Source organism: Puntigrus tetrazona, chromosome 23 (genome assembly GCF_018831695.1).
Source record: "Puntigrus tetrazona isolate hp1 chromosome 23, ASM1883169v1, whole genome shotgun sequence".
Lineage (NCBI taxonomy): Eukaryota > Metazoa > Chordata > Actinopteri > Cypriniformes > Cyprinidae > Puntigrus > Puntigrus tetrazona.
The window spans coordinates 17,163,590-17,307,768 of NC_056721.1; the positions used below are offsets into that span (position 1 = coordinate 17,163,590).

The 144,179-nt window shown below is 37.0% G+C and overlaps 6 protein-coding genes across 12 annotated transcripts in view; 1 reads left to right on the forward strand and 5 right to left on the reverse strand.

The window, feature by feature from the left end:
* Positions 1-7,523: 7,523 nt before the first annotated feature.
* hrct1 (histidine rich carboxyl terminus 1) lies at positions 7,524-12,900 on the reverse strand. 2 transcript variants are annotated; one of them, XM_043225098.1, is made up of 11 exons: positions 12,622-12,900; positions 11,928-11,976; positions 11,347-11,379; positions 10,976-11,144; positions 10,438-10,485; positions 10,121-10,286; positions 9,931-10,037; positions 9,787-9,844; positions 8,533-8,721; positions 8,348-8,428; positions 7,524-8,251 (listed from the first exon to the last, which is right to left on the reverse strand). In XM_043225098.1, exons 2-11 carry the CDS (start codon positions 11,941-11,943, stop codon positions 7,943-7,945), a joined length of 1,176 nt encoding a protein of 391 aa, XP_043081033.1. In that variant the 5' UTR covers positions 11,944-11,976; positions 12,622-12,900; the 3' UTR covers positions 7,524-7,942. The 2 variants fall into 2 exon arrangements, with proteins under 2 accessions (XP_043081033.1, XP_043081034.1); XM_043225099.1 differs by lacking the exon at positions 12,622-12,900 and having other exon boundaries at positions 11,928-11,990.
* A 135-nt stretch (positions 12,901-13,035) lies between these two features.
* On the reverse strand, positions 13,036-20,796 carry slc48a1a (solute carrier family 48 member 1a). Of its 2 annotated transcripts, none has more exons than XM_043225101.1 (3): positions 20,688-20,796; positions 15,112-15,279; positions 13,036-15,017 (listed from the first exon to the last, which is right to left on the reverse strand). In XM_043225101.1, the coding sequence occupies exons 1-3, from the start codon at positions 20,761-20,763 to the stop codon at positions 14,881-14,883; spliced, it is 381 nt and encodes a 126-aa protein (XP_043081036.1). In that variant the 5' UTR covers positions 20,764-20,796; the 3' UTR covers positions 13,036-14,880. The 2 variants fall into 2 exon arrangements, with proteins under 2 accessions (XP_043081036.1, XP_043081035.1); XM_043225100.1 differs by lacking the exon at positions 20,688-20,796 and adding an exon at positions 15,963-16,243.
* rapgef3 (Rap guanine nucleotide exchange factor (GEF) 3) lies at positions 17,283-50,903 on the forward strand. Of its 4 annotated transcripts, none has more exons than XM_043225096.1 (28): positions 18,030-18,097; positions 24,086-24,153; positions 31,818-31,862; positions 38,955-39,061; positions 39,237-39,358; positions 39,577-39,757; positions 40,114-40,198; positions 40,285-40,345; positions 41,683-41,759; positions 41,899-42,045; positions 42,122-42,234; positions 43,367-43,455; positions 43,672-43,750; positions 43,896-44,046; positions 44,379-44,461; positions 44,744-44,774; positions 45,176-45,254; positions 45,408-45,545; positions 45,654-45,751; positions 46,375-46,500; positions 48,075-48,256; positions 48,907-48,997; positions 49,163-49,213; positions 49,293-49,380; positions 49,476-49,540; positions 49,629-49,683; positions 49,803-49,874; positions 49,964-50,903. In XM_043225096.1, exons 2-28 carry the CDS (start codon positions 24,100-24,102, stop codon positions 50,080-50,082), a joined length of 2,589 nt encoding a protein of 862 aa, XP_043081031.1. In that variant the 5' UTR covers positions 18,030-18,097; positions 24,086-24,099; the 3' UTR covers positions 50,083-50,903. The 4 variants fall into 4 exon arrangements, with proteins under 4 accessions (XP_043081032.1, XP_043081031.1, XP_043081029.1 ...); XM_043225094.1 differs by lacking the exon at positions 18,030-18,097 and adding an exon at positions 20,683-20,821; XM_043225097.1 differs by lacking the exon at positions 24,086-24,153 and having other exon boundaries at positions 17,283-18,097.
* A 106-nt stretch (positions 50,904-51,009) lies between these two features.
* itga5 (integrin, alpha 5 (fibronectin receptor, alpha polypeptide)) lies at positions 51,010-94,575 on the reverse strand. Its single transcript, XM_043225102.1, has 30 exons — positions 94,177-94,575; positions 81,902-82,032; positions 75,683-75,783; positions 75,180-75,303; positions 75,030-75,091; positions 74,895-74,940; positions 74,210-74,338; positions 74,074-74,118; positions 73,636-73,679; positions 73,367-73,420; positions 72,699-72,751; positions 72,417-72,625; positions 71,508-71,708; positions 71,377-71,422; positions 71,041-71,154; positions 69,693-69,748; positions 68,887-69,044; positions 67,962-68,099; positions 65,192-65,259; positions 63,579-63,726; positions 63,042-63,134; positions 61,427-61,506; positions 60,711-60,791; positions 60,473-60,578; positions 59,531-59,689; positions 57,951-58,058; positions 55,005-55,118; positions 54,330-54,431; positions 54,113-54,235; positions 51,010-53,069 (listed from the first exon to the last, which is right to left on the reverse strand). Exons 1-30 carry the CDS (start codon positions 94,371-94,373, stop codon positions 52,989-52,991), a joined length of 3,171 nt encoding a protein of 1,056 aa, XP_043081037.1. The 5' UTR covers positions 94,374-94,575; the 3' UTR covers positions 51,010-52,988.
* A 36,013-nt stretch (positions 94,576-130,588) lies between these two features.
* On the reverse strand, positions 130,589-138,976 carry csrnp2 (cysteine-serine-rich nuclear protein 2). The gene is made up of 5 exons (XM_043223974.1): positions 138,295-138,976; positions 134,531-134,700; positions 133,592-133,854; positions 133,172-133,468; positions 130,589-132,874 (listed from the first exon to the last, which is right to left on the reverse strand). Exons 2-5 carry the CDS (start codon positions 134,685-134,687, stop codon positions 132,017-132,019), a joined length of 1,575 nt encoding a protein of 524 aa, XP_043079909.1. The 5' UTR covers positions 134,688-134,700; positions 138,295-138,976; the 3' UTR covers positions 130,589-132,016.
* A 645-nt stretch (positions 138,977-139,621) lies between these two features.
* Positions 139,622-144,179, reverse strand: part of tfcp2 (transcription factor CP2) — a 12,180-nt gene continuing 7,622 nt past the window's right edge. For both annotated transcript variants that reach the window (XM_043225140.1, XM_043225139.1), the window contains 3 exons: positions 143,728-143,870; positions 140,985-141,036; positions 139,622-140,877 (listed from right to left, as the gene is read on the reverse strand). In XM_043225140.1, the coding sequence (XP_043081075.1) occupies positions 140,840-140,877; positions 140,985-141,036; positions 143,728-143,870 (233 nt within the window). In that variant the 3' untranslated portion in view covers positions 139,622-140,839. The remainder of the gene's footprint in view (positions 140,878-140,984; positions 141,037-143,727; positions 143,871-144,179) is intronic.

A 144,179-nucleotide genomic window follows, 5' to 3' on the forward strand; every position in this document is an offset into this window, starting at 1 on the left:
CCCGTGTGACATATCCTACATGTCTATCTTCCTGTTCCTCTCTGATCCGTAATGATTTTTTGATGGTGTTGAAATGCCATGACACAGCAAGCAGCCAAGAACTCATCTTTACAGCGGAATGAAGACAATGCCTCGGTGCAGATGGGCTCTGTCAGAAAGAAACGCATAACAACACGAGTGCATCGCCATTCTCTCCGACACTTGCTATTTTTGTTTGCCCCTCACACACGTATAAATGTCACAAACGGATCCCGTCTCTCACAAACGCATGAAAACAGATGGAGACAGACATATCATAACAAACTCATCCGTGCATTCGTGCAACATCTCATCCAAAACCACGTACTTTGAATAAGATTAGGTATGCAGGCATTTTTGCATCGTACGACGTGCTAAAACAGCATAAAAGTCCGCTTGCATGCAACTCCATTTTATAAATTACACATCATATTTGACACGTGGAAAATAATGTATTTTGTCAAACTAAATAAAGTTTGTCAGGTTCACAACATCTAAAAAACACTGAACAGACTGTACTTACGTCTCTCACATGGCATCAAATAAAACGTGGCATCTGCTGTGACTGTAGTGCGTTTTAACAGTATGCTCCTTTTCATTATCAAACCTAATGTCAAATATGATCTTTACAATAAAGCTCTAACAGATGGACACCAAATCAGTGTTTTTCTAAGCAAATGATTGATTGACATACTGTGTTTCTTCAGCTTCCTCATATTTTAAAATGTTTTTTCAAACAACAATTGAAACACATCAATATATATATATATATATATATATATATATATATATATATATATATATATATATATATATATATATATACACACACACACACACACACACACACACACACACACACACACAGTAATGCTATGAATTTAGTAGAGGCTTATATTTGATTTGGAAACTTAATTTGGAAAATCAGATTTGAAACCAGTTCACTAAAAAAAAAAAATTTATTTATTTTTTTAAGTGGAACGATGTATGAGGGTGAAAAGTAAATTGTGCATACAATATGCTATATTAATTCCCTAATTTAAGCAAATTGTACACTCAATAAAACTTGTGCATCAAATAATAATCTTTATTTTAAGCGAGAGGCATTCATATTATTTTTTGAGAATGAAGACAGGAAGTAGAACAAAATGTACGTTATTTCCCACTCATCACCTAGAAAAGGAAGTGGCCTTTTGTGTTTTATAAATTGTGTCGAGTGAAGTTGTATCATTCACTCAACCAATTCAAATGAAGGACGTAACAAACAACATGACCGGTTTTCAGTCAATCCATGAATGTACTTTTTTTTTTTTTTTTTTTTTTTTTACTAAAACTCAAAATAGCAACTCCTTTGTTGAAGAAGGCAGGAAGTCAGTAACAAAACACAAGAGAGACTAAAATTTATAACACATAAATAATAAGAAGAACGATTTGTCGTCTTAAAGTACTAATTCAAAAAATAATATTTGTTGACGAAAGATTTATGACTTATAATATGACTTAGAATCAGAATCGTTGGGTAAAATGACTGGGCTTTCATGTTCCAGGCCTAAACTTGCCTGTACTAAAAAGTTATCTCGAGGAAGTCAAGGGAGTAGTGTACAAATATTAAAATAAAGTATCGTAACCTTAACTCGTAAAAATGAACGTCTTAAAATGTCTGCGTACTTTTAATTGGATAAAAAAGGCTTCGAAACATCAGTTCTTTAATGCCCCCCTCCTCTCACTACATATCATTCCTGCTCCAGAGCAAAAAGCGATTGAGTCTCCAGGGAATGTTTTGTCATTTCATGATTTTTACCTGATTTGAGCATTTGTATCTTTGACATCTCTCGGGACCAACACGCATGTAACACAGACAGACTCCGTCTGTAAGCCTCTCGTACACACTTTTGAGATCGCATCTGTGATTTAAGAGCAAACTTTTTAAATCGTATGTTTCCGACGCTGCGTGGCGGCTTTCTTCAGTATACACACGAGGCTCCCCATTGAAGCGTTAGGCGCTTTCCTGAACGCGTGAAACCACAGTGCCCTCCAGTGGTCCTAACACTACAGGGCAGATTTCATCTGCTTGCCTTCACTTTCATTAAAAGCAATAGGAAATGGTCAGATGGAAATGTTTTTAATATCAATATGAGTTACAAACAAGGTGGCAAGTTTTTCTAAAAATAATATTAGAATTAATATTTATTTCATACATGTTTGAATAAGAAATAATTTAATACGTGTATTATAATTTTCTGTCTGCGTATATGGTTAAATAAAACCTATATATATATTTTTTTTTGGAAAAGCTATGTTTCATAATAAATAATAAATACCAGGTGAGTTTAATATTTTTTATTATTTAATAATAATATTTAATAGTTTTACCTATTTTTGCATTTACCTAAAAATATTTTATTAAATTGCATCTCTGTTGTTGAATATATATATATATATATATATATATATATATATATATATATATATATATATATATATATATATATATATGTGTGTGTGTGTGTGTGTGTGTGTGTGTATATGTATGTATACAAATAATTATAGAAATATTTGTAGTATTAAAAATATATCAATATTTAAAACTACTTTCCAGCATTAATATTACATTTCAATCATTTAGAAATCTGATAATGAAAACGTGTTTAATTACAGAAATAGTATTAAAGTATTTTTTTGTATGAAATGCAACTTTTTAAAAAACTATGGAGAACACAAATAATATGGATGTAGCAAAATAATATTTTCTACTTATTAAACACTATTTCATTATTATTAAAGTCCAACTCAATTGCACATCACTTATGAAGTCCAAAGGTTGGAGAAAATGAACTTATTTTGATTTCCACATGAGGTTCAGCGCTGAATACGAAATACAGAATACACCACACCCACACATGCAACTGAAATCGTTTCTAACATTATAGTTGCATGTCTCACTCCGGTCACAGGCATTTCCTCCACTGCTCACTGCGTTCTGTTGGATTCAGTCAAGCACAAAATATAGGAAGGCCGACACAATCAGACAAAGCTGTGATTGACAGTAAAAGTGGACACCATATCTGCTTGTGTGCATGTGAAAGATAAGCGTCCTGATGGGAAACACAGGCACGTATGCCAAAGCAGAATCACAGTGGTTAGCATCAACAGCTACTCCATTATTATTCACACAAACACTGATTACCCCAGTAAATTCAGTCATGTTTCTGGAGTCAGATTAATGATGGATATCACCCAACTACATAATCTACCACTCAGCACCTATATGTACATACAAGCATGTTACGATATTAACATGCACGGAGGCGACGGAGTGTGCATTGACCTCTTCGTATAGTTCATAATGAGATCCCTCGGGACCCTCTTTACAGCTTTACACAGTCCGTTTAAATTTCTGTCCGGCTCCTGAACAAAGCCCGGTCCGCGGTCTGCTTTAATTAGAAGAAGATAACCCTAACATCTGAATTTCATGAACAATGCCGCCAATCATTTCAGCTCAACTGAGAAAAGCGACACGTAGGCTCTTAGCCAGCTCTTTTTTCTCTGATGACGGGTTATTTTCTGAGGGATTTCTCTTACCGTGCTTTTTTAGAAGCTGAAAGGGTTTGTTATTGTCGAACGATTACACAAAGGTCAAGGCAGAGACACTGCGCATAATCAGGCAGATGGCACTTCACAGAGAATTCATTATGAGTAAGTGGATTACAACTCTCTAGTTATGAAGGGTGTAAAATAACAAAGTATGTTGTAACTCTCACATATGGCTGTTTTAGTAGTAAACTTTGAAATTATTCAATTTTGGCCCAAATTTAGCCTCATTAGCAGTGCGATCAAAGTCAAATAATTAGTATTATCATTGTTACATTATTTGGTAAATTTGTTCAATAAATAAATATATGAGATATATTTTTTTTCTTCTTGTTGTACTTCTATTTTTTTTTTTTAATTACTTTTATTTTATATGCTTTTATTTCAGGAAAATGGAAATTTTATTTTACACTTTTAGGAATAAACTATAAATTAGTGTGTATGTGTGTGTGTGTGTGTATTCCTGAATTCCTAACAAAAATACATTATACATATATATATATATATATATATATATATATATATATATATATATATATATATATATATATATACTTTCTGGAATAATTTTTGCCTTGTTAGCAGTGCATTATAAATCAAATATCACTATTACTACAGATTAATTAAAGAATGTAATACCTGAACAATACTGACCATTTTTTTATTATTATCATTATTGATACAATTTTATTACCAATTTACCAAAATATAAGCTTTACTGTATTTCAGTACTCTTTAATAATGTTACATTAGACTTCTATCACATGCCCATTTTACAGTTTCTAGCATATTTTGGATCAAATAATTGGTCTATATGAGCATGAAAGACTTCTTTTAAAAACAGTATCTAGAATATAACAGTTTCACAATTTAACTAGACCGGAACTGTAGCTTTTTGTGGTGTTTTCGAGATGCTGTTGCATAGACTGACCTAGTTTAAAAAGATCTTGTAACCAAACTCGGCGAAATCCATGCAGCCTAATGAGGAGAGATGCGATTCTAGCGAGCGGTTAGCCTTAATTGTCCGCCGGCAGTAATCTTTTTTGATCTAGCAAACGCACAACATGCCAAACACCTTAGCATCTGTGCCAAAACACCCAGCGACGGTGTCTTTTGCCCTTACATTTTCTTCACAGCGCTCGCAGATGAATCCCTTTTCTCTCCGAATTTCATTTCTCATATTGGAGCAAACAGACAACAGAGTTAATTGTGTACCGCATGATGCATAGCCCAGTTGCTCAAGTGGACTTTAAGTAATTAAGCGTCCTCTAACCAAATGCAGAGGCTTAGCAATTTTACGCCTAAATTAATTACCGATACCATTCATGGAACATTTATTTGCAATCAGACCAGCCGAGTGAGACAATGGACAACATAAATTATAATATTAGCTAACAGTGACCAGCAAAGTCCGGAGTCGGTTTGTAATGGCCAGCGGCTGGCCAGAGATTTATAGCACTGTATTCTGTAAACTTGTTCATTAAGCCAAACAACAGATCGCGTCAGCAGAAGATCTGTAAGATTAATCACACTAGTTGATCACTGTCCAGAGGTTGTCGGGACACGTTTGCATGTCATCCGTAAGTCTGGCTAAATTGAAGTGGTTTGTTTATGCCGTAACGGTCAGCTGCTTGTTAGGATTCTGCAAATTGGAATTTCCGTTTTAATGAAAGGAAAGAGTGGAACATATCTCAGTGCTGTTCGTTTGTTTTCAGCCTTGACTACCGGTTTTATAGATTAATACGCTTCAAAGATGCAATTAAATTGGGCCTGTATCTTCATCTAAATGTCACTAAGCAAAAGCACTTTTCAAATGACGATTATCTTGCTTTTCCAATTCACCCTTTTTCTAATTCACTCGACAGAAAATGGACAAATGGTTCAGAAGATGTTAAATTGTTGGCCGCTTCAGCTATTTCACAGTGTCCTAGCAGGAACTTCAATTTAATAGCTGCCCAAAGTGGGATGTGGATCACTTGCTCATGCATGGATATTTTAATCATTTTGTAAGTTTTTAAAAGACTTTTAGAGCCAAATGTCATGCACATGAGACAAATGAAGGGAAATTACGCATTAAACTATATAAATCTTAAAGGCATGCTGTATTGTAGAGCTGTTCTCAAAAACATCTTATTTTCACTCATAATATGAAGTGAAATAGTCAAGAATTTACAATTAAAAGGCATAGTTTATGAAATAATACTACATGGCTTGACAATACCGTGCATTGTTTTGCACATTTAAATTTTGATTCTCTTGACGACTTTAATTGATAATCATTTGCTGTTATTTTTTTCCCTCCGGCTTAAGGCATAGTAAGAGTGTAAAAAAGCTTAATATGTAAATAGCATAATAATATGCATTAATCGTAAAATAAAATATTATATTTTGTTATTTGTTAGTTTGATTTGTTTGCTGCCAGTTTGTTTAAAACTTAAATTAATAATGATAATATTAATTCATAATATATATATATATATATATATATATATATATATATATATATATATATATATATATATATATATATATATATACACACACAAAATATATAACTACTGTAATTTTGCAAGAAATTGAATATGGGAAATTTATACAAGTTATGATTTTAAGTACGTGATTTAAAAAAAAATGTGGTTAGTGGTAAATACTGATACCATCTTCATTAAAATAAAATGAAAATAATAAAATGAAGAAAAGTTAAGTTGTTCTTGTGATCGTGTTAAGATGCTGTTAAATACTTAACATTAGGTTTTATGGGAGAACTGAACAGAACAAAAAAAAAAAAGTCAAATTATTCAAAAATGCTATTTTAAACTCAAGTTGCGTGTATTTACCACTAAAATCTACTTAAAGTAAATCTACATCACTCTAAAAAAAGTGCAATGCACAAACACGTCCTTCTCTAAAGATGCTAAATGACGCTCATCAGCTTGTGATGCTGAGGTGACATTAAGGAACATGTTCTCACACGAGGAGAGAGAATGGCCTGTAATTTACCTGCATCTCCAAATGCTTCCAATTAAAGGCTAAAACAGCAGGATCCTTGTACACACCCACTGTGCCACTGCTCTTCTGAGCCACAGGCAGCTGAAGAACCAGGTGTGTGTGTGTGTGTTTGTGCGTCATACCCCAGGACGTCCAAGTAATAGCCTCATAAATCTACTCATGCATAAAGCAAAGCAGATCTCTCCGCCACTGGGCCAGCCGTGTCTACACCTGCAGTCCTTAACACCGAAGCCAGTCGCCCTCCAGAGGCTCAGTCTGTGTGCTTCATCCAGGCCTGTTTCGGGTGAAATCATAATTTTTCTCCTACAATTAGCTTAGAGCTTAATGAACACAGACGCTGAGGAATATCCAAATCAACGCTTTGCATTACTGTTCAAGAGAAGAATGTGAAGACCTTTATGCTACATGTTTATTTCAAAATGCTGCATTGATCTGCTCTGACATACATTTTTGGTTTGTTTTTGCATTAATAATCAATTATTACATTAAACATTAATAAAAGCATGAAAACTTAATGCAAGAAAATCTCAGCAGCGCAGTGGAAGACAAAATTAGTCAAATAACTGTAATGCAAAAAAATCTATTTCACAGCACTATAATGCAGAACAAAATATAATGTTTGCAGTATTACAAAAAATTGATTGACATTAATGCAATATTATCGTCATCCCTATAAAGCAAAAACAATTATTATCTTTACTGTAATTTACTGTAAAGCAAAAAGTAATAAATTGCAAACTGATAGAGAGATATACTTAAAGGTTAACAAGAATTTTGTGCGAAAATGATATATATGTATGTATACAGTATATATATAAAAATGTCTGTATATGTATGTGTATATATATATATATATGTGTGTATATATGTGTATATGTATATATGTATGTGTATATATATATATATATATATATATATATATATGTATATGTATGTGTATGTGTGTATATATATACACACACAGTGTTGGAGAAAGTTACTCTTAAAAAAGTTAATATATTACAATATTGCGTTACTCCCTAATAAAGTAACAAATTGCGTTTAAAAATTAATACTTTTGCGTTATTTGCTTTATGTAATTTTTTAAGTACGAGCAGGGCTTGATTATTTTAAATATAAGACGTTCTACTTATAGCAAATGTAAAAGCCCTTTCACACCAAAAAGTGTAATCAACAAACCTCAATTAATTAATGTCTATGCGGTAGAATACCGGAAAAAAGGTTCACTACTCAATTAAAAAACAATGAAGCACAATTATTTGTCTGCAAGTCATTTTTTCTTATTAGTATGGCTGAAGTGAATCAGGTATACTGCTTTGAGGAATTATTTGTGATGCTGATGCTGACGACGGTGACCGTGGTGACGATGGCCATGATGATGTTCATGGTGATGGTGACCGTGGCTGCGGTTAGGGAGGTGAGAGTGATGATGCCCGTGGTGGCTGTGGTGATGGCTTCTCCTGTGATGATGACCACCATGCTCACGACGTCTGTGATCATGATGTGAATGCACAATCACCTTTGATTCAACCATCGATCGTTCTTCCTGAGTGATGCTCGCACATGTGGAGTTATAGAAGACGTCCACATCTATGAAGACAACTCCTATGCCACCAAAGCCTTTCCGGAGCACCTGGATATTAACAAATCCAACATCATCGTCTGATTATCCATCTAGTAGTTTACATTTCTACACTATGTCACTGCTTTAAAACTACACTTCACTTACCTCTTCTACAAGACTTTGCTCATTTGAGAGACTTGTTAAAGTAATGAACTGCTCTTGTCCACTTTTAATGGCCTGACACACCTGAAAGGATAAGCGTTTCAGATGATTAAACAATTTCGCCTAAGCTCTCCCCGAGGAAGCTTATAATTAATGCTAAGCTAATACTTTCCGCGGTTATAGCGTACCCATTCGCCCATGTATAAGCCCAAAACGTGGATGTGATCCTTCCTTCCTGTCTCTGTATTCATGTCATCATGCTTGAGGTGATCTCTGTGGCGATGCCTTCGACGTGACCGCCGTTGAAAAGCCGGCATTGCAAGATTGAGCTTTTGCAGGTCAACTTGCTGGTCCTGCCAGTGCTGGACTGTTTTGTTCTATAAAGGAAAAGTAATATGAGGTTAAGCCAGAGTTAGAATGCTAACGGATAAATACGATATAACCACATATGACAGGGCAATGCCCTGGCTGGTTCTCGAAAAACATTCTTATGAAGTTTTCAAGAATTATAGATGCTACAGAAGTTTTACCGAACAAAAAATGTTTCTTCTTTTGAAGTAGTTTTAATGGTTTTAGGCCTATAAGTTGTATTATTCCCGGACCATCAAAAGATGTGGATGCAGGAATACATCTTACTAGAGTTAATCACATTATGTGAGCTGCATTTTGTAGGCCAGTCAGTTAGCAAATTAGTTAGCATATCCATCGTCCTGAAGCGTTAGATGCCTGCAATAAGTTCTGTGGTGAACACAAACTATATTTTGTATCCTACATAAAATACACAGTAGCTAGTGATTTTCTGGAGAGCTTTTGCTCGCCTTTAAAAAGGCAGTTGCTAACATGTTGCTAAAATGTAGCTAAATGGGACATTTAACATCAAACCAAACAGGTAAAGTTAACTTAACTAGCCCACTTGTGTGATCAGGAAAAATGTTTTTAAATAAATACTCTAAAAGAGTTGTCTGAAGCTTAATGGTGTTAATGTTGAAGTCATGTGACCGCGGTGTAGTTTGCTTACAGTCTGCGTTTAGCTTTTCACTTCTGGTGATTGTACTTGGGCTGAAACATTCAGAAAAGTTATTTGCAGTAATCTAAAAGCCAGTGTAAAAATTCTACAAACATGCACCTTTGTCTGTGGAAGGATAATGGTTTTATTAATACCATTACACTTTATTTGCTCTGTTTTATGTAGTGGATGCTTATTATGTATACGGAATAACCGTAAGCCCTGTGAAGCCGTGGTTTACAGTGAATTTATAACAGCTAAGGGGTTTTGTTAAAATAAGACTGACTTGGGGCTTATTGCTTTATTGGATCTTTGTTGAGCGAACCAGGGCGATGCTAATATCCAAAAACATGTCATCCTTGAGGCATTCAATGAATTTTAAAGCCAGCGAATGAAAACCGATCGCAATAAATTGTAAGAAATTTGAGCAATTTACAATGTGCAGCTCATCCTTGTCGAGATCGGCAGGCAGAACGGAGATGAAGTCCACATACCTTTTGAAAGGAAAGAAACGGTCAAGTACATGAAATAAGCCAGAACAGCAAGTGCAATATGAACAGTACGTAGGAACGAGACTCACTGTGAAAGTGTTTGCTCATAAGTGACTGCACTGTGCTCTACAGGCTCTAGTACAGACACTGACAGAAGTACAGGCTGGGTTTCTTTTTCAAACGCACCTTTTAGACTCTACCAACAAAATTGAAGCTTGTAAATAAAAATACACTTTGTTATTATTAAAGCGAAACACACCTGAATGTAATAATCCTTACCTTCATCAAATTTGTGAATAGCTCTGTGCTTCTGCTGGATTCATCAGAAGAAGGGCCATCCAGCCAAGTCACGTCCAGACCGTCTAAACTCTTGTCCTTTAAGTATGTCAATACCGTTTGAACAAAAGTCTCAACACCGGCCTCATTAGCAGACATCAGCTCCAACCTAAACAATGGCAAATTTAGTCAGATGTCAATATACTGTCAGTATGCTATGGTGGATTTTTAATGAGTTTTCAGAGATTCTATTCATTGATAAGTACATGAAAAATGTGGTAAAAAACAATAATGATTTTTTTTTTTTTTTTTTTTTGTACCTTGATGATTTGACCTCCAAGCCAAGTAAAATCTTCAAAGCTGGATTTCTATGGAAGGTTACATATATTTAGTAACACATATACTTTGTGTGTAATATATGATTAAAGATTAAATATTGTATTATGTTTAAATATTACTTGATGTGTGTGTGTATGTGTGTGAGTGTGTTTGTGTGAAACACACACACACATCAAATAATAATAAAAAAAATATATTTTTACAAATGTTTTAATATTAGCAGTTCAGTTTAGCTCAAGGTTAATAATCTTAACTAAAACTAAAGCTCAAACTAAAGCAATACATTAATTGAATTTATTCATTATTAATTGAAATTAAATAGCCATTAACTGTAATGAAAACGTAAAAAATAACTTATTGACTGACTTATTGAAGTTCTGAAATGACAAAAATGACCGCTAAATGAAATACGTATTTCCATATTTAAAAATAAAAAACGTTACAAAAACACAAAACAACAAAATCACCAACAAAAACAATTATTATTTGAAAAAGTCGAAGAACGATCAAAAATCAGACCTCTCCTTCATCTTTCTAAGTGTATCACTGTCATTTTCCGACAAGCTTTGGAGGTAAAGGTCGTCATCGATGGAGGTCAAGGGGAGGATGATGTGAGAGCACGGCCCCTCGCGAGTGCACTGAGTTAAAACATCAGGATAGCATGTCAGTCTGTAACTCCTCTGGGCACCTGAGACGTAAGAGCGAGAGAAAACTTCAGCCTTGTGTTCTTCCTCTCGCTCCGAGTGCCTTCAGCAGCAGCCTGAGCTTACTGTTTTGCTTGTTCTCAATTCAGCATCTGTGTGTTTGTGCCACACACCAGCATCGCAAATGCAATATTCTCCTTGAGAGACTGCTGAATGAAATTTTAAACGGGTTGAAAGCGGACTTACCGACTGAAATTAGCAGGCAAAGGAACGCAAAAGCTGAAAAACGATAGAAAAATCCTTATTAATAACGTGATGCAATGTCAGACTCGAGAGCTCTACAAAAAAATGTTAAGAAAGTATTTTGTGGCGGTTGTTTTTTTAGTTCAGTTTAGTACATCTGCGGTTGTTTCAGCAGCGGAAACCTAAATGAAAAGCCACATCCTGATGTGTAGCAGTTGTTACAGATAATGGCATAAATGCAACACATGAAATGCTTTTCATGCATGCACACAGTTGACTGCGCAACAACATCAATATCTACGTCAGATATTAATATACACTATCGTTTTAGGGTTGGTGAGTTTTGAGTTTTTGAAAGAAATCTCGCGCTCACCAAGACTGCCTTTATTTCATCCAAAATACAGTCTTGTTAAATATTATTACAAATTAAAAAAAAAACAAGAAACATTTATGCTGCTTAATATTTTAATGGGAACCATGATGCATTATTGAATATATATCTTATAAGAAAATAGCAGATAATTAAAGGCATTTTCACGATGGTTTGTAGATCAGAAATATGAAATAATGCACTGAATACTTGCCTCTGATGAGCGGCATTGTTCCTGAAGAAGTCAGTAGCTGCTGTGTTGTCTGATAAAGGCAGACTATATATTATACACATAGAGACACCACTTCCTGTGTCAACACTGGCCCCACATTTCCCCCGTCAGCTTCACATTTTGCTGATGAGAAGCCCACATCCTGATAACAGGCCTGTGCCATCCTTCCACACATACTATTAAAACTATGCCGAACAAACTGAATTAAAGCTTTTAAAAGTACATTTCCTGGCAATCGATTTCTGATTCAAGGAACACAGCAGTTCACCCAAAAATCGAAAATGTACGCACCACATGTCATCCAAAATGTAGATTCTGTTTCTTCATTGGAAGAGATTTGCAGACATTTAGCATTGAATGCATTGCTTTCTCTTCAGAAAAGCAATACTGTGAATAGAGGGTTTGTATTTTAGGCGGGAACAATGTTTTAAAGTTGAAATTCTTTACACGCATGCATGAATTATTCTGATGTTTTTATTAGTTGTTTGAGTAATATCATGCAACAAAAAGTCTCCAGATCTGTTCAGATGAAGAAACAAACTTGCCTGTATACTATTACTACAATACTATTAGAGCCGAAATAACTTTTATTAACAGATTTCCATACGAATACGAGTCATTTAAACGCAGGTATGTTAAAAAATGATAAAGGCATGATATTTTAAGCAGTACTTACGTTTGAGAAATGTAGCTTTTTACACTTAATTGTGATTTAAGCAGACTTGACGGACCCACCACATTCAAGGACGCCTGCTTAGACCAGATGGGCTTAAAGACTGTGATCCTCTTCCTCATTCTAGATTAAGCTTTGTGTTTTATCCAGCTTAAAAGCATATCGCCACCTCTTGAAAAGGAGTGCATGTCTGTTTCAGTCAGTATATAGATCTTTTTACAATTTAGTAACGATATATAATATATATATAATGTCGAAGCTGTTATTTCAGGGTAGTAAAAGAATATTATTGCACTGCTGCCCCTTGCTGGCGACAAAGTGTTCAAACATACAGCCACAAACTTCATATCACTGCGTACATCAAGAAAGGCCACTCTCCAACGTGAAACGTTAAGTAAACACACAAGATCTGCGGGATAGATTTAAACAACAGTACTTTAATCTTCTTCAAATGTCCCAATGTAACTCATACTGTGCAAAGTTTTAAGCTGCAGGTAGTGTAACTGTAACCAGTGATGAATCTGCATATAGCTGGCTAAAAGCATTATGGTACAAAACTGCTTTACACACATGCTATAAAGTGAAATGTTGGTAAAAGTTTTTGAAGGTGACCCCTTCTACTCATTAAAACACTTACAACATTTCTATGCAATCTAGTGCAAAGTAATGCGTTTGTTACTTTTCGGCTACTAAAAATGAATGGTTTTTCAAAAGTCTTCCGAAATGTATTCATTTTTATTCATTTAATTATGTCTGTTTCTCTTATAAAGTTATTATATGAGGGGTTTTTTGACTATAAAAATTGGGATTTAAATGACATGACGGTGAATAAATGACTGATCCTTCAACATCCGAAAATGACAACAAACCAGACCACACTTAATATCCGCTCAACACACACAGAGACGGAGCGCTCGTCCCTCAAACAAACAAAACATACACTTTAAAACATAAACGCTTGTTTTATCGGATAGAATATCTTGAAGAAAAACTATCCAGAAATAACATTTCACATGATAACGTAAGCATTTAAAAATATTGTGAATTCAGCTCATGGTTTTAATACAATTTAGTGCTGATACGTAACTAAAAACATCTGAGGACTGAGCGCCATTCATTCAGTTGCTCAATCACCCCCCACTAGTGGCAAAGAGAGGAACTGCATAATGATAGTGAACCAATGGTAAAATTCGGAAAGAAAAAACTACCCACACTGCAAAGGATTTGCTATGCATATAAAGGAAGTATGCAAAACAGAATGCATTACGCACCAATAAACCTAGAATGCTACATTGTCACATTTCAGTGAGTAATAATGTATGGCTTTTAGCAGTCGGAGTCAACATAATAAAAAGGGCTGATATTATTATGGCTCAACGTGTTGGTAATGGAAAGCCAGGCGCACTTCACTGGGACCGTCCTGTGCATATTTTCATATTTCATATGCATCATAGTATACATTGAACAGAAAACTTCATTAAAAATATTACTGTGTTTACTGTATTTATGACCCTTTCGTAAATTAAAAACTAATTTTAACTTAACTTTAAAATGCTAGTATGCAGTTCCAAACGCAGCCAAAAGAAATCACATATGGCAAATAATAAAGAACACTATCTATATCTGAAAGGTCGATTCCACCATCGCTGGCTGAGACCAATAAAGCTGTGCTAATCCTTCATCGTACACCCATTCATTAAAAAAAAAAAAAAAAAGTACAAAAATTGTACCATGTCATTACAGCACTCTTCAAAGTAAAACTTTTAGAGTATGTTCTTCTAAATTAAGAATGCATGTGACACCCCTGTAAAGGGGTAGAGACAAGGTCTACTGCCCAATGACAAGCAGTCGCACCCCTGAAGGTACATTTTTGCACTTTTTTTTCTGACAGGGAAGGAAAGCCTTCCTTTCACATCTGACATTTGGAGAGAAGTTGCCCTGAGTGAAGTAACAACTACCTGCGACCACAATCTAGTGTATCCACTTCCTTCGACACAACTGCCACATCTTTGACCGATGTCGATGTAAAACCTCCAATTAACTCAAAAAAGACAAAAAGAGGCAGATCGCAGACATTCACTGACTTCTTGCTCCAGGGCCTGGATCTGTGGCAAGGAGGGGCTGAGATTTGAGTCTTTTCTTTGAAAGCAAGGAGGCCGTAAGACGGTTTTAAAAAGGAGATCCATCCATCCTTCCATCTCCGCATTGGCAGGTGAAGCCACCGACTGGCAGCTACAAATCTATTACAGATGGAGGAGCCAATCAAAAGTCACTGAGGATGCTGATGTCAGCAAACTCCTGGCGGTAGCGGTAGGAGTACATGCCCAGAAGAAAGGCCCATTTGAGAGTCATGAAGCTCCACACGGCCGATAGATAGAAGCTCTTTGGGTCAGTTATTGCTGAGGACAAAAACAAACAGAATGAACATCGGACATTTTAAACATGCATTTTTAGCGTTTTATTAGAATGAGCTGTCCATGTGAAGGTACTTACACTGCTTTTCTATAACAGCCAAAGCTATGAAGGTGGCAAAAGCAGCAATAGCCAGGAGGGAGAAGACCGAACTAACAAACATGAAGAACTTGAGTCCCTTCAGCCAAGTGCGCCAGTAGTCCTGAATGTACATAATGTGGGTGACCAATGCCCAGAGTGCCAGAACTCCTGGAAGTTTAAAACAATAACATAGACACATATAGAACAAATAGGTGAACACTGTTAAAATAAATAAATAAATAATAATAATAATAATAATAATAATAATAATAAAATGACAGAATTAAATATATAAAAATGTACTGGCAATTGTTTTACATTATCTAATAGGTTAATGGACATTTATGTTAGCCATAAAACACAAATGTTAAATACAGATAAAACACCTGTAAAATATAATCTGTATCATTAGTTTAACCAAAAGGAGTACGCAAAAACTGCTCATTCAATTAGTTGAATAAAATACGCTATTTAATTATTTATCATCATACACTATTTGTTTAACATTGTAGATAAATAGATGGATAGAAAGATAACTCGGAAACCTATTATGTATATAAATACAATACATACATACATACATATATATAAAAATCTCCATATTTATGGGCGATTATTTCCAACGATATTTTACGAAGATAACTTAAAAATACATAAAGTAATCACCCAATCACCTCTCTATTGAAATAACAAACCATACACTGCACAGCCTGCAAACTCTAACAGCAAGATCCCACAATAATAATACCTAAATAAAAAGCATAACAGTACAACAAAAAGGGTGTAACGCGTCTATATTGGACAACGGATCTGCAAAGAAACCGTCGGTGGCCTCGAGTTTATTTCCAGACCTGATAATCCGCCCATCGCCGCCGTCCATGGCTGCTTATAAACCACATTCCACACGATAAACGACGAAAATCCCACCGACATGCCGAACATGGCGTAACCCACACTGATGTAGATCCTGTTTGGACCCATTGATGGTGTATAAAGTAGCACAGTAAAGCTGTGACAAGTAGCTGAAGAGAAAGATTACACCATCGATGAGAGATTATGTAATGCAGCGCTGCTTATTCGTAAACACGACTGCACGACCCGGAAGAGCTCCCCGGTATCACCATGGCAACAATCAACAACCTCACAGTTGTGGACGTTTGAACCAGATATATATATATATACATATATATATATATATATATATATATATATATATATATATATATATATATATATACACACACACTACCGGTCATGTTTTTTAAAAGGATTGTCTTCTGCTCACCAAGCCTGCATTTATTTGTTCCAAAACACAGCATAAGCAGTAATATCGTGAATTGTAAAATACTTCGATTTAGAACTATTTAAAATAACGGCTATCTATTTGAATATAATTATAATCTCAATTAATTCCTGCGATCTACATTTTCAAAATCATCACTCCAGCCTTCAGTGTCACATGACCTTTCAGAAATCATTCTAATATGCTGATTTGCTGTTCAAGAAACATTTATTAGTAGTAGCATCATCATATAATAAGCTATTTAAGACAGCTGAGTATAATTTTCAGGATGAATAGAAACATCCAAAGATCATTAGAATTATTAGTATTATTTAGCAAGGATCTGTGAGGATAAAGTGATGATTAAGACGTTTATAATGTTAATGCTCAAAAGATTTCAGTTTCAGATAAATGTTATTTTGTTCATTTCGTCTTGAACTCGAAACCTTGTACTCAGCTTTTTTTCAACATAATATAATAATAATAATAATAATAATAATAATAATAATAATAAATGTTTTGAGGAGCAAATCGGAATATTAGAATGATTTGAAAGATCATGTGACTGAATTAATGTTGCTAAATATTCTGCTTTGTAATCACAGAAATAAAATACATTTAAAAATATATTCAAATAGAAAATAGTTATTTTACATAGTAAAAATATTTCAAGAATTTTCAAATAAATACAGGCTTGATGAGCAGAATAGACTTATTAAAAAAAAAAATAAAATAATATATATAAAAAAATATATATATATATATATATATATATATATATATATATATATATATATATATATATATATATATATATATATATATATATATATAAGTCTTACTGTTTAAAAACTTTGGACTGGTAGTGTAGGTTGTAAAAGCTGGCGGGAACAGAACAGGCGTTAAATTCCAGAACAGAATAAAAGAAATGCTGCACCCTAAATGTATCGGCATGACATCATTCACAACTTGTTCCTTGCAAGCTTTATTGTCCTTGAAGCATATGAATGCACAAAGAACAAATGACATGCTTTTGGGTACGATATATAAACTACAATTACATAAAATACAATTACAAAATGTGATAGTGTATGGCGCATGACAGCATATAACTACAAACAGCACAGAACATAGAGAGGTATATTAACATTATCCAAAAAAGTGTTTTTTTTTATCTCAGCATCTGTCTGGTTATGTGTCATGAGCACACATAACCAGACAGATGCTGATGCCCAAGTAAACAGAATGAAAGTCCAGAGAGGACTGAACCAAATCAGGAGGCCACAGATGTACTTTGGCCCCGTTTCCCCCGGTCACTGTCGAGAACTGAAATACCGTGGGATTCACTTTAATTCAAGGAAATGGAAGACAACAAGTGTCATCAATCTTCAAGACACACCTTCGTAGCCAGCCTTCATGAAATGAAAACGAAGCCACATTTCGTGCGACCAATCGGAGCGCGGCAGGAAACCGGCAACTTCAGAGATTCAAATTAGATCAACACTCGGTGGTTTCCTCTGTATGCTTCACAGACAGACATAAAGAGATTAAAGATCGATAGAGAGAAAGAAAGAAGTCATATAGAGACGGACGCAGTGCAAGACGCTCACCTGGAAGACAAGAAAGCCAAGACTGTTCTGACTGGCACTGAAGAAAACTATTACTATACGGACAGCATCATCTCGAGACGGACCAGACATACTGGTAAGTGTGTTTATGAAATCTATCACCAGCAGATGAAAGAATGCCATCTACCTGATCTGATCCTGAAAATGACTTTAATTAGATGTATATACATATATTCTTTTTTTACATATAGATTTATACATATAGATTTTTGAAATAAACTAATTATAAATCTGAAACAAAATTAAAAAAAAATACCATTTCACATTTTCTCATGTAACTGACAGTGCTGCTAAAAAAAGCAAGATTTTATTTCACTGTAAATGTAACAAAATATATATAATATTTAGAATATAATTCATGATAAAAAATATATTTATGATTCATTATTTTTTTATTTTTTATTATAATAAATATCGATTAAAATACATTTTACAAGAAAATACTTTTTTTAGTTTTTTTTACTCTAAATTCCATGTTTAATAATAATAACAATATTTTTAAATGCTAAAACATCCATTATAATTGTATTTGATAATGAATTAATTAATTCAACTAATACATTTATTTCTATGAAAATCTCTAACACTGAAGCTAAACCTCTCTCGTGCTGTCTGTACACCATCGGACACAGTCCCATTTTTATTTGTCAGGAACCCATGAATATTCAACATTTATGTACAAACAGTTTGAACTCGTTGCCTAAAAAGTTGCCTACAGTGTGCTTTTTTTTCAAATGCTCAAAAATACTCAAATAACTTTTGGAAATTCTGCGGGCATGTGATTCACAAGCGGTGGGTGACAAGCGAGTGTGAGAAGGTGAGTTGTGAATTTACAGAAGCCCCCAAGTAGCAGACAGGAAGTTACACGGGTTCATGTGGGTGAGGAGGTGTGCATTTAAAACATCTCTCTCTTTTCTCCATCTCCCCCCCCCCTGAGTGCTTTCAGCACTTCATATTTTACTGGACTTCCAATATAAACGATATTTCCTTCCTCCGCGGGTAATAGAGATCCTCTCTTTTTTTTTTAAGAAACAGGCTGTTAGTTGGGAAGGAAAAGGTGATTTGGAAAGACAGTATTTATGTGCATGTGAAATCTCATAATGTTCTGAAATTACAAAGGGATGGAAACAAAGCTTGAGATTCCAGTTAACTAGACATTAAAGTGCGCGATTTTTGTTTCATTTCAAACTGTTGCATTGCGTTGGGAATCCACAGGGAGCTGAAGATTGATTGCAAAAGGCTGTGATTTGCTGCAGGAAGTCCTACACCCTTTCCCAGAGGAACCGTGTGCTTGTTTTCTTCTCTGTGGTGTGATTTCTTTTCTCTCTCTATAGAAATGCAGCAGCGCTCTGCTAGTTAAAACTAGTTATTTGTGACATTCTGGATATTTTATGGAAATGTGAAATACTTAGATTTTTGGAACGCTGTCACAAAATGTAATAGCTGTAGATGCACACTAGAGAGCAAGCTAAGTCTACTACTGTTCATCCTTTGAGTTGTGGATTTGGACAAAGTAACCCTAGATATGAAACTTTGGCCAATAACATATTTTTTTCAATGCTACTTTTAAAATGTTTTGCCTGGCATAACAATCTGGTGAAAATATTCTCATATTTAAATATAAGGAGGCAAACGTTTTTATAATAATAGTGCTTTAAAAACTACTAATTGCTATTAATCTTATCCTAAATAACATTTATTATATATATATATATATATATATATATATATATATATATATATATATATATATATATATATATATATATATATATATATATATAAAAATACACAACCATGCATGTATATATTTATTTAAAAATATGTTACGTTTATGTGTGTGTATTTATATATACGTGATAAATATACATAGTACACACAGATATATTATGTAAACAAAAGCTTGTATTAATCGTGATTAATCATTATAATAAAATATATTTAACAATAAAGATTTAAATATGTTAAATAATAATACATAAGTTTATATATAAATATATTATATATGATTTAAATATGTTAAATAATAATACATAAGTTTTTATTTATATATATATATATATATATATATATATATATATATATATATATATATATATATATATATATATATTTAAATATATACCAAGAAAATCTTTTTTACAAGAGTGACTTGGCCAACACAGGCAACAGTACAAATAATTACACAAAAGAGTACACAAAAACAATAGGATATATAATGTATACACTAAATTTTTCCACTGTATTAAGTATAAGGCTTTGCAAAACAGTTCTTCCACCTGTCCAATAACTGTGTTTTTTATAAACTATTGCCTGTGTGAGTCAATCTTAATCTAAAAAACAATGGTTAAAATGTTCTCAGTGTAGCAAGTTCCTATCCTAAAAGGCATCTATATCTTTACATCTACACTGCACGCAGACACAGGCCGACCGTCGAGAGAAAACAGCGGCAGACAAAGCGTCCCTATCTGATCTGAGCGCTTCTCATCTGATACAAACTACATGTTCAAATGCCTTGTGAGGGTCACATGCAGGAGCACTGCATTTCTGAGTTCTGTCACTGGCACCGGTTTTGTCACAGGCAACCACTGACACACACAAACACACAGGAATACACTTTCACAGACTCACACACAGCTAAAAGGAGTGATTGTGGATCTTCTTACTCTCCTTTGCATCGCTGGGCCTTAGGCTTTGTATCATTAGCTGCTGTGGAGCGCGGCGTACATGGAGGATATACATGCCAGAATGCTTTCGTTCTTTAAACAGATCTTCTCTCCTAAGAAGAAAAACAGATTCGGTAAGACAAAACTAATATTGTACTCTGGAAGTGAATGCCCGTTTTGCGAGTTTTAGAACTCATGATCAGAGTTTGCGAATATCAGATCTCATAGTCTTTGTTGTTTCTGTGGACACACAAACGCATGCCTCAATACTAGTGCGTATGGCACTTTCCAAAAACAGAAGGACTGAAAATCAACCAGAAAAGAGATTAAATATCCAACGAAAAGAGGCACTTAAGCTTTAAAAAATACTGCCCATCAACCTTGCGAGATCAAACTAATATAATATAAGCTGGTTTATGTCTTAATAGTTCATTGCTTTATATGAGGTGTGACGTTTTTACAATTTTTAAGAAATATTGGCTATTCAAATCTCTGACTTGTGTGATTATGTAATCTCTATTTAATATTTTACAAAATGACAATGCATAAAATAAAATGTATTTATGCTTCCTGTAAATGCAAGAAAAAAAATTTATTTAAATTCGATAATTTTATATGCTTGTCTTCATTATACTTTTTGCACATTTTAAATTTATGTATTTTTATACACATGCATTAAAATACATTAAAATGCATTAATAGATAGATAGATAGATAGATAGATAGATAGATAGATAGATAGATAGATAGATAGATAGATAGATAGATTCAAGGGATTTGAGCCTCTAAATCCTTTCAGTCACGGGACTTCAAAATGTACGATTCATGAAAAGTACCATACATTTCCAACTCACGCAACTGTAGGATAGAGCTCTGTCTCAAGCTGAAACACTGCTTTGCTTCAGCAGTCGTTTCTGTTTTGGAGAGAGATGCTGTTTTTGTGAGTCTGTTGCCGCAGTGCTGACAGAGATAATAAACCCAGGACAACAGTTGAGAAATATTTCTGGGGCCCTTGCGGAGGAGCCAAAACAGGGACTCGCTTCCAAAAAATGTGCTAATTCAAAGTCTCTTTGCAACCTCCTAATTACATCATATTACGCGTAATCATTAGGAGTTTAGCATATTATCACATAATTTAGCTTCTAACTCATTTTTATCTGTGAGACCTCTCATAAACGCTTGCAGCTTGGATTGCAAACTGCTTTTTTGTTTGTTATATGCCGTGCTGTGTGTTTTGATCCCAAATCTGTAGTGATTAAGATACATATGTAAAAGAGAGGTGACTATATTGTATTTAGGCCAGCGTTTTAAACTGAGTGGAACTGCTTTGGCTAAAAAGTGGCTCAGTGTTGTTATATTTCAGTCCTCCAGAAAGGGAAGCCCGCTCTTCTGAAACAATAGCCGGGGTCTAAACAAGCATTATGTAATGTTCCCTGACCTCCAGCAGCATGGACATTCTCAGGGTGGGACATGTCTTCAAACTGTCCCCAACGTGACCTGTGGGTGGGGAGGATATACAGTACTGCACATTCAAATAAATGACATTCTTTTCTTTTAAAAAAGATTATACGTTTAATAAATAATGTTAGTGTGGGACACTAAGGCTAATATAAGCTAATATGCTGTTCCGATCCTCGTGAGCTGTTCACCCTGGCATCATCTTTTGGCAGTGTTGCTGTAAATAACAGACAGCTAAATATGCTGACTTTTACGATAACCTGTTTAAGCTCAAATCTAAGACAGCACTGCATATAATCAAGGATAAGGCTGCCTGTGACAAGCCTGTTGCGAAACCCGATGGCGGACAGAGACAATGAAAATATGTTTTTGCCTATATTTGTTTTCAAATGATAGATATTAAAATTATTACTTTTACTTGTTTATAAATATATATTTGCATATTAAGTATATATAATACAATTTAAAAAATACAATTACAATAAATACAATTTTATTATAATTCAGAGGATTAGAATTTTTAAATGTGTGCATGTGGAGAGTAATGTATATATATATATATATATATATATATATATATATATATATATATATATATATATATATAGAGAGAGAGAGAGAGAGAGAGAGAGAGAGAGAGAGAGAGAGAGAGAGAGAGAGAGAGAGAGAGAGAGAAGGGAGACTTTTGCATTCTTTTGTGATGCTTTGTTGCTTGTTGCTTGTTGCTTGTTTTGGGGGGTTGGCCCCAAAGACACTTGGCCAGTCTAAAACCATCAAATTTTTGCCCCTGATTAAGTTCTTTGTTGTTCTGGCAGTGTGTTTTCAGTCATTATCTTGCTGCATGATGAAGGATTTCCCAATACTTTTTGGTTGCATCTTTCTTTAAATTGGCATACAAAATGAGTTTTACATTTTACTGCTGCCATCATGTGTCGCATCATCAGTGAAGATTAATGAGCCCGTCCCAGAAAAGCCATGCAAGCCCAAGCCGTGGCATTACCTCCATTGTGTTTTACAGATGAGCTTGTATGTTTGGGATCGTGAGCAGATCCTTTCTTTCTCCAAACTTTAGCCTTTCCGTCACTTTAGTAAAGGTTAATATTGGCTCTATGAGTGGTTTGCATCTTCCGGTGTAGCCTCATGATCAAACAGTAGATTGCGATTCCTTCTCTCCTGCCCCCTGGAGGGTCTTTCCTGACAACTCTCACCGTGTTTGTGTGGCTTCTTTCTTCTTCAAAACGTTCTAAATAGTCACATTCCAGTGTGTGTGCAATGGCTCTGATTGATTTTCTTTCTTCTTTTACCATCAAAATTGCTTGATTCTCACCCATAGACGGCTCTTTGGTTTCACGCTGGTTACACCTCTTAACTACATATGCAGTTGGAACAGGCAAAACCCAAATCTGAAACCGAGCGTAGACATAGCGTTAATTATTGTTTGAATAATCATTGTGATAGGACACACCTGGGCAACAAAATACACCTGTCAGTCACATGTTCCAATACTTTCGCTCACATAAAAAAAAGGTGATATCTTCTAATTTGTGTGTCAGATCCAGCTGTAATATGGAGAGGAGTGTGTGTGTATATATATATATATATATATATATATATATATATATATATATATATATATATATATATATATTCATACACAAGTATAACTGTTGTACAAGCAGCTGCTAGACATTGAGGCAGCTCACTAAATCTTGGAAAAGAGCTTGAGTTACTATCTTTGGAACAGCTGGAAAGTATAGTAAGTAAACCCTAATCAAACACAATGCTATTCACAGTATCCAGCCACTGGGTTTTGTGGGAGTCATGAGATCTCACAAATCATAAGTATGAGATGGGAAATAACATGATGTAACAGTTATAAGGAGAGCAGATCGAATCAAACAGTACCGACTTCCTCTCTTTCTTTACTCTTGTTTCCTCAGAGGCTCCAGCAATCATGTGCTCAGAAGACACAATCCTCCGGTCGTCTCTGCGCTCGTCCCTTGGAAAGGTACAGAACAATAAAATGACTTCCTTAATAATGTCTGAGTACGCGCGAATATGAACTCAACTATCAGTTGCTTTTCTCTCCGCACTGCCTGGGGTAATTCATGCCTCTCTAATGCACAAACTCTAAAGCAAACATTAAAGCAAACGCGCTCTACGAGACAGTAAATAGTCAAAACTCATTTAAAAAGGAGAAGGTAAAATGCCTATTCAAACGTCAGAAGGATTTTTATCTGAGTCAGTGCTGCAATTTCCTGTTCATTTACTTCTTCACTCCAACCTTGGCACCTGCTTGAAGTGAGGTGGGTTATGGACACGCCCCCTGATCCTCGCCCCCTCGAGGTTTATCATGCAGCTGGTTCACGCAGATAAGAGCGCTGAAGGAGAGACCGTGTCAAACGCACAAGCTAAACATATTTTGCCTGCTCTAGCGGTTCTTTTACTGCTTGACGCAGAGTTTTGTAATGCAAATGACTACATTCCTGGATGCAGATGAAATATGCTGTCTTTTCTCCACTTAAAAACACGTTTTTCATACTTTATCTTATTTCAAGTGATGTCTTGTTTTGTTTGTGTAAGTTGTGGTTTTAGTTAAATATAATAACCCTGTTTTGGTACCATGATATACGAATATGATAATCATTTAGCATATAGGCAGGCATGGTGGAGGTAGGCACTAGTGTTTCAGCCAATGTGACAACTTGCCCCATCATGACTTACCCTAGGGCCTGCTATAAAAACATACCCGCTACGCTACGATTGTCTGTTCAGAACTAGCCCGACTAAGTATAAAGGTTAACTAAAACTCAAACTACACCAATCTACGCTGTGTAAGTATACTAATGTATACAAGTTTATGCAACCTGCAACTGGTGTTACCTAAAGTACCATGGCAAATTACACCATTACTTTGAAAGGGTTAACAATAAAAATAATGCAATGTGTATTTAATCAAATCTTGATAAATTACTAACGCGTTAAATGAGCAACTTGTAGTCATCTATTACTCCACACAACATAAACTTAGTGTGGCTAAAGTCATTAGGAAGGTTTACACAAAGAATAAACAAGAAGCGAAAACAAAAGGCTAGGCCTATATTGGACCCTGGACCACAAAACCAGTCAAAACCTATAACCTATATTTGTAGATTTTCTTTTATGCCAAAAATCATTAGGATCTGAAATATAGATCATGCTCCATTTAGATATTCCGTAAAGCTCCTACAGTAATATTTTAAAAACATAATACTTTTTAATTAGTATTATGCATTGCTAAGAGATTCATTTGGGCAACTTATTTTTTTTTTTGCACCCTCAGATTCTCAAATAATAACCACTTACGATAGAGTTTTTACAAAACCAGTAATAAATGTAAACTCTTGAAAACCGAGACTTATACATAATCTGGAAGCTGAATGAATAAGCTTTTTTTTACGTTGATATATGGTAGGATAGGACAATATTTGGCAACAATTTGAATATCTGGAATCTAAGGGTGCAAAACAAAAAATAAAGAAATACTGAGAAAATCCCCTGTAAAGTTATCCAAATGAAGTCCTTAGCAATACATACTAATCAAAAATGAAGTTTTAATATATTTATGGTCGTAAAAGTACCATATATCTGAATTGAGCATGATCTATATTTAATATCCTGGCATAAATGAAAAGTCTATCATTTTGATCCATGCGATGTGTTTTTGGCTATTGCTACAAATAAACCTCAGCGACTTAAGACTGGTTTTGTGGTCCAGGGTCACATATGAGAAGACACTTTGGATGTAAACAAGCACCTGCGGGTAATCCATGCGGATGCTGGTGGTGTTATTGTAGGGAGGGGCGGGAGCGGGAGCGAGGGGAGGCGCCTGGCTGGAGCGGACCGAAGGCGCAGCGAGCAGCAGCTTTTAATGCCATTCGGAGGCTGGAGATCACACGCACGCGGGAATGCAGAGTGCAGGTCCGACTGACTTTAAACAGGGGTTGTCAAATCCTCAGCGGAGATCTAGTTTTCGACATGTGTTGCTGCAACAGATGATCTCTGAGTAAAATAATTGTTCATATATCGGACCTGGCTGAAACATGCATCTCTTTCGGAGTTATAATTACCAAGTCTTTTCAGGTCGGTGCACCAGTGAGAAAACACCTCAGATTAGAGGAATCAGCTGGGTAAGTGGACAGAAATAAATAAATAAATAAATAATAATAATAATAATAATAATAATAATAATAATAGGCTGCTATTTGTCAAGAACGAAAGAAAAACTTCTATATTCTGTATATATATATATATATATATATATATATATATATATATATATATATATATATATATATATATATATATATATTCTAAGTTATTCCACGAAATAGAAGCTTGTTTGAAAAAAATATTGTTCTTTTTTGAAAGATTTTTAAGTGTTAATATATTACAATCTGCCATCTCAAGTTAAATTAACATGCTTTAACATGTTTTATGAGGCCATCCTCGTGGAAAAAAAAATAACATTGCAAAACATTTTACCTCTTTTAAAGAATGTATATAACGAGACTTTTCATTAGTACTTTTAATTTAAACCCAAACAATATTTCCATGTTGAATACATGCAGGTACAATTTTCTCAGAGCACACCATTGACTCTGTATGTCTAATGATGTGCTTTTGTTGGTGTGCGAAGGGAAGATGGCATTGAAACCAATGGCAAATGATACACAGCAACTTTTGGGGCAATATTGCCGGGCAGCTTTTTTTGCACAATGTCGCTTGGGCACTTTTCTATTGAGAATCTGGGTAGCAGATTTCTATTTGGATATTTTAGATCAGTCATGGTCCCTGTGTCTCATCTGGTGGCCCATTGATGGCAAGATTTCCCAAAGTTGCCCAGCAACATTGCTCAAAAAGTTATCCAGTGTATCATCATCTTAACCAAAGACCCTTTCTATTGTTGTTTACATGTTGTTAAAGGGTTAATCAAGGATGGGTTATATATAGAGTATTGTTCATTGTCCATCTTAAGGTTTGTTCCCTTACAGTTTGGAAAAGAATGTGTACAGGAAGACCCACACCAGACCATAGTAAACCTCAGTGAACTTTAGTAAACTACAAAGCAAATCTCATATAAGGGGTATTTTTACCAAAATGAAGGACCATAATTCGAAAAGACACAGGCTGATCTCTTTTAGATTACTCTTTTCGGTTGGTTTTGTTCATGTGACTTTCATATCAATATCAAAAAGATAAAACAAAATACTCATAAACACGGGATGAGGAAACATATGGGCACCATGTAAAACTTACTGGTGTTTTCCTATCTCCATATTACACTGATTAAACACTGATTAATCTGAAGTTTACTCCCATACTCATCCAAGTCTTCAAATACACATGTTAAATAGTTAGTCCAATCAGGACATGTTGTAGTTCTGCACTCCTGACTGTCAGTTGTTATGGAGTGGCTGTCTTTTATGTGTCTTTTCCTCTGCTACATTCCAGTAATAAGGGTCGTGACTCGGGATGAAATAGCTCACGTTGCCGAGGACCCCCTGAGAAAGAGATAAAGAGCCCTAGTTAAAAAGATATCCATGCATTGTGTCAATGCGCCACTCTCTGCGCTCTATCAGGGTTGGCTTTAATATGTCTGCCATTTTCTGGAGGTTTTTTCCCACCCTAAATTATGTAAAATATTTTGTAAAACCTCTGTCTTAAAGGAAATAGTTTACATGAACATTTGTTTAGTTTACTCACCCTCAGGTCATACAAGATGTAGATGAGTAGTTCCTTAATCAACATGGATTTGGAGAAATTTAGCAATATATCTCCTGCTCATCAGTAGATCCTCTGGAGTGAATGGGTTCCATCAGAATAAATTCAAACAGCTGATAAAAACATCACAATAATACACAAATAATCCACACAACTCCAACAAATCCATCAATTAAACTTTTAACTTTAAACAAACTGTTGCTTCCAGTTAAAATATGACAAGACAACACTGGTTTCTCCAAACAAAAGGTAATCTTCAGGAGAGACATATGCACACGTCAAGCACAGTTTACAAGCACAGGCAGTCCAAACACAGCATTTTCATTTTGGGATGAATTATTTCTTTATGACTTTTCTGCATTAGTCAGACGGTAATAAATATGTGTCCACCCCATAAGTGGGATTCCCATAAGAGTTTTTAAGACAAATAGCAAGTCGTATTTAATCCATTTACTGCCATGGAGCTTGAGATGCAAAAATTTACATTTAGAACAGCATCTAACTGAATTAAATAATGTGAATCTATCTATCTATCTATCTATCTATCTATCTATCTATCTATCTATCTATCTATCTATCTATCACACTCAATAAAGTCAGGGAGTAAAGACACCTGTCAATAGCAATTCACGATCATGTGATTTCAAATGCTTCCCAGCACCTTCATTAGACTTACAGTCAATATCCCTGTGTAATTTCCCTCTTGTACTGGAACATGTGATCCAGCCAGCTGTAGTTTCACTCTACAGAGTTTACTCAGTCAACAGAGCCACAGGGTGGAGAGATCTCAGAGATCTTCGTACTGGCCAACCTTATACTAAGTTAAATCAGGCATGAGGATGCAGTGAACCTGATCACCCGAGAATCATCCAGCCATTTTTACCGGCCATTGCTGCTGTTTTAAAGGAGACCAAACAGGGAAATGCTGAGGGATAAAACTGTTTTCAAAGCAAATCAGCTCATTCTTGTAAGATTTAGAGAAACGATACATCAGTATTAGATGTTGGCACTGATGACTGGCTTGATGCGTTTATTGTGGGCGCCTGCTGCATCAACTCCCTAGCTGGTGTGGTGAAGTGTAGCGCTTATGTGAGTAGTAAAGGTCTGTCATGATTTACTCACCCGCATGCCGTTTCAAACCCATATGACTTGCTTTTTTCTGTGGAACGCAAAAGGAGATGTTTATCTCATAGTGGTGTCATTTAGAAGAATGTTTAGGTTACAAATGACATTACAGTGAATAAATTATGACAGAACTAAAAATTGTAATTGTAAGGGACTGTTCGCTGCAGAAACACTACGAAACACTGCTTTTGACAAAACCTATAAAGATACATTATCAGGGCAAGCCCATAAATAGCAGGACACGCTTCTTAATGCTCCACAGCATTAGTCACCTGATGCTGAGTAACACCTGCCATGGGAACAGAGTCTGACAATGCCTCATAAAAACTGAGTTATGGACTCTTCCCCCGTACGGGCAGAGGGGGGATCAGGTGGAATTCGGGCGGATGAAGACTGTGGAGTTAGAAAAATATGCTGGCAGCATCTCAACTGGTAGCTCAAGTCCTTAATGATTCAAGTTGGTCCACTTGGTCTTCATGGTAACGCTCCCCTGCAGCTAGTTTCTAGTCATGCAAGTACAGCTCTCGTCTGTTTAAACAGAAAAGGCCTGAAGCCTGAAGCTTGGAGTAACAAATTTATCATCATATATTTTTGTCTAACTCAAATACGACTAAAAATGTGTCATGGAAAATAGGGAAATATCAGGAAATATTGTTTTCTAGGCCTGCAAAAATTTATTATGTGATTAAAACAAAAAAGTAATGGGATTATTATTTTTTTATAAAATACTGAACATGTGCAATTTGATTTTTACACTTTTGGGTGATGGTATATACGAAGAATGGATTCGAACGTGATAAAATGTTTTAAAACTATTTATGATATTCAATACACTATAAAGGTCTTTTTTTGGAATCTATAGTTCCATGAAGAATCTTTAACCTCCGTGGAATCTATTGCCCAAAAGGTCCTATGTAGTGGAACGAAAAGTTCTTCACACTGAAAAAAAAACTGAAGAAAATATTTTAAGAACTGTTCACTGAAAGGTTATTTTGGAAATCCAAAATGGTATTTCTATGGCACTGCGAAAATCCCCTTTTAGGGCCTTTATTTTAAAATATGTAGCTGTAAGCAAAAAAACATATTGCTTGAATAACCTATTTTATAAATAACGGATTCTGTGTGGGCCTGGTTATCCTCCCGTACAATGAAATGCGATACGATGAATTTGATATTACCCAGAAATTCCACTATTGGTCAGTTCATTGCAGAATAAATCGCTAAAAAGCATTTGGGCATCTAAATCACTGGTGGTTAACAGCTTGCCAATAAATATTTAAACATAGTTCGTCCATTACTCTGTCTTCGATCTCATTGATGCTTTGATTTTTATGATGCAGAGAAGAGAGAAGCTGTTCTTGGCCCTTGATTACATACAGAGATCAGAGCTGCTGGCGACTGTTGTTAGTTAATGGCTGAACAGAGAACCAAAACCTTGAGCACCTCTTGAGCAGGAATCCAATCAGATATGCATGCTTAAAAACCTGGTCATTCTCAAGTATGCGGTCCAGTTCAGCTGCTTGAAATCACTCGAATGCTTCCTCTTTTCTAGTGTCATTTCTGTTTTCAACAACATAATTAGCATCAAAGGAATAGTTCTCTCAGAAACGAAATTTCTGTTATTGATGGTCTTATATAGCCACATTATGTCATTGTGTGCGCTAATAGACTTATATAAATATGTGTGAAAGTAATTTAGTATTTCTAAGATGTTACACTGTTCTGCTGAATACAGTTTTTAGCCGTTGTGTTTTGCATAATATTAATAATTTATTTTATTTTTAAATAATTATTTTACTGGCAACTATTTTATTTATTACAATACACGTTGTGTGGAATGTATATTGTAATAAATACATTTATTTTACTTTAGTTATGTTGAATATTTTCACAAAATGCAATAAAAGTCATAGTCTTTTGTAAAATAACGCCCATGCTCGTAAAAGAAAATTCTGCCATGGAATAAAAAAAAAATCTAAATGCTAATTGCAACTTTTCTTTTAAAATTAAGATTTCTTTTTTGCAACTCTAATCATTTCATAAGATAAAAAATGGTAATTCTGAGTGGGAAAAAACCTTTTTTTCTTGTGAATTCTGAGTTTGAAGCTTACAATTCTGCTTTTTCGCTACAAAGTAATTGTGAATTCCACACAATGTATATTTTTTTCCAAATTGCAGGAATATATCTCACAATTAGTTTTCTGCTTAAAATAAACTCCCAATGCAAGGTAACACCTTGCAAATCTGACCATTTCTTCTCAGAACTGCGGGGAGAATAGTAAGATATCCTAAAGTGTGAGATTTAAAACATAATTTAAGCAAACTGCATTGCAAAGACAAATGATAAGCCTCTTAGTCTCAACGAGTCTCTGTCCCTCCTCCACCACTCAAGCCAAACATTCCTCTTAAATTCTTGTGTGAATCTTAATGACATTATGGCAGTTCATTAGTCTTTGCTGAAAGGGAGGCAGGTGGCAAAGATCATGTGCAGTGCTAGTGTCAAATACCACACATGGCGGCATTAGTCTGGCATGTCTTCTGGCATTCTTTTAGCCCTCGGTGCCTTTGTTGTATCGTGTTTTAATGCTTTGGACGCTGTACATGGACGGAATGGCATTTTGCCAGTTGCGGATTGATTTTATAATCTCTATAATAACCATAAAACTAGATTTAGTGATTGGTTCTTGCATATGCAATACAGACCACCACAACGCTATCAACTGGTGTCTCGATTCTTATCGTTAAACTCTTTCTCTCTCTGTTTTTTTTTTTTTCCCCTCACAGACACCTCTGCCAGAAGCAGTCGATACACAAGACACCATCAAACAGGTATGAAGGTCTTTGAACAGTGTACATTTTGACAGGCCTTAAAGGGACAGTTCACCCAAAAAACCAAATGTCTAATTTACGCACCCTTACATCATTCCATATCATTTTTTTGTTGTTGTTGTTTTTTTTATATACGTTTACAAAGAATGAAGGCTGAAGCGTCACAAAATTGAAAAGATACTCATAAATTCGCTATAATTCAAATCTGGTGAAGTCAAATGAGAAGATTAAAAACCAGTGCCACACAAACCTATTGAATTCGAATTTTTAGGTGAACTTCCCCTTTAAATGTGCTCCAGAAAATCTCTTCATAGTGATGCGTGGCATCAGAAAGCATGCTTTTATCTTCACATCTCTGACCGCTGCGTGTTTATAAAATCATGCGCATAGAGATACAGTATCAAGGATGGTGCTCTGTACAGTACTGTTAAGGACATAAGAGGGCTAATGAAATTCTAAATATAGTTCAAAACGCAACGTGAAAAAATAACATTACTCATCCTGTGGAGTAGTTTTGCCTAGATCTCACAACTTTTCTCCAGAACGGGTGAGGCCGAACTAAAACAGATAAAACAGATTCATTTCGTTACTCGTCGTGTTGAAAACACAGGAAACTCGATGTCTGTGTTTTGATCATTAATATGCGATTTCGTTTTATACGATTTGTGCGACTGTAAAGGTGTATGATTGCGTACACGTTACCGCTCTTTCGCAGCTGTTTCGCTACCGCAGGTTCTAGCACTGCAGTGTCAACTCTCTCAGCGTGTACGATACATGTCCCTTCAGTATCATGTGAGCCCCTGAGGGAGGAAGCCACTGTAAATATGTTGTTGTACTGGCTCTCAAATGTACAGCAGATCTTCAAAATCTTGTTAAACTAGGCCAGCAGCTCTGTATCAGCATCATGTAAGTACTATCTTTGTCCCAAGATGTTTCTCCTAAATATATCCTAAAAAATATATAGAAAGCAAACGAGATTATCTACAGCAAATAAGTTAACCTACAGAAGCAGCTCGTGTAAATCTTAGCTCAATTTAAGAGGCTAAACCGCCTCATTCGCCACCTAAACCTCATTTTAGTTCGTTCATCCTTATCTATCATTCCTCAGTGATAACTAACAATAAAAAAGCTCTGTCGGTGATAACTAACAATTATTCGCAGCTAAACATGCTTAGCTATTGTTTCCGCTTATCTTATGAGCAGCTGCCTGAGCCACTGAAACCTCAAACGATGCCTTAAAAGCGTACTCCAATCACCGTAAAATGCTCATTCCCTTTGCGCACACCTTTTGATTTTTTTTTCTTACGCGATTCTGCATTGACCACAAAGAGGGGAATGTCGAAAAACCTGAGAAAGTGCAGCCCAAAAGGCTTTTTGTTTCGCAGTCAATAGTTTTAAGCAGACATCTGGGCTTTCGTGTTTTGAGCATGGTCAGTGCCTGATGGGAGAAAAGGCAATATTGTCAAGGATTTAAATGTAGTTTATCGGGGCTTTGGAAGGACGTTTCATCTGTGGAATGCTCTCAGCTTCTGGAGTGTTTTTTTGTGGGCGCAGTGATTCCTGGAGTGTGTTGCTTTGAGCAGAAAAGAACAAGGAAAGTTGTTTTCATCCGAGCCCTCTGATCTTTTCTGTTATTGCTGGTGTTTTTTAAGGCAAGCATCACTATTATTATTATTATTAACTCCTACTTAGGGCAATAAGTAGTGTTTTCTAACTAAGGGTATTCTAAAACCCTACTGGAAGAAAATCTAAGAATTATATTAAATATATATTTTAAATAAGCCATTATAGTTTATATTTTGAACTTTTATTTTTACATTTTTAGTTTTCAATTTAGTTACTTAGTAGTAACTAAATTGAACTAAATTTAGAACTAATTTAGTAGTAATTTTTTAAATATTACTATTTAGGTTGCAATTGGGGTTTTTTGGATAAATTCTAGTGCTTATATTAATAAATATAAAAAAAAAATTCAGCTTTACTTCAGTGTGCAAAATAGTTTTATAATATCCTTGATAAGCTCATAAGCATAATGCGTCCTGAGGTGCTTCCGATATGATTCCTGCACAACTTTATTGTGAGTTTGCTATGTATTGTATAACGAAGCCTTTCCCTCGGCTCACCAAGGTCACACCATCACAACTGCCTCCGCTGTTACCATCGCCCACAGATGGAAAACGCAGCCTGTTTCCTCCCCACACAACAGAGGAGGACGGGTCTGTGCTGCTGCTACTTCAAAACCCTATGCATGTGGGTGACTAATACTTGTATACAAAGGAAGCACAACCACATCCCCGACAAGTCTCTATAGTTGAGGTATTGTGTTAGGAGCATGCAAAGCTCAGTAGGGTGAGGCTCTGTTGTTTTGTTGAGCGGCTATTCATATTCATACAAACGGGGTCGAACAATAAGGATGTTTTTCAGTAGTTCAGGTGGTGTAGAGTACAGTGACCACACCACAAAAAAGTAGTTTTTTGTTTTATACATATTTTATCTTCATATTTATTTTATTTAATATATATTGTATTATTATTATTATTATTATTATTATTATCAAATTGAGCTTTCTTATCGTTAAAGTAATTAATTATTCATTACAATTATTTAAAAAAATTTTAATAAATATAACCTTATGAACAAATGCAGATCATTCTTATCATTTTGGCAAAACCCCATTTGACTTAGTCAGCTATAGCCCTGAAGTAAAAGTGTACAATCACGTATCTATATTATACAGTAAGTGCTACCCTGCTGCCTCTGCATTGTTTGTGTAGCAATCTGACCTACACTTGAACAATGCCACGCTTTCCCTCGGACAAACCCTCAGTCGTGTGAAGACATCACATAATCGGTGTTCTGTGACCTGCTAGTTTGGTTGGAACTCTGCTGGGATCTTGAGACATACCTGAGAGAATATGAGAAAAAAACTACAAAAAAAACAAGTATGTAAATATAGCACAAGCACAGTTAAAAAAAAAAGTTAACATGATGATGTGTACAGAACATACAGTATATATATATATATATATATATATATATATATATATATATATATATATATATATATATATATATTATATACAAAGATTTTTAATTAGTACTTTTAATTAGCAAGAATGCAGTAAATTTATTTAAAAATTACACATTTAATAACACCTTTATTTTGGGGGGAAAAAAAGATTTCTAATAAGTGAAATTAAATATTTTCCTAAAGGAATGGTTCACCCAAAAATGAAAATTCTGTGATCATCAAGGGTGAGTAAATGATGACAGAATTTTCATTTTTGGGTGAACTATTCTTTTAAACACCAAATATCATTATTTTGATGTCTAAGGGACACCTCTAAGGGACTATATGACCTTAAAGACTGTAGTAATGGCTTAAAATATATTAAAATCGACAGTTATTTTAAATGACAATAATATTTCACAATAATGCTGTTTTACGGTATTTTGGTAACAATAAATAAAAATAAAGCACTTCATGATCCTAAATCCCTAATCCTAGCCAATACCTAACCTAACAACTAATAAGCAGTAAATTCTAAAGTCTACTGAGGCAAAAGTTTATGATTTGTTAATAGCAAGAATTTAACTATTAAAGTGTAACCAGTATTTTTAATCAAATAAATGCAGGCTTCTTGCAAATGCAGGACCCCAATCAGGCCTGTGAATGGTAGCGTTTACAAAAACATTAATATGTGAATTGAACGACATTTGGATAAAACAGAGAATGAGCAGCCATGCTTCTTGTTGTCACAGGTATCCTATGACATGTCAAATCCCAGCAGAGTTGTCAAAGTCAGTGATCCACAGTGAAGTAATTATTCCCCAGGAGACTGTAGAATGCTGGGAATAGGCTGCCAGCTACCGTTCCCATCTATACCCTCATCTCCAGGGACAGAATCACAGAGCAGAGATGACAGGGGAGAGATTTACATGCTCAGGGTCTGCAGACACAGTGTCTGGGCTCACGCTGCGTAAAGTGAGCTAGATGGAGAGCTCTACAGTGTGTAAGTCTCGGAGGATACGGGCTAGATTGACCACATTTACAATGACTGTGCTGCTTAGATACTAAAACACTCAGGCGTTAAACACTCATTGCGTCTGGATGATTTGCACTGGAGACTAAGCGCATGTTCTGTACTGAACTGTCCGCGTGCAGCATTTATGAAGCGGTCCTGTGAGAACAGCTCTGTAGATGCGGCCTCGTTTTGGACCGAAAAGACGGGTCAGCCGATCCCTCACGGGTCAGGAGCCAATTACATCACCGTGACTGACCGAGCAGGCCAGGGGCCTCCAAGAAGGGGCACACGCCACCGCCCTCAGCAACAAGCACAACAAATAAAGTGTGAGAATTGAAGGCAATTCAAGTTCAAGACCTCATCCTGGGACAAACTGTTCCGCGGAGGAACAGAACAAACAAATAAAGGTTCAGACTTTCCGTAAAATCACAAGACTAAAGAATGAGAGTGCTAGGGTGGAGCAGAAGCATGTGTCCTAATCCACATATTATCCATCTTAAATAGTACGGAGTACTGCAATATGTGTGTTGTAGTAGAAACTGAATATTTCCTTTCCTTTTCTGTTTTGATTGTGTGTAAAAATCTGTTTAAAAAATAATCCAAACATATTAACTACAAATTAAAAGGTGATGAATTTAGCTCAATTTTAGATGGAAACACAAACATACTGAGAACTCAGAAAAGATGGATGGTGGGGTCATGGCACCATTTTAAACTAATATACAATTATATATATATATATATATATATATATATATATATATATATATATATATATATATGTGTGTGTGTGTGTGTGTGTGTGTGTGTGTGTGTGTGATGTGCATATTTATGCATATATTTAAGAGAAATATGTTTATATATTATATTTATAAATTATGTGAATATAAATACATGTAAATATTTTTTGTATATTTTGTATATACATAATATATGCAATACACACTCATATATTGTACTGTGTATATTTATTTATTTTTTTATTTTATTTTGAAATTAATGGAAATAAATAATTTGACACTAATTTAAACAGAAATAAGTTATTTTAAATTGAAATTCATTTTATAATATTGCTGTTGCTAATAATTTTTTTTTTAGCAAATACATTTAAAAACATGAAAACAGGTTTTGAATGGTAGCGCATGTATTTTGACCAATAAGCAACCACCTAAAACACACGTGTTGATATTTGTGGTTTATGAGGACTCTCCATAGGCGTAATGGTTTTATACTGTAAAAAGTGAATGTGCTGTTGCCCCACACCTAAACCTACCCCTTACAGGAAACTTGATCTATTTTTAGAATTAAAAAAAATAAAAACACCATTTAGTATGTTTTTTAAGCCTTTTGAGTTATAGGGATATTGGCAGTGTCCTCATAAACCACCCTTCAAATTGCAACACCTCTGTCATACCCATGTCATTAAACAAATTTGTGTCCCCATAAAACACACAAACCAACACACACACACACACACACACACACACAACACCTTAGCAATAGCGTAGTAATGCTCACAACACCCTAGCAAGTTTTGTGACAGCACCACTCTCATTTTATTCAGTAAATGGCCAAATTTTTACTTGGGTTGCTGTGCTGTTACGGCCTCCTGCAACAGCTTGGGGCGTCTGGCTTTGAACTTGCAGCTTTTGATGTTAAGGTGTATTTTGGTGTGTGATCTCTGCTAAAAACCACTTCAATCGTCATCAGTAAAAAAAACAACAGCATATGTTATATTTTTAGCTGTCTTAACTAGCAAGCCTCCTTTCGTTAGTGCAAACCAGCACTGAATTTAAAGCCGATCTAAGCTGACCATTCTTCTAAAACTAGCTTTTAATGCAACGCTTGTCATCCCAGCATGTCCATATACCCTCCTGTTTGCCTACACTTCAACTGAGACTAAACCAGTTTTATCACCATGTGATCAGTGAGTTGGTCTTGGCAGGCCTGCAGAAAAAAAAAAAAAAACTAAGGCTGCGTAGCAACAACGGTGGCATGCTCCAGCAGTTCAATAAACTCTAGCCTCAGTCGATGAGGTCGAGTTCTTACAGTCCGGTCTTCTTTGAGAGGGACGCGCCGTCTGCGGGGGGTCCAACAGAGCGAAGGGCGGGAAAGGAGGAGACGTGGAATGAAAACAGAAGCCTTGGAAGGGAGGGATGGATGAAAACTGAGCAAGTTGATAGAAGGAAAACAGACGAGCGGAGAAACAGCTTCCATACGGGGGAGGAGTGTGAACGTTAGCGATCTTCAGTTTGGTAAATTCAACTCAGCGGAGGTGGTGTTGGAAATTTTTTTTTGCAGGTTCTCACCCTCCAGTCACCTGTTCAGTAAAACACCAACTCGCTGTGTTTCTATATAGCCGATATGGTTGTAAAGGGAATCTTGTGTATGACTGTAAACACCAGAGTAAACATTTCCAGTCTTGCTTTGGAAATGAGCAAACTTTCATCTAAATCTGGCATATAATAATTAGGGTTTGATGGGAACTTTTAGGTGCCTGGGTTGATATTACTGGTCACTTTCCAGAACGTTTTCCTTCACCATTCCTGGTGGAATGCTCTTTCCAATCTCATTCAGAAAGTCAAATATTAATATATTAAACAATATTAAGAGAGAGCTATAAACTCATGTCTTCCTCGAGAACTTCACTGCATCCAAAATAATAATAATAATAATTTCCTCAATCCCTCCCTGTTCTAGCTAACGCTATTCTAAACAGCGTCTGAAACTTTGTATTATAAGCACTTTTTGCTTTATGTGCCTCTTGAATTGCTTGCTGCATTCCTCATTAGTGAGTCGCATCTGCTAAATAATTGTAAAATGTAAATGCGGTTCGTATAAATATAAAGTCATTCAGAAAGTAATTAAGAGTGCAAATGGTGCTAATTATAATTTCAAATAAAAAAAAAAACGATGGCCAACATATTTTTGCAACTTTCTAAAACATTCAGGAAGATAATTGGTGTCAAAATTAAACAGCATTCAAACACATTCGAGGTATTACAAAAGACTGGCTTAATTAGAACAAAATAAAAAAAATAATGACTAAAATATTTCTCTCCATCAGTTTTTATCCGATCGGATCCTGAAGGCTGCGCGGGTGGTTTACAGCACACTGATGGAGCGTAACCCAGGCCTGATAAGAGACAGAAAATACCATCTTAAGACTCACAGGTGAATCTTTCTCTTGTGCAAAGCGTGTTATATTTCTGACTGTGATGAAAAGGCCTTCCAAGGAAGTCACTTAGCATCCTTTTGGAAAAACTAATCGGCTTACTCATTACTCAACCAATAGAGAAATGAAGATAAATGTGTAACACTTTGCTTTTTTGACTGGTTTGTCCCACAGACAGTGCTGCAGTGGGAAGGAACTTGTGGACTGGTTAATGAAACTCAATGATTGCTTCCAGTCCCGGAGTCAGGCGGTCGGAATGTGGCAAGTTTTGGTGGATGAGGGCATTCTGACTCAGGGTGAGTGATTATCTATAGATATCAGCACAAGAATATCATTTTTGGCATGCTTTTCCTTTAAACAAGAGTATCAGATTGTGATACTATGGCAAGAATTACATCATGATACAAAGGTACACCTGCAAAAAATAGCTTTGCCGTGACCAAAAACATGCTATTAACTTAATATCTGAAAATACTGACTAACTCGCAATCAATGTCTCTGTAAAAATGTGCAGTGAAACAGGAGTTAAACTTCCATGACAAAGACACACAGTTTTACCGCTTCATGGAGGCCGAGTATGACCTTAATCACACAACTAACGAGAAAGACTCCAAAGATGAAGAACTCCAAGAGAGTTTATCGCTCCTGATCCAGATGGGTCCGGATGCTCTTCTGACTATGATACTGCGTAAATGGTAAGAGGCCAAAAAATGTGCCAAAACTGTCTAAAAAATAAGCAGAAACACAGTTTACATAAGACCAGCACTTAAAGGCAAAGAGTGTAATTTCTGTGAAGAACTTGCTGTATATAAATAAACTCAAACTTCATAATCTATATGAATTCAGTGCGTCGCCATTGGCTTAGAAACTGGCTTATGTCTCACTCTTTTACAAAAATCAATATCAAATCAAGTCTAACAAATATTTACGACCATTACAGTTATCTAAAGATATTAAACTGGGATGTCATTTTAACACGCACATTCACATTTAATCTCTTTTATAAACGGCATAAGATTTCTCTGTGCAGTAATCTATGTCCATGTTTTAGCCCAAGCCAGAGAACTACAGAGGACCTGGAAGTTATTTACGAAGAACTCCTGCACGTCAAAGCTGTGGCGCACTTGTCTACATCTGTGAGTCAACAATCGCTGACAGCCGTCACGTTTGTTTGCGCCACAAATCTTCATTCTTCCCTTATTTCTTTCATTCTCTCCCATAGGTTCGGAAGGAGCTGGCAGCAGTGCTGTTTTTTGAAAGCCATGCCAAGGCGGGAACAGTCTGTGAGTGTGAAAGCAGTGATGACATTTCATTAGTGGTGGGCGGGAAGACGGAACACGGCTAATATTGAATTTGCGCTTAGCCAGAGTTAAAACGGAGAACTTCCTGTTTAGACGCCACAGACGGAGAGCATGAGAATGAGACGATTGAATCATTTTATTGTGTAATTCCCTTGTTATGTGATGAACTGGATGATTGACATCCTAATATCAGCAAACTAAGAGACGAAGGGAAGAGAAATGAAAGCATTTACGGAGCGTCTGGCGTCAACGCAGCAGTCATTCATGCATAGTGAATAGCACGAGTAGGAAGCAGACACTGATGATTATCTAACAGGGTAGTTTAGTCACTTTTAAACCTGTCAGGTTTCACAAGCTCATATTAGTTCCATTTATTCAGACTCATATCATATTTTATTTCTCAGGCATATTAATGATTTACTGTACATTTCTATTTGAATTCTGATATTAAGATTAAATGACTTTTAAATGTATCCGGCTGAAAAATGAAACATGAAATACATTTTGTAGTACAATGTAAAGAAAATTCCGACAAGTCTTGATTTTATTTATTGTAAATTACACCGAAATGAAGTGAAAATAAAAAGGTTAAATCTTGCAATCTTTTTACTGCATATGTTTTTATGGTCAAATTTTGCATAGCATGATTATTTTTTGTTACAGCAGGGTTTCTGCAGGATTTATGAAGGTCTTTTTAAGAAAATGTAATTAATTAAAATGTAACAATACATTAATATGGCCTCTAAATGTGAACATGTATTGTATTACCTGCATAAAGTTTAATAATGCGTCCAATATATAATTTTACACACTTTTACTGTACCTCGAGTTCAAAAATGACTGCAAAAAAGTTATTTTCTTCATCAGTATTTTTGTCTTGTTTTCCAATGTTTAAAGATTCTTAAATCAAGATAAATACATATTTTAGAAGCAATATTGATTTTAGAAATCTTGTTTTACGAGAAACTAATCAAAGTGAGTTTATGATTAAAACAAGATATCTATTTGTTCTTGTTTTAAGAATAAACCCACTTCATTTTAATCTGTCTCTGAAAACATCTAAATGAATCATGATTTATGGATGTTTTATTTAAAATACTACAATAGGTATTAACCGAAAAAATTAATGGTATTACTTTATGAATTAAAACTTTTTGGGAAACCCTGCACAAAATTATTGTCTAAAATATTGAGAAAAAAAACAACTCATCTGTTCGCTTGTCTAAATTTGGTAAGCCCAATCCAAAAAAAAAGAACAAATTAAAGGTAAGGCTGAGTTTGCTATAAGAATACAACGTAACATGTTGTGTTTATTTCAGTATTCAGTCAGGGGGACAAAGGGACTTCCTGGTACATCATCTGGAGAGGCTCTGTTAATGTCATCACACACGGCAAGGTAAAGCTATTTAACATCAGCTGAGTGACCTTTAGAAGTCATTGAGTTTAAATATAGATATACTTGCATTGTTTAAAGGTAATTCATACTGTGCGCTTCCTCTTAAGGAAAGATGATCTTGTGTATGTGCGTCACACAGGGCTTGGTGACCACGCTTCATGAGGGAGAAGACTTTGGGCAGCTGGCTTTGGTGAATGACGCCCCTCGTTCTGCCACCATCATCCTGAGAGAAGATAACTGCCACTTCCTGCGGGTGGACAAGCAGGACTTTATACGTATCCTAAAGGTAGGTTGTGTGTGCATAGCTTAGCGTCTGCACAGATGGGTATCTAAGGTGGTCTCTAACCTGTATTTAACTGCAGGATGTTGAGGCCAATACCGTCCGACTGGAGGAACACGGTAAAGTTGTTCTGGTTCTTGAGAAGAGCTCGGTGCAGGAGTCTGCCTATCAGGGAGGATCAGCAAGCAGCAATAAGTAAGCGATTCTGTCCATTATTTTGCTAAATTGCAATTTTCAATGATTTAATTAAAGTTTAGTCACTGCACCATAAGCATCAACAAACAGAATAGCAAGGATTTTAGCATTTGTGTGTGTATATATATATATATATATATATATATATATATATATATATATATATATATATATATATATATATATATATATATATATGATTAAAAACATTGACATGCAGTCTTATGTCATTTAAAAAGGAGGTTCACATTTAACTTTTACTGTAAATGCTGTTTTAGTCCCATCAAAAATCATTAAACAATTAAAGATTGTTTAATGCAGATTATTAATAACATTTTAAATATAACAATTTGTTGAACCAGTTTATAGACAAAACATTAAATCCAAAAAAAATCACATTTTTAAAAAAGTTTTGTATTTAATACATCAGATTTTTATGGCTCATTTAGTATGATCTCAAATTTAAAAATAAGCAAAAATGTGGTGCAGTTGCTGATCTTTATGTGGCTAAAAAGAAGTTCTGACTGGTTGTAATATAAACAATGAAACCGAGCAGTATATATGTTGTCTATGTCTTCTAATAACTTCTCAATATATTTAAATGATTACTACAGAAGGCATGTAGTAGATTGTGTGCAACAGGTTTTTAGAAATGTTTTGAACATATTGATATTTTAGATGCCTTAAAATGTGCATATTAAGTATGATTTTATTTTAGGGTTAATGAAAACATTACTTACATTACATTACATTACATTAATTACTTAGTCATTTGAATTGCGTTGACTTAATTTATGAGAATGCTTCCTCGCAGTGTTAAGCCCATTTTACCACGCATGTGAGTAAATGAAATCCGCCAATTCAAATCCATCTTCATAAACCATTTATATAAAATCAGCAAGTGAAACGAGCCATGAATAATACATATCCAGAATAGGTAAAGCCGTTCAATGTCTGCAGTGAAAGGTGATTCATCCTGGGTAATTTACCTACAGTGCCGCTGAACAATGAAATGCAAGCACAATCATTAGTCATCACTGTTATTTGATTTTAAGTGCATTTGCAAGTGCAATTATGAATGATAGGAATGGAGGACACTTAACTGTCAATATGAATTATCCACCTCTCTCAGGTACACAGTAATGTCAGGAACGCCAGAAAAGATCCTAGAACACATGCTGGAGACGATTAAACTGGAAACCAATGGCACTGATTTTATAGGTAAGGATGAACTTGTGCTTGATATAGGAATCTACTATTTGTTGAAAACCGATCAGTTAATTACAGTACTGAGGGAGAGACCAAAACATTCCTGCTCATTTGGTGTTTAAAACCATGAAGTCGGATGATTCAGATGTTCTGGGCTTCTCCACAGAGCTCAGTAAAGAAAGCAAACCGTTGTTAATGAAGTTTACGACTGTGTTTGTACATCTGCAGATCCCAGTGTGACTGATTTCCTCTTAACACATCCAGTCTTCATGCCCTACGGCCAGCTCTGCGCAGCCCTCCAGCATCAATATCCTGCAACTACAGGAACTACTGATTTTCCACTTTATATTGACATTTCCTCTGTGTTTTATTTGCTTTGTTACCAGTCCTTATGCCAAAGAGCTCAAAGCTCTAACTGAAACTGTAAGTGTATCCTTAACCTACATTTGTACCTACCAAGCGGAGCCCTCCGAAGGTACAGACCTGGAGAAGGCGGCGTACGCTCTCAACACCAAGCAGAAGGTTGTGAAACTTGTGGCTCACTGGGTAGCTCTGTACGGTCTTCTCCTGAGGGACAATTCTGTGGCCTCTGAATTTCTGGAGGTAAAAACAGGTTAAATGCTGCAGCTCTACTACTTCTTCGGAAGTAAAACGTTACAAATGGTTTTGTGGTACTTTAAATGAAAAGATGGGACGCATTAAATACTTGAAGACTGAATAAAATCAAATCATAATTGACTTAATTGACATAATTGAAAAATATACCAATATTTTTGTTTAATCCAAAAATGTAGTGCATTGTTTCAGGAATAGATAGATAGATAGATAGATAGATAGATAGATAGATATGCATTGTCAGTGCTATTGATACTTATGTTGTCTCTAAATGTAATGCAAAAGTATGTTTGTTTAAAATATCCCTTTTTTTGCTATAGAAATTCAGGGAAGGGGTGATGGCTGACTCGAGACTTTCCAGCATGCTCAGAGAACAACTGAGGGACAGAAGAAAGACAAAAATGTAAGTAACCGATGTCTATTTGTAAACAAACAATAGCAGATAAACATTTTGTCATAATGACCAAAATCAGCTCTCTTATACAATGATTTTTGATCACGTGACTGTTGGAATGTGGCTCAGCCGATCAGCTGAGTCAAACTGATGACATCAGATTTAAAGTAATAAATACTATAATGGATCTTTCTTTGACCTGCTTTTATAAAGTCCACACCTTTTCTCTCGAGTCTACTATGTCATCAAACCTCTTTGCATAATGCTATATTCCTATTATCCTCTTTACAGAACCGAAAATGGATGTCACACTCTGACAAAGGTAAGAGGCACCGCTTTCTTAGTCTAATGGGAAACTTTGAGATAAGAGTCCAACCAATAAATCCTACTTACTTTATGACACAGCATGATAAACAGACTCGCCGGTGGAAAAGTCAACAGCTATGAGGCCAGAGGCCTTTAGACAAATTCAAAGAACAAATCAAAAGTAAATCCCTTTTTGACTGAGTCATGCATGCTATGACAATAGAAACGTACGTTAAAAGTAGGTCAGTGTTATCCATGGTAACATCCTCAAACTCTTGGAATGACAACTGACAAAAAATCTATCCTACCTGACACCATCGGCGCAGTCTATTTATTTCAGACACCCAGTTTGTCTAAACATGTTGAAAACTGCCTTTTGCAGCCCTAATATCGAATATGGTCATCTATTTGTTTCAGCTGAACCAAAAGTTTGATTGGTTTTCTGCTCACGAAGAGCCGGTGGGGAAATTACGGTCGATTAAAGCTCAAGATAAAGGTCTGTATTTTACTGCAGTAAGAGTTTTAATAATAACCAGTGTCATAAAGAAATCACAAGTATAACATCCCTGCGAAATTGCTAAAATTGATCAAAACAGACACCACCGAATTAAATTTGTTCATTTAAAAGAGTCCAATTGTCTGTTTGCAGTCTTGTACGAGATCTTTAAACCTGATCATAAGGCTGTCACGGTGATGCTGCCGGTCGATGCTTCGGTGAAAGACATCTTGACTACGTTAGTGGATCCTGAGAGAGACTATGTGCTGGTCAGGATGAATTCCTCAGGAGGTAGGCTATGAGATTCAGATGATTTGGGTTCAGAGTTTCCTCTTGGGATCTTCTGTCCAACCTGATCAGGTATTTTACGTCATCAAAGTTTCTTCCCGCTTCTTGCAGACAGGGTCCAGCTCAAGTTGGAGACCACGGCAGTCTCCGCCTCTTTAGGAGTGAATGAGAAGCTTTTCTTCTGCTCTGCCAGCCAGGTGGAACAACTGGTGAGGATGTCAACAGAGTTACTGCTGTTTCATAGTAAAAGATCCACACTGTTGGAAATTCTAGCTGTCAGCTGTAAATATAATACAAATGCAAAATTTGTTATAAATTGATCACATTGCTTTTCTCTAGAGCTGTCACGAATAATTGCATACAAAATTAAGGTTTTTCTTTACACAATATATGTGTGTGAACTGTGTATAATTATTATGTGTATATATAGATACACATACGTATATATTTTAAAATATTTGCATGTGTTTACATGTCTATATTTATATCATAGATAAATAAATCTATTTTATAAATAAACAGCATATTTTTATAAATTATATATGCATATATTATGCAAAAAATACAATTATTTTGGATGCGATTAATCGCTATTATTTGTTTAACAGCACTACTTTTTTCAGCAAGTATTTATTTTTATTTCATTTAATTAATATACCATATAATTATTGAATGGGATGAAATTTCAAATTTCAGTAATACAGTTTCAAATGTATAAGCTACAAATCTGCAGTTAGTTAATTGACAGACTGGTCAAATATGAACAGAATGGTGTGATGTGATGTTTCAGATTGAAGTATCTTCTCTGATGTGTGCGTTTTGCCCCTGACAGACACCGGCGAAAGAGCAGCTGGGGCCAGAGAAGAGCACCATGGACACTCTGGAGCAGATGTGCTCCAAGGACATGGCCAGCCAGCACACCAGCTATGACTGGGAGCTCTTCATGGCCATGCATGAGGTAACAGCCGAACCAGAATACACTGGCGCATTAAACGGTTTCATTTTAGTCTCTGATGCCATTTATCTGCTTAAGGAGGAGCGTTAAACAAAAATGAGACTAAGACTAAAACCAGAGGATTTGTTACGTTAAAGCAATTGAATTAATATGTACTCACTCTCAGGCCACCCAGAATGTAGATAAGAATCCTGTGCAGTGAATTAAAACATCACAGTGATCCACGCTACTTCAGTCCATAAATTAGCGTCTTGTGAAGTTTGTGTTTGTAATAACTATAAGTAATAACATGATTTCAAACCCTTGCTTATGGCCAAAATACAGCAGTAGTCCTCTATATACATTGCTTTCTCCAATGAGAAAAATTGCCTGGTTCGTGTTTACAAGCAAAACCAGTCCAAAACTGTTCTAGACAAACATGTTGGTGAATTTTGATGTGAGAGGATAGACTTGATATTATAAGAAATGATATTACAGACTATGGACTTATAGCCAGAACAATGTTTTCAAATTTCAACGCCTCGATGGACTTGCTTCTTACAAACACATACCTTTTTAGCTCACAAGACATTAATTGATGGTTAGGATTATTGTTTTTATTAGCTATTTGGAGAGGGATCCTCTGCAGTGAATGGGTGCCGTCAAATGTGAGCAAGTGATGTAATATTACATTTTATCCAAATCAAGAATACAAACTCATCTACATATTGAATGGCCCGAGAGTGAAAGCGTTTTCGGCCAACTTAATTTTTTTTGGTTCAACTGTTACCTCAATCCATAACCTCAGTTACAGCATCACAGCATATTAATCCTGTAAATATCAGCGTGTACTTGGCATTTAGATACAAGTCGTCAGGGACACAAACGTCACAGGATACGATCAGTCATGTGTGCAGCGTATCTGCTCGAGAATCAAACATGTCAGGGTAGAATGAGTCAGTGAGATATTTTACAGCCGAGCTGTCTGAATCGTACGCTTGGCTCACACCTGCTGAGTAAACCCTTGAAATATCTGACGCCGGCTCACAAATACCTGTGCGAGTGCCTATCAGATGAATGCTAGCAGGAAGTGAAGTGGACATGTGTTATTTCAATGACTATTTGTCCCACATTCACAGCAATTGTACGCTTCCAAAGTTCATCTTAAACAATATAGAGCAGATAAAAGCAACTCTAATCTTGAAGAGACATACTTATACAGTATATATATATATATATATATATATATATATATATATATATATATATATATAATAATAAAAAAGTCTGATGATTGCAAAAAAATGAAATAAATATTTGGAATAATTTAGTTTCATTGTTTGCAAAAGTACCTTATGTAAAGACTGCATTTATTTGATTAAAAATAAAATGCAGTAATATTGTCATATATTATTGCAATTTACAACATCCTCTTCATTTTAATGTTTTATTTAAAGCACAATTACTTTTCATGACGGCAAAGCTTAACGATCACGTGATCCTACAGAAATAATTCTAATATGCTGATTCGCCGTTCAAGAAACATTTTTACTGAAAAACATTGCAGACGTAACTAAAGTCGGCGTGCTTTGCTGCAGGTGGAGTTGGTCTACTACGTTTTCGGACGGGAAAAATTCCCTGGAGCCACGACGGCTAACCTCGAGCGGTTCGTGCGTCGCTTCAATGAGGTTCAGTACTGGGTGGTGACGGAGCTGTGTCTCTGCGAGGATCTGGCCAAGAGAGCCATACTACTCAAGAAGTTCATCAAGATGGCTGTTGTGTGAGTACGATATCAGCACACAAGACTCTTCCATCACACTTCTGCTTAAGTTTACCTTCGCAACATCAACATAACTCACTGTAACCACCCCTGACCCACTAAGACTAATTCACATAATCTTTGTGCAAACTCTGTTTTGCAACTTTACGGCCATGCAGATACTTACATAGGAGAATGCGCACATACTACTGTCATAATAAATGTTACAGATATACGCTGAGAAATCTATTACAAAGAAATGTCAAGTAACGTATTGAATTAAATTACACTTGTGAAATATATTTTTCTTGTAAAACATACTTTATTAATCTAGCTGCATTTACAACTTCAAAAATCTTTCTAATTTTTCAACAACGTAAATTATGTTGCTAATTCTTTTCTTTTTCTTTGGCCCTCATTGAAGCATTTTTTAGCGATAACAATTTTGACACAGAAAATGACCCAACCTGCACTATAACATTTTATTAATTTTAAAAAAATAATAAAATAATGTACCATTTTAGAGTTTTTAGAGTACCATTTATGAACACTGGGGGGAGCCAAAATGCACCACTGTGGATGCTGTAATCTGTAGCACAAAAACAAAGACCGATCATTTACTAATGAATGCGTTTGATTTTATGGAGTGCATTTTTTATTTTTATTTTCAGTTTTAAAGATCAGAAGAACCTGAACTCGTTTTTCGCAGTGATGTTCGGGCTCAGTAACAGCGCTGTACAGAGACTCAATAAAACATGGGAGGTAAGAACAACTGTCTAAAAACGTTTTTGTGTAAAATACCAATAACGTCTTTAAAGACCTGTAACACGTTAAATGACCTTGCGTTAACGTTAATTTATATAATATAGGTGGTGTTTGTAAATGCAAACTTTGGGGTTAACTTTTAAATTCGACTTGACTTGACAGAGACTTCCAAACAAAACCAAGAGGATCTACTGTGCCTATGAACGACTGATGGTAAGAGCAAATATTTGCACGCTCTTTACAAGCATTTGTCATGTCTAGATAATCTGAAAAGTCATTTTGTGTGTTGTAGGATCCATCCCGTAACCACAGGGCTTACAGACTGACTGTAGCCAAACTCAGCCCTCCATACATCCCCTTCATGCCCCTACTGCTTAAAGGTGCAGTTTACTACTGATCCAGCTGATATCGTTTAGCATTTAGTGAATATAAGGCTAACCAACGGAATCTATCGCTTACTCGTTTGCCTGTGTAGATATGACATTCATCCACGAGGGAAACAAGAACTACACGGATAAACTGGTCAACTTTGAGAAAATGGTGAGAGCATTGCTTTCAGCTTAAGTGCGACATTAGACCTAAAACACTTAGAAAAATATTCATTATGTGCTTTTTACCTTATTTTTAGCGCATGATTGCCAGAACAGTGAAGACAGTTCGAGAGTGTCGAAGTCAGCCTTACGGTACGGCTCCCCCTAGTGGTGTGGATATATAACGCTCTGTAGAATTTCTTTTTTTTTTTTTTATTCAGTTTTCAAAAATCGAATTCCGCAATATCCTTTCCTCTTCTGTGCATTCGCAGTGCCTTCGTCTCCACAGAAAGGCTTGACGGAGAGAATGTTCTTGGATGCCCAAGCTATCCGACTATCAACGTGTATGTTGTTTTCTTTTTCCTCAGTGACGTATGATTCAAAAACATATGTCACTGCAGTTCAGCCTTAATTTCTCTCTCACATCTTGCAGACTCAGACCAGTCCCTGACCCTGCGCAATGCAGCCAACGTGAGACAGTACATCCAGAACCTCAAAGTGATCGACAACCAGAAGAAACTAACTCAGCTCTCCAGAGCCATAGAGCACTGAGACGCTGCAAGACTGCCTTCCTTTAGCCCGTCCTGCTCCATATTGGAGAAAAAAAAGGGATTGATGGAATCCATGATTGCCCTACGTGTGGTTAATTGGTGTAAATTCTCACAAACGTCGTCAGCCGGTGCTACGTGGACTGCGCAAAGCCGAGCATTGGCTGGGAAAACGCTGACAATTTCCTTTTGATGCCTTATCAGAAGTGTTCTGATCTGACTGCTGTGACTAATATGTGCCGTGTCCGACACAATACTACACCATGAGCTAAAGATTTTCACTTTAGTGCTGCTGGCATTAACTGTTATTTCTAAAAACTGTGTACCATGGCATTGTTGATTCAGATTAGAGTTCCTCTATCTCTTCGCCACATTGTTCCTAAACTAGCGACGCTCGCTTGGGCTGCTTTTAGAAGCATGTTGTTGTGTGAAGAGAAAAAAAAAACTGAATAATGTCTCCGTGAGTGAACATTATATAGACATTTTGACTGACACTTGAGTCTGGATCAATGAATTATTGAAAATGAAAGCACACAGATGCGGTGATTTTCAGTAAATCTATGGTCTGACAGCACTTATTCCTTATTTAACAGTATTGTGGCCTGTTTTGAATATTAAGCTTTAAATTTCATTGTGAGCAAGCACTGGAGAACAACAGATTGTACAGATCTAGTACTAGCTGCTGTATATAAAAGCTGAAAACCACTAAGCTAAAGCAGTACTATGAAGAGAGCACAGTTTTGTAGAAATTATATATAAAAGTATATATCTTATGCTTTTTTTTTTTTAATGAAGTGTTTATTTTTATATAAATAATTTATTGAACATTTGTGGTGCTTGTTTATTATTGTATATCGTTTATCCACTTTCAGTTTCCAATTTCATTTTCAAAATTATTTTCACAAGTCGGCAAAGAAAAGTTTAAAAAAAGTTGTAAAAAAAACTGAAAGATTTATTTTAAAATGCAAACTAAATACAAATAATTACTTGAACATCCCTCTGATTCTCCCCAATATGGGGCGATGAAATCAGTATCAGCTGAAAATTAAAATAATCTCCTCACCAAACATATTTACAACTTAAAACAAAAAAAACACAACCGGGGATTCGGGGCAGTTAAAAAATAAAATAAAATAAATGAAGACATACCCAGTGTTTCCTCCCGCTCAAAATACAAAAATCTCGAAACTAAAATCTAAATTTTGGAGGAATAAATAATTTTTGATAATGTACAAAAGAGATTCAAAACATTACAAAGGATTCAAGTGGAGTCTGTCATTAAAAATCTGGTCCTTTTTGTCAGTTTCTGTATTTTTTAGACTACAGCATTACGCTGTCTTTTAAATTATCTGAACATCTGGGCTAATTTCAACCCTCAAACTGGGTGTTGTCTTCAAATACTCCTTATTTCTGAGAACTTCACTAAAATAAAATGCACATGACAAAACAACTTGAAAAAAAAAAATACAATAATATTGCACTTCCATACAGATTTCCTACAAATCCCACAGTTCCAGCTGCTTTCCCTTTCTAGGTGGCTTACTGAAACAGGAGTTTCAAGATGGGTGATTGTAGTTACTTCCTGTCCTTTTCAGCCACTTCAGCACCATGATGTACGGAGGCATTTCTACACTGACTGTGGCTCTCCATAAACCCCTCCCCCCAAAAAAAATCTCACATCCAAATGCACACAAGCAGGTGATCACAAAAACACACATACAAAAAAAAAAAAAAAAAAAAAAAGACAACAAAAAGTATACAGATGTTTTTCGACATTCAGTCCCTGGATGAGGCCTGCTGCCTTGGAAGAGGTTTGCTTTCAAATCTCCTTCCAAGTGCACAGATATTCTCCGTTCCCCCTCAGAAGTTTGGAGGGACAACCCTTCCGCTATTTGGCCCAAGAGTCTGTTAGCGTAAGGCAAAGCACAGCTCTGCTTCAAGGCATCGGTGAGGTTTCACAGGCTCGGTGCGGATCCAGTTGAGTCCCAGATGACTTTTTAAGGCAACGTTGTCGCTTGTTACTGCTACGATAACAAGACCGAAACGGCCGACATTCAGCAGGGAAGAACGGCCGCCTTCCACGAAGGATCCTGACAATGTTTTCCGCGGAAATGAGTCACTCTACGCTTTCCGCGGCATCACCTGAGAGCGAAACCAACCTGGCTTGCTTTCTTCAGAAGATACAGAGGAGACTGAGCTGAAAACATCTCATTTCGAAGTGAAAACCCATTCTAATGAAAATCACAAAATGGAAAAAAAAAAGAAAAAAAGACAGCAGGAAACTGGAGATGAGGGTCCATGGTGAGGTATCAAACTACCTCGTTCTCTCTTTCAAAACAATAAATGAGCAAAACCTGTCTTAATATCTCTGGTTGGTTGTGAAATACTGCATAGAAGTTTTTTTTTGGTGCAAACGTGTGTGTGTGTTTAACATAAAAATTGAAATGCTACACGGCAGATGCTGATTAACCATCTGAAATCTTTGAACAGTTGCAGACTAAGACCAAAAAACTAAATATAATAAATGTTACTCTCATTATTAGTGCAGATTGTGTCCATAGATTTTGTCTCATTTTCTCCTTTAGCAGGTTGCCAGGCGAGGCAAGTGATCCTGAGTTTTGGTTAAGATCTGTTTGTGAGTGGTAGGCTATAAGTGGTGGCTAAAAACCCACATCAAGGAAAAACAATAATATAAAATAGTAAATGTCAACATTCATTTGGCTTTAAGTCCTCAGGGTCTCATGATCTAGTGCAGTACAGTGAAGATCCAGTGATCTTTCCTCCGTATTCCTTTACTGCAGTCTAGTCTTTGTCATTTTTTTTTTTTTAACAGCAAGTAAGCTCTCTTTGGATGGCCTCTGGTCAAGAACATTCTCCGGGACGTGTTTTCTAAATGCTCTCTTGTGTAGTTTAGGCCTCGGATGCAGCCTGAGGTTTGAGCTGGGCTTTTTCCATGGCCGTGCCGTATGGAGTTCTCTTGAAGAAGCCAAGCTACAGGAATCGAGAAGAGAAGGAAACCAAATTATGGTGAAGAAAAGGACTCATTTACTATTACTTACTACCTAGCTGAACAAAAGAAAGTTATCCAAATTTACTTACGAACTAGTCCAACTACAACTGTTTTACGATTAGTTACAAGCTAGCCTGACTATAACAAAAGATTTACTATAGTCAGATAGTATAGTTTTACTATAGTTATAAGAATTGCTTTATAATTAGTAGCAACGTATTTATGAATAGATAAAAAGATGGTTATTTATTTATTACCAAAAAAAAGTTTTAGTTTATCTATGATTAATTACAAGTTTTTAGCAAATGTAAAATGTAAAAAGTTTACAATTAGTTACTGGTAGTTACACTACAAAGAATAAGAATTTGTTTATATCATTTAATTAATTTAATATAATATAATCGATATAATTTGCTTAAATAATTGTTTAGCCTCATTATAAGATATTTATTAACAATCAGTTAACATGATCTAAGAAAAAGATTTAGGTTATGATGACTTAGAAAATGGAATCATAATTTATGTCAAGTGTTTACAAATATAGTTTACAATCACATTCATGATTTTATTTGTTAATGTTTTTTGTTGTTGTTTTTTTACAATTCATTTATTTAAGAAGCGTAAGTATTAATTTACAATATTTTAAACGAATAGCATTTTGTTAAATGATCAATAGGTCAACTAGCCAATAATATGAACAAGCTACTTCTAGGATAAGGTTTACTTCTATTACCATAATCCCATTACAAAAAGTACAGTAAAGTACTGAGAAATATTAATGAACTACATGTACTTAATATATGGTTAGGGTTAGGATTAGAGTTTGGTTTAAGGTTTTTTCCATGTAATTATGCATTATTTATTGTTGTAATAGTAGTAAGTACATTCAAAATGAAGTGCTACCAAAGTACATATTCATATATTATATTCATTTGCTTGTCTGTCCACAAAATATTTTTGTTGCGATTAGCTAGTCCAGATTAATTATCAAGCCCAACTAGAAATCAAAATGGCAGACACTGACCTTGTAGAGGACGTAGATCAGCAGTGCGAGCAGTAGAAGACCAGCCAAAATAGCCAGGATGATGATCCACAGAGGAACAGCGTACGTACTGTCTGGCTTATTCCAGACCACAGGAGTGACCATCTACAGTAACAGATCAGCGGATCATTTAATTAATATGAACCAAACATACAAAGCCTGTCGGTGCACATGAATTAGATTAGATGGGTAAGTTTACCTTCTTAGCACCACTAGGAGTCACTTTGGGCAGAATGGCATATGGCATCTTTTCCACTTTGTAACTAGCAAGGCACTCCAGAATGAAGTTTTTATATGGATTCTGCAATAAAGCATTAAAAGACACAGGGAAAAGTGGATTTATGCGAATTCATTTGAATGTGACTGGTCATTCTCAACAGAATTGAGCTTCCAATGCAACAATCCCAAAAGCCTTCAGGTGGGGGCAGTATTGTTTCACTGAATCCCAGTGTTTCGGTCTGGCTTTGCTTCTCACAAAACCCCTCTGACATTCCAATCTGCTTAGCTCTCAGGATTTCTCCTAATGTATTTTCAATGCACTCACTTATAAGCTTTGTATTGGCTAGAACTGCAGAGAGCATGTAAAGCGTCTCTCAAAAGAGCTCCTGTTTGGAGATATCATCTGACTCGCTTTAACGTACATGAACAAACTCTGTTAGTTCACTTATTAGTGACGCACATCTAGACTTTACATTAAAACTAATCAGTGTAATCATGGAACAGACAGGTCAGCAAGCTTTTATTTTTATTTTTTTAAGATTTTGGAGTCTGAAATTTGGCTGTATGAAAGCTTGAATATGCCGCACACTGATTTTACAGCCGTATTAGTAATAATCTAGAGAAGATAGCTTTGGCATCAAGGATTTCCACTCACCTCCATGAACGTTTCTGCCCAGATTCGTGAGCGAACATGCAGTATGGCACTAGTCCCCCGCTCCAGCAGGCCAACATTACACGTTAGTGTCCAGCACTCCACACTTGAGCAAGACTAACACAGAAAAAATAATGATTAGTTTATAGAATAAACAAAGAAATTTACAGTGTTTCATCACTCTGCATGGTAACTCTTACAAACAGTCATTAGAATAAACAACTGATACTGCAATGTAATGACATCATAAAAGATGTGCTCTTCAAACAAGCACAGATCATGGGAATCACATTTCCTGCCAGAAATAAATAAAATCACAGGCATACATAAAATTATGCCAGCCTGTCATGTGGAACGCAAGCATTCATTTAAAAACCAAAAAAATAAATATAAATGTGAAGATCCGGATGGAGAGATGGGACCGTGAGACAGACGTTAGAGGCACAAGCCAACAGCGATGACAAAAGACCTAATGTTAACGTCTTGTGCATCGACTGCTTTAAATTAGTGGGAACTCACTGGTACGGTCACAGGATTGTAAAACCCTGCCTACAGCTGCCTAAAGCCAAATTCCGACCCTCCGATGCAATAACATTTAGCTCCCTGGTTTTCACGAGCTGTACACTACCGCATTCGTCATTGGATCCCTGTAATGTGACATTCATTTCATTAGGAGGGTAAAGAAAATAATAATATAGAACATACACTAAACTCTTCCTCTTATACTGTTTAAATAAATAAATGAATAAATAAACATTTTAATTGCTAAATCAATAATAAATGAAATGAATACATTTAATGAATAAATTAATATTTAAAATTGAATTGATTTTTATGAAAAAACATTTGCATTATGCAACACTTAATTTTTCATATAAGACAAAATACATACTTTGAGAAAGAAATATATATATATATAAAAAAAAAAAAAAATATATATATATATATATATATATATATATATATATATATATATATATATATATATATATATATATATATATATATATATATATATTGATTGATTGATTGATTGGGTGCCAATACATCATCTTAACCTAATCAAGAGATGTTAAAACCTCCTGTAACACATTTTCTCTGTTCACTAGGTCATGTCAACAGAGACTCCTGTTCTCTCTCACGAAAATAAGCACAAGAGAGCAGGAAGATGAAATAAATAGGCCTCTAGGAACACGTCATCAAGCAAGAGATGATAAATGTGAGCGGCACAGGCGACAAAGCCCCCTTTCATTTGGTCAGGTACAGAGCAAGGATGAGAGCTACAGCTGGACTACACAATCAGCTGTTGTCTGAGAGAAGTGCTAGCTGAAGCGGTTAATGAGCAAGAGAAGATGGGGAAATTACAGGGTAGAGCGAGGACATTTCGACAGACCCATCACTTTGGAGAGTAATGAGGTCATTAATGTTCTATCACATGGTCACGCACGTACGCAAGCACACAAAAACACACACATATACCTAAACCAACCAAGCAAAACATCTTTAATGGCAGCCAATCAGTCACAGCAGATCTTTGACCCTGTATGACTTGACCTTCTGAGTTGCTACACCAGCCAACCAAAGGTCTTACGGCTCCTGAGGTCATGAGAACGCTGAATTAGATGTGTTTGTTCAACATTTGCATTTTACCCAATGCAAATGACTTATGTTGACCTTACTGCTGACAGTACTCAGTAACTGTATTCCAAAAAAAAAAAAAAAAACTTACCAAGAAGGTATTTTATCATAGGTGCAACATCTGTTTCAAAATGTATGTGTCATAATTATTCAGAGTTCTGGCCAAATTTGAATGAAAACCAAAAATGCATTTTACCACAATTTTAGATTATACATAGCAATATGTAAATCATACAGAGCCTCTAAAGGGACATGATGGAATAAATAAAATAGAAAAAATTCCATTTTTTTTAACTGAGAAATGTTGCATTCATTCTCAAAACGACTTCACCACAAGAAACCTTGTGTTTGCTCAGAAAAGTTTGAAATATCGCTTCATATCATTTCCATTACCAGATTTGTATTCACATTTTCAAAGGTTTCCCTGGAAAACACAAACCTTGTGCAAGAAAAAGCTAAAGTAATTAAATACAGTTTTCCCCCCAACCCCATATTGTTTACCGCCAGTTTTTGAAACAAAACACACAACTTTCCAGGAAGAATGCTTTCTCTTTCTTGTAAGTTCTCTTTCTTTTTCCACTCATCTATTTTTTTTCCATTCATATTTACCTTTTTAACAAATATTTGTGACCCTTGACCTGGTCTTAAGTCACTGGGTTATATTTGTAGCAATAGTCAAAAATACGGATATTAAGTAAAGATCTTTAAGATGTTTAAGATGTTCCATGAAGATATTTTGTAAATTTCCTACCATAAATACATTAAAACCTAAATTAGTATTGTTAAGAACTTCATTTGGACAGATTTAAAGGTCCTGAGTATTTAGGGGTTTTTTTGCACCCTCAAATTCCAAATTTCAGATGATGCATAAATCTCAATTTCGAAAAATTGGCACTTTGTGGACCAGGGTCACATTTATGCATGCTTTTGCACATTAGAGTTTCCTTCTGACCTGAAACCAACCTAAGATGGTTTGCTGGTCTTAACTGTCTTAAGATGGTCTCCCAGAATGGCCAGCTGAAAAGTGTCCAAAACCCCTCTGAAACCATCCAACAGATCAGCCTGACCAATCTAATGAGACAATTAAGACCATGGTGGTTTAAGATGTTTTAGGAGGGTTTTTCTATTAGCTTTCATGAGCAAACTTCGCACAAACATAATATTTGAGATACTGTCTATGCAGGGTGTTTCAAATCATGAGGTTCAATTTCAGACAACGTTGTCCCTATGTAAGCACTGAACAAATGCTTCACTCACTTGGAGACTGGGTTTTGTCTTTTTATCATAACCTACAGTTTGAAGAAATCTCACCAGATTGGTCAGCTGAGACAGCTCGCCCTTGTGCGTTTCCCTCTTCTCAATGTGGTGTTCGTGGGCCGCGTCTCTTAAAGGAGGCTGATCGGTAGAAGACTGCTGGAGCTACAGAGAAAGAGAGAGAGGGGAAAGGAAACAGAACATTGAGTGGAAACTCACCACCCTTTTGGACACTGTGGACTCTGACATCACGGTTCAGTCTGTACTGACGCCCTCTGACTCAACGCGGACATTCATCCATGAGCTCAATGGGAGGGACGTGCTGTGCGGGACGCGAGGGGCATTTTGCAACAGATGTCTGAATTTTACTCAACTTCTCCATTGTGTAGACCCATCCACTCCACAAAACCAAGGAACACGCCCTAAGCGGCATGAGAAACTGAACAAACAACCACTTAGGGGAGAAATTCTGCAGATTTCCAGATGTAACAGCAGTTTTGGGTTACGAATCATCCAGATTCGGCGAGGCTGTCCATCAGAGAGTGGTATACAAACCATTATAACATACAGAATAATCAATAGATGTTTAGATTTATTCTTTTATAGCATGTGACTCACACTTTTTCAGATCATTTGTATAACCCTCGAGTGAGATGGAGAGAAGGGGTCTTTTAGTAAGAGCTCTGATTGAGCTGATGGCTGTGTTTATATAGACAGCAGTGGGACGTGAAGCATGAAGGGAGCAGATTGAGATGAGGGTACGGCAGGAGGATCAAAGGCTGCTTTAATGCCCTTGGGTGGGGCTAAGCGAGGGACAGGGTGGGCTCTAAGAAAGGACATATTAGGAAATATAGATGGATGGGTTGTATGGGCATGTGTTGGGCATACGTATTTGACTGGGTGTTACTGACAGCGGATGTCCCTAAAGTTTGATCTCTCAAAACGATTCGTGATGTTCTGACGGACATCTGTTCTCTGCTCACATGACTGCTTGCGAGTCTTATGTCTTTACTGCAGAAATTACAATAGGTTTCACATCCCTGGAGGAATAACTTGGGAAATAACCCATCAAGAATATGTCTGGGTCAATTTTCAGCAATATATTTCACTCACAGCTTTTTGTTATTTTTGTTACAATTCAACATGTTTATCTTCAAATCATCATTATTGTAATGTGCTCAGGCCTTTTAATGTAATTGTCATTATTCTCAAATTCATATTTTTGTACAATTTAATGCAATTATATTATTTGTATTAAAATGAACAAAATAATTAGAATTGGCAAAAAAAATATTTTGCTATGGTATAAAAACGCTCATTTTTTGCATATTATTTTCCTCATAACATTAATAAGAAATTGTGCAAAAAAAAAAAAACCTAAATGTTCATTTAGCAAATTACATGAAATATTTATTTTAGATCATGTGATATTTCTATAATATTATACATTAAGTTACTAAATTAGAATAAATTTTCATTATGGGTTAAAACATAGAGCCAATAAACAGTGCTTTAAAAGAAAATCCTCACAGATCAAAGTCGTTCACATAATTGCAGATAGCACCCCAGTCTTAATTATTTGCTCAGTTCGTACTTGGATTAAATCTCTGCCCTGCAGTTAACCCACAGCATCTTACCTTGAGGTTCAAGGGGTTGACTATGTTGTGGGTGGTGCAGTTAACGGGGCCCTCCGTCGTAACCTCCAGCGGGTAAATTAACTTGTTACTTTGAAGCCTCATGGGGCATTTGAGCTCCAGTAAAGTGTGACTGATGCGGCTCGGCCCGTTGTTCACCAGCTGAGAGGGAGAAACAGACAGAGAAAGGCAGGGATATAAATCAAAAATCTATGTTATGTCATAATAATCCAACTCAAACCCTTCGGTTTAAAATCAAGTTTGCTGCCTTGTCATTTTCATGATTACATCATCACAACCAAAGGATTAAATCATGCTGGAAAAGTAACTCCACAGGTGTTTCTGTACTCTCTGGTCATCCTAAAAGGATGGCTTGATGCCTTGTGCTATTTTAAGACCGCTGTGAAACTTTTGGAGATTCTCCATGACAACCTCTACATGTGACTCATCAGCAAAGACCTAACAGAAAGTCTGTGTCATACACTGCAAGCAGCAATTAGCAGAACTAACCAACATGAAATGGATTTAGTGACTTGTGTGTTTAAAAATAATAAAACAAAATAAAATAAAAATCTCTGATTGAACAATGCAAACATCACAAATAGCAAACAAAAACATTTTCAACGAAGAAACATTTCTCTATGGTGTTGCATTGACAGTGTATTTTATTGCTGGTTAAATTTTTATATTTAAATGCATACATTGAATGAATGAATGAATGAATGAATTTTTTTACTAAAATTAGTATCTAGTTAGTATCACAAATTAGTATCTAGCTCCAAAAAGCAGGCAGGGCTAACATTTAAAACATTGCAAATTTAACTGCTAGTTGCTAGGCAACCATACATCCCATAATTACACCACAGGGATTTATAGTTTTTGCTCTATCAATGACAGGCCTCTCTGACTTCAAGCCCAACTGAAAGATTGAGACAAGGTCTTTACCTCGTAAGTGTGCTGGACGGAGGGTCCGACATCCTGTTCAACCATAACATTCTTGGTCAACTTCCAGTTCGGTGGGGGAAAGAAGACCTTGTCTGGTCGGGAGACACTGTAAAATGAGAGAAAAAGAGAGACGGGAAAATGAGAGAAGTGGAGGAACAGGGAAAGCTTCCTAGTGAGAGTTCCAGAAGAGCAGTGGTCTTGTGAAGTGCTTATAAATGGGTTCTGCATGTGAACTCACCCCTGCAGAATAACATCTGACTGGACCACCACCTCCAACTTATAGGGGACGACTTCACTCTGGGAGTTATTCTCATTCTTACTGCAGATTGAGAGACGGAGAGATTATTAGAGAGCATACCAAAGACCCACATGTGCAACTAACCTAGCCAATATATTAAAGATGCATGATATATCAGGAACAATAATAGTCTCACATATAAGTAAAAGTTTATGTATATGAAATACATTTTTAAATAAACAAATAAATAATAAATCAATCAAATTTTATAGGCAATTCTTTATATAAGATTTCCTTTAAATATATTTCTTTACACTTTTTATATATTTCTCTATACATATCCTTTTTTAAAAAAAACAAGAAACAATTTTGTTCCTCAACTTTGGTTACACTTGTTATAGTATAATTATAGTAATAATTTAGGTACTAGGTAATATTAAATAACTACATGTACTAACTCTATGGTTAAGGTTAGGTTTAGGGTTTTGTTCAGGGTTACTTGCAAGTAATTATACAAAATGTATTGTTATTTTAATAGTAAGTACATGTAAAATAACAATAACCCTAAATGATAAAATGCCTAAAACATGTTACCGTGATATTTTCCTATGTAAAAGCACTAAGCAGTTATTCAGGTTTGCTATTATATAAAAAACAACAAAAACAAAACACAAAGCAAAAATCAATAGAAAAAAACATGGTTTCAAGTTTCATACCTACGGATCTGCAGGTCAAATTGCACAAATTTGTGTGTGTCCTTCAGACGTGGTACTGTAAATCTCAGTCCAGCCCATAACTGAAAATACAATTTTAAATAAATAAAAGGTCACTGAAGTACATATAAAAGTACATTTCATTCATTTATTAATTCATTTAAACAACCCAAAAATGAGAGAAATGCAAGCAGTTTCTCGTAAAGTAGTCCATCGATATTAGCAGCGCCACAATTCTGAAATTCAGCTTTTTAAGAATTACACCAGAGGATTTTCTAAACACACAAATCCCCCATAATGCACTACCATAGCAACGGAAAAGATGTTGAAGTTACTGGAATGTTCTTTCCTGTATTCCATCCAAAAAACACAAGTGGAAACACTAAAACGTATCCTCTCTCATTCATCTAGTGATGTCATGTTTAGGTGCACTGTCAAAAGCACTCCATTTAGTTACTACCCTAAAATGCTGAAGTCACCTACCCAGGCCCAGACTGCATGGGAGTTCCAGCCTCCCTTTTATAATTGTGGTTTTATGCTCCCACCGCACGCACACAAACTCTGGCAAAAAGACCCCATGCGAGTGGCTCTCGGCACTCATTCTGTGAGAGTTCGGGGTGTGTTTGTTTATGAACGTGTGTGTGTGTTGTAACTTATGAATTTCTCATTGCATGAGATACTATTATAGATACAGGCCGGTTGTTAGGAGGAACCACTTAGGTGGTCCTGGAATTCAAAAATAACAGCATTAATAATAAAATCGGTGAATAAAACACCCAAATAACCTGCCCTGAACTAATGAGAGCAGCTAACTAAAAAACAGGCAGGGGTGTCTGGAAACACATATTGAAAGGGAGCAGTTTGAACAGTCACTCAATTATATTCCATCTCTTCAGACACATTAAAAAAAAACACAGGTCCCACCACCTCCACACAGTGGCATTTTAGAGAGGGGAATTCCACTCTCTAAGGAGGCAGAGCCAAAATGACTGTCACTTCCTGCATCACTTCATGCCTGTCCAAACATGATCCAGCACAGCCCTTAACAAGCCCCCCAGACAGCACTACGAGCTGACTGATACGGGTTAGATGACTAATAAAGGTTATGTGACTAACAAGACACAATAATTGTTGCTGGAGGCCTGTTTTTTTAAATGTTAAGATGTCAGTAATCAGATTTTCCATTTTTATAGAGATTGCACACACAAAATGCAATTTCAGTTGACAGATTTTAAAAAGTCTTGTTACACGTTACATGTACGTACTCTCATAATAGTTATGCATATGTTATGCAAAGTTACATGCAAGTAATCCTAAACCAACCCTAATCCTAACCATACAGAAAGCTGTACCCACAATTTCTAGCCAAGGGAAAAAATGAGCTTTACTATAACTACTTAAAACAGTTATGTAAAACAGAGCAATAGATTGAGAGTTTTATAAATTAATTTACTTATCCATGATTCACAAGACTCTTCTATTTCGAATTTCGAATTTCACTCTTCAAATCACAATTTTAGTATTCAAGGTGTTTTAAATCAGCTCGATGTGAAACCCAAAGTCACTCAAGTGTATAAATAAGCACAAACAGAATAGTTTAAAATAGTTAGGTGCTTACGCTTGTGCCTGATTTCATGGGGTTGCCCAGGTCACAGCTGAGGTAACGGGTCTGATTTTCCGTCTCATAACTGCAGGTCAGTTGGGTCAGGCTCTGTCCAGAGAAATGGAAAAAAGGGCAATAAATTTTGGGAAACACACACACACACACACACACAGTGATAACTCACACCCCTGACTCGTGTTTTGACCTGTTAAAAATAGTTGTGGCACTACTGCTGAATGTTACATTTTTTTGTGCCAAATCATCCCCACACAGAGTTAGCAATTAATTAAAACCAGACCCTGTTTGATACCCATAATCCTGTAAGAACTACCCCTTCTTAAATTTGTGAAGTAATCTAGATTTTTGCCTCACTACAGGATTTCTCATCACATGTCTCCATTAATAAAAAACACGTCTTCGCTGGAGTATCAAAGTAACAGAACAAAGGTCTTTCTCAGCTGAAATGCTGAACACATGTAGGAGTTAATGGACGGGGTCTGGCACACGTCCATGTAATAGGCAGCACCTGGAGGGAGGGTCTCCATATCTCACCTCGTTATTGCGGGCTATTCCACTGTAGTCGGCCTCTGGTGGCAAGACCACATACAGCTCTGCTTCGTAAGCTCCGCCTCCGTCATTCTTCGCGTTAAAAGTCAGGGTCAGAGAGTTGTCATCGCCCATGTACACTTCCTTCCTGTCCCTGCGAAACCAAAACGCAAAAGTCAAGCATTAGCGGCGAATTTACCTTCTATAGTTTCAAGCAAATCAACAAATCGCACTTTCAGAAACAAACACCGTTTTCCCGTGTCAATACATTACCAGCACAGGACATTTTAAAATGGTCTAGTACTTTTGAAACTAGCAGTCAAGTGCCATTAAGCATACAGGACACTGCCCATATGTAATTCTGCTGATCTAGCAGTAAATATCACTCAGATCTTTCCAACAGGAAGCCCTTCCACCAACACTGTACACACATTTCCTATTAAAAACCCCTAATTTCCATTGCAGCTATAAAGTTGAACATGCAACGACAAAGACTGTGAAACATTCCGCAGTGTTCTCTTTTTTCTATTTGTTCGCGTTCCCTCCCCCTTTATTTTCTCTCTACATCTCAGACACAATGAGAAATTCCATGCGAGGGCCACACAGACGCTTCCAATTACCGCCTGGCCTCATAAAGCCATGCTAGGGAAGCGGTACGTACTGAATTCAAACGCTGGCACTCGGTTGACGGGGGACTCGAACCTATGTGAAAGCCATAGCTTGCTTTACTTTCATAGCAAACCCCTCCAAATGGCACACGTGAGGCTGGGTTCAAGTCATAAGGAGGTCATGATTTGCATTCAGTGGTTAATCCAAATGCAACAAATGATCACTGGGAAGTTCAAATAAGCGCATGGAAATGATTTAGCGCAAGTTCATTTGACAGCAACCTGGACCTGGGATGCAGATGCTAAAGTGCAGCTATGTTGTCCGAGGCATCTCTGATGTATTTTCACATTTTCTCCTAAAGAATAACCCCTCGAGTGAATTTCCAAGAAATGCTATCCTCTCTGCTTGTTGAACGACAAAACAATCTGAATCACTCTGTGGAGAAAATTATTACCGTCCACGGTTTAATAAACATGTGACCTAAGACAAACGCAACAAATCTGTAAGGTTTCTGGTAAGACAGTCGAAGGATAACAACAAATACAAACAAATCCGTGTATAAAAGAGACAGAAAATGCGCACAGATTTTAGAAATCAACTGCAGGAAACTGCCGTTGTAACTGCAGGGAAAAGGGGGCCACAGTTATATCCAAATTTTCCAAACTTATCCACGCCATCTATGCAGTTTTTTTTTCTCAACAAGCCAGCCAAGTCAGCCAATCCCAGCACCTGTTGCATAGCCCTCCTTCCTGTTTTTTTCCTGTGTATCTGTCCATGTGTGTGTGTCGCTAATCTCACCTGGGAACACTCTGTCCAAACTTTCTAAAAGCTGTGACTCATAACAAATATTTATCCAAATATCCAAAATAAACAGTAGCTGGAATAGCCATTACTTTTTGCTCGTGTCTAAAATAGTTTTACTTTATATGTGACTTTATTGCAAACTTTGCAAAAAGCACACTAAACCCAGGCTTTTATTTATTTTTTGCATTCCTTGCTAATCATCTTACCCGTGCACAGAGAGTTTCAGGTCAGGGACGCAGATGTTGTCCTCTCCGCAGTCCAATAAAATCTGGGCCTAGAACACAAGCCAGAAAAATGTTAACGTAAGTTACTGAAAGATTATATTCATTAATTTGCGACCTATTTTAGATTCAGAATCATCTTATACGTGAAAAAAATCTCCTGGGACCTGATTTAATATTTCAGGAATTGACAGAATAGTGAATGGCGGGCATTACATACCAAAATAAAGCCAGAGAGATCTACAGTTATATGCAAATACAGATATCTATTCATTTCGACATCTATTCATTTATATAAGAATACATTTAAAATGTAGTGTATTTTGTGTATGTAATGCATGCATAAATGTATTGAAAAGAAAAAAGTTTGGCATCATCTTTCATGTTATTTGCTATTTACTTTTTTTTTTTTTTGAAAATTCAGCAAAAAATTTATTAATAACAATATTTTTAGAGTACTTAAATGCATAAACAAACAAACATAATTTATATTAAGTCCAGGAATGTCCCTCAGATCTTAAACAGGGTCAATTTCAATTTCATGTTGATTTAAAGGGTAAAAATAGAAAGTAAAGCATTCGTTTACGAACAATGATCTAAAAAAGGAAACTGTCTGAGATTCAAAACTGTCTTAATCATATGCAGGATACCGCCTGCAATCCAGTGTCTCTAATGTCATTCAGACATCACTGTCCTATAATAAGCATACTTTTATTTACACTTCCCATAACCAATATAACGGCTAAACATCGCTAGGTAGCTTACACAGAAAAAAAGAATCCAATAAACCTTTACATACTTACAAATTGCTAGAAACTTCAAAAGTCTTACACTAAGAAATAGCTTCTTTTTTAAAAAAAATTTTTTTAAAAATCCAAGCAAAACACTTATAGATATTTGTAAACAACAGACAGCAGCGGCCGGCTGCATTATAAACAGTGCGTTTAGTTAGCGCGTGTTAGCGCTTGACTATGTAGTGCTCAGAGACTACAACAGTAAACATCAACCCTCAGCCAACGAAATGATACATTTTATATTGGTAAACACTGCTAAAGGAATCCTGGGTTAAAAAGCAGATGTGTACGGGCTTCAAAAAACATATAGAGCTCACTTGAAGGGATAAAGAGCTATGGTTGTACCCATAAGGCTGTTCTATACGCCACCACCATCCACATCAGAGGCTGCCGACCGTGAACCGCATGCTAGCTGCACGCGACACCACCCAACTCTCACCACACAGACAAATATAAATATACACATCACATAAAGCGCACACACATTAATGAGAGAGAATCTAAATACAATTTATGAATGACTCTAAGATTTAAAGAAAAGGGGAAAGTGGTGCCGCGGCTAATTGCTACCACCTGACGCTGTATTTGCAACATGTGCGAGGATGACGCAACATGACGATGAGCATAAGAAAATAGAATAAGGGAGATTAGAAAGGGCAAAGTGGCTTCCCTGTAATTAGCAGTCGCTGAGCTCTAATTACAACCGATGAGGGCGGCCACCCCTTTCCATAGCTCTGTATCGGGCCGCACTGAACCTCCTGGAGAGGGCTGTTTGGGTTCGCTGGAGCAACCAAACAATTAAAAGCCCAAGTGGAGATACAAGAGAGGGTGACATGAGCATATGTCCAAGCTGATCCACAGCCAAAACCACCATAAAGTGTTTACGGAAGTGTCAAGGTCTGCAAACAGCATGATTGGGTCAGCAAACCGGAGGGCGCCAGGCGGGATCACTAACAACATTTATAAAAGGAGGTCCAAAACATCTCAATCTATGAGCAAGATAAATTCAGAGCCTTACACCTAAAGTCATCTGAAAATAAAGACAACAAATAAGCTTTCCCATTCCAGAATTATTCATTTACTCCATTAGTTCTTGAAAAGAAAGTCCTTAAAAGTCACTATTGTTATAAATGGCTGTAAGTAGTGTATACTTATGTAATATTAATACTCTGTAAAAAATATATTTTAGTAACACCATTATATTTAGTAAACATTTTTTATATTTATATAATATTTAAAAAATACATTTTAAAAGATACATTGAACTTACATTTTACATTGAATATTTTTTTATAAATTTGTCCTTTGTAAAACCTGTGCAAATTTACAAAAAGAAGATTAAGAGGATTTGTTTTTTTATTGTATAATTTAAAACAGCATAACACAGATGTGGACACAAGGCAACTTTCTGAAAACTTGGCACATGTTTTGAACTAGGTTTTTAAATGATTTTTCCCTTCCTTTATAATGGGCGTTCATATTTATCATGCATAAAAGGGCTTCCACTTAGTTTTTTGGCTTTGATAAGCAATCTGCTTACCAAGACCTCTGATTAGAATGTTACAGCATATGGTCAGTGCGGCCCATGTGTTCGGCACGGGCTCAGTCACTACTGAGAGAAAACTGCCACCCAAAAAGCTAAACCTAAACAGACGGCATATGTCTTGCGAGAAACCGCCCGGAAAAAAACTAAATCTATTAACCCTCCATACACGCACACACCTCCACAGCGGAGTTTCCACAGAGCCCAGAAAGCTACTCCTGGTGGGACAGCGAAAAGTTCTCTACTGTACACTCTACACATTTCCCTCAGCTCTCAAATGGCTTTCCAGAGAATTTGGAGAACATCCCAGAAGTATGTTTAGAAGACCTCTTCATAAAGGAGGAGAATAACCTACCGCTCGGTGCAAAACCGAATGTTTACATAATGCAATTGCGGGATATCTAGCGGATGCACATACTTTCTGTTCGATGAGCTCTGCTGTCTGGTAGTTGAGGATGGGTCGCAGGTCGTATCTGTCTGCCGCGGCTTGAGGGTTTAGGCTGAAGTTGAAAGCAACAAATATAGGCGACAGCTTATCCCTGAAGTCCTTCTCATCCTACACTCCAACAGAGAGGAAAACAGAGCGGGAGTTTGTGAGAAAGGTCAGAAAGCAGGACGAAACGACACTCTTAATCCTTTGCTGCATTTTTGGCATCTGTTGCAACACTTATCTTACTTATCTTCACTTTTAACACTTATCTTGTACTAAGAAATGGAAAACTAACTAACTGAAAAGATGCAGGTTATTTTTCCCCTCAAGGTTTCCAATGGCTAGCCCCGCCTACTGTTAAATTCTCACTGGCTCACAATTCCCTTCCTCAAAACTTACACTAAACAATGAATATTGAATGCCACATTATTTTATATTCACCTTTTAGATACGGTGTATGAGTTTATTATTAGAAAAATATTTATGCGTTTTATTATTAGAAAAATTTCTTCCATTTTAAAAAGTCTGTTTTTGGATTCAGATGTGTATTCTAATTCATCTTTGATGAGGTAAAAAATATATATCGTCTTAATTTTCAAAAAATCATGTTTATTATTTTATTGTGTTTTCATTGAGTTTTATTGTGCAGTTAGTATTTTTTATCTCAAAATAACCTAAAATTGAGATTAATGGAATGCACAATTTAAAAAATATGATTTTACGATATTTTAAAAAAAGCTATCAAAGTTATCTGTTTTTGCAAAGGAACTCTTCATATACTATTTAGCCAAACCAAGTAATTTCTTTGCAAGTCACATGAAATCCTTTGAAAAATTTGCCAAGTGTTGAATCTTGAAACCCTGCTATTTTGTGCACATTAATGTCCTGCTTTTGTAGGTAATCTCAAACTCACCCACAAGAAGATCTTGGTGTCACTGCAGACTCTGTCTCCATTTGGCACAGTCAGAGTCCTCTGCAGAGCGGGAAGCTGGGTGTCTAAAAACAAAGCTCTCCGTACGGCCCCCTTCTGCTGCTGTTTCAGCCGGTCCAGCTGAACTTCAACATTAAACTCTACAAAAAACACACATTGTCTGATATATTTAGAAAGTTATGGGCATGATGCCTTCACGTTGGCTCCAGCATACAGGTGCAGGATGGAGCCAAGCTGACACAGCACTAAATCTCAAAGCCTGTTGAGTAGGTCTGAACTTTGTGCTTTGGCAAGAGTAAAGACTTCTTCCAAACATTTAGTTTTTATCAGCATCCAACACCTGAAGAGAATGGCTATAAGAAAAGCCATAACGCTTTTGATAGAAAGTCGTGACTTGGGCATGAAGGAATTTGCATGCCGTTCAGATGTATGTCGGGCACCTGTGCTCAGTTATCTGAGCGTGTGCAGTAGGTGTTATTCTTCGCACATAGTCTAGGCCTCTAATGGCATGGCATATGGTGCTATCATTAGCCCAGGGGGAAATAGAGGGAAGTAATTACTGAATAAATGCATTGTAAAGGTTGAGTATGGACAAAGAACGGCTTATGGATGGAAGGGGAAACACAAAGAATCTTTTAGATGCCTAAAACCAGATTTATTTTAGGTTGTGAAGCAAAAGTCTTAGAATAAATGATCGCCACATTGATACAGGTGATTGTTAGGGTGTACTAAAATACTATCTGCGAAGGGGATCAACAGGTGAGTAAAGAGGAGCAGATGTGGCTTACCGAGATGATTTGGTAGGTGCTTCCCATTGGCTGAGAGGCAGAAGCTCAAGTTGACACTGTAGGAAGCAGAGCAGACAAACGATGAGAGATGAAGTGGATTTATTACAAAGAAGCATTAGAAACACATTGGTTGCATCTATTTGGCTATGACAAATTTGCTATTATTGTTTCCTCAGGCTATAATGCTTGACAGAAGGAAGGATGAGTGTATATAATGGATCACACAACACATGTGAAGATGTTTCCAAACAGGACAGTTAAGGATCATGTCTGCTGGAAACCGATGTACAATACTCTTTCTTAAAAATGTCTAACCAAGAATGCATTTATTTGATAGAAAATATAGTAAAAGCAGCAATATCAACAAATATTATGGATAAACTGTCTACCATCTTAATATCTTTAAAATTGCAACTTATTTCTGCGATAACAAACTAATTGTTCATTAGCCATTATTACGATTTTAGAAAGAGCTGAAAAACCTCCTAAAAAAGTAACAGAAGACATAGAAGAATTCAAAACAAAACACAAAAAATAAAGAAAGACACAGAAGGGGAGTCACAATCCACAAAAAAAAAAAAATCACAATCCAGACTACATCTGACCTGTGCAATAAACGCAGTGTGTTCCCATGTGTTTCTAAGCCTTAGTATACATCTGTCTGTGTGTGTGTGTGTGTGTGTGTGAGCTCACATGCATGTGCAGCTCAGTGCGTCCTGATGTTTCCCAGCTGTGTTCCTCCACCAAACAATATCTCATTCAAAGCCACTGCTAGATCCCTTTCTCCCTCTCTCTCTTGCTTCTAATTTCTCCCAAAAGTCCCTGTGTCTAGGCAACGACTTGTAATCAACACATACGTATACAAACTTTCCCTGTATAAAACAGAAGAGTCAGGGACACTGACACTTCACGTTAGAGAGTGACCAGCCCAGCGGAGTTTCCTTTTTCCTCCACAGATAGGACGCATATTTAAAAAACGCACGTCATGGAGTTGGGAAAAGGGCATTTCATGCTTTTCTCCACCTTCTTGGCTCACCCTCAACCAGCATAGCGTGTCCAAACCATTTGGAAAAGCCTTCGCTGACAGCATAACTACACCCTTCCATATGTCCAGCTTGACATACAAAGCCCAACTGTGGATGTAATGAAGTAAGCTTAATCTACTAAATTAGATTTTTTTTAATTCCTATATAAATGCACTTCAATGCCATTTAAATTATATTAAATGTGAAAGATCTTTTTCCATATTATTGCGTGCTGAATGGTTACGATTTGGATAAACAGTCTAAAAAAAAATCCTGGAGCTGAAATGCAACAAATTCTGGTTGAACCAAGATGGCAGACATACCAGGACACTTGCAGAGTTTCGTTTCCACGGCTTATGGTGCAAACCTTCTCCTCTGGATTAATCATAGTTGGATAGACAGTCAAGGTAGCGCTGGTGTTCACAATAGGACGAGACCTGAGAATGGCATAATATCCAGACGAAGTCGACAAGATTTTTAAAGACGTTTAGAATAAATTCACTTATGCTCACAAAGGCTGCTTTTAAAAGATAGTAATATTGTGATACATTAAAATTTGAAAGATTTATTTTAACATAATTTAAAAGGAAATTTATTCTTGTGATGGTAAAGCTTCATTTTTAGGAGCCATTAATCTGAACTTTATGTCTGTGACTGACCTGTAAAGAACGGCAGTGTCTGCACCAAATGCACCAACAATAAGATCTGCAAGAACCAAAAAAAAAACTTGGTATCAGACTAGAATTCAGCAGCAATGGCAGTGGTAGCTAGAAAGGCTAGGTGTCCTCACCTGGGTAGCCATTATTATCCAGGTCTTTGCCTCCACGAAGGGAGTAACCAAAACTGGCAGGTAGAGCTGATGGTGTGGCAGAAGCCCACTGACCAGCGATCACCTGAGAGGGCTTTTCCCTGAGTCCTCCAGCATGTCCATTATAGATGAGCACCAGTCCCTGTTTGTTTTCCCCACCAAATGGACAACTTATGGCCACATCTGTTAAGAAAACATTGCAGAATTAGGGGTGTTATAGGTGATAACTGATAAACAGCAGATATTAAAAGGTCTATATTATTTAGTCTAAGTCCCCCCAAAAAAATCTTCTAAAAAACATTTTTAAATAACAGATAAATTAAATGTGATTGATATAAATACAAGTAAATATACAGTATAAAGATGAATATTAATTTTAAGATTACATTTAACAATGTTATCACATTATTTGTGTTTTAAAAGATTTAACTCAAGTGAGTATTGTTGACTAGTGAACCTTAAAAACTGAAACTAAAATGAATTAAAACCTTTGTGTTACTTGAAATTAAATAAAAGTTAACCGAAAAAAGAAATAGACAAAAAACTACTTTCTGAAATATCATCTTGATGTACCAAAATAAACAAAGACAACAAAAACATGCCTTTTTAAACTAAGAATAAAATTAATTAGTATCTTCATGATAATAAAAGAACACCAGCATTAGACAACAGTAAATGTAAGCTTTATAAAAAAAAATAATAATAATTAATTAATTAATTAATTAATTAAAAAAAAAAAGAGGAAAACGAACACCAAAAATTAAATATAGCCAGATCACATCAGACAGCAAATAACAAACAAAAACAATAAAAAAATCCAATATTGATCGATAACCAATATAATTATCTAAAGACTGACAAATGACAAATGTAAAAATCTGGGCAACTCACCATTGTAACCATCTTGGTTGAGGTCTCCGAGAGGGGTAATGGAGCTGCCAAACCGGCCGAACGTCTGCGTGCCGGTGAGGTGAGGTAGCTGAGGTGTGAGATCCAGAGGTCCGTTCTGCATGTACACATAGACCCGACCCAACTCCTCCAACCTCCCATCAGAGTCACGAACCATGAACATGGGAGCGCCGACCAGCAGGTCCGTCATCCTGGTGGTGATACGAACCACAAACTTAAACACGGAACACAGATTATTCTCTAAACCTGCTTGTGTTTACTTACCCATCATTGTTTATGTCAGTAGTAGCCACTGCATAGCCATAGTAGGAACCCATCTGAAAAATTTTGGAACATTACCAATTTGAATCACATGTACATACAAGCTTCTCATTTTTAACTGCACATACAAGCAACATGCAGGATCTCATGAATGTCACACGGACAGTAACTTTATGCCTGAAGGCACACGTTGACATTTACTCCAATTGGTTATGGTTTGAGTACATGAAAAGAGCTCTTTGATGATTCAGATGTGGCTCAGTTCTCTAGCCCCCTGAGGTGGGCACACACAAATGCTTTTTGATTGTATTTACTCAGCTGAGGCAATCAGCGCAGTTAAAGGCCTCCAACAATTTCCATTTGCAAAACTGTGGCGCTCGTTTAGGAAAATTGCCCGTAAGCTCCTGCCTCGCATAATCTGCCCTTTACTGCCTACCACAGAGCACTCCAGCCTGGTTTAAAGAGTCTTGTAAAGGAAATGCTTTTTGCTTATGTCATCAGTGTGCAATGGTTTAAAGAATATCAGGGTGGGATGAAGCTTTATAAAGCAGCAAGAATGACATAACTTCTGTTAAAAAGTCACGTCCTTAAATAGATGCAGCAAAATGTACTATTAGACCACAAATGCCGACAGAACTATTAGTCCATAAAACAAATGCTATCAAACTTACCTGCTCACCAGTGAAGGTCTTCAGCATGTCCAGAGAACCATTGAGAATTGAAACCTGATAAGAACAGACAACACAGTGGAGTTTTCATTGCGTCAAGTACCATTATAAAAACTTCAGGTTAAACACCAACTCCAAACTAAAAATCAAACTACACTGAAAGTGCTTTGGGTTCTATTTAATGCATTAAAATAATCTGACTTAACCCACATCTCGGGTGAAAAGATCTCTGGCTTAATGTCACAGTTGATAGTGTGACTGCTTCCACTCACCTGTCCATGCAGTCTGACTCCCCTGGGAACTCCAGTCACAAAGTCTGAAAGCAGGCAAGCCGAAAAAAGACAGGAAAAAGTGAAAGATTTAATAGTGGAAACATGGAAATGTGAGTTCCTCAGGAATTCTGGCAATCAGAGCCACTCCAAAAGCCACTCCACGGGTTCTATTTTCAAATTTGTTTAGGTGTAATAGATTCATAAAGTGGGTATAATCATAACATTTCCTTTGAAAGGTTCTACAAACTGTGCATGGATTTAATACATCCGTCTATGGCTATTAAAACAGCAGAGGATGATGTTAAATCATTATTTGTGCTGAAATACAGTTACCATCATTCTATCTTTATCTTTAATTAATATAATAAAAAAGACATCTAGTCATATTGTAATCTAATGAGCAATAATGTAGTGTTTTTATATTTTAAGGTCACTCACCTTCATCATCATCACCACTGAACTCGCCGACAGCCACTGAGTAACCTGTTGAACGTAAAAAGATATGGGTCATGACAAACATAAAAAATTGAAGTATTTTTAACTTTAAGCTAATAAAGGTGATGGAAAGACATACCCATGTAGGTGTCATCAAATGTGATCTCTTTTTTCTGTTTGGTCTGAATCTGGCCTTCCACTGAGGTCAAGAAGTATCCTGGGTAATAGGCTTTGACTATTTCTTGTTTAACTGCAGTGATCACTTGGCCTAGAGATAATAAGCAGAAATTGATATTTTAATTGCATTTGCATTGAGGTAACGGTCCCAGTTGATGCAAATAATAAATGCAAATATTCACATTTTGATGGAAAGCTAATCGATTACATAAGACACATTTAAGAAAGGTACAGAAAGTCTGTTATGCTCACCAAGACTGCATTTATCTGATTAAAAATACCATAAAACAGCAACACTGTCAATGGCATCTCAATTTAAAAAGAATCGCTTTCTGCTTTTGCAGATTTTAAAATGTAATTCATTATCCAGTCTTTAGTGACCTTCAGTGACCTTCCTTTAGAAAGAATTCAATTCTTTTTATTATCAGTTGTGCTGCTTAACGTTTTTGTGAAAACCATAAATAATTTGGGGATTTTTTGATGCATTCTTTATTTGAAAGAGTAAATTTAAAAATGTCTTTGTCACTTTTAATCCAATTTAATCCCATCCAGAGTAAAAGATGCTGTATAAATTTTTTTACTTTTTTTTGTTATTTACATGCCCTTAAAGACTATTCTAAACTGTGTTTTTATTTGAAAAGTCAGACCTTGCCAGAAGTAACTGCCAGGTCCTCCAAGCACCACCTTTCCTTCCTGTAACACAGCAACAGTATCTATGTGAGACCAAAAGGAAACAGCAGATAAGCAAAGCATTTTGTTCTATCCAGTTCCAATCGTCTCACCTGTGTAAAATCAGCACTGAATCCACCTTGACAGTAGCCTTGTCCTTTTCTTCCGCGAAATTCTGTAACAAATGGCACGTTATGTTACTGTGACTTCAAAACAACTCAAATTTAAAAAAAAGTGCCACAACAAAGCAACCGCAAACCCACCTGTGCGGCACGGCGCATATTCCACAAACTTAGTGAAGTTTTTGACAGATAGAAAACATGAGCCAGTTGTATCAGCATGAGGTTTGTCCTCCATGGCTCTCCAGGAGTAGAGGGGGGCACAAGCCTATGGAAAACATAATACTAGAGGTTAAAGGTCAACTCCATCTACAAAAACACCCACATGAATAAAGAGTAAAGCAACCATGATGATGAATTCAGTTCACAGTTTCATAATCCATGAAAAAATGCACCTGGACTGAATGTTAGAGCATTATCCACAAACCATAGATTTAGAAAGCTGAAATTCAGCTATAACGAATGCATCGAGCTGGACCCGATCTCATTATTTATAAGTTAATTTAAGTACAAGAACATAAGTCACTAACCATACTTTGGGTTCAAGCTTAGATGTTCAAGAGGAAATAATGGTTAGACGGAATTATGTCTAAATATTATATTGACTTTTTACCACATGGCCTAAAATATGAGTAGGAAGATCTTACCAGCACACTATCTTCATGAACTCGTACTGTTGCTCCAAACCACTGATGGGATTTGAACTCTCCCTGATGTACTGCTTCATTCACGGGCATATTTAGATCTCCTATAGCCACAGAAAAAAAAAAAAAAAAAAAATCAAGCAAATAATTGAAAAAATATATATATATACACACACACTTACATGCCCTTGCCTTTATTGTGCACAATTAACCAAAAATGTCTGTTCAAAAATAAAATAAAATTATATATATATATATATATATATATATATATATATATATATATATATATATATATATATATATATATATATATATATATATATATATATATATATATATATATATATATAATACCTATTTGCACAACTCACCAAAAACTTTTTTTTTTAAATAAGTGTGAACAGGAGAAAACATTAACTATAAAAATCATTGCATTTCACAACTCAATCACATCCCAATGAATACAATCAAGTCCATCCTAACATTATTTTCCAGTGAATATTCTAGTATGTCACATGACATTAGTCAAATGTGATTTGAAGCACATTTAGACCACTAATAAAATGAAAAGGTGGAGAAAACAAAGAACAGATTGTATAGCGCAGGCTCAGGTGTCTGCTGAGGTCAAAGGTCATATCATGAAGAGCAGGCACAAGACAGATGGTCACATATGGGCTGAAATGGGTTTCATAATCAAAACAAAGGTGACATGTCCTGGACAAAGAGAGCGGTTGGGACTCAACAATAAGACCACCAGACCAAGACCACCAGAGATCAGGTTCAACTGCCAGAGAAGTCACTAGGCCAGAAAATCCAAACTGCATCACCTAAAAGCCTCTGTTCCCTGCTCTGACTGCCAAACTGAACTTTGCCACAGACATTTCTCCAATTGCACCATAATTACAAGCATGATGCAACACGGTTCTGTGGTGTGATGGAGGGGAAGGGGAAAGAGAGACTGAGGAAGAAGAGAAATAAGTGAAAGGTACAACTGGTGGTAACACAATTCTCAGCTGGCTCTGAGGAGGGCCTGGTCTTATTCAGAGTGAAGAAACTGTGCCAGGCAGCTTCATCCAAACAAAACAGGAGCTCAAGTTATGTGGGTTAATATTACGAAAACTGTCAAGAAATGTCTGGATCATACTGCAGCCCAAAATCAAAAGAAGAAGAATGGGAAATTATATTTTGCATTAAGAAAACCAAGTCTACAATTAAATCAGTCAAAAGATTAAGTACCATTAATCAAACCTGTTCCCCAATTGTCACTAGCCTACTGCAATGAAAAAATAAATGAAGGAAAAAAAAAATTATATTTAAAAATAAATAAATAAATTAGTGCCGGGCCACACAACACGTTTTTGTGTGCATCATATATATGTGTGTATACTGTGTATATTTATTATGTATATATGCATGCATGTATATATTTAAGTAAAATGTTCTGTTTATATATTAAATATATTTATAGATAATGTAATTTCCATTAATATAAATATATACATGTAAATATTGTTATTTATTTTGGATGCCCAGCGCTAAAAATGAATATAAATGTATATAACAGTCATTAAAGATATGTCACAATATGTAAAAATACAAAAACAAAATGAGAGTGATCTTAAAATCCAAATCAACTCTTCTGCATTTCTTAGCGTGTGATTCGCCAATTGGTAAGACTCTATTTTACTAAAAAGACTTGATCCCATTCTGAGTGAGGAAACAGAAACCCTCTTCCAAGTAAAGCAGGAGCTCAAGCTATCTGTCAGATACACTCCTACTGATACAAACACACGCTCTCTCGCTCTGCGTCTTCGGTTCACAGCACCCTTCACCTTCCTCTTCCCTTTTCTCAAAGCTTGTCATCCCTTTCTAAGAATTTCACTTCATTATTTTCTCTGTTTAAGTCACTATCTCCCACTCATTCCTTTACTATCTTGTATGGTTTCTTTATTTCCCTCTACTTGTCATCTTCGTATACTTGTCCTATTCTTTTCCCAACCACCCTTAACACACGCCTACTTTCCCCCAGACGTCTTTTGTTTCCTTCTCTCGAGGATGTTTGGTACCCCAGCAGGAAAGCAGTGGGGATTAGAGCCCTCTAATAACATTAGAGGATATATGCCTTATGGTCACCTCCAGAGTGATGGTTTTCTCTTTCTTTTCCTCCCTGTCTTTCCCTCGCTCGTTGCCAAAGTAAAGAGGCCTAAAGAATCGCGCAGGAAAACCAGCAGCCCTGCCCCTGTGAGATCCCTTACAACTGAAGACTGAAGTGAAGTGTGTATGACACTATATGGAGGACGCCGGCTAATATAAAACTAGTACATGGGGTGGGGGGTGGGACAGTATGTGGGATGAGAATCAGTCAACGACGATGGAGGTGGGCCGTTAAAACTAACAATTATCTCACTTTCCACATCACGGGTGAAGCGTACAGCTGGGAAGATGAAGCTCAGCGGGGAAGGTGGGGAAAATGGTGATGTTTGGCTACGGTTAGGGGAGAGCTACCCAACACTGGATGAGATTTCCCTTCGTGTCAGAACAACAGTTGTGATTGTTTAAGCCTCAGACACAAGAAACTGTTGAGTTACAACTGATACAGATTAAATCTGTACATTCGCTATTTACGTTTAATCTGATTGGACGGTTCAACACAACTTCTGAGCAGTTTGATTATCAGAAACAAAGCCAAAAACAACTGAAACATTCGATTTCAGATTTAAGTGGTGAGATCTTTACTGATCTTTAGTGGACTGTTACTCACTTTTTCTAAAAGCAAACAGATTTTTAAATGATAACGAATCTGGAAAGACCTAACATGAGCTCTTAAATGATATGGGCTTTAACAAAAAAAAAAAAAAATTGAATAAAATGAAACAAAAATAATGAAAGAATAAACAGCAAGTAAATAAACAAATAGTAGTCAAATAAAAATGTTTTCATTATCTCACAAAAAAAGGAAAAAACTGAAACTTTTAATAATTAAAATTAAAGTTTAAAAGGCCACAAATGAATTAAATTTGATAAATGTATATTAATCCTCTAAACAATAAAATAAAAAAATGTTACATAAAGATTTTTCATTAACTAAAAACAAAACATCTCCAAAATATATTCAAGAGTTTTAACAAATAACTCGCCTTTTTAGCTTTGCCCGAGGTTAATTGTAAACTTTATTTATTCTTAATTTAACCAAATGTCTAAGTGGGTGGTTCTGGACCAGACCTTAGCCTGGTAAAGTGAGAGTAATGCTGATATCACCTACAGGATTTAGGAGGAAGTATTCAAACAATTAAGGCACCTTAAGAGACACCTCTGCTGTGATGTACAGCCATTTTAATCAAAATTCCGTCTCTTGCTAATCCTATGAGTGCTTTCAGTTCCTGGAGTCAGGCCAGGACGACCTGCCGACTCTCTCATGGGACGGTGGAGGTGAGGAGGTCACACACACACCCCTCTCTCTTTCGGCGATGAGAGAAGAGCCCCATTAGTGAAGTATCTTGGTCTGCGTGAGAGAAAGGGAGGAGTAGCGGAAGGCACAAGCCACATGGCTGAATTCAGTCATCACATCAAGCGTCCCCGGGGAGACGCCGAGAGACGGGGAAATGAGAATAGACAAGAGTCAACGCTCGTTCTTCTGATTCCCGCCCACTCTCATCATTCTCTGTTATTTGCTTATCAGAGAGGAAGAGGAAAGGGGTCAGATCTGAAGACACGATTAGCTAATGCTCTCTCTGACTGAGGGAGGTTAGGCAGGAGGAAGTACTATGTGACCCTCTTACGGCCCACTTAAGAGAACCAAAAGAGCATCAGAGGCTGCAGGGTCAAGCCCAGATTTAAGTGGCGAGGGCTTTATTTCAAATATTTGCTGTGATTAAATGCAAAATAAAATGGAGGCAATAATAAGACTGGGCTTTCATTCATATTTTTACAGAAATTGATATAAATGAAATAATATGAACCAACAAACAGTATTGGGTTAATCGCTTACTACAAATTTTAGTTCTGATTACAAATTATAATCACGGAAATTGTATTAAGTCACAATCTAGATTACACATATTAGGTAATATAGCTTTTCAGATTACTTTTCTCCCAACTTAATTATTTCAGTTTATATGTAATATTTCATATTAAATTATTTATTCATTTTTTTAGCACCATTGCTTCTGGAGGCATCATATAATTTAAAGTTAAAACGAAAAATATTGGGAAAATACTTCAAGAGCCAATTTTGCTGAAAAATGTTGTTATCGTGACTTTACTTCAGGTTGTGTCCTGATATGCTGACACTAAACAAAATTGAAGTAAATGTGTAAAAACCATTTGCCAAAATATCAACTACGTTGGATCTGTCAGGACGCATTGACATTTAATTGAATGATCATTGGATAAGCATTAACCTCTGAGGCTAAACCAGCCTCTGTAATGCATCACACGTCACGGGGTATTAGCTTGATTCAATTATGATCTTCTGCTTGACTATTGAGTTAAACCAAAATAAAATTATGTTTTAATTGAAGTCAAACGTAATAAAAAGAAGAGCATGACATTTACATGACTCATAAGCATACAATACGTTTGCTAAAACAGCACTAAGTAGCAATATCTGCTACATGACGTACCTGGCTGTTTTCTAGAACATGCGTGTACGCATGTTTCGAAACCAAAGAAAATGTTAAATAATGGATCTTTGTGACAGTTTTGTTGGAATATATCTCATTGTCTTTGAGTAATAGACAGTAAATCACAGCTTGGATTTTCAGAGGAGGCTTTGATTCTGCAGGAAAGAAGCCAACAGTCTCTCACCGAGATTGTGAACACTGTCGCCCGACATGTGTTCTACATACTCAGCAACTTGGAACAGTTCTTAAGACCCTGTCTGCTTCAAGAAATAGACAATACACAATTGATAGAGCGTACACTGCGGTCTCTACTTAATCTTTTTTTCTGGTTGTTGTAGTGCACAGAAATCTGAATCCCAATGAAACGCATTTTTAATGCTTTACGTCACCACCACAACTGAAATTATTCTGGCATGGTGAGCAGATCAACGACCAACAATGCTAGCAATGTTAAAACGCAGGCACTAACAAGACAGCCACAGAGCTACACAGTCTTTGTTCATATCAAGATTGAATATCTTTTGTCAACACCACTTGAAATTCCTCCAGTGACGTTTTTTTTTCCTGTATGTTGAGTCTTTTCCTGACTGACCAATAAGATGTGACCTTTTGTGGCACAACATTCCGGTTAGGTTTTTACGTCAGAATCGGACTTCCAGAAAGAAACTGCATAAAAGCAGCTTTATCTTCCCATTTCAACTGATGTTTAGCAGTTGCTAGCTATCATGTTCTGTTGAGAAACATCTAATTTAAGAAAATCAAAGTCTGCATGTACATCAGGATGTCTGCTTGAGCACTTGTCTGCTTTCACTTCATCTAAATCCCAACTTTCATCACCCTCTTACAGCAAAATCTATACAAAGAAAGGCGAAGGGCTTTGCGACCAAAAGGTGCTAGCTTTCAGGAAGCCACATAATGGAAGGAGCAGACTTCCATCAACACTAGTATTGTTTTGGAGAGGATGTAGAAACTGAAGTCAAAATACTGGATTCAATTTAGGTCTTGGTAAAATTAGCATTGAACACTCATTCACTAAATTAGTTGCATAAACTTGATAAACTTAATTTGGGCAGATAAGCAATACATTTAAATTGTTTAGGCGGGTACATCTGCTACAAGTAACTGATTCGACAAAATATAGCCTATTTCTTTGTGTATGTAATTATTCAGGAATTATTCAACATGAACATATTAGTATCAGAAATGTATTTGAACGAACACTTAATAATACAATAGCCTCTGTTGCTCTATGTTGTACTGAAATGAAAAAAAAATCATCTTGAAAAAGGTTTGCAGGTTTGTACTGTATGTATTTCTCTGAATAAATTATGTGTATACGAAGCATAAATCTTAAATCAGATTTAAGAGTGAGCACTTTGAAACATGTATATGTAATATAATATAAATGTATAATATAAAATAAAATAATAAATGTTCAAAATAAATATCTATTTTTTATTATGTTACGTTGAAGTGCTAAAATAAATTAAATAATGAAAAGAAAATCAACACTGGAGCAGAGAATATGACACCCTGTACAGCTTTTTAAGTGTAATCTATTAGTGACCACCCACGTCCACTGGTCAGTGAGACTTACCCTGTGTATCGAATTCTATGCTGCTGCATTGTGATTGGCTGAGGCTCCATGGACAGTAGAAGACTGATCCTCCTTCTCTGATGTTGGGCTGGCTGGTGTTGGCTTTGGGTGCTCCAACTATAATACTCACACTGTTCAAAGAGAAAGAAAGATGAAGGAAGCTGTTAGCATACTAATAAGACTATGTGGAATATTTATAAGAGAACAGGACAAACACAACAGTGTTCAGCCTCACAAAAAGTCTACAGGAAGCTATGTTAAAGGGTTTGGATTTGAACATCAGAGCTGTAAAACTAAATTTTTCTTCTATGTTGAAGATGACGAAAAATTAGAAGTGTTGGGAAGTCATTATGATACAGTGGCGTGTTGAATTACAACCAAAATTAGGTTTTGGCATGCTACATCATTACATTAGTAGAGTTGTTGCTTTTCGAGTTAGCTTCATTGTCCTAGAAATCAAAAGCTTCGTCTCATTTCGGATTTTATTAAGATTAACATATAATGAAGGCCAGCAGACAACTTATGATTTGAGGAAATAGACTGTCTCATAATCGACCATACACAGCTGAATTATGTAACAGCGTGGCCATGTGCAATGGTTATTAACTTGGTTGGCAACATGTGACCGCCAACACACAACCACACACACACACACACACACACACCAGGCCCACTGGGTAATAAGTCAATGAGAAAACAAGAGCCGAGACTGCTGAAGTCAAGCTAGCGCTGCTTCTACAGCTGTTTATCCCCCTGGGTTATCACAAACACATCCAAATATTTGAACACATACAGACAAACATAGCCACGTATTTAAAAGCATGAACTCCAAGTAACGCACATGTCAAAACTTCATAAACCAAACAAACTTCTCAACAGAGACGAATAAACAATTGTGGTTGGACAGGACGAGAAAAAAAAAAAAACAGGAACAGCTGTTTAAAACTGCATTTCTACTTTCTCCGAAGAAGACTCGAGCACCAGAACATTGCTGTGTGGTTTCTAGGATGTTCTGATTGGTGTTTAGCATGTTGCTCTGTGGTTGCTAGGTGGTTTCTTACAGGCTTGAGTCAAAAGTGTCTAATTTTGCACTCTAAACATGGCTTGATTCATTTTTGTTTAACAGTACACAGTCAAATTTTGTTGTTGTTTTTGGAAATTAATACTTTTATTTAGTCAGGACACATTAAATTAGTCATAAACAGCACAAGTACATTTGTAGCAATATCCAAAAATACATTGTATTCTTTTATGCCAATAACTATTAAGATATTAAGCAAAGATCATGTTCCATGAAGATTTTTAAGAGAAATAAAGTCACAATTGTGAGCTAAAATGTCGCAATTCACTTATTTTTGTTATTTCGTGGTGGAAAAATCTTCCATAGATCCAGGTGTTCAAAACATATTTTATATTATTTTACTTTTAAATGATAATGTGAATCTACTGGGTTTTTCTTCCGTTTTAACATCTGTTGGGAGAAAATTGTGACAATGACCATTTAGAATGGTAATAACACATTGTTTCTTGAGATTTGACATTTGAAACAAGCTCTCTGAAATGTACCCAACAGTTAGACAGACACTCCCACAGTCCCTGCTCTTCTAATCTGTGTCTAATTTTCCAAGAGCCAGCATGGATTGGTGCAGTGCCGCCATGACCTCATTGTCTGTAAACTTACTATCATCTTTCCTGTCATTAAGGCTGGTCCATAGAGAGATGGGGGATGGGGGTATGGAGGTGTTTGTAAGAGGGCACTGAGGGCATCTCTTGGGGGGTTAAGGTACAGGAAGAGAACACCCTTTCCTGCCCCCTGGGCTGGTCTCAGTGACGCGTAACAGGGCTTCCTTACAAAGGCCGTATTCAGTGAACCCTTCAGTCAGCCTGGAGACTCAAGCACACTTTAGATGGGCCACAGAGATAGAGTTCTATAGGTAGGACCAGATGACCACTTGAGTCAAAAATAGCGAAGCAAGCAAAAGACAGATCATTGACCACTTCCTAAATGAGAGGGCTGGATTTTCTCAGCTGTTATTACAACAAAAAAACTGTGTGTCTGGAGGCAAAGAATTGAAGTTGAAAGCATCAAGCATCATCAAGGTCATAAGCTGAAGGATCATCCTATACTATAACGTTTTGGGGGTTTTCTTCCATCTTTGTCTTTGCTATTTTTACTAGGCTATGCCTTGGAAGTCACGCAACTAAATTTGCCGTACAATGACAGTAAAAAGAATTGAATGATTTAATAGGATGGTTTCCAAATCCTAAGCTGGGAAGAATGCCAGACAAAAAATAAAAGGCCTGAACAATGGATCAGCGGATAAATAACTAGGACATTAAATATGGAAATGTTTGTTGGGGTCACCAGATTTCAAGGCCACTACAAGTGGAGCACAAACCACACACACGAAAAAAAGAGCAGACGCTCCATTTGTTTTTATAAGGGGGAAACCAAAACAAAGCCTTTTTCCGGCTTAGACCGAGTATCCCATTTTTCCACCATATGTGTGTATGGACAGAGGGAGTGTCCCAGAGGTGTTATAGAACCCCAGCTGAGGTGTAATGTCAATCCCAGATTCCCATGATGGCTTTCTCCTGGGAATTAGGATATCTTAAAAAATTCACATTCTCAGCGATAACACAGACAGATAATAAAACTAAAATGTGAAAAAGCTGGTCCACCTCAGTTGAACCCCGGCACACTATGAATGAACTCAAGTGCACTAGTCTAATGAAATGTTATGTTGCTACGATGCATGTGAAACAGGTCTAACAGCTGCAAATTCACTAGGTTTCCCAAGCACTTTCGCTCTTCTGCTCGAGTTCCTGGAACGCTGTGCACTTACACTACTGCTTTGGCTGACTGCTCACAAGTGTACAGTTACAGTGCAGCTACAGTCACTGCACTTCTGTTATAATAAATTACACTAATTTAGTCTCATTAGGGTTGAGTTTTCTCTTGAAAGTCGCTGGAAGTTTCCACGTAAAGCAAAACCAGGTTATGTTTTTAATACTCATCCATTTAAAATTAAAAAATACACCACAATGTTTCTGTTTAAACATGAGAAAGCAAGTAACTGTGTCTTCATTTGCAAAACTGTATATAGGCTACTCTCAAATTAAATAAGATCTAAATGCACATTCAAATATGCCACTTTGATGCAAAACTATGATTTACAGAACTCACTAGCTGGAAACTTAGAAACACAAAATTGCTGGAAATAATGGCGTCTTCCGCCTAACACTCAAGAAACGTAACCTAAATTGTGCCGATTTGATAGCAATCTGAAAGAACTGTAAATAAGGAACAATTAGCATGTAATGGGGGTTTATCTTATGGGGGGATCTCATCGCTCTTTTCTCCACTAAATGCTTAAATGTTGGGCTAACATTAGCATAATGATAAGCGCCAGATTGCTTTTGGCTTAGATGCTAGCTTTTGTAACGGCTCCACATAAAATGAGAAAGACTTCAGGAGGCCTTCCAGCAGAACAAATGCCAAAGTGAAGCTAACTTTAATTAAAACAATCTGGCCTTGTAAGAGAACAACAGAAATGTTGTTTCAATTCTGTTATATGGAGAACAAATTTCACTTCAACCGTTATTAGCATCTGTAAGTAGTTGGTGATCAGAATTATTGCGAAGGTCAGAAGGTTTTGCCTTTGGAGGTTGGATTTTTGCAGCAGTGGGACTCGTGTCTTCCTAAACCTGTTTGACAAATACATATTTTGAAGCATTTCAAACAATGAAAACCAATAATGTTTGATTTTGTTTTGGACCCCATTCACTTTCAGTGTATGACGATAATTGAAGCATTCCTCAAAATCATTTCAGAAGTGAAGCACCAGCGAATCACTCGTAATGAATCCTAAAAAAAGAGGAACACAAAGTAAACAGTTTTGATTTTACTTTAAGGAGGGAAAACAACTTTAACATCTGAGAGAGACAACCACCGAATCCAACAAAGATGCAAACACCATCCTCTGTGTGGCTCTAATTAAGCTAATTGAGTTAGTCTGAAAATCTGTCTTGAATACGTTACCACTAAAATGCTAAGCTTGCTAGATACTCACCGCTGAGGCAAAGGACGTCTTAACAGTTAACCCACTGCTTCTGAGGTTTGGTAATCAGAGCAGAATTAAAGCAATAAAAATGAATTGGCGCACCACATATATCATCTACTTAAGTTGTGGCGAGAAAATGTCGATTGAAAGACGCTGATAGTGCAAAATTAATGGCACTAATGGTTAGAGGCCATCAGATGGCAAATGCCTTAATTTCCACCACATTCTGCTTAAGACATTCTCCAACCCATTGCACACTTCATTATCATCCAGCTGTTTAACTTATGGCACTCAAACTTTGCTAAAACTTGCCAAGAAACCACACTGGTTGCTAATGAAGGTGTAAGAAAATCACAAGCAGACAAAACACACAAAACCTCCATCTGTCATCATTACATGGCATTGAAAACGACAACGAAAAGAAACAAGGAATTTTTGGGGAAGCTTTGTATACAACATTAGGACTCATCAGTGCACTACTGTTTGAAGGTTTAAGGATATTATATGTAAAATAAAACTAATTCAATTCAGGTAGGATACATTAATTTCATCAAAAGTAACAGTAAAGACTTTTAAATTGATACATTCTATCTATCAAATGCTTCACTGTTTGCAAAATAAAATAAAAATTCACACGATAATTGGAAGAAAATGTTTCTTGAAAAACAAATAAGCACATCTGAGTGATTTCTGAAGAATCATTTGATACTAAAGACTTCTGAAAATTCAGCTTTGCCAACACAGGAATTTTTTATAAATTTAAAAATATATTAAAAGTCAAATATTTCATAATATTGCTGTATTTTAATCAAAGAAATTAGTTTTTTGAGAAAAATAAATAAATCTCACTGTGCCCAAACTTTTGAATGGTAGTGTTTTTCCTATCTTTGTGTGTCAATAAGCAACAAAATCAATCAAGCTAACTGGATTTCAATATGCATGCCAAGAACAATTCATTACCATCAATCACTTATGTAAGCAACTTTAGTTATTTGTGATTATCCTAGTTTTCCCATGGCCACCAGACATATTAAGACAGTAATGCTTAAAACTGATTGCAGTTTGTGGACTTAGTAACATTTTTGAAACTCTGCGCAAACAAAGTTGAACAATTATCAGGCTATTCAGAGGCAAGCAGAATTTGAATGTTGTTATTAGTAAAAATGGTTACAGTGATAGCACACCACGTCCTCCCAGAAAACATGGAACGGATCCAACACAAAGTGTACACTGTTGCAACTCTCCGACATCAAGAAAAATCCAATGACCTCAATGAACTAACATTTTCAAAATCAAAAGAAAGCCAAAGTGAAATTCAAGGCCCGGATGGTTCGTTTTTTGGGTGTTTTCCTTTGCGCGACGCCAGCGAGCATTAACTCAGATGCCAGTCTGTCTCTGCATCGTTAAGCAGCTAAGCATTTGTGATGGAAGCAGCTAATAACGAGAAGGATAAAAGTGGACCGAAGAAGATCTTTCTGTGGCCCCCGTCTGCTCGCTAGACCTGATCTGCACGTGCTTTGTTCTGCTGTCTGGAAGTTGCGGCCCAAAGATGATGAGCAAAGCAGTGACTGCTGGGTCAGCTGGCACTGAGGAACGACAGCTCACTCACACAGCTGGCGTGCCAAGAGCCCCGAGGAGAACTGCATAGTAAGAGGAAGATGAGAAAGCAGTCACTAAATCTCCTTCTATTAATACAAAAAAAAATGAAACTTTGCGCAAGAAAATAGAATGCAATGATTAACAGAATCGCTTCTAGTCAAACTGATTCAAGATTTGCAAAATGCATTGGAACACTGCAAGATGCAACAACCACCTCTAGTTCCAAGAATGAAGCGTCACATCCTTATAAAAAACACACACACACCCACAGTTGTGCAATGTCGGCTCCGGTGTTGTGCTGGTCTGGAATAACTGTTAAAATGACACACATGCTCTCGACTGTTGATGAGATAAACGGCCCCACCCCGTTTTACACAGGCACTTTTTAAATGTTACCACAAAAACATTTCCTCCCAAAGGACACTGTTCAAATCAACATCGGCAAACCAGGTGCTGAGAGGTCAGCCATATCTAGAGCACTTGGCAAGACTCGCAAAAAGCCAGCTCTGCGCTACCTGTTATGCCAATTTATGCACTAAGTATCAAACCAGAGGGAAGCTGAAGTGGAAACATAAAGGTGTATTTTAAAGAAGTGAAGAGTGGGAGTTGTGTTAACTTTGATGTATCTTTATTTATCATTAACACTTTCAATGCAGTTTAAAGTAGGAAGTCTTCTGGGTACTTTTGCATTGTTTTATGAATCATGCTATTTCAGATTTATAACTTTTCAGATGCTATTTTTCACCAAATACACAGCATCATAATATGCCATATGACAGTATGCCATTTCACATGCAGTAATCATGCTAATTTTAAATAAGAATATGCTGTCCCCTCATTAACAATATATAAAAGTACCTCTTATAGGAGAAAACCATAAGGAAAATGCATCTAAGAAAGCACAAATGTAATTTGATTGCAAGCCACATTCTCGTATGTAACACGACAACAATTTCAACCACCCCATGACATTTACATAAACACAGACTGTGGTTTTACCTCTTAAATCTCTTGATACCAAATTGTAACCCCAGCCCCCAAGAGCTATAATTCACACATTCACAGGGAGCAAAAAACATCCCATAGCGAGTTGCAACTGTTGGCCGTCGACACCTCAGAGGGAGCTTTCTCAGCATGTAGTCCCATCTTCACACTTGAAAAGAATAAGAGGGGCCATCAGGAGCAAACAATCAGCATCAATCGCTCACCTTTGCATGCTATGCCTTGTGTCCTTTGTTTGTAATCCTGCAAGCAATAAACAGGCCAACTAAATGCTGTCTGATTGGACATTCATTGTCATTGCCAGCCCAGCAGGGGCCTGATAAACCAAAACAGAACAGATCAAGATGATAATGATCTACCCAAAATGTACATCAGGAACAATGGAGATCTGCAGTAGTTCATGCATCAACCCTAGGCCGTTGTGGAGCCCAAGGCAATGAGTCTACAAAGTTGACTGGGCCATTTGTTCTACCATGAGCGAACACATGCCTGTTTTTCCACCAGGGCACATGTATACCCTTGCACACAAGAGCCTATTATGCAAGCCTGCCAGGTCCAACGAGGTCATAAAAAGCAGACAACTTGTCAACGGGAAAGACAATCCAACCCACAGTCCCAATCAGCTAAGGTTGCACCCAAATAGTGGACTATAATTTTACAACAAGGCCAATCTGATTGACACCACCAGCACAGCCAAATGTCATCAGGCCAAAAGAGTTAAACAGGGTTTTATCAAGAAGCAAAAAAGCCAAAAACATGAATAAATAAATACAGATTTAAGTCACATGGAAAAGTTTCACTACTGAAAACAGCGAACCTTTCTACAGACGCACAAAGGCCTCTATTGTACAGACTCCATGGAAAACACTAGTCGTCGTAGGGAGAACCTGGGTGAAGAATAGCTTGGCAGCCAACGTACACACACCCATCTCCAGCTGGATGCAAGGCTACAGACAACAGTCTAATCCATGGAGGAAGAGTGAAAATGATAAATAGCAAACGAAACCCTGGTAGAGCTGAAGTAGATCTCCCGATTTAGCTAAGGCAAACTGAGCTCAAGGACAGAGATAAATATTGATGTAACAGTGACCTTCTTAGAGAGAGTAAACTTTGTGAAAATGATGACCACAGCCGAGGATGACCTACTGTACACAATATCAGTGTACCATCTATGACATAACTGTAATTTACAAATCTATGCAAACATATGATACAAGACAAGGAGACAAATTTCTTCTAAGCTCCAATATCTTTCTTATATTCTAACAAAGAAAAAAAAAGTGTATCCCCAAAAATACTTCAAGAGTGTTTTTATATTTCTTTGCTTCTCAAAGAAAATTGTCATAAATAAGTTTCTAAAGTTTGGACAGCCTCAAATTTATCTTAAACCCACAAAGATACTGCTACAATGTTTAAAAGAGTATCACAAGGTGAGAGGTTGATAGAATGACAACATCTTTTAAAATTTTCTAGAAATTTATTAATTTCTTCCTTAAGATTTTTGCGAGTCTAAGCCCAGGAGGTCATTATCAGAAGAGTGCGGAAGGTTTTGATAGCCAACGCAACTTGGTAAACCTCAACTTTGTGAATCTTTTGGTAATAAAACAGACAGAGGCAGGTGAGAAAGTTTTTTGTGTTTTTACAGTAATATTCCTGCCATCGTGGCTGTAAATTTGTTGCCTTTGGCCGTTAATGCAGACAGTCCAGCTCCTCGGATTCAACCACAAGCATCAAACGGTCGCCAACAATCATCAAACACTAAAAACCGTCTTTTTGAACATCATAAACACAAAAGGAATTCATGCATAGGAACACGTTATTCTTTGAAAACAGCACTTATCATCTGGAGCCACGCAAATCCCAGAAGGAACAGAGATGGTGGTTTTCGGTTTCTATTGTTTCTGCAATCCAAAATAAAGCCATTTCTTTTTCTGATATTCAAATCTACATCCAGACCCTGACCTTTACCCTTTGACAGTACAGAGGATCATCTTCTTATCCAAAGGTAAAGAAGACAGAGTGGGGAATGTGGTGTACATAATTTTTGGAGGTAAACTATTTTTGGGTTTCTGACATGAACATAAGGAGGCACTTGCTGCAAAAGTCAACTACAAACATAAGAAGTCACGTTATCAAGTAGGACATGCAGCCATAATTTTTAGGAAAAATTAGGTTTATATACCAGATCATCTGGATGAGGCCCCTGTGTATGAACTGCACTGTTCTTCTCTCAGCATCCAAGAACCATACATTTCTCTTCCATGTATACTGCTGTAAAGCCCTCTGACACCCAAGGTCATGAACCCTGCCCTCAGGCAGTGCTCAGTGGTGGTCTGCACACTGGCTAGTTCTATTGATGCGTGCCAAGGAGTACTATTCTCTTCAGACCTATACTCCTCAGACTGTCAGGCAGTGGACAAGGCCAGAAGTGAATGTTTCTTAAAAAAAGAAAGATTTAGTGAGCAAGAGAATGAGTGAGAACATGCAGGACAGAGAGTTTATACTTGACACCAGATTCTTCATTTTAAGAAAAAGAACACTGAGTCTTCAGACTGCTGGCTGCCGCTGTTCAAATTAAGTTTGGAAGACAGGCTTTTCCATCCCACATTGATTTCACCAAAATACACGTAAATCAAATCTCTACTCTTTGAAACTCACAATAATATGGAGGCACTCTACTAGATCTTAAACTTGAACTACATATTTTCAGTGTTGGGTTGTCTGACTGATTAGTCGGCTAGTCAGTTTTAAAGAGGCCCTGAATAAAAGTGTCTTTCAGACCACATTAAGCTGCATTTAAAAAAAAATCTAAGTCCAAGTAAATGGCAGAAAACATAGGCTCCGGTAGTATCTACAATCTAATTAGGCTCACAATGCTTTTGGGAAGCGCAGCCTAGACCTGGTTCTAAGGGGAGTTTCCATAAAATACATGTTTACGTGCTCAAAAAATTAAATCATGTGTCAAAGATTAAAACAGTTTAAAAAATGTGCAGCCATTCAAAAGGGCAACTGTGTATTTTAATATCATTGATATTTTAAAGAGAATCTAGGATAAAATGATCTATAAATAATTTTTATTAAATAAAATTTACTTCTAAGCACTTCTGGCTATAGAGAAAAAATAAATAAATAAATATATATATAATATATAAAAACACACATACACACACAAGATTTTCTGTAGCCAATAGACAGCCGTTTGTCAATATACAGCATGGGAAAATTAAGAAATACACATTCTATTCTCATTCAAATGCCTGAGAAGAAAACTCTTGATATCGTACATTCTTTCACCCCTTCACTCAGCCTCCAGTTTGAGGCCCATCCATCCTCCTCCACGACGACATTTCGGGAGTGAAAAGTTCAGATGAAGTCATCATTGAGAGAGCTGCCTCTCGCCATGACTTCACAGTTCATAAGAATGAGGCCAAGATGCCGTGTAGGAGTCGGGGGGTGTACGTCTAGAGTATTACACTCAAAGTACAGGGTAAGGAATTTAAACACCATGCCGAATTACATCATAGTAGACACTTAAAGGTACGCACACACTCCTCTGACTCATTCAACCATGTATCACGCTCTAAATCATCCACCACTTCTGAATCTCATCTTCGCCAGACACACCATGGCAGACTAAAACAATAGCTGGAGGGTCTGCCTTAGAGAAAATGAGCAAAGAAAGACATGAAGAGACTAAAGCGAGAGGAACGGAGAAGTCTCCCTGAAAATAACACCCCCAAGAAACCAGATCCAACATGAGCCCACTGACTAAAGCCCCTCTACAGCTGTGCACTGCCAGACACAGTCCAGCAGACAAACACAGATGGAGATGGCTGATTGTGGCGTGTTCTAGTCAGGGCATGCGTGAGTTGATTATTACTGCAATCATACCTCAGAAACCGTGCCGCACAGCTGTTTGCAGATTGAAGTAATGTAGCCAAAGGGCAGGAAAACCCAACAGATCAGGATTGTGATTGAATGGCATGCATCATACTCTGTGATTTCCCCTTAGATTTATCACCTCGTATGGCCACAGAGATCATATCTACAAGTTGAAGGTGGTCATGTGGTATTCCTATCGAATCTAGATCACATTTATGATAAGCGCTGCTCCATTCAGCAACATTCTCCATTCAAAACTGTGCCAAAGGCAGACTGCAGGTATTTAGGCTGCATATAAAAGATTTTGTGCAAGATATTGGTTTTTGGGGTTAATTCAAAATTCTTTCATAATTTACACATGGTGTTTCATACTTGCGTAGTTTATTTTCTTTGTGAAAGACAAAAAAGGTAATCCTAAAAAATATAACGTTTTTCCATACACTGGAACAGGGGGCAATGTTGTTTTGGACACCTTTAGCTTTCAGTGTATAAACAAAACCAGTTTAAACACTCTTCACAGTATCTTTATGTTCCACATAACAAAGTCTTACAGGTTTTCGCCAACATGATTAAATGATGGTTTTCGTTTAGAATTATAATAACAGGATATATAACTCAAGATATTAGCCAAGCCATGAAGCATCACCTCAGATCAGTCTTCAACTCTCAAAACATGCGTTCTGTGACTTATCTACATTATTTAAAAAAGTTCAAGTTTTTCACAAGGGTTACTCATAATCTAGCAAAGGTCATCTTTGAATAGCTGGAGATTCTCCTGTTAGATTATGTTGAAGGTTTAAGTGACCATAACACATGCAATCAGTGATAATTATGGGGGGCAATCTTCATTCCCTTTTAGGAGAGCTGGTACCTTACTATGACATCATTAGTCCTATTTATAGAAAAACCACCAGCGACGCCACTGACAGAAGCATTGTCATCCGCTAACATCTAAACATGCACACACACACACTTCAGGTTTGCACTAAACAAACACTACACCACACTTTTAGGACTGTTGCTCCCCAACTGTGGCGATACGCTTTGATCTGAATGGCAGTGCACAGACTGGGCTGGGATTGTAAACAACAGTTGGGGAGTACCCCTGGTTTCATTGCCCCCTGGACTGGAGAGCGTGAGTTACGGCTGAGCTCTAGTAGAATTCAGTACACAACGAGTCTATCGAAATCAAAGGCATGTTAAATCAATGAATGAACTAAGCTAAATAAGTTTAGAACAGCAGTTTTAGCCTTTAAATAACACCAACCCAGGGATGCCCCCTAAAAACAAAAAAAGCTTCTACAGTACTTGAACATTAACACAATATAAAATATGAATATTTAGAAACGACATATATATTCTCTATGGACCCCTGGAATACATTTAGAGACATTACCCCTTCATACCATATGGCACTGTACTTCATACTGTGGTAAAACTCTATTTTTGAGGTCAGAGAGGTGTGTCACTACATGAACATTTCTAAAAGAAAAATGTACATGAGTAAAAATGACATCCATGCAGTCATAGCAGGGTAAACAGCAATAGCAGGACATACAAAAACATCAATATGTGGCATTCAAGGTTATTAAACAACATTTACACGGTCTGTAATTAAATAACTATACATTGGGCAATTATTAGTGAATTTGGTCTAGTTGTACTTTTCTTTGAATGCACGCCAAGCCTCTTTACTTTCAGTATGTAAAATCAAAGAAGGAAACCTACCTTGAGTCAGTCATGTAAAAGTCCACCGAGTAACCGAAGTAACTACCGTTGGGTCCAGTATACACCGCTGGGTTCTCCACATCCAAGTTGAAGGCAACAGACAAAGGTAGAAGAATCAACAGTGAAAGTCCCATTGGAGAGCAGCGCGGGTTGTGTAAAGACGCTGAAGTCTTTGAACGGTGCCTTTTGGAGCCCATAGTAATCGATATGTCACAATCCACTTCTTTATTAAACTTCTTTCAGAACAAAAGGGGGCACTTGAGCGGAATCCTCCTGATGATGCTGCCTTACGCAAAGCGCATGCCTCTATGAAGCGTATCGGTCTGATCCTTATTTTTCCAAGCGCTCTGTTACCGCGCCTCCGTCTATCTGTCCTCTCCTTTCTGCGTCCTCCCTCCAGCTTAATTGAAGGGGTATTAGGAGGAGGTTCAGTTCTTCCACTCGTGACAAACTCCCATAGAGGTGGAGCTAAGAGCACAATTCACAAAGTGGCGAAAAAAGAGCGCTACAACATGGAGTTAGATAACTTAATTAATCAAATGAGGTGAAATGCATAAATCAACTAGACAAAAATTCGGGATTTAAATATAATAATAATAATAATAATAATAATAATAATTATTATTATTATTATTATTATTATTATTATTATTATTATTTTACATTTTGAAAGCAGGTATTTGCATTTTATTATGTTTGTTTTAATAATGGAATACAAAAAAATAATATTTTAAGAATTCATGTAGCACTGTGTCATTTAAAGCTAAAATAAATAAATACGAAAAAAAACTAAGAGACACAAACTTGTCCTTGTAGCATTCATATATATATATATATATATATATATATATATATATATATATATATATATATATATATATATATATATATATATATATATATATATGACCTGGTCTCATCGTCAATAATAATATCTTCACTAAATTCTAAAAAATAAATAAATAAATTCTAGCTTAAAGAAGAAAAAGTTCTGACAAATAAACATTTGTGACCTGTTCAACGGTTTATCTGTCCACTTGAAGGACTCTTTGCATAGTGGTCAAAGATAGCTGAATAAATGATTAACATTTTAAACAATGAAAGAGCTGTTTTCAAAGCGTGTTATCCTCCAAAAAACGATCTTCAAACTTGTTGCCTTCAACATGAACCTTCTCAGCATCAAGATATATACGCTAAATGCTGATAAAGCTTGTCAAGAACGCCATCGCTGATTTGGAGCAATGCTACAAATTCCACGTGTAGGTATTAGACTATGAGTCAGTTTTAATTTGGAGATATGTTGTTTATAATTCACAAGCCTGTACACTGAGCAATCACCATTTATAGATCTGACACTTTCAAGACACACGGAGCTGGGAAATTGCGCGTCTCTGAGCTGTAAAAAGCCACTACTCCGACTGGAATTAGATTGTGTTGTTTTAGTTGATTCTGCCTCTGCCCAAGGGATTGAAATGGGGAGCCAAATTTGGCTGCATGGCTAGAGGGAACTCGCCGTGAGAAGCTTTCTATTTGGGAAAGTAGGGTGTGAAGGGGGAGCTCACAGCTGTCCGACCACAGCCACAACACTTTCAACCGAACTTTTCGTCTTGATTAAACTCAGACCGACGAAAAAAAAAAACCCCGTTCATTCATTTCATACTAACCAGGTTCGATTTGCGAACAAAAACCTCCTTTGAATCTGATATTCCAATGAACCGGTTCGCAAAATGAATCTTAATGATTCAGTGAGTTGACTCGAGCATCGAGAATCTCGTTCAAGCCTATCCAAACCCCACATGATAAACAGATGTGGTTCCAATAAACAGCACCTTGGCATTTTTAATTAAATATCGCGTTATTGAAATGTTTAAATCATCTTATATGCCACGTTTTGATGAAAAAGCTTCATAGTCATGATTCTTCTCCCTAATTTGACTGCCCAAAGTGGAGATGATCGTGAAAAAAAATGTCCTTAATTTACCTACATGACCCAGTATGCTTGATGTAGCATAAATGCCAGCATTTCTTCGATAAAATGAATGCCAACTCGCAGTCAACTGCCAGTAACATATTGAGGAATACCTCACAGAAATGAACACTTTCTGGAATACACGGAAAAATAGGAATTCCGTGTATTTCTCGTGAACTTTGTGCAAACACAAAATCCCACAGGAAACAGGTAAGCAGTAATAGCAGTTAATACTAACTGCCTATGTATCCAAATGTTACAGTTGTGTTACAAAAATTTTCGTGCTGAATTTAATATTTTGTTTTTACAGATTTTATTGTTAATTTAGGGTAGTGCAATCAAGTAAACACATTCTTGTGGTAGTTGTAGTCTTTGTGAGAGTGGGCGGGGCTTTTTAAAAGATATAATTCTTGTATAATGAGCTGGGCATGAGGTTTTGAATAAAAAAAATGCTTTAATAGTATAATTTTTTTTTAAGAAAAGAACCTTAAGCTATGCCTCCTGTAATGTGGGTTTAGCTAAGTGTTTCACTTTTTTCACATAATTGATTTCATACAAACCGTAAAACATGTACAGATACCGATGCAGAGTGATGCTTACATATACAAATGTATATACATGTATCCTGCTGACTCTATAAGGGTCAAAAGTTTGAGGACCTCTGAGAGCCTTCAGTGTATACAGTTTAGAGAGTGATAAATGGTTATATGATCATGCTGTCTGAAAACAGCCCTCCTACCCGAGAAGGTTTTCCTTGCTATTACCTGGGAGACTGTAAATTTTTAACACATTATGTCTGCCGTGCACCTCAGCATCTGGCACCTTTAAGACAATGAATGGCGTACATTTCACAAATCGCATAACAAATCAAAGCATCCAGAGAAACAAAAAAGGAAACCCTTATAGATAATGTAAGGGAGTCATTTTAAAGCAAACGCCACGAGAGGTCTTTGAGCAGATCTGGTATTGCAAATGTTGAGTTGGAATAACAGGAAAAGATTAGGTAATGGGGCTGGATGTGGGTCAGTTTTTCTTTTCACGGGCTTTGCAAAGGGGTGTTATGTCTGTAGGATATTGCTTGGATGTTGTCATACATGAAGAGGCATTAACAAGTGGAGGCAGTAGCCAAAAAATCTTAACTAGAGGTACTACATATGCAAGGTTGGTATGCCACGTTTTTTAAAGCTGCCCAGCATATGTAACGTTAGCTATAAAAGTGAACACAAATACTTTCAGCATATGTGATTTCTTTTCACAGATTTTGGTAACTTAAAGGGATAATTCACCTAAAAATTAATATATTTTTTGCAATCCATACAGATTGCTTTCTTTTGTGGAACACAAAATTAAGTACTTACAGCAGAATGTCCAACCACAATACAGTAAGAGTGAATAATGACCACAAGCCTTTCATGCAGGATTTAGTCTGTTCTTCACACAAAGCTATCATATGGCTTCAGAAAACTTATTGAGTCCTATGGTATGCTTGTTGTCCTTTTTGGAGCTTGTCATCTCCTGGTCCACATCCATTTTCAATGTAGATACAGTAATCCACAAAAGAAAGAAGTCATACAGGTTTCAAATGGCATGAATGCAAGTAAATAAGGACAGAATTGTTATTCTTGAGTGAACTAGGCGTTTAAGTTTTTACCCACACAATGAGTGTACATAAGGGGACTATAATGAAAGTGGTAGCTTGCTATTTGGTAGACAAGTAACTTGTGGAAATTTGATGTTCTTGGTTGTTCCATTCTGAGTCAAGTGGTTTGTCATGGATGACTGCAGTCTAGAGAGCATTCGAGGCGTCTTTGAGTTTAGACACTTTACAGATGAGTCTTTCGCCTGTGTATCAGACCATCTCTTGAGGTTTGTTACACGTACTGTTAAAACTATATCTAATATAACATCACACTTTGAGCACTGAATATTAACCACACACAGTTAAGGTTTCTTGTGCCAGATTAATTTCATACATCACTTCAAAAACATGCTCCCTATACAATACAAACATGCTCCCTTTACAATATGGCTTGTAAATACCGTGTATATTTGGTTAAACTATTACTTGGACAAATTTGTAGGTGGAGGACTTTCATACTTTAATTGTGACTTCACAAATGCTGCCATGGCAACCAATGGGGAGCAAAACAAAAATAGTGTGAGTGGCGCATGCTGTACTTCAAACAGCCGTCGAGCTGTTTTAAGATGGAGCATATACTGTAAATACTATACATACTCATATTCAATTGCATTTATAGATGTGTATGCACAGGTGTTATATTCATATGTCCTTCACTTCAAGGCCTTCATAATTGCTTTCAAGCTCACATAAAATTCAGCTTCATTTGTTGATCTTACATGCCTGTTACTTAAAACAGACCGAATATGTGCAGTTTTTTAAAGTAAGTTAAGTAAATTAAACCAAAGTTGTCTATAATTTGTCAGTCAATTTATTAGTTAGTAATTTTCTCCCATAGACTCAAATGCATTACTGTACAATGACATTTTTTAATTATAGATTAGTAATTTTAAATTATTTTCTAATTATTGACAGCCTCGTGACTTGTATTAAAGCCTAAACATTCCATAAATATCTTATTTGGTTCTTTATCAGAGTTTTTAGTAAAAAGCAAAGAACAAAAGAAATGTGAAAACGACAGTAAATCTCATTTACTCAGATATTTGAACATCAAAAGCAAGAACAAGACACTGAGACGCTTTTACTTCCATACTAGATTAGTCTTATGTGGTAGTAATTTGATTTTAAAACAAGAAAAGGCTGTTTCTTTGTTTTCTGAGACAGTGAAGTTATGTCCAAATTTGTGTTGGCAGTATGCCTTAATCTGGCAATCTCTTATCAAGCTCTAAACACACAATCAAGTGCTCTCTTTTTCTTTCTTCCTCTCTTCCACAGACCCCTTCACCTAACTTCAGAAAACTTGATACGCATCACTCGCACAGGAAATGCCTCTAATGTAAAGACCTGCCTTCACTTCCTGCTACTCCAACTCATTGCCTTTCTCACGTGAAAAGTCTCTGTGGCATTTCTTTAACGGTTTCCTTTGAAAAAGAGGAAGTTTGGGGAGCTGATGTTGCTGATAACTGCTAACTAACCTGTAACATTATGTTAGTTAGCAGACAGATGCAAGTTTAAATGGGATTTTGGCTAGTTAAAGGGTTAGGCTTGAGAAGCAAAGCAACACTGACTTAATCTTTATATTTTTTTTGTGACAATAGTCAATATTTTAACAAACCTCAAAACAGGATTTTTAACCTTTATAGCATAGGTAGCACTTTAGCATGCCTATTGTTAACATATTGGCTTTTTGTTAGTATTTTTAAAGCACATATTCTACATCCTTGATCCTACCCAATTGAATCCTATCCATTGAATGCTTGAATCTGATTGGCCGATGAGCATTCTAAGGTGTGCAATTATTTTCAGGGAACCGCACAGTGAATGTAGTTCCAGTTGAGCGCATTACATGACCATATCACTTCGCCAAATAATTTCTATTATTTCAAAGAACAAGAGCAAAATAACCAAAACTCACAATGACACTGGCAAAATAAATAAATATAATAACGAATATGATAAAAACGACAAAGAATTTCCATGTTTTTGCCACAAAATTCATTTTTATTATGTACAGAAAGCCTATTCTCTCTCCCTCAGCGATGCAGACACATTAACATACATGCTAATGTTGTTAGTGATACTCTGTCGACTTTATCCATAAAATATACTTAAAAACAGCTTGACTTCTCACAGGTGATGTATAATGGAGCTGTTAGTGAAGAAAATGAACTTAAACGTTTCACCGAACACTTCTGAGAGAGATTCACAGACTCAGAGGTAATTCACATGCTCTGTCTCTCTCTTTCTCTCTCTCTCACACACACACACACACTCATAACTTGGTTATTAACTGCATTAGTCTGCTATCAAGCCTCCTTTACAAAATGACATTTTTGAATTAACAACGGAGACGATGGATGAAATGCGGAAGAAATAATTCTACTCACAATAGTGTTTAAAGTACAATAACCAGGCAGAAATATGTACAATAACCAGGCCTTGAAATATATCATCTGATCGATGTCTTGAGATGTGGCAGCCGTGGAAAAGGTCTGACTCCAGGTTTTACTTAACAACCACCTTACTAATTATTAATAAGCTGCAGGAGTTTATTGAGGCAAAAATGGTCTTGAAAATAAAGTGTGACCATAGCATAAATCATTTTTATGCATAAATGATATCATTTGATTTATTGATAAAAGGTGGGCTATTAAGACCAATATTGATACATTTAAGAACTTTGTTGGCAGCCTTTTTTGAAGAACTCAGGTTTTCTTCATAACGTGTCAAAAGTGTCACATTTTAATGAATGTGAATCTCATGTTGTGACCGAAAAACAGTTCTGTTTCCTTTCTTTTCTTCTTTCTTTGATTTGTCTGCGATAAAGTTTAGCATATGTGGCAGACGGTGCTCTGATCTCCATTTTTTGATGTTGAGTTTGTATTGTTTGGACCTCCTTCAGCTTCTATGAGTAACTTGCTCCAGAGCTACATTGCTCTTCAAAGACTCATTAGAATTATGTCCTCCTGGAGAAACATCGCCGACTCCATAAATTCTCACACTGTGTACTTTCAATACTCTGCTCTAGATCTCTAGAAGGCCACCAAAATCACTGTTGTTTTCTCACTGTTGATAGGTACAGCGAGAAACACGGTTGTGCATGTTGCTTTGGTACGAAAAGAACATCAGCCAAGAAAAGTAATTGGAGAAACCAAGATGTAAAGAAATTTAGAGCTGGCTTCTTTAGTCATATTTTCATTTCTAACAAAATATTTCCCCGCCAAGTGTTATTATTGAATTACCTCATTACATCGCAGGCTAGGGCAGTGGCTCTCAATTGGATTTATATTTTGCATTAGACAGAAACAATGAATACAGCACCAAATCGTGCGAATTACAAAACCTTCTTAAAATAGAATTTGCTAAATTACTAGCGTAACATTTGATGCACATAAATGCATATATAAATATTATTTGTTCCATATTATTATTTGCATTTAGGTTTTTCACTGTTAGTTAACAGCCACCAGTGTATGTCAAATAACTCAATACATCTCCTCTACTGAACAGTAGGTCAACTTGAATAGGGTTATTATCGTAACTTTAATAGAGCTCAGGTGAATTCAGCTCACCTCATCCAGATTTATTTTATGGGAAACTGAATTTTTTTTCATTCAGTGAAAAATAAAGCCCCTGTGTTGACATTTGTCCTAAGAGTTGAGGTCAAGTTCAGTTTGTGTAAATTTAGAAAACAGAAAATGCAGTGTTACATATGCTTGACCCCATGTCTTAAAGCACTCCAACTCTCATATGTTGTGTCTAAAGTTTCACTGCACTATTTTCGTTTCCAAACACAGGCCGCAACGGTGGCACTACAGGAAACCGCTCTCAGATGACATTAAAGTGTGCATTGTTTCGAAACCTTCTTTAAAGAGCCACAAAATGGTTCACGACGCATGCTTGTGTTTAATGCACATCCGCCAGGATCCCACACTGAGACATGAGGCATAGTATTCACCGTTGAACCCAAGCTCAAAGTTCACCAGACAGCTAATGAGCCACATAAACATCCCACCATGCCATTTACAGCACACATATGTTGCATTAGCATAGGATCAGATGTCATTCATAGAAATAATTTTTTTTCAATTTAATGTTAGTCAGTGAAAATAGTTCAGTTTTTTAAAGGCGACATCATGCAATGCTTTTACCGTTCTAGTATGGTTTACAGTTTTCCAGTCTCCCGCTTTGACATGCTTGTTTAGGAATCTCATAAAACGTGACATCTTTTCACAAAAGAGGTATAGGACATTGGTCCGAATCAGCAGATGAGTGGTCATGTTGACAGAGAGTGCAAAAAGATCTATGTGAAGGCCTTCAGGGTCACCTAAAATCCACAAGACAGCAGAGGTGAGAGGGTGAGCACGTTTAGAGCAAACATTTGAGTTAACGTCAGTTTAACATAAACTGACGTGTCCAGAGCTCTGTTTCCAATCCCAACAAGCTGCTTGCATAAACCGCGTCATGGGTGAGACACTGATGCAGAGTGTTTTTTAAATGGCAAGTTCACTCAACTTGTGCAATAAGTCATGCAATGCATTTGGAGTTTGCCTATATATACATGCTGATTTAAAACAATATATCATGATGAAGGCCATGCCAAAATGCACTGCACAACAGTGAGCAAACAACTCAAGGTAAGTATAATGTGAGAGAAATATATATTTTTATTATATTTTATTTGCATATTTGCATTTTACATTATATGTTCATTTCATATAAATGCTGCTCTTTTGAACATTCTAATCATCAAATAATTAAGCAGCATCAAAATTATTATGCCTCACAACTTTTTGCAACTTTGATTAAATGAACACTGAAGACTGGAGTAACTGCTGCTGAAAATTCAGCTTTGCCATCATAAAAAGTAACAACATTCAAAAACATATTTAAACAGAAAACAGTTGTTTTAGGTTGTAATAAAATTTCACAATATTCCTGTTTTTAAATGCAGCCTTGGTGAGACTTTACATTAAAAAAAACCCTCACAGACCCCTATATTGTGCATATTTTATTCTTATTAATATAATAAAACTATATGCCGAAAAACAATTGATATATTTTCTTAACTTTTTTTATTTTTACTTTACATTTTAATGATTGGAGTTGTGTGTTGTCAGCTTAGCAACTTTTGAGTTGTTGAGTCTCCTGAAAATGCAGTTCACTTTTGCACCAGATCCTGCACCAGGCTCGAGGTTCATTTAATGTTTGCTTTTTGCATTAAGCGAAAAACGAGAACATACCAGACAAAATCTCTGTTAATCTCATAACAATCTCTAGTCACTTGCTAATTAGCTCCTTTGAATTTGTGCAATTAAGTCAAACACTTAATGACATAGATGACATTTTCCAAATTCTTACTTTGGATGGGTTAGGAAACTATTTTCTAAATATATACATGCACATATATATATTTTTTTTACATTGGATATTAAATGGTATCTCTTCTACCAGCCATGCAATATAGTATTTACTCTATCCATTACTTACAGTGGCCCTCTGACCCCCTTCTGTGTTTTCTCATTGGGTTAAACCAAATCTGAGAGCATGCATGAGGCCAAACGGGGAAAAAATACGGAGTATGGGTAAGTGTGTTTGTGTGGGTGAGTATGTGTGTCCAGGGGTCCTGAGCTCAGAACAGACAGGCAGTAAATCAGGCTTTTAGAGGGATGCCACAGGGGAACGCTGTTCCCTTCTGTCTTGAACCCCCAACACACATACTCACGCACACATAAATAAACACAGATCACTGCTGCGGTCATTCCACATCCACGGCCTTCTAGAGTTAGAAGTATCACACTCAAAAAAAATGGCTAGCTGTAATCTATAAATCCTTCAACAATCAATTAATTCCCATTCAGAGTCCCCAGATTGAAAATACCAATTGTGGAATTAGGTCAAACTAACTGATTTTTAACACATTAAATATACTCAAAATACTATGAAAAATTTTATCCAGTCACTTCCAAAACATCTAACATGATGCATTGTGTGTAGTGTTTAGTTTTGTGATGGAAATTACAATGGCTTTTTTTAAAATTAAATGACTACATTAAGACAAATTTCATAGCTAGATGCATGTTATTTATACAGACACATAGAGTATTGAGGAATATTTAAAAAAAAAATTGTGCATAATTTGCTAAATTATTAGTAGACTTGGTTTTAAACAAAACTTTATTACAGGAAATATTGTTGCTGTTGGAAAACCGTAATTTGTAAACTTCAAATGGTTTATAAACTTTGATATTATATTTTGATATGGTTGAAAACCGAATACTCGGGTCAGGGACAAGGCTAAAACAATAAAATTCTGTGATATTTCAGTCTTAAACTCAATACTATCAAAACTGAAGCCCGCTGATAGGTCACAGCCTCTGTGTGTTGTGTTTGGCTCTGTAATGCTCTGTATCTTATTGTTCCTTGCATCCTGTGCAGCCATGGTTCTGCCATTTTTGGTTGGAACTCACTTAAGAAGGTCACCATAGTCTTAGAGCATCATCACAGCCTTACTGCAATGAAACACAGTGTTCTCTGGAGTGACTCACAGCATTTTCTAATAGCCTGACCCTCGGAATATGACAGAGTCTTCCTTATAAGACTATGCTCACAATAAAACAGGGTACGACCGTTTATTCTGTTAGACAGTTAAACTGAGTCACTTGCAGGACATCATCCCTCCTCTAAGAGCAGTTGTTGGAATACGACACCATTTAGGGTGCATCTCAAAGAAGCTTTGGGCTGCTTTAGAACACTCAGGGCAGGGTTTTAACACTCCCTGACTTTAACACTCAGTCAGCATGGTTTACGCTTCTTTTCATTTGCAGGGTCGGGTTTCCTTGAAAATATACCACAGTTGTCTTCACAAACAAACATAGGGCAGGGGTGAGGTGTTTCTTTTAATGGACAAGCCCAAAGCATGCTGACCATTCGATTTGCACTGGTAACTTGAGATGTACTGACCATTAATGATTCCAGTTCCTTTTTCCATTTGTCAAGGCAACTGTTGGGATGACTGAATTTCCCTAAACTCGTGCAATGTTTAAGATAATTATCAACCGCCTGTGCTGTTCAAAATACATAATGTTTAATAAAAACGCATAACGCACTGTATAGCAAGGACTAATTAATAGTTGTTTTAATTATTTAGTACAAATATTATTATTATTATTATGTTGTACATAATATATAAAATAATTACATTGTTAAGTTTTTGCGTGTAATTTATTAAATTATAAAGTAAAAAGTAAAAATGTATTTATTTATAAATATTAACAGTATATAAATAACTTTTTTTTTTTTTTTCAAAATCATGTTTTTATTATGTCATCATGTTTTCATTGTGTTTCCTTGTGTTAGTTAACTGTATTTTTTGTTAATTTTGAATCAAATTAAAATACCCTAACTGCATTTCGATGAAAATAGTTAAAAACAGGGTTACCTTTTTTGCAAATTAATTATTTGTATATATTATATTATACTATATTATATTATTAGGGCTGCAAAATGATTATTTATATATATATATATATATATATATATATATTTATATATTATTTTCTTTATAGGCCCAGCAAAGCTAGTTGAACAAGGAAGCCTTGCTGATTAAGTCTCTTTGTGAAGACATCATGTGTGTGTGCCATTTATGGACTGTATGTGTTGCTACAGGAACAATCCATCACTTCCTGGTATTGTGTAAAGGAATGTTGCTATGTTTTTGGTTTGTTTGGAAAGTCTGATGCATCTCCAGCTCTTACAATAAAAAACATATTTCATGGTGTACTGTTGAAAAGTCTGGTGCAGTACATGATATACAGTTTTGAACAGCATGGGGTGAAGCTTGTTTATGACTGCCTCTCGATAAACTAATGCGCTTCGGTCTTTGTTTAAAACCTACTCCAATTTCACCACCATATTTCCATTCCGAATGTTTTCTGACCATTTCTCATGACACACGGCTTTGCTTTACAGCTCAGTGGATTGCCACAGGGAGCCTGACACCACACGGGACTTAAAGATGCATGCAAACATCTGCTACTGTGACAGTCTCATCTGCTCATCCTCATGTTTCCCAGAAGAACTAGCATTCAGACTGGCTTGTTTGTGGCAGATCGGACAGAGGAAATGCATGGTATGCCATATAAAAACAAAACAACATTCTGATAAATGTGTTAGCCACGAACAAGCAGCTGAAGAATGATGAGACAGTTGCATTTCCTGCTGAGAGACAGACGCTGGTGAACTGTCTGTTTCTTTAACACTGTGGCATGTGCTGCTCTACTCTACCAGTTTTGTCTTTTAGTGTTTCTACTACCCCAGAACACCTAAGAAGAATGAGACCAACCAATAGATCTATATTATGTTTGCTATTTTAATTTTATCAGTTCAACAAATTCTCCATATGCTATTTTATTTTATGTAAATAAAATTCAAATATATTGTTTATTGTAAATTATATTCATTTATTCAATTATATTAATTTTATCTACCCTAGTAGATAAACAAATTTTATTCAGACCCTAGTTTGTAAGACCCTATCGGGGGGGACTTATGAATACTAAATCTGTTGAAATCATCAGGGCTTTCACACAGCACCAGGTCACTTCGAATGCTCCCTTTAAGTTTATTTCAGAGCATTGAAATAAACAAGACCAGCTGGTAGCCAGTGAGAATCCATCACAGATATTGTAGAGATAAACCAAAACCATTGGAAGAGCACCAGGAGGAGAAGACATGATACCTTTTCAGAGCTTTAAACCTTGAAGTGTTAGAAATCAAAAATTCTGTCAGTACTTGCCCTCATGTCGTCCCAAACCGATAACACCTTCATTCATCTTTGAAACACAAATTAGGATTTTTTATAGACAATTGTAATGGCACAAGCCATGAACAAAGAACAAGAAACAGGCTTCTCCAGTAGTTTTAGGCCAACAGAGGCCTATCTGTTTAACAGGGGTTAAATTTAGCAAAGACAAGAGATTTAACAAAGCACACAGGATTTGCTTACATGAGAAAGCTGTTTTTGTATTAGATATTGCATTCTTCTTTAGCATGTAAATACTGAGAGACTATAAAACAGTTTTTTATGTTGTACTACTATTTAAATGTGCAATTTTTTGAGTGTTTGTTTTTAAATTATCGTAAACACACTGCGTGCCGTGTGTTTAATTCACCATAGTGTTAATCGCCATAGTATATTTTTATTGCTAAACATAACCTTCATATGAAAAGTCTCACGCAAACAGATCTCCATTTGTGACTACAGGATGTGATGCATCTATTCTTTTGTGAATCAGCTCATCGTCCTTCATCAGGAAAATACACTAAACATCTAACTGTGTATATTAAACCGACCAAGCCACCACCTTGTATGGCCATCTGCGATTTCAAAGAGGCTTTGGCTATTAGACTGCTGATTCAAGTGCACTTAATAATGACTGCGATGAGTGTGAGGTTCAAAACAGAATACAGACACAGTTCTCAGCTTATCTGTATCATTCCTGACCGCTAGTATCAAGTGATGCTGTGGTAGCGTCATAACCCCTTAAAAAGGCCAAAACAACGGTTCCCAGAGGAGGTGATGTAGAGTCTGTTCTGACATGATTTTAATAGTGCAAGGGAAAATGATCCCAGATCTGCTGATAAGAGGCCAAGGTAAGTGGAGCCATTCTGACAAGGATCACATGAAGCTGTTCGGAAGTTGAATGCTGTGCTTTATATCTCTTATGACAGCTGACTACATAATAGTTCAGAGACTGAGAGGGGGTACTATCCCCTGAAAGTTCCTGGGAAATATGAGTCACAAACGAATGATTATGAATCATATGATTTATAACTTGAAGCATTCACACACCCACTGCTGGTCTCTCACATGTCTTCCCATTCCTTGACCTCTAAGTACGAGTCATTTCGGGCAGTCCTGTGCACACACTTCCTTTTTTTTTTAACTTCCACGTAGTCATCTCTGGAAGATAAGATTTAAATAGCTCTTAATCAGGGGATCAAGAAAATTGTAGCCAGTGTCTGAGCCTGACAGCAGAACATCATGTAATGTCTCACTTCATGGCAGAGTGGACTTGGCTGCCATCCTATCGGTCTACATCCCACCAACATCACATTTCCCTTCCAAGAGGTCAGCTTTCCAGATGTCCCAGCCATGACAGAGTAGGTAAGCCTAGAGAGTGTGACATTGTCTGGAGAAACTCTGGAAGGGGTAAAGAAATAAACTTTTGGGTAGAGATCTCACACCACATGACCTTTTGTAGCATGTGATTTCCACATATCCATGGCAAACAAGAGGAACCCCATATTACTATTCCCCTCTCCTCTATGTATATCCTTCATTTCTTTTCCTCTGCTGTGAAAAGTCCTGCTCCCCATTTGCCAGAGATCTGGCTTACATTAACGATTTGGCATAGCTGCCCTTGGGGCGGTTCACACACTCACGAGAGCCCTCATTGCTCAGACCCCTGTCTGTCTCAATCCCATCCACCAATCGAAGCCTTCCAGTACCATACAGTCACACATTCCGCCCTCCCTTTTTCCCAACAGAATATTTAGACTCTTGGCTGGAGCTTGGAACGTGTGAGTGAGCTTGAAGTTTGGTGTGTAAGCAAGCTGGTTGCTATGCTGGAATCTGTGAGGAGTGTGTACGCACTCATGGGTAACTCATCCTGTCATGTTCTGGCTATACACCCTGTGCTGAGGCTGGGGATTTTGGGAAGGCCCAGAGTGCTCAATTCTGACGTGAGCATTATTGGAGACTGTAAAAGATGTGGCCAACCCAGGCAAGAATTTTAGAGAGAGAGACATATGATGCATGACGTAAAACTCATTGCAACAAGAACTCAGGGACTTGGGGAGATCTGAATGGGAGAAAGTTTATAAACTTGTTGGACAGCCAGGTTTACTTATGTCACTCCAGGCAACCACTAGAGCAAGGTACGCCTTTGTCCTGTTCAGCTCAGTGTAAAGTTTTCCCCCAATATCATCTATATCAGGTCTTCAAATTCAAGTCTTTGGGTTCTTCCATCATCTGTAATATCATCTGGCATTTATGGTTCCCCACCCAAACAGCAGATCACACCGCAGTAAAGCCATCTATCCTCTCATCCATGCTCAAGTTCACATCACCTCCCATCTCACATGTGTCACAAAGTCTCAAACGGTTGATCAATGGTTTGGCAGGCACTGAGTCAGGGCTGCTTTGATCCCACCGTTTGAGCGCTTGGTCTTTTAAAATGTTCCCGTGCTTTCCTATGGCCTTAATTGCTTCCATCTCTCTCAGTTGTGGTGCAGTCAACGCTGACTGCTACAGAATTAATGCAGGGAGGGCTAGGAGAACGGGACGGGTGGGGAGGATTAGGTCACCTAGTTGTGATTTCTTTTTATTTGTATTGGATCCTACACCTTTGAAAGTACTTGCTGCCTAGAGAAGCTAAAAAAGTATATGCAAGTCTTGTTCACACATATAAAGATGAACAAAAGGTGGGTAGAGTCTCAAAATATTCAAAACTACAAATCTAAGTAAAGCAATGAAAATCAAATCTTTAGATATGCAAGCAAAAATAAAACAAAGTGAATGGAAACCATGCAAGGCAGAGACAGATGGAGACTACAATAACTTGTTGAATAAGAGAATGAGAAATGGGAGCTTTTGATTGAAAACACATTGCACATGGGTTTACAAAACCACCCTCTCCAATATCAAAATGTCCTTGCACTTTTGATAAGACGCTCTCAGCACTCTAAGATGAATCTTTTTTAACTTGCATGGAGTCCTATATAAAAACCACATTACTTTTGCTCTTGTACAAACTTTGTTTCTTTTGTATCAGGAAAGATCAACGGAAAGGGAACTGAAAGGTAGCTGCTCCCGAGACTCTCCCAGCAGGTGAAGATGTTGAATTCCACAGGTGTACTTTATCTAAGCCCTACTGTTCCCCAGGTGTGTTTTGAACACATGTTTCTTTGATATGAATTAAGGAGGGGTGGCACGAGGCTAGGTAAGTAGGGGAACAGGGGCTCCATGGCTGAAATAGCAAGATTGCTACATTATCCTTAAATCGCCCCATTAGAGGTCCCTGCATGCCATTAAGTTCTGTCCCACTGCAAAATTTTGACCAAGAGTGTGTGGTAAGTAGAATCACCATTTCACCTTTCTTTGCGAAGGGGCTGTAACCCCAACCCGTCTGTGGTCGGGGTGGGTATGTCTTTTCCATTGTGTAAACCTGAGCTGAGTCATTTTGTTTCCATTGGATATCCAGCTGAGTTAATGAGACCCTTACCTGGGGAGTCGGCACGAGATCTAGTTTGGCTTACCCTACAATGGCCAACTCAACTGAAGGAAAACAGAAAAAACAGTTCCCACAGTCTTTGCGGTGAGTGACGCTACAACCCTACTGCCCAAGCCATCACCACCTCCCCTGCTGGAGCCAAAACAGACTCCTATTGATGAAGGAAGCTGGTTAGTTAGTCACACACACACACACACATGGTCAGAATAATGCAGTGTCCACATGTTCATGCAGATGCTGACTCTCCTACAGCAATGACTGAGGATATTGCTCCTGGGAATGAGTGTTAAGAAAAACGAGGCAGACAAAGTGTGCATGTGTCTACAAGAGATAGGATCTGCTTGCTGTCTGTCTGAGTATGTCTCCTAAGGTCACATGGTAATGAGGAAGCACTGACCAAATCAATCTGAGCAATGTCTGTGAAAATAAAAAGACAAAGTTTTCTTACGTGAGAGTATGTGAATGCCAGAGTCCGTTTCACAACTTCAGGGAGGGTGTAAATGTCGGCTTTAAAATGTTCACATTCATTGGAGGATGTCCAGGGCTAATATAATGAGGCCTAGCTTGCATTTCTGTGCAGTGAGATTTAAATCCCTGTGAGATTCCCTTCAGTCATGGCTGTGCCTTGGAAAACTTACATTTTATGACAAAGTTTATGCCTATAAAATTAGGCAATAAGTTCTCCTCCCTAGCCTTCCCCCCTGCAAAGATAACTAAATTCCATCTGAGGTGACAGAAAACAGACCAGCCTTTGGAAACACGCAAAACTTGAATTCTCTAACAAAGTAAATTTTTCAGAAAAGAATAGAAACGACATAAACTTACTTCCATTATTTATTATTTACATTTAACAATATTAAACAAAGAATGCCACAGAAATTGGAACAACATAATTTACAATGTAAGACTAATTTGCTTTCAGGAGTATGGTACTGTCAGCATATCAATACAAAATAAAAAGTTCACAGATGCCATCTGACCCTTAAACATCCATTTAGAATCTGTTATAGGCAAAGAATAAAATCATAGTTTAAATACATAATCATTCTTTTGATTGTCATATAATTGTTGGCAGAGCGACCTAGTCTTTGTGTAATGGAAACTATTGCTGATCTCTTCCGAATTCTGTCACAACTGTTGTGTATGGTATGATTTTGTGTATATCTGAACAGGTCATGGTGCACCACAACTTGTTTGCTTGCTGAGGACAGCATAAGGTCAAAGTGTTATGGTGGAAATAGGTCCTAGATGTTATCTGGATCTGTCCTTTCGTGAGGTTACATGCTTGAGCAGATCACAGATGTATCTCTGCTCTCACGCAAAAACATGGAAACTGACATGCTCATGAATGTAAAAGTGCAGGAAGGGGTAGAGGAAATATGTTCTCTCTTATATCTTTCTCAGTATCCCCCTCCTGTTTGTTCTGTTTTCTTTCTAATGTCTGGAGTCAGATTGGAATGTTTTGGGTTAAACATAGTGCTGCATGGTAGAGAGTTACAACATTACTCTATGTGTCTGTCCTCATCCTCATTGCTTTTGCAAACTAGCATCCCATTACAAAATCTAAACAGCTGTCATGTTTTATATCATTAGAGCACTAAATGAAACACAGAGGAACTGGAGGAACAATCCTGAAGTGTAAATTCAGCTATAAATTTGGAGATCTTTACTTACTTTATATTAATAATTATCTTTATGCTGACTTTGTGGTCAAAGAAACATTTCTCATCATAGGCGCATTTTTAAGAAATGTTTCTTCAGCAACAAATTAGCATATTGGAATGATTTCTGGAAGACCTTGTGACAAATAAAAATACTACAATATGATCAGTCACCATTAGAAACATTTAATTATTCCACACGTTTGGCTCAAAGTAAAGCTATAATTATTACTCTTACTCTTATTCTATTGTCAGAAATCACAAAAACAATATCACGTATCAATAATGGTCCTGATAGGTATTGGTATTGAGTTGGTATTGAGAAAATAAGTGGTGTCATCAATCCCTAAAGAAAAGGTGACCTTTGAGCATAATTTGTCAACATGGTATTGTGTAATGTGTCATGAAATCAAGACTTAAATAAGGATCAGGACATGGTAAAGCATGATATTTTGACCTGTTCTGACCCTAGTGTAGAGTTCATAAGCCCGGTGACCTCAGTAGGACCATATCACAATTTGACAGAGCCTTAAAGAATGCAATCTAGATTAGGTGAAGTGGACATGTAGTCAACGTAGCTGACACTTACCAAAGATAAATGGCTGAATGCTAGGTTTTTGGCCTTATCTTATCCTGAAAGGCCATTCAACACGTCTGGGTGACCAAGGTTACACAATGGAAACTTCACAGATCATTGGAGCTCAGAAGGGAAGTTTTGCTTCCATTTCAATAAAACAATCGCTATTTTTGAAACTGTTATGTATGCAAACAACACGGTCAGGTGTAAAAATAGTCGGAAGAATATAACAACAGCATAAATTCTTTAAGTCCTCCATTTGTTTTCCAAGAAATGCTGTGGGGGGGTTTTAAATAGTCACAGAGCATAAGATTTCCCACTGAGTTCCCCTTTTAATTTTGCTTAGAATTACTGTTATGTGGATATTTTGAATGGGGAAATATTCCTCACTGAGAAGAAATTAAAATATGGTTTTACTGATCACCCATTTCATACTTGAAATAATGTTTTAAATAGTTTTTACATTTCTCTAATCTGCACAAGAGGCTTGCTGTATAAAAGTACTCAACATCTTCATTTAAATATTAGAATTTGCATTAAAAATCTGCCATTGTTACTTCCAGCTGTTTGTACGAATTTAATGCTGTGACCATTTCAATCAACATTCTTTAAATACCACTGTAGTCTTTGAAGTCTTTTCTTGTGTTTCTTAATATTTAATTACTTTTCATTACTGACATTCCTCAGTTTATCATTATAGGGATAGGCTCCACCAGCACCAGTGACTTCCACACATCTAGATCCACCCAGAGAGCATCCATGCTGGGTAGAGACAGTGAACCAATCCACCTTCGTTATCCCAGCATGACTCGTTGGAGCCTTTCGTTCAGTACCCTCAATGTCTAACTGACAATAATAGCTCTTTGTCAATTCACCCTCTTTTTTCTTCCCTTTTTTTAAAGATTCTACAGAAAGAGAAATGGAAGAAAAATGGAAGTATGAGTAACCTGAATTGTTATTTGGTACTTAGTCTAATACTTAGTCTAGACTTTTTATATAGTCCCCAAGACCAAAGCTATGCACATTATATGTACCGGTTACACTTTATTTTGATAGTCCACTTTAGAACTACATGTCCACTAGCTCTCAGAATAAACTGTTAGGGTAGGTTTAGGGTTAGTAGAATATGTTGACAAATACGTGCAAAGTTTCTTACAGTCAGCATGCTGTATGTTGTGAACCCATCGAAATAAACTGTATATTAAGCAGACAGTCTACTGATACTCCACTGCTAGTTGACATGCAAAGTTACTTACTATTAGTAGAATGTCTAAAGTAGACTAGAGAAATACAATGTTACATTAACATTTACATTAATAAAGATTTTATAATTCTTTCTGAGATTTGTCATGACTGAACTACATAATATATGCACTTATTTATATATTAAATAAAGATATATGTTTATTTAACACATACAGGGACATATTGGTTCACATATTTAAGTAAATAACTTTTGGTACTTTCAGTGGCGGTTTGCCCTGATCACTGGTCCATTTCTGACCTTTCCTAAAACTTTTTATTTAGCTGTTTTTTCTTTCTTTCTTTCATTCTTTCTTTCTTTCTTTTATTAGCAAAGCCAGATTTATACCTTTTACAAAGCATAGAAAAGAGAATAGCGTAACTATACATTAAAGAGAAACCTATGACCTCTCACTCCCCAGGAAACCTCTCATCATGAAGGACTGGAGCTCTTGAGTAGGAGATGAACACTCTGGAGGAAACCCTGAGGGAATGATTAATTAAATGAACCCTACATCCCTCAATGCAAGCCCTGTGAGAAGACAGATCTTGAGTGCATATTTTCCGGTGAGTGTCTATATGAGCTGTGCTCGTCTTGCATGTCCTCTAGCATTTCATTTCATCTGCTATATCCATAACCAATTATGTTAAACAATTTAGACCATGGCAAAGATCACGAGACGGGATCCTTGGTGAAGACTAAACAGTGACAACTGTTTTCTTAGAACTTACCCGATCATTTCAGTCTAACAAATTTATACTGAATATGAATTTGACATAGTACAGTGACATCAGGTTCCACCTGCCATCACCGACTGTGTGAGAACACCGCTTCTCACATTAAAACTTGTAAATGGAGGATCCATAGATTAAGTGTGGACTATTCAGGCTTTGTGCCACCTCAGCTGTTGATGGAGACGGGTGGGAAGAAAATGAGAAAGATCCTCCATTTCCCAACTATAACACTCCACACAGATCTTCTATTAACACTTCTGGATCATTAAGTTGATTAAAATTTGATGTTGATGTTAATCTTAGTGGCTGACTGAGGTATGCAATAAATATAAATATCTATTCAAGTAGACCCTAGGAAATGCATAGCAATGTGCATATCAGCTGCTTATCAACAGCCTAGCATCATGGTAGAAAATGCTGCATGGTTAAACACCACAAAAAATGTAAAACTCAGATTAATTATATGCATGTTATCTTTCCTTTCCAGTTTAACGCCCAGCATGCCAAGTCTCACAGCTTTAACGGCATTTCTCTGTAAATCTCAATGGACTTTGCCTCTGATTCATGCCAAGAATCTACCCCTTTTCTTTTGGGGTTCAGTTTCCTGTATTTAGACAGAGAAGAGAAGAACATGTGCTTTGGATGGTCTGGATGCGTAATGTACCGTTACCTGTGGAAGGCCACTAACTAATCAGAAACAAACCCTAACATCTCAAGCCAGCTCAAATTACTGCCTGAGAATTTATGGTGGCTAAAATCCATTCCTCCCTCTGAGCTGGATCCTGTGTAGGCGAGATTGGGTTGCCATTGAAATTGTTTTATCAGTTCCTCTGGAAGCCAGCCAACATGGGAGTATAGCGTAAATCTGCAGAGGTTCGAGCCCTTCCTCTGAAGTCCTCAGGAATTCGTTTTGTCAGGCCTGGTTTGGGAGAGCGAGATAAATGAGTACCCTGGGCAGCATAGCACCGTGAAATCCCACTGCTGAGAGGAAGCCCAAGGAGAGATACATCTCTCTGAGAGGTATGGGGGTTGACCGTCCAGCCAGGCGGGCACAGGTGATGGGCGATGCAATGCAAAGGAGAGAAAGAGTTTGGGCGGCTGGTGGTGCTTTATCCTAAATCTCCCCTTGCAAGACGGCAGTAAATCATGTCACGGTGAGCAGCGGTGCATTGACCCTAAATTCCAGCCATGCCTCTCGCAATCCCCCACTCGGTACCCGTCTACGGTTTACAACTTCACCAGGACAGCATTACAAGACAAATAAGAGTCCATGATTAAATTAAGAACCGATCCTGATGAGGTCTTACTCATCCAGAACATTTGCTGATACAGGGATTTCTGTGTCCGCTGATTTATGTGCACCGATGAAGGGAGGTTATCCACGATCGTAAAACTGAGTGGATTCTTTGGTAATTACCGGAGCGTTTTAATTCTAGAGGATTTGAGGAATGTTATTTACAGTAGATTGAAGGATGGATGGCCTCATTGGTTTATAAACGTTAGCCAAGGACACTGACATGCTTTTGCAAAAACATACACTTCGTACATACGCTTCGGATCGAAATAGACTCCATTTCCATTCCCATGACTACAAACATTCATCATAGTTGTGGTAAAATTATGTTTCACAGCACACTCTCAAGGCATACAGCCCAGATGTCCTTTATTCTCAAAGAGCATAACATGATCTCCCCTCTGCAAGCCCCCTGTCCCGGGGAGACCCTATAAATAACATTATGAGCTCATTGCAAATGGTAATTAATTACAGGCAGGGGATCCCTACAGAAGAAGCCATAGAGTATCCTGACACCCAGTCATCCCTCAGGACCCACTGTCACCTGTCGGGCCCATGCTGGGCTTGTTTTCCCACCAGTAACCTGGTTAGTGTCTCCTGCTGGGATGTAATGGAACCGGAGAGGTGCTGGACAAATCAACACATTAGAGACCGGAAACAGTGGCTGTCCTGCTAGTGTCTTTTTTTTACCCTGGCTGTTGTACAGACTTTAGCGGTAAATCTGTTCACATCTGAATGTGTTTAACACAACACTTCCTCTATGCTCTGAGTTCAATTAAAGATACATAAACTTCGAAAGCAGTGCTGGTCTTATGGTCGGTGCACTTATTTCTGTTCAGAGATTATTTGCATTAGACTGTAACTTGCTTGTGATCATTTTCAACAGCTACAAGTTGTTCTGAAATTTCATACTTAGCTGAGAATCTTGAAACAGTAGCCATGTTTTTCTTCAAAGATTCAAATTTAATGTATGCACAAACCTAGAATAATGCATAAAACACTTGCGAGTAAAGTACAGTTTCTTTCCATTGAGTCAAAGAGAACAAAATCCTCACTTCCTTATAAACTTTGGTACTACATATCAAAAAATATCACTAAAAATATTGGAGAAGCCACTGAATATATTAGTTTTCATGTAACTATGATCAGTGTTGGGGAAAGTTACTTTTAAAAGTAATGTGTTACAATTTTGTGTTACTCTCTCAAAAAGTAAGTAATTACGTTATTTAGTTGCTTTTTGCGGAAAGTAATACATTACATTACCTTTGTATTACTTTTAGGGCTTGGTTGGTTGATTTTAATATAAGAAGTTCTATTTATAGCAAATGCCCTTTAACACCAAAAACTCCCAACAGGAGACTTGTCAGTCGATAAATGGGAAAATAAAGTAACTGGCATTGCTTTTTTGAAAAAGTAACTCTGTAAATTAAAAAGTAATGTTTCACTAGTTACTTGAAAAAAAGTAATCTGATCATGCTTGTAATGTGTTACCCCCAACATTGACTATGATAAAAATTTACTTGCACCTTGGAGCGAGCAGAAGAAACACAATAAATGCAGTCGTCCTTGCGTTCGGCGGTGGATGCCAGCTGTTTGAGAATGCAGTCAAGACTATTATTCAGAAATGCTTTGACGATAGACTTTCATCAGATCAGAACATCATATAAATGCTATGAACTAGAGCCGCTGAGGTTCAGCTGCTGTGAACAAGATCAGTCCTCTGCTAGTCAAGTTGTTGTCTCATAGCGTCACTTGACTTTTTCGACATGCATGGAGGAATTTATTTGGTAAATGTGTTTCCATGGTAGTATATGCACAATTTTTATTGGATAAAAAGTTTATCCTACTAAAATACACACATATGTTTTTTAACCACATTAATGTGCATCTTGGCATATCCATCCAGCGATATTCCAAAATGGCCATAAAAATAGGTGAATGGAAATGCAGCTACGAAACCACATCACACTGTGAAAAAGTTAAGTCATATAAAGTTTAATGGTACAATTTCCACTAGTTAGTAGTAAACTATGCTTATTTTTTGAACAATAATATTAGTCATAACCAACCCTTTACCATTAAAGCTCTGTCCTCCCAATCCATTTACTCCAAAACAAGCACCCCACAGCAAAATCAACACTGCTGAACTAAACACAACAGGTGTCTTTGTGGAAAAACCATTGAAGGTCTGTTGTCACCGCCCAGGGTGCTAAATTTACGAGCAGCTCTTTGAGAGTGTAAAAAACAAGTGTGCACTCAAGAAAACAAAGGCACGAGATTAACCTGTGCTAGGAAGGAGAACAAGTATTTCCAATTAAATCCAAATAAATGGAATTTCTTAAAATTTAAAAAAAAATTAAATAAAAATAGGTTCTGTTATACCAGGATACTGTAGCCATGTAGAGACGTGTAAGAGAGAGGAAATGTGAATTTATCTCCAATTCTACAGAAACCACTTCCTTATTACCCTTCAAAAAACTTATACTTGAGTCTCTTGACCCGGAGGGCTTGATTTTTCCCTCTGAGGCACACAGGAAACAGTCCCTTCACCCTGAATCACCCCTCTATATATCCCATTCCTCAGCATGATCCTTCTCTGCGTTTTCAATGATTTCATGTGACTTGAGTGAATGGGCCTCTTGTGGGGTGATTTAGTAGTGAATTATTCTCCATCTCTTTCCCAAACTCTCTCTTTCTCTTTATGTATCTCTATAACTTGCACTGTTGTCATTTTAGCCCGGGTATTAACGTCCGTCTCAGGTAATCTGATCACTAGGGTTCCACAGAGTCCCACAGTTTACACAACCTGCTCTCATAAAAATATGTACCTCTATGCGCTTTTTTTACAACACAATTTTACGTACCTTACTGCACGTTTCGCCGCAGTTTCAAAGAGAAATGTCTCTAAAACACAGGTTTATGGTTCACAGGTTCAGCATAGGCACATTTTTATTACGTTGATATAGATACGTATTGCGACGGTTCAGAATTCAAATATCCAGAGCACCTTTCAAGTACATCACTGTTCTCAATGAGCTACCAAACAGACCTAGCGTCTATGAAAACCTATAGACATGAAGCCGGATATGTGTGATGCTAACGTTCAAGAGCATCAGTTTTCAAATCTCCCAGCATTGTAATATTGTTTTGAAGTCATAACATGAATAAATCTTCAAGTCTGATTTTGTGTTGGTGATCGGCTACTACATCAACTTAGTCCATGATGATAAAGTAAGCAAAAAATAAAAGGTTTTCATATTTGTTCCGAGTACACTTTTCTGTTTTGATCTGAAAGGGATTTTTCTCTGTTTTAAGCTTTAAGGAAGAATTACTGCATTCAGTGCATTGGGATGTGTTATCCTTTAACAGAATATATTATCTCTCATCACTGAGCGGCTCTTGTGTGACTCGGTGGTGACCTCTTACCCTGCCTGTATCTTCATCTGTCCATCTTTACCTCCCTTAGTTCTTGATTTGAAACCATTAACATCTTAAATCACTCAATAGCGCTGTCTTGCAAGCCTTGAGATACTGAAAATCCTCCTTCTAATCTAGAGTGTATCACATGTCAGATAAGCTAGCTCATGTGGCCAGACATGAAAGTCAGAAATGACAAGCCACGAACATCTACCCTTTACACCCAAACCGACCGCATTCGCCCTGCTGGTGTGAAGGCCTTCAGCAACCCTGAGAAACTAAAAACCTACGCTCACACTTTCTCACGATAACGTCTTCTTGTGAACACTTCCTCCCTCCCACAGATTCTCACTCCTAATTCGTCTTCTCCTCCTTTTTCCTTAAAGAATGATCAAGGCTTGATTGGCCGACATCATCATGATGATAGACATTTAAAGACGAGACCAACAGGCACCGCAGTCTCCTTCCCAGCGTTCCCTTTACCCGTATCTCTCCCCTCCAAAGTGCAAACTCCCTTTCTATGTGACCCCTCGATGCAAAGCTCTTCATGCGCTGAAATGATTTCATGGCCAAAGCATTAATGAGATGATGTCACTTCAGGAACACGGTGGTTTTCCGCTGACATCACCGTGCACAATTCATGTCAGGAGAGGCCCCTGAGCACCCAGATGCACTCAGGTCCTGTAAATAGTAGAGTGTTGAGCTAATTTGAAGTGTATGCTGAAGAGGCAACAGATGTAACGCTCATGACACAACGTTTCTGCCGAAAACAAGGTCACACCTGCTGCAGAACGCATCTCAGATAGCAGAGGAACGCTGAGAGATTGACACGGCGAAAGAGTTCAGTGAGTTTTTGTAACATTGTTGCCAAAAAAGTAAGTCGTAATCCCAACTGTCTTAAAGTCAACATGAAACGACATTAAAAAAATATTTATTCTGTAATGCGACACTTTTAATGTGGTATGGTATCTTTTATGTTATTTGATAATTGAATGCAATTTTTAAATTGTGCTTGTAGGAACATACTAGAAGAAAGTCAGTCCTTTTTACATTGTTGGCATCAGCGCTTCTTTAGCCTACATGCACGTACATGCACAAATATACTGAATACATTTAATGTTGATCATATTCAGCAGTCTCTTTGAAAACTGTTTGTTAATTATTACCATAACATTTAAAAATAATGAGCGGGTTAAGAAAGTAAATAATGTTGATTTTATGTTAGCTTTACACAGCTCGGGAGAGTATGAAAGTGTTGCCGTTGGTCCTATCTCCCGAGGTCTCCCTCTAGCAGACCATAAAAGGCCCGGGGCATGACTTCCACCGTACTGGAGCTAATTACATACCTCTCTCATCATTCATCTGCATAATGTCAACACGTCCCTTCTGTGTTTTGGGATCTACAACAGAGTGACTTGACCACGATACGTCTCACGAGAGTCATTTTAAAAAGGGATTATGTATAAAATAATTAGCTTTTTCATGAAAAATGTGAGTGGGTGGGTTAGTTTTTTCTTTAACATATAATTCACTGTGATCTCTTTTGTTTCCCTTTGAAAATGAAGATGTCATTTGTTAGGTAATGTAAAAAATATTTGGAAGAGATTACAGCCGTATTGTTTTCAAAAGGCACTTCAGCACCACGAGTGTTTATACATCGGTGTTGTCAGAACAATGGGAGGCACTGAGACTCACGAAAAACTACAAAGAAAGAGATGGTAGGGAATAAAGATGAAAATGGATATGCGAGGCAGCATTTTTTTTCCTACCAGTGAGAAATGGTTAGAATGAAGACCTCTTCCCAGCACGATACAATTTACACAAGAATTTACACATTTGGAGCATAGCAGGCCAATCCCTGTGAAAAAAAGAAGACATGTGAATCTTGTTTATTAACGTAGTATTTTTTACTATGAATTTTGTTGACTCCTATTACCATTGTCTTCTTCTTTTCCTCATGTTTAAGTCACTTTAGATAAGAGCGTCTACTAAGTGAATATTTAAATGCAGTATAAATGTGTTTGAAAGTGTAACATTATTTAATAGTAAAAATCATAGATAAAACCAGATTTCATAAAATAAATAAAAAATATTTTTGTATTAATGTATCACTATATATATATATAATTTATTAATTATAAAATATAATATTATTATTAAATTATCAGACTAATTACAAATAACATGATGTATTGCATTATAATAATCTGAATTTGATAGAAAATGTTTAATTAATTTTGAACTGAATGTTCCTACAATCATTTATAAGCAATGTAAAACTCTTTAGTTTTTTCTTTCTATTCAATCCATTTTTTTCCATTCATCCCTTCACACAAACTCACTATGAATCTATTTTTCTTTTCACAAAACTTTTCTTCAGCTGATGTGCAGCTGTTTTCTGGGACTTCTTGGAACAGCTTTACTATGTTGTCATGTTCTGCCTTTGTTAAGTCCCTCTCTTATTTTCCTGCACGATGGCCGTGCGCCTGCAAATGTATGACATAATTGATTTCATATGGTTCTTGCTGTATGGTTCAGTAGTACTTCTTCTGCATCGAACAAACATCTCTATAGGGCAAAGACCATTTTAAAATGTATACTGTAGCATAATCAACGGTAGGTTCATGTGCACGCTTTTGTCGATAATGTGACAGAAATTCCCATTGTGACATATGAGAGTTCAGTGCTCCAGGTCAACCACAATTTACATCATATGGGTGGGTCATCACTGTGTGAACTGCGGATATCTCCCTCTGCTTGCAGAATGAGGAAGTGCATTTCCACAATATCTCTCCTGCTAGCCCTTCTAACGCTCCCACAGAACTGAAATCGTCTTTGGAAAAGGAAATGTAATTTACCACAACTTCCTCTCGCAGCTGCCTTTGCTTGCTAAGGGAATATTCCTGAATAAATATACCCTCAGAAGTTGGTTTCACACTATGTGACTTAATTATATTCTATTTAAAAAGCTACAAGGAAATGAAAGTTCTAACAGCCATTCGGCTATTTTTCGTGACCACGGTTAATATTTCGCTATACCACTAAGAAACCATAAAACAAACAATGTAACAAATGGTTGTTAGCGTTGACTCATTCAAAAGAGCATCAGCTGTCATGACAGCCTTTGTGTTGTTGCTTCCTTCATTGGAACAAGAACATGAAGTCACCTGTTAAGGAAACTTTCTACAAGCTCCACAATAAGACACTGAATGGAAAAAAGCAAAGTCTTTGTACCTTACTGAGTTGTTTGGTCAAGATTGTTCATTCATTTTCATTAATAGTTCTATCATCAGGGAATGACAATGTAATAGAGTAAGAGGGAGCATGGCATAACTACAAAAAATAGCTTGCATAAGTTTTGAAGAAAATCTGTGATAATATCTGGGCAGGAAACTCACAGCTGTGATATTAGCTAAAGATATAGATGGTTGCCAGGGATCTCTCAATTCAGAGATGTTGCTAAGATGTTGTCACAATGTGGTTGCTACAGGGCTTTCTGGATGGTTACTAGGTATTGTTTAATTAAAGAACCGATTCAGTGACTGAATATTCACATTTTTCTAAATATGGCTTAAGCATCTTCTTTAATGCACGTCTGTGATAAATGTTTCTGGATTTATCGTCTGCCAGGTAAAAACTGTAATTCAGATCACTTAGAAAAATAAAAGCATACGTCATCTCAACAGTTGGCATGGTTTGAGCTGTCGTTCAGGTAGTGTGAGAATACTGAAGTTTACTATTTAAGATATATTAAGATCAATTGTAACAGTAGTTATTGCTCTAGTTTTGTATTGTTAACTTAGGCTTGAATGAATAAAATAGAAAAAAAATTATTAAAAACATATTAGAAGTAGAAATCATGATGAACTAACAGAAATAAATTTAAGCCGAAGAACAATAATTACTAAAAGTGAAATTAAGATTAATTGTTGCTATATAAAAATGATTTGAAATGACAAAAGCACATAAAACTACTAAGACGACCTTAAATTAAACCTAAAAGGCAAATTAAAAATATTAGGAAATACTATAAAATAATACTACAATACCACTAGCAACCATTAATAATAATTAGCCATAATAATCATAATAATTAATCATACTGGCTTTGTCAGCTCTATAAATTCAAATTCACAACACTAGAAAAGTTTAAACTAAACAGAAAAATCACCAACATTGCCGTTCCGCCTTTTTCTACAAACTATTTCCATTCGTCAACTAGATTTTTTTGCCAAAGTAATTAACTTGCTCGTTCGTTTTACAAGTTCATAAAATGGCAAAAAAGTACCTTTCCATCATTCTTGAGTCACATTTTTACAGCTTTACTTCTCTCCTCACATGTGAAGTTTTCCTCCATTCAGCGTGTTCCAGAGGGAAGTGTTAAATCTATTCGTGTGGATTCAAGTGTGGATGTTGGAGTGCAATGGCGTCGGTGGGAGATTGTTTTATCATTCTCTTTGTAAGAATTACAATATTCCCTCAGGCTGCACTTATGACGGAAATCATTGTGGCTCGTCAGACTTTGTGAAGCTCTAATGATGGTGAGCTGGCTGTGACCAAAGAGCGTTGTTTTATTGGCTGGCTTTTTTTTCCAGATACTGATGAATCCCTTTAAATAGCACAGTGCTTTGGTGGCTGCTGAACTTGTGATCTAAAATTCATTTTTAGTCACACTAATAACAAAAATGTACACAGTAGCGCAGAATGTTCAATGAACTAGTACAAATGTTAAGAGACAACCAGCTGTTTTGAAACTTTTTAAGAGCAGACCGAGCCAATTAACTTTCACTTTAGTCTAAAAATGTCTTTCTTTTGGCTTAAGCTCAATGAAGCTCAATTCATTGACCAGGCTATAGCAAGGGAGTACTACTCAAAAAGCCGTTTCATTTACAATTTAATCCTGGTTATAATTAGGGCATGTTTCACACCTCAAAGCAGCTCGTGCTTGTCTGTGATGCCCATTTTTTTGCCGCACATAATGCACCGATCGCAGCGGAAAATGTTGGCAATGCACAATAAACTTTTTAGCGACACAATATTTGGCAATAAATGTTTTTAAAAGCGGCATAAAGTATAGCAGTAAACTTTGAATGACAGTTTGAATAGTTATAGGTATTTGTTTAATTTCTGTGGCGGTGCCCTGGAAAGCCACGCCTACAGCGAGATCTCATTGGTCCAAATTAATGAAAAATAATACATTTGTTCTGATAAGACGATTTCGTTTAGTTTGCCCTCTGCTGACAGACATAAAACAATAATAAATAAATAATAAAAATACAATTATTAAATACAAAGGAAATGTCAAGGGTCGCAATTCCAATTATTTTTCCCCTGTCAATCAGTTTTAAGGATGACGCCCTGAATGATTTTTCCTCGTGCTTCTGCCACGTCATATTAAAGGATGTTAAACCATTGAAATCATTATTTGTGTTCCTTACACATTTTTGATCTTATCTACACAAACCTGCTACTGAATGTTCAAGTGTTCCTTTATACATTTGTTTGGTTATTCAGCAAATACATGTTAACACTTTGGCATTTCCTCACCGCTCCATTGTACTGCACATTCATTGGTTCTTACTCTATCTGCATTCCTTCGGCTCTTCCGGCTTTTGGAAGCACGACACAATGGTGAAGCCAAGCCAGGAAGTGATGGATGACTGACAAATCTCCCTTACCGCTTCTTGATTATTGCTCAGATCCTGTTATGTGCTGACACATTAGTGCCATACATGCAGCAAAAAATTAGATATGTGCCGGCAGTATTGATGATTTTTACTTAGATAGAAATAAGCACAACAACTTACCTATAAAAAACTGTCATTGTATTTCTTCACAATAAAGCCAAGTAAATGTTTTACGTAGAGGCATGGTGAAAATCATAAGTGAAAAGCAAATAGCAGCAGCTGAAGACATTCTTAAAGGACAACATAATATTTCAGCAATATTTTAGGCTGTGTGTGGCAATGTTTTCCACTGCTAAAGCATACAGGAAGAGAATCCAGACACCCCTGAGACAAAGAAGCATTTGGTCACTGTACCCACCAAGCTGTTTCCTCCCATTCAGGGGATACAGGAAAATTTCATTGTTCTCCAGGCAAGGCATGAAGTGATGTGTAAAAAGACGGCTGCAATTTTATTAGCAGTCGCCAACAAAGATACAATACAAACTCGACTTCAATTTGCATGATTAATGGACATTAGCTTAATGCCCCCTCCACCCTTTGCTAAAATTAAAAGTGCATAACAAGACGTAGCTACTGATGTTGATAATAAGCCTGATCTTTCCCTAGAAGCAATTCCTCACCAGGATGTCAGCATTTTTCCCCGCAGGCCATCCCTTCCTCTTTCTTTCTGAATAACTGTGTGGAACATTAGAGAAGTTTGTGTGTTTATTGAAAGCCCTGTATGGTTTCACAGCATGTCGGTGATGCCATCGTCATTGCTCATATTCTCGAACCCAAAACAGTCTTGTGTGAATATTAAAGTGATAAATGACTGAAAGTGAGAAAGCCAGGCTGAAAAACGGGTTGGTTTCTGCTGCTCTTACAGCCGGCATTTGAGATGTGAATAAACAGATTGCTGCAAACAGTGAGGTGTTGAGAATTTCGGAATGGAAATGAGGTTGGTAGGCCTCATATTTGACATTCATGACAGATAGATAGATAGATAGATAGATAGATAGATAGATAGATAGATAGATAGATAGATAGATAGATAGATAGATAGATAGATAGATAGATAGATAGATAGATAGATAGATAGATAGATAGATGGATGGATGGATGGATGGATGGATGGATGGATGGATGGATGCAGTTCTCTACCATGAAGTACAGTGATTTTATCCTCATGCAACATAAGATTTAAGTGATGAAGAGAGAGAAAAGGTAGATATTTTTTTCTGAATGTATACCTACAAACTAAAGCATGAAAGGTTGATCTGCTCCATTCATAGGAGAGTTTCGCCCTCTAGTGGAAATGAACGCTTTGCGCAAAATGCAATGTTTAATTTATCACGTGACTCTTTGCCTCAAACTGTTTGCTAATGTGGTTTTCCTAAAACGATATACTCGTTGCTTTTACAAAATCATTTCAATTGAATCACCTCAAAATACGTAGGCTAAGTTAGAGCTGAGCTCGGAGGATATTTACTTGATAAAATTTTATATTACCCCGTCAACACGAATGGTAGCGATACTTAAAGACAATTTCATACTTCAACGCTACGCAATGTGTATTTTAAGTTTGTAGTATCGGACCACTCCTGTGCTCCGCGGTAAATTCGATTCCCTCATGAATAGTTAATATGCAATTTCATGCAACTCAACAGGCCCAGGCACAGTTGTTTTATTCATTTTAGATTTTATTTCACTCACATTTTCATATAAAACTTTGTATGTTTTGTCTCCTCTGTAGGCAACAGTTAGCATAAGTCACACGTACAGCGTAGAATTCTCCATTCAGCCTTATTAATAAAGCGCCTCTAACTCACACACACACACACACACAAACATAAACACATACAATCATAATGTAAGTTGGTTTTCAGTTACTGTAGTGGTCTCAAATCTGAGTACTTAAAAGGAGGTGACATGAAAACCAAAAATATATCTGACTAAAAGATACTTAGCGTTTCAGCTACAAGTACATTAGCATGTGCGACATTCAGGTCTCCTTTTAAAGCCAATAGTTTTTAGACCACTGGACTGGTGGATGTCCATACATCAAAACAATGAACAACAAACAAGACTGACTCTCTTCCATGTTTTGGTCAATAGCAGGCCCTTAGACCATTTTAAAGATACATCAGATTAGTTCAGACACTGCTACAGACAAAACTAGCTTGAGTGCAGGAATGTGTGGAGGTGGCATGTTTTTCCACATGTTCATCACAAAAAAAAGACATAAACCAAACATAGCCAATACATCAAGATCGTTCAGTAAACTGAGACAAAGAGACATGCTAACATACAATGAGGCAAAAAATAAAGAACAAATAAAAACTTTTTTTTAAACAGTAACAGTATAAAAAAACCAAAATCCTTCTTGTTTGATTGGTCTTTTGCAAAACACTCAATTATTGCAGATTTAGGTCTGAATCAAACTTAATGCATGGAGCTTTACAATGCTAAGTCATATGGGGGCGCAACCATGCTAACAAATTCATGATTAGCCTCACATGCTCCGTTTTGCCTAATGTAATCACATAATGAAGCATCTCTACTCAAGACTAAAGGGTATGTAAGGATGAGTAAACTTTAAGCAGAGAGATAACAGCAACATTTGCATTTACAAACAACTGTGAATTTTTAACATTTCTTTTCTCTCTCTCTCTCTCTCTCTACATAGACTCTAGATATAGTGTTAATATGAATATGTAAAAACTAAAATAAGAGCACCTTTTGAAATATAATGACCCCATACTGCAGTCACAAACATTGGTTCGTCTGACAAATCGGCATGAATCCTTCTGGCACACGTGCAAACACTCACACACATACATACCGACATACTGCAAAATGACAAATTTCTTGGGTTCCTTATGTTTAAATTATTTAGCAACATCACATAACTCATGTTTGAAGACACCTTTTTTTATGTAACCATTCAAATTATTACTTTGTCTTTTAACATTAAACTGAAGTGAAATAAAACGGCTTCAACAAAGCATCTAAGTAAAATTCATATATTCTTCAACATTATTCATATTCTAAAAACAAGAGGGATGAGAGAGGGATGGACTATAAACATGAAACAGGAAAGAACAGTAAGGATACAAAGGCAAGAAACATGGTCTTCACAGGGTTTAAATGAGGGTTTGGACGTAAAAAATGAGGTGCGCTGTTAACTTTAGGGTTAAAACTGTGTCCTAGTGAGATAAACTAAAAAGGCCAAGTCAAAATCGCAATATATAATCTCAAGTCTTCATTTCCTTGTCATACAGTTTACATCAGGGTTCCTCATTGCACTGCAGAGTTTAGGTCAAATAAAACAACTGTGTTTTTCTAATGATCCTTGATTAGCACTTGATTAGGGTTAGAGCTAAACTTGCAGTGTACAATCCAGTGCAAGACTTGAGGATCCCTGGCCTGCATGATTACCTCTCTTAAAAGCTTATATATATATATATTGTGGCGACATACAACAACAGGTAGAAATCAGGGTGTATTTATTAGATAATACACAGAAGGTGCTGAGTTCGAGGCGTGCGGGAATGCAGCGGTGCGTCCGGGGAAGTGTAGCGGTGAGTCCGGTGAGTGCAGCGGAGCGTTGTCTGTCATGCTCCGGAGTGGTGAGGAGTCAAAATCGGGAATTAGCTCAGGTAGGCTAATAAAGAGAAAGACAACAAGTTAGTGTGCAACTCTAGCTCCAAATGGATCTTCGGGGCGCTCGTCACCTTGGTTAAAGATGAATAAATTTGGGGTGGGTGGGATGACCCCATACTACCTAAAAGCCTCAGATATGGCTGTCTAATGAATAAAAGTCCTGGAGCGCAGGAACCAGCGGGTGGCGTTCGTGCCCTGGCCATCACTGTGCAGGGGTAATAAAATATGGTGAACCACAAAGGTAATAACAGGACTGCCCACTTGACGGCTGGGGCCTCCTTCTCTACCGCGCGTAGTTCTTCTCGGCGGGGTCAGCTTCCTACTGATATATAGGACCGGATGCTCTCTCAGTACGGCTCTACATCAAGACTCCGAGAGGACAGGGTCCGAGGTGAGTCGCGGCCTTAATCCTCCGAACGCCTCCTCTGTGTTAATATGAGGGGCGGCTATGTAATTAAAAACTTTTGCTCTCCTGTGGCCGGAAGTCAAACAGGTCTAAGAAGGTGAAAAGTCAGTCCAGCCCGTCTTCACCCTCCGTTCAGATTCCTCCCAGGTCTTTCACAAGGTCGCAAAGACATGCGGCGTATTATGGGGTTTTAAGGTGGCTGACCCGTGTAAGGAAGGGACCGGTATTGCCCAGTTATGTGCATGGAAAGCCCCGGCTTCCTCTGACATGCCAGTAAACATGTGGAGATATACTGGCAAGACACCTAATGGGATATTCATAGATGGTAGTCGCCGTCATTGCAAAGCATAACCACGGGCTGTAAATCACATAATCCTCCTCAATAGCTCGCATCTCAGGGATCCGGTAGGGCTTCCGACGGGAAGGAGGTAAAGCATCCGAGTAACACTTCCGTACATAACAAGTATGTTCATTTGAAGACACAAGGGCGGTGTGCAACCATTCAAGGGCGGTTATAGTGCCGCTGTCTCATGTGCTCCTGTAACTCTCTCAATCCGGTCATATGTTCCACGACCGACCTCTGGGCATCCGGCTGCTTAGATATAGTGTCGACCGAACAACAACTTGAAATGTAAAACTAACAAGAGCAACTTCAGTGTCTGGTTGAAATAAGTAATGACTGAGGTGCGCCAGCTGCTGGATCCGTAAGTAAACCCGGGACATCATCAGTATCTCCCGGGTATTCTTCAGGGTGACATATAAATGGCGTAGGAGGATCACCAGGATGTTCTATAAACATGAAACCTCGATTATGGGCAGCGGGATAAGTGGACTAGGGGAATTTCTTCTGGCAACGGCCCGAGGTGTCCGGCCAGCGGGCGTGCGGCGAGCTCCAAATGGTGTCCACTTTCCTCGGGGCACCACCAGGAGCATGCCGGGCGACACAATAGAGCAAGAAAAAAGTGGGGAAGAGGATGGGGCCGGGCCGTCTATCCATGAAATGTACCCTGGTTCCAGCAATTCTTGAGCCGGTCATCCTCCCGCTGACTTGTAAAGTCTATGTAATTTTCATATTGGTAAAAACAACCTGTCCAGCTAGAGAGGTGATAAACTAAAAGGCCAATGGAAAAGAAACAGTAAGGCCGATAAGGCAAAGTCATCTAGGGGTTTGAGGCATTGGCTCATCTCTCATCTCCATCGGTCGCTTCCGGCGCGCATCCTGCCTGGGACACCCTCCGGGAAAAGATGGCAGCTGGCGGCCTCAAAACTGTGCCTGGCTGAGTGAGATAAATGGCGGGGTAAAAAGGCCAAGTCAAACGGCGGCCTGATAAGACCCACTCACCTCCTGTGTTTCATATCCTTGTCCTGAAGATCAGTGGTTGCGGCGCCTCAACATCTCAAGATTTTCGGGTCGTCGCATGCTCAGGTGTCTTGCATCAGCTACCGGGGATCAGAGAGTTTAGGCGGGTGGCCAAATGCTCGACGATCTGTTGCTGGCGAATAGAAACCTCTGAGAGGCGTTGGAGAACTCTCCATCTTCCCGGGAAGCGATAAAAACAAAGAGAGAAGTTGATGTTGTGGGGGACCTTTACGGCGACAGCGTGTTTTCTCTGTGTTTTCTAATGATCTCTGCTCAGTGTGTGCGCGGTGATTAGGCGTTAGCCTAAACTCTGTCCGGTGAGTGCATTGGACCTCTTCAGTGCTCGGAAGACTTGAGGATCCCTGGCCTGCATGATTACCTTCGATTTTAGTACTGGACTTAAAGGTTGAGCTTATATATATATATATATATATATATATATATATATATATATATATATATATATATATATATATATATATATATATATATATAGTGTCAGTGTCAAAAATATGTGAAGAATACGCCAGTAAAATTGTAAAAAAAATTGTAAAATGTGAAGTAAAATGCTATTTCTTTCTTCTTTTTTTCCTTTTGAAATGTGACCTAGACATGTTTTCATGAGATTCACCTATAAAATGTCCGTAATCTTTAAAGGCTTGATGTGCAATTAATGTATGAACTCACTCCTTAAAAATTAAAACACACCTAAAAAACAAAAAAAAATTAATGATTGTAGATGACAATACTCACACACATTGTCCTCGCCCTAACAATACAAAGCGGTGGTAAATAAATAAACGTCCACAAACTGGGACGGTAGGCTACAGCTTCAAACGGTGTCAGGTCAAGACTACGATAAATCAGTAAAGAACTGCTGTGCAAATGGCTTGCACATTCATTCATCCTCCTGATCCCCACTCAGCAAGTTCAAACGAATCAAGTTTTCAGCGTGCATACAGAGAACAAGCAGCTTTTTCACTCATCTTCATGCTAGCTCTTAGCAAAACACTATTACAGTACATGAAAACCAAGTATTTCCAGGATTGTTGGGTCTATTCACAGGAAGGATGCTACAAACAACACCCTCTTCTAAGATTAGCAACCCCTTCTCTTATCGTTAGCACTGAGTTAGCATTATCCATATGCATATTACTAATGTTGCATTCATGCCCTGGAAGAATTACCATAATTACAGGGTTCAGAGTGTTAGAAACCATTCAAGGCCTTCGGAAACGTTTGTAATTCTAACTTCAGAACTACTTAATTTTATAAAAGCTCCATTTCAAGGTTAATGAGGATATTTTTTTTTTTTGCAGTAAGCAACAAAGCTGTCCATAGATACATTTTGATGTTATGAACTTTGTCATAAAAACTGAGAATATGAACAGCTAAGAGTTGTGATCTTAAAATTGTGGTAATTCCAACAAGACATTAACATAGCATTAACATATACCTTTCTGACAGTGCCAATTAGTTGCTGGGGTGCAGTATCGGAAACTCTACACACTGTAAAGGCCATACAAAGGCGCTGAATAATCCTGAAAATGCTTGCTCCTCGACATAAAGGCCACTTTTTCCCCACTAGTATCAAGTAATAAACTGATACCATACTGGAAAAACAAACACTTGTTGTCAGATCAGGATCTCTGCTTTTCTTCAGTTTCTTTTTTCATTTTTTTTTTCATAAATTATTCTATTTTTTTCTTTTTAATAACTTATTTTACCACGGACAACCTACTTCAAACACAGTACATGCTTATCTCCAGCTAAATTGGATACAAACCCATGAAGGTAACTTGTTTCTTTAACATTTAATAACATTATGCAGTCTTGTAACATCGCACTGTGTGGAGTAGGCTCTCTTTGAATTTAATGACTAACTTGTGCAAAACATCTGCAAAGGTGATAGGCTCTACACTTCTGGAGGAAGTTGTACTGCCTTTTCATCCAGTGCCAGGCACGTCTCGAGGCATCCCCCATCATTTGAGGCCTGTTCTGGACAAAGATGTTCTTCTTCCCCATCCTTGAGAGGTGGAGGTACTTCGACAGACAAGCTCTTGGCCGAATCCTGCCCGCAGGTTTCTTGTTTTTGCCGGTCGCTCTCCTTATCTGGATCCCCACCTTCACTCACCACTTCCTCTACTTGCGCAGGAAGTGTCTCAAAGGCTGCTGTCTCTACATGATCTACCTGATAATAGAGGACAGAAGCAGGGTCTTTCAGCAGCCTCTGTTCGGTCTGTTCATCTGCATGGTTCTCTGTAATACACAGAAAGGTGGTACCTTCAGGAAAAGGCCCTTCTAGAAGGACTCCCTCAACACCTTCCATGCCCTCCATCCCTGCTTGGCCGGTGAGGGCACCCTGCAGGAGGCAAAGGGTTGGGTCAGTGGTTTGCGCCTCCTCGACCTGCTGCTCTTCTTGTTCCAGTCTCCTTTCCCGTTCCTCTGCACTTTGTAGGTGAAGCACGGCTGTTTCGTTCTCACGTTCCAGGCTGTCGCACTGCTCCTCTTGCAGCTCCTGAACACACTGGCTTTCCACCTCTACATCTGAGTCCAAGGGAGAAAGAGACAGAGATGGAGAAGAGACTAATTCTGTCTCTTCTCCACAATCCTCTCCAGACCTTACACCCAACAGGCTTCTCTTTTCCAGGTCAAGTTTCATGATAGTGTGAAGATAGTGAGTACGCACACGAAGAGGGTTGAACTCAATGCGGCCAGCTGTATTACCACAACCATCACGGGTGCAGCCACATGGGAAGGACATCCGGTCCACCTTTGGAACAAGATAAAAGAGAAAGAGCGTGTCTTCTATTTGAATACTCAAATAGGCCAAATCAGGGGTGTCTGATCCTGCTTCTGGGGGTCCTCTTTCCAGCATAGTTAAGCTCCTGTCCTAATTAAACACACCTGAATCAACAACTCAGCGTCCATGAATTACTAGAAACTTCCAAACAGGTCTGCTCTAGTGAAACTCTGTAGGAAGGTGGCCCTTTAGAAGCAGAATTGGACACCCCTGGTCAGCTGGACTCATTTTAATAAGTGTGAATTTTAAGAATATCACATGCCCTACCTGGCACTTTATTCCAGCTTGGCTACAGCCACAGTGCCGAGGGTCACAGTAGAAGCGGCAGTCACAGCCACACTCCTCCCTGGACAAACGTATGGCACGTAACTCAGCCTTCTCTCTGGCATCTATGCGGGCAATACCTGAAGCCCTCAGTAGTGCCCGACGCCTCTTGGTTGGAAGAGGCTGCAAGAAGAAGCAATCATCCACTTCTACACTCTCAACATCCAGATCCTCATCTGATATGTCATCTAGGGTAAGCAACTCTGCTTCAGGACAATCCACAGTTCCATTCCGTGTCAGCTGGGAAAAGTCAGGTAAAAGAGTTTTTACAAATCAAAACAACATGGCTACCTTATTGCAAAAGCAGAATCCTGTAGGACGTGCAGAAACTACAACAAAACAGTCACCAACAACAAAACTAACCTTTAATTTGCGAGCATTGAGCTTTTCTTGACGTAGGTGTTGACGAAGCACATGCTTGTGACTGCTCTCTTGTTCTCGTGCAAACTCGCCAAGGGTGTAATGTCGTATAGCACAGTGATGGCGTGCCATGCCTAGGGAGCTGCCACCCTGACTGGGCACACTGGTAAAGCCCTGCCTTCTGGAGAAGTAATAGACTGTCACCGCGTCAAAGCGTACCTGCTTACGACCTAAAGATGCTTTGTGTCTTCTGAGAATGGAGGGGGCTACAGAAACAAGATACAGAAGGCATCGTGAACAATAATGTTTTGATCTATTGCTTTAGCACTCATCTTACACCTCTTTAAATGACAATACTGTGATTCAAACTCAAGTCTCACTTTATTTCAAATTGGTGTTTAGGACTTTTTTTTTTAACTCAATGCTTGCTGCATAAGCCACAATGCACAACTAGCATATGTTCCTGAAACAATATCCTTTGTTGGTTCTTGAACAACAGTCCTATAAAAGGTAAACAATATATTATCCTTACCCCCATCAGCAACACCTGTGGGAAATAATTAATAAGAATGTAGTTCTATACCTGTAAGACTAAGCCTAACCTTAATCCTGCTTCTAAAATCTGATTGTTTAAAAGTGATGTTTCTCCAATAAGAACGTTGGTCCAGAAACATCTATGAATAAGGGTGCTGTAGCTCTCACAAACAAAAGGAAATTGCCAACTTGGTTGCACAACTTATTAAATAGCTTATAATAGTCCACAGACTGCCTTAATAGTATATTTCTGAAAGGACATCTATATGTAAAACAGCAGCTGTGGCACCTGATGCAAATATTATATGTGGAATTGTCTCAAGGGCTAAAAACAAAATAAAACAGGGAAATGATCTGAACAGTAGTTGTTGTAATAACGACATTATAAAACTTATGGTGTGTTCTTACGTGTGAGAGAGCTGGAGGGAGCATTGAGACTGTCGCAGCTATCAGCGCTGTCACTGCTAGAGATGTCATCATCCGAATCTTTGGGTGTGGAACACGGCGAGCCGCTGTCCACCTCCTCGAATCTGCGCTTCAGGCCACGAGATGACACTGTCTCCATGGAAACACTGCGTCTGGAGGCATTACAGATAGGTACAAGGTTTGTCCAACAGACTGACAGGCTATTGCTTGCTAAATTTAAACATAAACAATCATGACTAAAGAGTGTACATGACAAGTAGGATATACATTTTTACCTAAATGCTTCTGAATACACTTTCTCATACAAGTTACAATCAAAAAAACTAGATACTTCTACATACTAAAAAAAGGACTTTTGTCATTCCACATGAAGCTTGTTTCAAAATCTACTGACAATGAACAACAACTGCAGTGCTTAAAATACCTCATTCTGAAGGTCAGAGTAACCAAATATAACATATATATAAATATAAAAATGCAACCCAAAAAAGGCCACATCTGGAAGCTTATGCAATATCACCTGTTTTGCTACCTAATCCTTGACATTCGCATTCTTCATCCAGCATGAAAGTCCTGCTTAAAAATCATGAAGCCTACAAACATCACCATGGTAACTGGTTTAAAGCAATAGCCGTGGAAAAACTGCATCCACATTTTGGGTCTCTTTCACCCCCATTAAAACCTTACAAACAACAAGCTGATGACGAGACCAGTTCAGTCAAACCAAAGAGGTCACACAAGGCCGAGTCGGGATGTTTGATCAGACCACCTCCTTAGCCCGAGGGAGCTGTGTAATACAACTGCTTTGAGCGGCTCCATGCCTGATTTTCTTCATGATTAAACACTATTTTTAAACAGTCAGTGGCTTTTTGCTGGGTTGAATGAGAACTGTTTGATGGTGGCTTTGATGAAAGGTCCGCGTTTCCATGTGAAGGAGAGAAAAAAAAGACTTATGAATTATGACTGACAATTAAACTCACAGCATAATGGATTTAATCCCACAGATTTGTAAAATCCATAAAAACTGGATTAGTTTTATGAACTCTGATTATGAATGCAAAGGAAATAGCATTAGCCTGACTCAGCTTGAGTATATGAACGTCTTATTGATTAATTTTAATAATCATTCATTCAATCAGGCAGAGTAGCCTCAAATTCAAGCAACATACATGCCAATCACCAATCACTGCGACCTTGAAACATAAAAAAAAACAGCTGCGAAAAACAACAGGATAATGAAATGAGAGATGCCCGATTGAGTAAATGCTGCTTTACGCATTAGTGTCTGACAGACAGTGTGCTGCTCTTGAATGAACCGTATCCATAGAAACAAGAAATGCTAAGAAACGAGTCCATTTTTGCTTGCTGTGAAACCGACCTCGCTTTCATGTGTTCCTTTTATAATTAATGCTACCGAGGTGATGCAGTAAAATGCACAGAAATGACGTGGTGATGTGCAAGAAGCTGCAAGCAAATAATGCAGTATGTCTGCCAATTACTGTGCGTTCAGTGAAGCATGCCAAGATTTTACCTCAGAGCCAAACTTAGAGCACGTCACTACTATTGGACATCAGTGTACACTTTTAGTGTCTTGTCATGTACATATATATATATATATATATATATATATATATATATATATATATATATATATATATATATATATATATATATATATAAAGCAATACAAGTATATCCATGCAGTGAACAAAAAGCTTTGCAAATGCAATTCTACCTGGGGAGCAAAGATTTAAGTATACTAACAAACACGTATCATCCCAACTCAAAATGGTGGAGGTGTTTAGGCAGATCACATGTATATAAAACCTAAACAAATGGTAACAGCTAAGCAGCATGGAAGAATCATGGCTGGACATAATAATCAAATAATCTTTATTTTAAAAGCATTCATCTTGCAAATTGAGACTTACTATATAGATGCTACATCATACATAAAGTACCAAAACTAGTCGTATATGCAACTTCCTGGCACTAATCCGGAGTAAGATCAATTTTAAAAACACTGTTTTAGATGTAAAGAGGTAATTAGTCCTTGATTTATGAGTTATGATTGTTGGCAAGTGGTAAGAGGCTCTTAAAAGCACTACCTTTTATTGTGCAAAACTGGCAAATATGGGCCTCAAACAGCAAATGTAAATATACACATTTAATAAGTGAGAAACAAACATCTTGCAGAGGTAGTAGCATGCTTGCTTGTCAGCAAGATGATAAGTGGTGTTAATTTCCATGCCATAGATCCAGGAATGCTCCTCTTTTTAAAAACAGCAGGAAAAAAAAAATCCATCTCCAGTGGCATTGGACATTTTTATAAGATGCCAATAACTGTAATAGTTTCTAAATGCATCACGGATCATTTAAAAACAGGGATGCAACCGCATGTCTGAAATATGTTTGCAGATCTCCTGACACACATTCTGTGGCCTATTTGAGGTGGACAGAAAGTGTGAATAACCACCTTATAATACTGACTATGCATCAGCCTGTTTGACTGGTCTGCACTCAAATAGCCCATCCTAGACAAATGACACATAAACATCATGTCTTTCTTTTCCAGAATCAACAAACTCTGCATAGGTGACATTGCAATTTCTTAAAATGCAAGCATTATTCCAATTCTGTGGATGCATCCATGCACCACTTCCATCCACAACCAGCAGCTGAAAATTTAAAGAGATTTAGCAATACAGAAATTGGACGATTTATTACAGTATGACATCACACTTTGCACTATCCAAGTTACTAATTATTTTAGCAATATTATACATTTACAAAACAGGTTTATCATACAATATGGACACTATTGTTAAACATTACTATCATTTATTCCTTGTATATCATTTTATATTAATAGTACTTGTTTCAAAATTAAGAGTGAAGAAACAAATTGCAAATATTTGTCTGTTAATTCTATAGTATTAATGGAATTTTAATTGTCATTGGTAGTCATTCATTTTATTGTATTACGTTATGGTATTTATAGTAGTATTATTGTAGTATAGTATTATTTCTATTATGGTATAGTAGTAAATATTCAAATAATTAGGTAATTTATGCAATGGATATTATTTATTAGATTTATGTATTCCAGTTATTACTAGTTGAATCTTACCAATTCACTAAAAGTAGCCACATTGACAAACATTACCCCAAAATCTATTGTGACTATTAAAATAAATGTCTATTGTATAGATGAAAGTATCTGAAACTAGTATGTCTAACAAATATGTACTAGTAAATCTGGTGCAGATACTAATAACTTAGTACTTAATAAGCAGAAGCAACAAATCTGTTAAAATACAAGTCAGGGTAAACCGTCAACTCCTAACCAAATACTTCTATAGAACACAACTGCAAAAATTGTTAATAGTACTGGATTAAAGGCTAGTAGCAGAGAAGAGTGTTTAATCAAACAATACTACTAAGATAAGTGCTAGTGAAACACAATTACACCCTTGTTAGTTTAAAGCGGTATGCCTAAATGTTAAAAAGGCTTGCCACAACGTGACCCAAAATGATTGGGATGACACATGACATATGGTGTGTGCTATGATTTTATATTCTTTACTGGATAATACAGACATAGGGTCTTATGACAGAGCAGAAAATGGCATGCTGTGTTGCAACCGGTCCAACGATCAACCCATTTTACTCGTTTTTTCTCGTAGGCTGGGCTGTATGGGAAAGGCAGGCAGAAGTGAAACACAAAACCTTTCTCATGAGCTTACCTTGGGCAGAAATAGAGAGCCTTTAAACCGGCGAAGCTGTCGCTCGATTCGTGCTTCCTTTATTTGGATGATTCTTTTCTTTGGGGATTTTGAACCTATTTCGGCTTTAGACTTCCACAAGGTTACAAGATGACAGACAAAAGCGACTTCAGCCCATCGAAATGGCCAGACCAAAAGGAAATAGCAGTTTATTCACGAAGATACAGTGATGTCCGAGCATTTAAGCATCGTAAACAATGGATATTAGTCTTGACATAAACTACAAATGGGGGTTTTGTGTATCAAGAAGGCTATGCGAGCACTCAACGTTGCAGTCAAGCTCTGTAAAAATTAAAACGGGGCAGACGAAGGCAGACAAGGACCTTATTCATTGAAAATTAAAAATCCCGGCGCAGATGCATCCAATAAGTGCAGATAAAATCTTTAGTTGATCCTTTAAAATGCCTGCATTCAAAAAGAACAAATAGAGCCGAGCCTTCAGGGTTTTTTTCCTCCGGATAGGTGGTTGTGTTCTGCGCTATGTTTAGACAAATCGCAACGTTATATTTCCACCCCGAAGGAAAGAAAAAAAAACAAAAATGATGTGTAGTATCTGTCGGCCCGAGGACCCTATGGGCCTCTCTTCTGCCCCGGTTTGTTACAATGTAACAATAGAGGAAGGAATGCCGCACGGGACACATATATACTTATTGTGACGTCATCGAAGTGCTGGCGTAGAGGCGGCCGGGAAATGTAGTTCTAAGGAGCCTATTGTTAGCATTGCGAGCTGCGTTGTCTTCCTCGACAGGAAAACTGACATTGTTTCTCTGAACGGTTATATTTGGGATCAAGGCGTGTAAAGCAATAAAGGGCAACGGTTCCTCAAAGAAAACGTCCCATCTGTGACATTTATGCTAAGGCTAGCCGGGCCTATTTGTAGTCCTCGCTTATTTCCTTTTTTTTTTTTTTTTTTTTTTTTTTTGACAGCTCGGTTTCCATGGAAACTAAGTGGGGCTGATTTTAAACTGTAGCCAAACACTATTAACAAGAGACAGACAATAAAAAATAAATAAACATTTTGTAAATATATATATATTTACATCATTTTACAAAGATTTAAGAAAACCCTGGGCTCAAACTTATTATTTTGTCATAACAATGAAACAATACTGATGGCCTTAAAAATAATTTTCACTTCCTTTATCCAAAATACATTTCTATTGAGATTTTACCCAGATTCATTTTTGTGAAATTTAAAATGCCTCATTTTCACCCCATAAAGGCCCACAAAGTTATTGGTTACAGACATAGGGTTGTATGAAGAAAAACATTAATACAACATAAAAGCTTATTTCAAGGTAAGTCATTTTAATCATTGCAATGACACGGTAGAGGGTCACAACAGACAATACCTCACGTCTTTACCATCTTGGTCTAGTTTGCGTCTAGCACTAACCACGACTACCATTTCTCACGCAGTGCAAGGTTTCTCCCCGTTACCCGACCTGAAAGTGGTCATATCCAAAAGGAAACAAAAAGAATGTAAAACATGAACTTTTATACCATAAAATAGTGCTCTGGCAAGTCTGACATTTGTAAAAACTATTCTAGTATATGCAACGATGAAAACGAAAGGGGGGGAGGTTTTTTAAGCACAATGTTAAAAAAATAAAATGAAAAGATGCACATATATAATGCCCACTGCTGCCGTTCATCTCCCGCCTGTAAATAACGTGCATTTGCAGCAACACATGAAAAATCATCAGGATTCAAAGCTACAGAACCTAATATCATGCCCAACAGTCATAGTCATGCCCGCAAGGCTTAAGAAATCAACAATTAACTTATACAAAATATAAATGATTTGAAGCAGCAATGCGTTAGACACGCTGCTCGCCGTAAACCTGTCAAAAGGACAAACTGAACTTGATAATAGTGGCAGTATAGAGCAAACTGAATTCTTTCGAGGGGGACAATATAAAAAGGAGACTGCCTACTGAAGTTAACTGATGATAACGTTCATCATGAACAATTTCATAAGCGTCCCGGAAATCTCTGGTCCTACCATGTGACGCCGCCTTCTACTTATGTTGTTTATGAAGCAAGTATTCATTGAGGCATGTGGACAGAACTTCACATGGGACTCTAGCATATGCAGCTAAAATACTTAGGGGGTGACATCCAGGCAGACAACAACAAATAATACTGTTTTTAATGCGAGCCAATTCTCTCAGTTTGAGCCAGTAAGGTCGTACATAGCACATTATAATTTTTTTTTCCTGGCAAAGCAACTTGAGGTAAAGATAGTTAGTAAAATAGAAATTTTGTGATTTGTTTTGCGAGTGTAAATGGAAAGTGGTGGATAAAGGCAGCATGTGCTCCATGGATAAAACAGCAAAGGTTTCAAAATGGGTCTGGTGCCTTTTTTCCTTTCCCATGACCGTCTCCATTATTATTCCAAACCAAGCGATCTTCGGTAAGGTCCAGGAAGTGTGCAGTGAAGGGGCTGTGGGTTGAATCTTAAGAAAAACATAAGGGGCCTGTTCACTCCCCCTCATCCTTTGTTTCACTTCAAAATGATGTGATAGCCATCGTTTGTTTCAGCTGCAAATTCAATCGAAAGAGCGCAAGTTATAAAACGGAGGTTACCTAGAAACAAAGACATCTGGGTTCAACTTGTCAATTATTTAAAAATACTGGCTCGCTCATACCTTTCATTGTGTCCAGGACAAAACACATCTCATCTTGAAAGTTCTGAATCATCTGTTCGAATGGGAACAAAGATTAAGTCAGAAAAATAAAGAATAAGAGATATTACATAAAGTTGTGATAAAAGGAGAAACAGCATCAGATCTTTGAAATGTACATTTGTACAACTGGCTCAGCAATGGTGAAAAATGTAGGTTGGAGACTTGTTTTTGTCTTTTTTCATAGAAAGTGCATGTGAATATGCATATAAAAAGTCTCAATTAACAGAGTAGGATAACCATGGCTGATATAAAACACACAAACTCAAAAGAAAAGCAAACTGGAAGCAAGAACAACTGTTACTTCTTGCCCAACTGGTTACAATTTGGAGTTGGTGTAGCCTCCAAACCTTAAAGATGATACCTTTTTAAAAACTCAATATCATCAAACGTTTCTAAAATGTATAGATTCCAATGTAGATTGACAGCAACAGCCATTTTAGGGTAGTTGTGAGTTAGCCTTACTGAAATCCTCTTCACTACTTTTCTTCACTTCTATGTTTCACTTATTTAGAAGCTAGCTTTAGTGCTAAAATACGTTAGGATAAGTAAGTTTTTGAGAATATGGGCCCAGGATTATAAATAGTTTGTGTTTATGATGTAGATTCACCTCTTTTTTTTCGCATCAAGAATGTTACTACAACATTACCACATTACCTTTGAAAAGGTTTTTATTTTGAACTTGCCAATCCTTCTTATTTTCCAACCCTATTATCCAAACATAATGCTCAATTCTGGTATATAACGCCATTTTATGAACCCAGTCGATACCTCATTAAATAGCATTGCATTTAATTTTTGAGAGGAGTGAAAACGAAGCTGTGAGGGATGCAAGTATTGTGTGTTCAATGGATAGTATTGTTCAACAACGAACGATTGTTCAGCTGATGAAACGGCTTTCTGAAAAATAACTTTCAGTAGACAAAAACAGTTTTGACAACAGTGAGTTGGTAAAAAATATGTGATCTAGGATCTTTATAGAGTGCTTGCCATTGTAAAGACTGTAAATCTAACCCTCAAAGTCTTGTTTTCGCCCACGTTAAATTCAAAATGCTGTCTAGCCTGACTAAATTCTATTACTGATGGATAAAATAAAGTGCTCTCTTAGTTTCCACACTTGAGCTTTTGCCACAAACCTCGTGGGCATTTGGATTTTGCAAACTCGGGTGCATCGAGTCCATGTGGACTCCAGCATGGCGTACAATTGGTATGAAAGCAATCTGCTCTTATTTGTGAAAATGAACTGCTATCGATGATGGATTGATGACGAGCGATGCACTGCAAGCGCAGCAGCAAATTCTGCAAACTCAGCAGAAATGGCCTTCGGCGAGTAGCTTGCATCTCTTGCAATGCATCTTCAGACCAAACAATCGAAACAAAGTGTTAAAATAGCTTTAAGCTTGCCCTCTATTAAGTAGCAATAACGCTGCACAGGAAAACGGAGGGTCACAATCCTGGGATTACTACCATGCCTCATCATTGTTGTGTCCTTGAATAAACTACTGCCTTCTAGGGAGAGAGCCCAAAGGGATAACTGTAACATATGGGTTTGTTAGAGGATGAATTTCAAAGTTCAAGTAAGCAAATTTCAACATTAAAGTGATCCTTGCCACACTTGTAAAGTGAAGCGAATGTGAAAGCGCCTATACCAGGGCTTTCTTTTTTGTTAGTTTAATTGCTTATCCGTAAAATAATTACTTAAAAAGGAACAACTAATATTAGGTAAGTAAAAAAAACAAAAATAAAAAAATATATACATATTCACAGTTTTCTCTTCATCAATGGTCAAATGACAGATTAAATATTTGAACTTGTTATAATATTTGAACTTAGTTTTGTTTTTATTTAAAACTTAATCATAAATAGGGCTGCACATATTGGCCAAAAAACTACATTGCAATAATTTTATCATGCATGACAATTTTAAAGTTACATGATTTCATCTCATTATATCATCAAAATATCTCTTACTGCTACTGCTGAAACCAACCTTTTTCTTGGTCTTTTTTCCTATTATTATTATTAGTAGTAGTAGTAGTAGTAGTAGTAAAGACAGCATCATAGTACTATTGTAGTAACTACAGTTGCACTGTAAAATAAAAAAAAATGTGTATTTGATAATGCTAAAATTGTTTTACACTACAAGTTACCAATATTTAGGCAAAAGAAAATTGCCATTTAGTAATCCTCACATATTTTTTCAACTGTCAACTGTTTGGTTACCCATATTCTTCAAAATGTGTGTTAAGCAGAAAAAGAACTCAAGCAGCTTTGGAACAAATTTAGGATGAGTAAGTGATGTGAGAATCTCATTAATGAGTGAGCCATCCTTTACTACTTTGCTATTAAACATTCAAACTCTTTCAACGCTTCAAAAGTTAAAATGTTTATTTTGGGCAATGCTGGTGGAATTCTATGAACTTCTATATATACTGAAATGCTGCAAATTGTACAAAAGTTTTAAAAAAAGTTTCCAAAACGTGCAACACAGTGCAAAAGACTGCTTATCTCCTACTTTGTTTTTTAATAACTGCACTAATATTGTAACGCCTCATTTGTTCAGTTTAATTTTACATTCCATCATTACCTTCTCATCAAACCACAAACATCTTGCGGTTCCCTTATGAATCCCTAGGGCTTCACAAACCCCATTAGGGAAACTCTGGCCTAAGCATTGAAGAAAAAGAAAGCCTGTGGAAGCCCTCACCTCATCACTGACTAACACATGGATACCAGTGGGTCCCTGCTTGAAGATCTGACTGATCTGGCGTGGAGAGATGCTGAAGAGCTGAGCCAACTTTTCTGTCAGTTCCACAGCTGTTAACTCCTCCAGATAGATAGCATGATACACTAAGATGGGAGTAAAGAAACACGAGACCTTAACCAACAAAACACTGCAGAAAAAAGCAAAACATTAAAAATAATAACAAAATACAAGAATTATGGACATGAAATCAATACAGACTTTATTTATTTTTCATGATTACTTGACCACATCAACCACATCTCCTAGATCTGATTATGTATCATTCATAAGTGCACATTATGCTAAAGAAAAAAAAAGCATTACCGGCTCTAAAAGGCTTTTCTATTTTGCTGACATAACCGGACCATGCAGGTAAGGAAAAAATGATTACCTAATAATATTTCAGCCTGGCA

Coding starts and splice junctions, on each gene's coding strand:
- csrnp2 (XM_043223974.1), bottom strand. CDS start 134,687: ATGGAGACAGTGTCATCTCGTGGCCTGAAGCGCAGATTCGAGGAGGTG. Junction 133,469..133,591: donor TCAATGCTCGCAAATTAAAG/GTTAGTTTTGTT, acceptor GACTTTTCCCAG/CTGACACGGAATGGAACTGT. Junction 132,875..133,171: donor AAGCTGGAATAAAGTGCCAG/GTAGGGCATGTG, acceptor CTTGTTCCAAAG/GTGGACCGGATGTCCTTCCC.
- slc48a1a (XM_043225100.1), bottom strand. CDS start 16,092: ATGGGTCCAAACAGGATCTACATCAGTGTGGGTTACGCCATGTTCGGC. Junction 15,280..15,962: donor GGCGATGGGCGGATTATCAG/GTCTGGAAATAA, acceptor TTAAACTTCCAG/GAGTTCTGGCACTCTGGGCA. Junction 15,018..15,111: donor GGCTGTTATAGAAAAGCAGT/GTAAGTACCTTC, acceptor TTTTGTCCTCAG/CAATAACTGACCCAAAGAGC.
- itga5 (XM_043225102.1), bottom strand. CDS start 94,373: ATGGGCTCCAAAAGGCACCGTTCAAAGACTTCAGCGTCTTTACACAAC. Junction 63,727..65,191: donor CTGAAACTCTCTGTGCACGG/GTAAGATGATTA, acceptor TTGGTTTCGCAG/GGACAGGAAGGAAGTGTACA. Junction 61,507..63,041: donor CCATGAAATCAGGCACAAGC/GTAAGCACCTAA, acceptor TTGTATTTTCAG/TTATGGGCTGGACTGAGATT.
- rapgef3 (XM_043225094.1), top strand. CDS start 20,749: ATGGAGGATATACATGCCAGAATGCTTTCGTTCTTTAAACAGATCTTC. Junction 39,359..39,576: donor TGAGGGCATTCTGACTCAGG/GTGAGTGATTAT, acceptor AAAAATGTGCAG/TGAAACAGGAGTTAAACTTC. Junction 43,751..43,895: donor TGCGCAGCCCTCCAGCATCA/ATATCCTGCAAC, acceptor CTACATTTGTAC/CTACCAAGCGGAGCCCTCCG.
- hrct1 (XM_043225098.1), bottom strand. Junction 11,145..11,346: donor TTGCCTGCTAATTTCAGTCG/GTAAGTCCGCTT, acceptor CTTACGTCTCAG/GTGCCCAGAGGAGTTACAGA. Junction 10,038..10,120: donor TATTCACAAATTTGATGAAG/GTAAGGATTATT, acceptor TTTTGTTGGTAG/AGTCTAAAAGGTGCGTTTGA.